Consider the following 144,179-nt stretch of genomic DNA (forward strand, 5'->3'; position numbering starts at 1 on the left):
GCTGGCGTGGCACGAAACACTCCGGTGCCGGCCTAGCCCCTGAAGGTGCGGAGGATTCCGCACCTTTGGGGCGGCCTGGCGCCGGAGTGGCTCACACCACTCCTCGGCGCCAGAGTGGCCTGCCCCGCTGGTTCGCGGAGAATCCTGCCCAATAGGTCTGAGCATTGGGAGCAGTTTAGAATTCAGCAAAGATGAAAGAAGGGATTGATGAAGAAGGGGAAAATACAGTATGGAAGTGAGCTTGCAGGGAACATAAAGACTAATGCTATGAGTTTCTGTAGATATGTGAAGAGAAAGAGACTGGTAAAGACAAATGTAGGCCCCGCACAGACTGAAACAGGGGAATGTATAATAAGGGACAAAGAAATGGCTGAGCAATTGAATACATACTTTGGTACTGTCATCACAAAAGAGGACACCAATTAAAAAAATGTCAGCACTGGAGCACAGTGGTTAGCATTGTTGTTTCACAACTCCAGGGTCCCAGGTTCAATTCCCGGCTTGGGTCGCTGTCTGTGAGGAGTCTGCATGTTCTCCACATGGCTGCATAGGTTTCCTCCGGGTGCTCCATGTGTGGAGGTGTGGGCGTAAGTAAGGTTCTCTTTCCAAGGACTGGTGCAGACCCGACGGGCCGAATGGCCTCCTTCTGCACTGTAAATTCTATGATTCTATGACCTTCTACGTAGTAGCTTAAACATTTCTCCTGGACACATTTTCAGAGTTGCGCACCCTCTAAACATTTCACACTACGATTAACTACCCCAGTTAATGTTGGCGAAGTTGAAATCCTCCCTCTCGGACTACCCAATTACTCTTTCAATTCTCTGAAATTTGCTGACATATCTATTCTTCTATTTCTCTTGGACTGTTAGGATGCCTATAGAACACACCCAGCAATGCGGTTGCTCCCCTTTGGTTGTTACCTTCTACCTACAAGGCTTCATTTGAAGAGCCTTCTAAGATGTTGTCCCTCTTTACTGCTGTAATTGAGTCCCTGATCTAAATTGGGACACCCCTTGCACTCTTACCACCTTCCTTGTCTCATCTAAAGATCCTGGGCAGGATTCTCACAGCCCACGGCCCCCCTGTCGATTCTCGGCCCGGGATGGGCCAAGCGGCCGTAACAAAAAACCCGAGTCCCGCTGGCGCCGTCCATGTGTGGTCTTACCCGGCGGTACCTCGGTGTAGAAGGGTCCGGGGGTGGCCTGTGTTGGGGGCTGGGGTATCAGACCCCGGGGGGGGGGGAGGGCCCTCCGCTGTCGCCTGGCCCGTGATCGGGGCCCACTGATCAGCAGGCCGGCTTCTCGGGTTCGGGGCCTCCTTTCTTCCGCGCTGGTCCCTTTAGCTCTACGCCATGTTGCCCTGTGCATGCGCACGTTGGTGCCGTTGCCACTGCGCATGCACGGACCCCGCAGCGCCCAGTTGACGCCAGGATCAGCAGCTGTAGCAGTGAGGGTTGCTCCAGTGCCGTGCTGGCACCATGTAAGGGCATTGATCCTGAGGCCATGTTGATGCCGTCGAGTTTCAACGGCGTCATCACTTAGCCTCAGGATCAGAGAATCCAGCCACTATATCCTGGAATATTGTACTGCCAATTCTGCCCCTCGTGACACCACCATTTCCAAACCACTTCACTGTGATGCTGACACCGTTGCCAGACCTCTAAGGTCAAGAACAACCAAATCCCTGAAGTGCACAGGCAGCCAAAGTGGAATAAGTGCCCACCAGATCATCTTTCCTGTCAACTGTATTATTACTGTTAATGATTCATTGACTGCTCTTGTATATGTTTTGATGACTGTGTAAAAGTGCTACAGTTAATTGTTGTTTTGGGATCTCAGACGTAAAGGGTAAGGATGTTATATATTTCGGGTTGTTGTTGTGTTATCCTGTGGTCACTTTAAGACTCTAGTCACATGGATAGTTCATTACATCATCAGCTGCTTCACCGACCTTTCCTCAGTCGGGATTAAGCCTTTGTGCTGTTAACAGCTCATAAATAAACTATTGTTGTTATTTGCACTCAATCCTTTCTGCTCCACCTTCATTTTCTTTTGTCCTGAGACTGTAGAACATAATACCGGGTGCCGGCTCTATCAGGCTCAGTCTCGCCAAAGTGGCAGCATAAACTACGTCCTCACATTTTCATTTGTCACAGAGGCACAAGATCTGGAAAGAGAACTGGGGCGGTATTCTCCCCTACCTCGGTGCCGAGGAGTGGCGTGAACCACTCCGGCGTCAGGCCGCCTCAAAGGTGCACCGGCTAGCGGGGAAGGGGCTTGGCGCCACGCTAACTGACGCCGAAGGGTCTCGCCCGGTCGACGCAAGTTGGCGCATGTGCGGGAGCACTAGCGTGTACTGGCGTCATCACAGCGCCGGCCATGATGATGGCCAATAGTGTGCCATCGCGGGCCAGGCCACCGTGGGAGCACCTCCCGTGGCCAGATCCCCCCCCCGCATACCCACCCCCCCCCCCCCACCCCAAGGACCCCGGAGGCCGCCCGCGCAGCCAGGTCCCGCTGGCAAATACCTGGTGTACCATACGCCAGTGGGACTGGCCGAAAACGGGTGGCCACTCGGCCCATCGGGGCCGGTGAATCATCGGGGGGGCCGCTGACAGCGGCCGCCGACCGGCGCGATGTGATTCACACCCCTGCCAAATCCCCGACGCCGGAGAATTTGGCAGCCGGTGGGGGCGGGATTCACGCTGCCCCCCCGGCGATTCTCTGACCCGTCGAGGGGGGTCAGAACACATCAAATCAGCAGAGTTATTCATGACAAGTTTAAGCTGTTTTCAGAATCCAATGTAACAAATCATAACGAGATTTAAAGTACTTTACACAAGTTATTTATATAGGCATAGATCTTTATACTGAAGGAGTTCAGAGGCCAGGCCAATCAGTGGATTGAAGTTTCACGTCCATGAGATTGAGTCTCGGATACAGAATATTACCCAAGACATATTTAAGATGGGGAGGCGTTGTGGTATTGTCACTGGACTAATAATCCAGGCACCCAGGGTAATGTTCTGGGGGCCCGGGTTCGAATCCCACCATTTTTGAATTCAATAAAAAGTCTAATGATGACCATTGTCGACTGTTGTAAAAATTTATCTCGTTCATTGATGTCCTTTAGGGAAAGAAGTCTGTGGGGCGGCAAGGTAGCACAGCGGTTAGCTCTTTCGCTTCACGGCTCCAGGGTCCAAGGTTCAATTCCCGGCTTGGGCCACTGTCTGTGCGGAGTCTGCACGTTCTCACCGTGTCTGCGTGGGTTTCCTCCGGGAGCTCCGGTTTCCTCCCACAGTCCAAAGACGTGCAGGTGAGGTGGATTAGCTAAATTGCCCTTAATGTCCAAAGAGTTTGGGTGGGGTTGCTGGGTTACGGGTATGGAGGCGAAGGTGTGGGCTTAAGTGGGGTGCTCTTTCTAAGAGCCGGTGCAGCCTCGATGGGCCAAATGGCCTCCTTCTGCATTATACATTCTATGTCTATCCTTACCTGGTCTGGCCTACATGTGACTCCCGACCCACAGCAATGTGGTTGACTCTTAAATGCCCTCCAGGATGGGCAATAAATGCTCGCCCAAACAGCGACGTCCACATCCAATGAACGAATAAAGAATAAAGAACGAGTATCTGGTGCATAATTGCACTTTAACTAGCCAAGTAATGTTTTGCGGTTAAAAAGAAAATCCTATGGGAAGAGTTTATGGAAAATCCCTCACCCCCACCCCCGGTGTGTCCCCCCCCTCCCCCACCACCACCCTCAACCCCACCCCAGCCCTCAAACCAGAGTTACCATGGAATGCCCCAGAATTAAAGATCAACCTCCTGGACATAACTGCGAGAATTTTGTTTCAGGTGAAATCAAAATTAACTGCGCGTGTTTAATCATTTTTGATATAAAAAAATACTTGAGATGGGAAAAAGTTGTCTATTCGCTGAGGTGATTGGAGGTGGGGAAAGCGCTTGTGTTGGGGGAACCCTCGCCAAGCATGTGGCGACTCAGATGGTGGATGAAAACATCTGGCCTGTGCTGTGTAATCGCTGCCAGAAAATTAAGATAACTGCTATTTAAGTTACTGTGAAATGATTGACATTTCACCGTATATAATTAAAAGCCACCCAAAAGAAAAAATAATTTCGTAAAGATGCTTACGTTGATATTTGGAATAATGATATGATATTGTTCAAGTTAATGACAAGGTAGGAGACCTAAGAAGTGTGAAAATGCAATTTTGCCCCACACGTCCGACCCTCTTATTGGAATTAAGCTTAACTCAACCTTCCTCCAGATACCTCAAAGCTCTCCGGAGCCAGAAATACATGTAGTTGTCTCTGCTCGCACTGAAATGCATATAAAACAGCGCCTGGAACCTGAGATCAATTCCAGCCTCGGGTCACTGTCTGTGCAGAGTCTGCACATTCTCCCCGTGTCTGCGTGGGTTTCCTCCGGGTGCTCCGGTTTCCTCCCACAGTCCAAAAATGTGCAGATTAGGTGAATTGGCCGTGCTAAATTGCCCTTAGTGTCCAAAGGTTAGGTGGGGTTACAGGAATAGGGTGGGGAGTGGGCCTAGGTAGGGTGCCCTTTCGGAGGGTTAGTGCAAACCCGATGGGCCGAATGGCCTCTTTCTGCACTGTAGAGATTCTAAGACATGGGGATCACTGAACAAAAATAATTGAATGCAAGTGTCTATTTTTTTTAAACGGCTATGCAAAACTGAATGATAAATTACCAAAGGAAGTATCAAATTGAATGAGGATTCATTCTGTTTTGAATTTAATCCCCAATATTTAAGTTGTCCCAGTTGGCAAAATGCCTCTAGCTTTTGACCACTCACATATTTGATAGAATCCTTGAGGTAGTGACAAGATGAGTTGATGAAGGTAGTGCAGTGGATGTTGTATACATTGATTTTAGTCCCAAATGTCAGATTGGCAAGAAAGTGAAAGCCCATGGGAATCAGGGCAATGTGACGAACGGAATAAAAAGTTGGCTTAGTAACAGGAAACTAAGGTTAATGGTCGATGGCTGCCCTTGCAATTGGAAAGTTGTTTCACGTGGTGTTCCACAGGGCTCATTGTTGGGACCCTTACTGTATGTGTTATACATTAACGATTTGGACGAGAACATGGGGAGCATGATTGGGAAATTTGCAGATGACACAAAGATTGGCCGAATAGTGGACAGTGCAGAGGATTGCTACAATCTCCAGAAAAATATAAATGGGTTGGTGGAGTGGTCGATAAAGTGGCAGATGGAATTTAACACAGAGAAGTATGAGGTCATGCATTTAGGGAGTTCAAACAGTTAGAGGGAGTACACAATAAATGGGAATATACTAAGAGGGGTAGATGAAGTGAGAGATCTTGGCGTACAAGTACACAGGTCCCTAAAGGTAGCAGTTCAAATAGACAAGATTGTTAAGAAAGCATATGCAATGGACTCCTTCTTTGGCAGAGGTATAGAATATAAAAGTAAGGATATAATATTGGAATTGTTGAAGACATTGTTGAGGCCACAACTGGGGTACTGTGTGCAGTTCTGGTCATCACATTACGGAAGGACATAATTGCTCTAGAGAGTGCAGAAGAGGTTTACAAGAATGTTGCCAGGGCTAGAAAAGTGTAGGTACGAGGAGAGATTAGATAGGTTGTGTAGTGATATGCATCACTGTATAGACACACGGGGTTAAGGTAAATACACTACAACTGAGTAACCACTCGAGGGTGCACCAGAGATGTATAAATACATAGACAAACAGGAAGTAGTCTCTCTCTCTTCACAGGAACGGGCAGATGAGTAGGACACAGACAGGCAGCTCAGGTGTAACAGTCTAAGCGCTGGAGAGAGAACAAACTCACAATAAAGCATCTACTTCAACTGTAAGACTATGAACTTAATTCAGACATAAGCAATAATACATGGTACCAGGACCAAGTGACTTCAGAATGCTTACTAGAAACGTTACACACGATGCAGACAAAGCACGATCGAAAACAGAAGAAAACACGGACGTGGGGAGACTTCACTGAGTCGATGCAAATCATTGGAACTCCACCACAGCTGAAAACAACCGGTAATTTAAGTCAGAGATGGAAAATCTTTAAACAAACGTTCGAACTGTATATCGTAGCTAATGAGTTGAGTGCGGCCTCAGAAGAAATGAAAATAGCACTTCTCCAAACAGGACATGAAGCTAGAGATTTCTATAACAACTTTAATTACTTGAAAGGTGAAGAGAACACCAAATTAGAAGTAATACTTAAAACACTTGAAGATTACTGTAACACCAGTAACAATGCCGCTATAAGACATTCAATGCTTAGAGACCAAATTGCAGAGGGAATGAGTGTTTCAAAACTCAAATAAGGGTTAATGCTGGAAATTACAATTGACAAGTGCAGATCGCAAGAAAATAATAACTTTAAGTTTTTAACAAGAAAAAACGGCAAAGAAGTTCTTTTTCACAGGTCTGAAGAAGTTTAAATGGCTTCTGAGCACATTTTAAACTGCCTGGGGAACAAAAGACGTAAATCTGAGTCTGCGCATGTGCAGGAAACGGCAGCTAGAGAATTCTATAACTACTTTAATTACTTGAAAGGTGAACAAAAAGACCGCACAGCTCGAAGAGGGATCTGTGCATGCGCCAGCCGTGCATACGCAGTTTACGAAAAAGCACACAGTAAAGGAAAAGCAATTTGCACAAGCGCAATCCATTCCTCCACTTTACGTCATGAACGTCATGACATCAGAGGCCCCGGACCACGCCCACTTAAAAGGGAAATGTCCGAAAATTGAAAAAAAGAGTTCTAAAGCTACAAAACACAATTCTTACACCTCGAAAGTTAGAACAATGCCTGAACTTCTACCAGCAATTGAAAATAACCTCCACAGCACCCTGGAACAAGCAGTTTGCACCACCCAAAGTGAAGAGCACAAATCTAAAACCAAAGAAGGTGATTTGTTTATCGAAGAATACTACTCAGACATGGCTGAATTATTCGGATATGATGATCATAAAAGCAACAGCGCCACGGTTGAAAAGCTCAACACGACTCTACTCATGGTAGATGAAACCAATACCATGATCCAATGGCAGATTGTCGATACATTGGATGTCAGCAACCTGTCAAATAGCCAAGAAGAAACTGATGCCACACAGCGAGTACTGAACAACTCTGTTGGGAGCGCACAGATCGACTCCACAGAAAGACCACTGCATGACTCCACACAGAGAGCGATGAAAGACTCCACAGAAAGAGCGATACAAGCCTCCGCAGAGAGCTTGTTAACAGACTCCACAATGGAAGCAACTCCGGACAAGACCATGAAGAAGACCATGAAGGTCTATCAACCTTATCTGAGCAACCAGCAGCAGACTATGAAAGTCTACAATGCTCACGTGAATAACAAAAAGACTATGACAGTCTACCCAGCTCACGTGAACACAAACAGACTATGAGAGTCTACCCAGCTTATTTGAGCCACCAGAACCCAGCTCATTTAACCAACAAGAAGACACTGAATGTCTACCCACTGTATGTGAGACAAGTGACGAAGAAATCACGATTTCCATACAAGATGTGCAAGATCACAGCGAGACTGACAGATCTCAGCTCGTGTGTACAGAAGCACTCAACAATCAAAGTGAAACTACTCTTGAGTCCAGTGAGACCACGTCAATTAAAACCTCATCTACTGTAACCTATTCACAAGATAATGAAATCTTGAAGATTTTGACTCCAGAAGAGGAGTGTCAAGAAATCAATGATGATTCAAGTGAACCTGAAATGACTCAAAAAGAGGAGCACCAAGGAATCAAAGAGGAATCACATCAACCACAAAGGAGTGATGTCACAAAGATCAATGCACCATCAGATCATTCACACAATCCTCAAGAAGAAACGCTCAATGAAACATCAGATACCACAAAGGACACTGACACAAATAACTTTGAGAACGACTCAAATTATCCGCACAAAACAGTCATTGAGCATAACATGAACAACAAAAACCACAAGAAGCACATCCGAAACAAGAACAGCAACAACAAAAACACCAAGAAGCGCAACAGGAACAACAACAAAAACTACAAGCACAACAACAAAAGTCCACAAAAACAACAACAAAAACTACAACGAGAAACATAACAACAACAGCAACAACAAACACGACAACAACAAGAACAACAACGAAAACAACAAAAACAAAAACAACAAGCATGACAAAAACAACAACAAATATGACAACAAAAACAACAAAGACAGAGACGACAAAAACAACCGCAATGAAACAACTTGCACGACATGGTACAACTCTGTACATGAAGGACAATGTAACAGCACAGCTCAAACCAATGACAAGAGTACAAACATACCATTGCATGACAAATAATCTTACAACTTCACATTTGCTCCACTACAAACAAGCAAACCAGCTTTCAAGGCAGATGACATACAGAATCAATACCACAAACAGAAAAAAGTCCAGGTCAGACAACAAAGATGACATACAGAATCAATACCGCAAGCACAGGAAAAAGTCCAGGTCAGACAGCAAAGATGACATACAGAATCAATACCGCAAGCACAGGAAAAAGTCCAGGTCAGCCAACAAAGAAGACATACAGTATCGCTACCACAAGCACAGGAAAAAACAGTCTAAATCAGACAACAAAATGATTCGACCATTCAAACACCTCATGATGACTTCTTGGTTACTTAAACACAAGAACACTGACCACGTTCACAAAGAGATGACAACATCAACATCACCACTTCAACAACAGAAGAAGAAAGCAACTCAACCATACAAATTCATAAAGTTTGGACTCATGATTTTTAAAAATTAAGATTGGACTCATAAATATTAATTGGCTTTGAATAAGCATCAATATCATCACAACTTGTACATATCATCATTTATCTACCTGTTTTATACAGTTTTCTTTAACAAAGTACAGAAAATATGTAACAAGAAAAAAGGGGGGATGTAGTGATATGCATCACTGTATATACACAAGGGGTTAAGATAAATACACTGCAACTAAGTAGCCACTAGAGGGAGCAGTGGAGATGTATAAATACATAGGCAAACAGGAAGTAGTCTCTCTCTCTCTTCACAGGAACAGCAGCTGGTGAGCAAGGCACAGACAGGCAGCTCAGGTGTAACATAGTCTAAGAGCTGGAGAGAGAACACACTCACAATAAAGCATCTACTTCAACTGTAAGACTACAAGCTTTATTCAGACACAAGGAATAATACAGGTTGGGGTTATTATCCTTGCAACAAAAGAGGCTGAGAGGTGACTTAATTGAGGTGTACAAAATTTTAAGGGGAAAATATAGAGTGGACAGGATAAAATTGTTTCCCTCGGTGGAGAATTCTAGAACCGGAGAACATAGATTCAAGATCAGTGGCAGAAGGTGTGGAAGGGGCATGAGGAAGAACCTGTTTACACAGAGGGTTGTAGGAATCTGGAATTCGCTGCCTGAGCTGATAGTGGAGGCACTGGTGGTAGAGGCAGAGACCCTAAATTCTTTTTAAAAGGTACCTGGATTTGCACCTTAAGTGCTGTAAGCTACAGGGCTGCCTGCGGGTGCAGGAAGGTGGAATTAGAAAGGGCACCTGGGTGTCCTCGGGCTGGCATGGATAAGGTGGGCCGAATGGCGTCCCGCTGTGCTGTAACTTTTCTATGATTCTATGAATTCCTATTCAGTCAATGTTGGTACGAAGTAGTTCAGGGAATGGATTTTGATTTATTCTTTTCCATAAATAGATGTTACGTGTAATACTCGTAAAGATACATTATAACTTAATGCGACTGTGGCAATTACATGAAGTGCATCACAGATCAATTTTCTTCAGTACAGAACGTGGCACTCACTTTACAGTGCAGGTCGCAACTAATGTTTATGATACATTCAGACATAAGACATGGGAACAGAATTAGATCATTCGGCCCATCGAGTCTGCTCCACCGATCGATGATGGCTGATATGGGGCGGGATTCTCCCATGCTGGGCCGTATGGCAGAATTGTCATTTGTGCCATTTTTCCTGCGGCACCGGTCCGAAGCCGGCAGGCGATTCTCCGAGGAGCGGAGAATCGCCGCCATTTGTGCCGGCGCGTTTGGCACGGCGCCGATTGCAGGCCGCTGTCCCCGGCCGGGCCGCCGATTCTCCGGCTTTGACGGGACGGGCGGCCGCGCGGAAATGGCAGAGTCCCGCCGCCGTCGTTCACACCTGCTCGCAGCCGGTGGGAACTCTGCGCGTAGGGTCTGGGGGACGGCCTGTGGGGCGGGGAAAAGCGCTCCTTCACTGGGGAGGGGGGGGGCTCCAATGGGGTCTGGCCCGCAATCGGGGCCCACCGATCGGCAGGTCGGCCTCTCCAGCCCCAGCCCTATTTTATTACGCGTCCGGCCCCTGAATCCCCACGGCATGTTGCGTCGAGGCCGGCGCTTTGAGGAAGTCCCCTGTGCATTCGTGGGTTGGCGCAGCCCAACGGCGCATGTGCGGGTTGGCGCGGCGCCCAGTTGGCGCCGGGGAGGCTGGAGCGGCGTGAACCGCTCCGCCACCGTGCTGGCCCTGTTTTGCACCATCGTGAAACGCGACAGCGTTCATGACGGCGCGAGCACTCTGCCTCCATTGCAGAGAATCCAGCCCATGTTTCTCATCCCCATTCTCCTGCCTTCTCCCCGTAACCCCTGATTAATCAAGAACTGGTTCAAAGACACTTCCCGTACCAGCCTCCCTAGACAGGCGCCGGAATGTGGCGACTAGGGGCTTTTCACAGTAACTTCATTGAAGCCTACTCGTGACAATAACCGATTTTCATTTTCATTTCATTCATTCAGTGACTTGGCCTCCACAGCCCTCTGCGGCAAAGAGTTCCACAGATTTACCACCCTCTGGCTGAGGAAATTCCCCCTCATTTCAGTTTGAAAGGATCGTCCCTTTGGTCTGAGGCTCTCGCTTCTCGAGGAGGAGAACAATGCAGATGTCGGAAATGGAAAAAGAGATGTAAAAAAAATGCTCAGAGGGGTGGAAATGCTGGAAATCCTGAGCAGGTCAGGCACCATCTGAGAATATCCAGTCAGTACTGATTATAGGGTGACACTGGGGGAGTCAGTGCTGGTTTGACTGTGGCACACAAACACACCCTCCCTCCTCCTCTCTCTATCTCGAGCTGTGTTACAGGCTGAGGCTGCAGTCTCAGTCCTTATTAACTGAAAAGCATCCTGCAGTAATATTCCCCAGTTCTGGTGGCGGTGGGGCAGATGTTTGCCAGCGATGGGTTGCTGCGGTTGTGAAGAGGTGAGTGAAACAATGTGGCTCAAATCCTGCCCCCAGGTCCAATACTTTGTTTCTGTGGCTGAATAACTTTGTTTCCTTACCTCCCCCACCCTCTCTAATCCCCCTCCAGAACTCTCGAAATGCTCGATAGCGAACTGCCTCGCCCTTTTCCCACCCCCCAGGGGAAAAAATAAAAATCACCCCCCCCCCAAGAAATCTTTTAAAAAAAATTATAAATTGATTCCCTTCACACTTGTCTGCAGACGTCGAGGGTTATTTTGTTTGTTTACTTGGGTTTAATTGCAGAGAGAGAGGAAAAAAAAATAATTAATGGTTGTGGCTTAATGCTATAATTAACCAGAGCGGCCAGATCCTCTCGGTGGTAATTTGACGAATGTTTCTGGCTCTAGTTTGCAGTGAAAGTGCTATCTTTGGACCAATTCTGATTGCAACCCAGTACAAACTGGAATGGGGATCTTGCATTTAAAAATAAAAATCCCCTGCATAACTTTCTGAGTTGACCCAATAGATTTTTAGACCATCAGAAAAACAAAACGTTTCAAAACAGCAGCAGATATATATATATATATATATTGCCAGCAGCAAGTGAGGGGATGATTTGACTGGGAAGCCTTGTGAATAGGGCGTTTCATTGAATCAGAGGAATATTTCATTGTGTTTCTGTGAGTTATGGATGAATGATGGCCATTGTGTGGATGAGGGGTTTGCTGGGGAGGAAGGAGAGAGAAAGGATAGTTTGTGTATCAGCTGTGTTTCTGTGCTGGAGTTTGAAGCAACTTCGCCCTGATGTTGTTGATGGTTGCAGTCAGTGGCTTTGCAGGGGCCCAGTAACTAATGACCTGTGGCAGGAGTGGGAGTATAGTGTTCATTTGATATGGAATACCCCCAGTATTCACACTTTCAGTCACTTCTTTCAGATTGATTTTTTTTTACGTGCAACTTTTGTTTTTGATGGAGGAGCATAATGGAAAGACTGGGGAATGAAGTGCTGTAAATTATTATTATAATTTGAAGTATCCAATTCTTTTTTCTAATTAAGGAGTAATTTAGAGTGGCCAACCCACCTACCCTGCACATCTTTGGGTTGTGGGGGTGAGACCCACGCAGACATGGGGAGAATGTGCAAACTCCACACGGGCAGTAACCCGGGTCCTTGGTGCTGTGAGGCAGCGGTGCTAGCCACTGCACCACCATGCTGCACTCTTTGTAAATTATTATGCTGCACTCTCAGAATCATTTGGAATTTTGGCTTGCAAATGACCCTGCCGTTTTAAAAATTCATTTATGGGATGAGGGCGTCACTGGTTAGGCTAGCATTTATTGCCCATCCCTAGTTGCCCTTCAGAAGGTGGTGGTGAGCTGCCTTCTTGAACCACTGCAGTCCTTCAGGTGTAGGTACACGCCCTGTGCTGTTAGGGTGGGAGTTCCAGGATTTTGTCCCAGCAGCGAAGTAACAGCGATATATTTCCAAGTCGGGGTGGTGAGTGACTTGGAGGGGAACCTCCAGGTGGTGGGGTTCCCAGTTACCTGCTGCTCTTGTCCTCCCAGATGGTAGTGGTTGTGGGTTTGGAATGTGCTGTCGAAGGAACCTTGGTGAGTTACTGCAGTGCATCTTGTGGATGGTACACAGGGCTGCCACTATTCATCGGTGGTGGAGGGTTTGAATGTTTGGAAGGAGCAACAATCAAGTGGGCTGTTTTGTCCTGGATGGTGTCGAGCTCCTTGAGTGTTGGAGTTGCACTCAGCCAGGCAAGTGGAGAGTATTCCATTACACTCCTTGTGCCTTGTAGATGGTTGACAGGTTTTGGGTGGTCAGGAGGTGAGTTGCTCGCCGTAGGATTCCAAGCCTTTGAAATGTCCTGGTAGCCACAGTATTAAAGTGGCTAGTCCAGTTCAGTTTCTGATCAATGGTAACCCTCAGGATGTTGATTTGGGGGGATTCAGCGATGGTAATGCTGTACGAGATGATCATTGCCTGGCACTTGTGTGGCGCGAATGTAACTTGCCACTTGTCAGCCCAAGCCTGGATATTGTCCAGGTCTCGCTGCATTTGGACGCATGCTATCTTAATGAAGGCAGTGCCTATACAAGATAATAGGTCAAGTAATGTTTACCATTCACAAATCCGGTTTTAAGTGTAACGTTATTTTATTTTTAATTCATTCACGGGATGTGGGCATTTCTGGCAATTGCCCTATAGAACATGGTGTTAAGTTGTCAAACTGAGTGGCTTACTAGGGCAATTCGTGAGTCACCTGGGTTACAGTAGGTCTGGTATTACATGTAGGCCAGACCAGGTAAGGATGCCAGATTTCCTTCCCTCAGAGAAATAGTTAACCAGGTGGGTTTTTTGTGGCAGTCCAGCAGATTTGTGCTGGCTTTGTATCTCAGATTTATTCCTTTTAACTAAATTTAAATTCCCCTCAGCTGCCATGTTGGGATTTGAACTCGTGTGTTGGGATTGTTGGTCCAGGGTTTTCGATTTTATTGACAGCCTTCCATCTCAAGATTATGGCCTGTGCAGTGATGGCCTGTGCTGTGTTCAGCATTGATCAGTGGGGCTCAAGGGCCCTACTCTGTCTTGAGAGATCCTGTTGGCTGAGAAGGCAGCCGAGTGAAAATAGAGGCAAGGAACTTTGCACCTCCTCAGCCAGCTGCTTGGCACTTCGAATTCCTCTCCCAAACAGTCTGCTATCAGAGGTCACGTCTCCCAGTTGCCGGTGCCAATGCCCACCATCTTCCTATGACATTTGCAGGTGTCCTTGGTGTACAGATATTGGTGCCCAGTGGCCAGGTCACCATACAGAAGATATTTGGTTAGATAGCTTGCCCCCGAAACTGATACCTTGCGTAGCACAATATCTGCACTCTCCAGTCCACCTGGCACTAGGTATATTGAGGAGGCAAAACCCACATGTTAAAAATTTGGGTCAATGTGGGGCAGGGGAGGTGGAAGATCTGGGAAATTCCCCTCTGACCACCTTACCCTATGAACCCCCTCCATCTTTCTCCCATGTTTTTCAAAACTGGTCCAGGAGATTGCGCTTTGCTCAATGTTTGACGGTTGTAACTTATAAGAAGACTACTGAATCCGTTGAAGGCAAATGAACGTTGAGATGTAGTTTGAATAGGCCCAATATGTTTGAGGTTTGACACATTGCAGAGATTTGTTAGTCTTTGGGGGAGAAGGTTCCTCCTGACATCCAGCCTGAGCGATCAGCTGAAAGATTTGCCATCTACCTTTCAATTTAGTTCGGCAGCTATTCATTCCAAACTGGCAGGTAGCAGAGGACGGAGCCAACTGCATCATTCCAAAAGTCTTCGAAATTTGGTCTGAGTTGCGATTGTGAATGTTCATAGATTACGGTGGCACAGCAGCTAGCACTGCTTAAATCCTGAGTGAGGAGTGTAAAACATGATTTAGAGGACTTGGTTTGATTTTGAATCTTACAGGTATGGCTCGTGAATTGGGTTGTTCCAGGGCGGCACGGTGACTCAGTGGTTAGCACTGCTGCCTCACGGTGCCAAGGACCCAGATTCGATCCCGACCCTGGGTCACTGTCCGTGTGGAGTTTGCACATTCTCCCTGTGACTGCGTGGGTCTCACCCCCACAACCCAAAGATGTACAGGGTAGGTGGATTGGTTACACTAAAGTGCCCCTTTTAATTGGGGGAAAAAAAAATTGGGTCCTCTAAATTTAAAAAAAATGAATGGGGTTGTTCCAGTACATGCGCAGCCTTTTATATGTTGTACTAGAATTCTCCCTCGTGACTGGCCCCCTTTGCCCATTTCAAAATGGCCAGGCCGAACTGAATGTTCCACATGGGTGCATTGTTTCCCCCAAGGCCTCACACCTCAGGCTTCCTGCACCTTACCTGAGCCTCTCTCGATGCTCACTGCCCCTTCCCTCCGTCTTCAGGTGCACAAGACTCAGCTCCTACTGGGTCCCATCAGCCGAGTTGCTCCAAGACTCACAACTCTTTCCTTCCAAATCCTTGTCTCTCCCGACAGCATGGTGGTGTATGTTGACCAACTCTTGTTGTCTGTTGGTCCCTTCCACTTTGCATTCTCTGCCCTGAGTCTCCACCATGCTTTCTCCCCTCGTGTATAGAATCATTGAATTTACAGTGCAGAAGGAGACCATTCGGCCCATCGAGTATGCACTGGCCCACATCTCCACCCTATCCCCGTAACCCCACCCAACCTTTTTGGATACTAAGGGCAATTTAGCATGACCAATCCACCTAACCCGCGCGTTTTTGGACTGTGGGAGGAAACCGGAGCACCCAGAGGAAACCCACGGGGAGAATGTGCAGACTCCACACAGACAGTACGTTCCTTTCCATACCAAACAGCTTGCTAAAGGCTTAGCACCACCTTGGTGTGTTTCTGTAGCACTTTGTATACAGAGTTATAAAGGCCGATGGAGGTTGACCAGAATGGATATATTGATAAGGAGACCAGCAACAAGTGACAAATAGTGAGGAAAATATTCAGCCACAGAACAATAAAAACATACTGACAATGAGAGAAAGGAAAGAGCGGGAGACATTTAGAATGAGAGAGACATGCGCAGGCAGAGAACAGTAACATACTCGATTGGCTGTGCTGCACAATAACCATGGCAACTGAACAAAATGAATAGGGGTGTGGCTTTCAAACTCTGAAATGTCAGTTTAAAATCTTTTGTTTCCCTTAATAAGGCCCGAAGACCTTTGGCCGAAGCTTTATCAAAAAAAATTTGACACTGAGCCCTATAAGATAGTTGGGAGTTGACCAAAAGCTTGGGCAAAGAGGTAAATTTTAAGAAAATATTTTTAGAAAGGTTTAGGGAGGCAATTCCAAAACTTGAGGCCCAGGCAATTGATGGCATGACCAGGATTGTGGAGTGATTAAAAATTGGGGATTCACAGGAGGCCAAAATTGACGATTTACAAGAGGCCATAATTGGCAGAGTGCAGGGATCGAACCATTGAATTCCTATCATGCAGAAGGAGGCCATTCGGCCCATCAAGTCTGCACCGACCCTCTGAAAGAGCACCTTGTGTAGGCCCATGCCCCCCCTCCCCTCGCAATCCCCGTAACTCCGTTGACTCACCTAACCTTTTTGGACACTGAAGGGTAATTTAACATGGCCAGTCCACCTAACCTGCACGTCTTTGGACTGAGAGAGGAAACCCACGCAGACACGGGGAGAACGTACAATCTTCACATGCAGTGACCCAAGGCCGGAATTGATCACGAGTCTCTTGCATTTTGAGGCAGCAGTGCTATCGTGCCTTCCAAGGTCCAAATTTGATACATTTAGACATCAATGTGATTTGGGCTCCACTCCAGATTTTCTATCAGAGATATCCGCAAGGCTGTGAAGTTTGTTGCCAACAGCAAAAAATGTGGTTCGTGAATACCAGGACATGCCCACACATTGATGGGTTTGCACACTGCCTGTTTGGGGGGGGGGGCAACTTCCTCAGAAGCTTTAATTTGCATTGGTGGAGGACCCAATTTCCATGTGTCGCCACAAGCAGACAAAGTAGAAGACTTGCCGATGGAGAAGCTGTTTACTTACAAGGGGAGATTTAGGGCGGAAAATGAGGAGCAAACTGGCACGCACAAAGCGGGAAGCGCACCGACTCACTTCACCCACACACTAAACGCATCACATCAACCTTTTGGGCACTCTTGGTTCAACCATTTTAAAACAAATAGCTTAGCAAAGCAGGGTTAACATTTGCTTTAATAGCATAGCTTAGTCACGGCATTTCTTAATCTACTGCGTGATTTAGAGATGTTTGTGAATTCAGTGTTCGAAAGAATTCATCTAATTTTACAATTGGTTAAAAATGGAAACAAAAAATAGAAAAGCTAGCTTAAGCTGAAAGAATGCGGTGAGGTTCTGAGGCCAGATGAGGTACATCGTGGGCACGGAAGGAAATTGGGAAGGTAGTAGAAATTATTTTTCAACATTCTGTTTGTTGGAGGATGTGAGAGAGACCAAGATGGTGCTCGTTTTCTGCACTAACCTGGGTACGGTCACTTATCTTAACCTCTGTAATGGGGACATTCTGGACATTTCAGTTGGACACAACATCTTCTTTTCTATCGATATTTGAAAAACGAGAAGGAACCAACATGAATTTGGAAAGGAAGATCCATGCTTAAACCCGAGTAGGTGACAGATATGGTGACCTGGGAAATGCAGTGGATGCGTTTCATATGGACTTTGAGAAAGCAATCAACAAAGTGTCACAATATTATTGAGGATGTGGAACTAGGGGAAGGTGGTACATCTGGTTTAAAATGTGGTTAGACTGAGGGAATTAGGGGAGGAGTAAAAGGGAGTTTTGAGTGGATAGAAATGGAAGGTGGTGCATCCACATGGTCTGTTCTGGCTCACTGTGTACGCCAACAATTTAGATACCGGGCTGGTGGGAATAGTTTTCGGGTTATCGTGATGCACCATAAGAAATTCAACTTTTCAAAGTTGGTTAATTACTAGCTGAAATTATAGAATGGGCAAAAAAGTGGCAGGTAGAGCTTAATGTCAGTAAATGTGAGGTGGTACATATTGGTTAAAACAAAAGTTTTTTTTTTATTAAAAAAAAACCCCCCAAAAAAATCAATTTTTATGGGATGTGGGCTTCGCTGGCTAGGCTTGTGTTTGTTGCCCATTCCTAATTGAGAAGGTGGTGGTGAGCTGCCTTCTTGAACTGCTGCAGTCCACGTGAAATATATTGATTAAATGCAAGTCCTCTTTATGTTGATTGGAAATGTCAGTGATGTGAGAGAGCAGAGGATTGGTTGGGGGAGAGTTGGGTAGAGAAGATTCACGAGAATTTAAAAGCGGCGCCTCGTTGGTGAGGCCAGTGAAAACGGTAACTGGTTCTGGGGTTCTGGAATAAAAGTTGAGATGTAATGGTCAATTTTTATATTCAATATTAAGACCCCTGTTTGTTGGAGGCTGTATGTCCTTTAGTGCTCTGCACTACAGAGAGGGGGTTGAAGCATGGGCAAGGTTAAAACACAGATTTGTTCGGGCACAATTTGACATGTGGTAATACAAATACAGACTCAAAAACTGATGGTGTTCTGATGAGAGCAGAAGAGTGAGTGACGAGTTGATTGCTGAAGGAGTGTGCAGAAATAAACTGTTTCCAGTGTTTGAGGGTCTGGGATAAAGGGTCACAGATTCAAGAGAAAATGTTTGTGTTCGGCAGCAGAAAACACTTTTTTTTCACACTGTTCTGAAGCTGTAGAATATGTTACTGGAGTTCGTGATTGAAGCAGAGATCATGCACCATTTAATATATTCCTCCTCTTCCGGTTACCATGCCCAAAGAAGGTGTTGGCAGACATGGACTTCCATTTGTTTGGTAAGGCTGACCAGCAAGCTCTTCTGCTTTTTCTGCATGCCTTTGGGCACATTGGAAGGATCTGCAGACAACCTGCTTGGCCACATTGTGAATACACCTTCCATGAACATCTTAAGTTCTGCAGTGGGACTTAAACCCAGGGCTTCTGGCCCAGAGGTGGGAGCGCTACCCACTGCCCCACAAGACCTCACAATGCATTAGGTAGTTTAAAAACAGGACTGAACGGCTCTGAAAATAGCGTGGTCACGTGGGTTTAGGATTACCGCTCGTGCAGAATACTCATTGAACAGGTTGGACCAGGCAGCCAGCTTTGGTTTTGCATTTACCTTCAGTTCTATTTATACCATGTAGTAAACCATGCAGAAAGCTTTGAGATTCAGAGACGCCTCCTCTTTAAAAGGAAGAGGTCAAGTACAAAATCTGATGGTGAGAAGGGTTGTCTTGACAACAGCAGCAAGTATTCTGTCAGTCTGAGAAAGTTTAGGCTGTGTTTTCTAAATTAAACCAGAAGGCGGCCTTAAGTCGATCCCCAGTATGATGACACACAAAGCGACCCCTATTTTGTTTGAGGGAAATTATGAAACTAGAACCAACTCATGAAACAAAGCAAGCTGCAAAGTGTTCATCACCCATCTGCCAATTGTCCAGTTAACTCAAGTCTCTGGTGCTCGGTGGCTAAAGATCAGGAGCAGCGAAGTGCAATAGTGCAGCCCTGCTCATTCACTGCTCTTGTCTGATGAGGTGCCCATGTAACATTCAAATCATGATGCAGTACCTTAGAGTAGAACAAGGCAGAACAGTGGTTAGCCCTGCTGCCTCAGTGCCAGCGACCTAGGTTCGATTCCGGTCTTGGGTGACTGTCTGTGTGGAGTGTGCACGTTCTCCCTAAGTCTGCGTGGGTTTCCTCCGGTTGCTCCGGTTTCCTCCCATAGTCCAAAGATATGCAGGTTAGGTGGATTGGCCACACTAAATTACCCCTTAGTGTCCAAACATATGCAGGTTAAGTTTGTTTACGGTGATAGGGCAGGGCTGGGTACTCTCTTGCAGGGTAGACGCAGACCCGATCGGCCGAATAGCCTCCTTATGCACTGCAGGATTCTTTTGAAGTATTACAAAAGAGCAAGCAGTGGATGCACTGGTCCCAAAATTAATGGATGATTAAGGAAGACATTTTTGGAACTGTTCAGGTTTCCAAGGACAGAGGACCTCTCCAGTATAAACTTATCGTGACTTGTCAGTGTGCGTGTGTGGCAAAGTGAAAGGTAAAGTTGGCGTAGGTGGAAAATGTTTCATTCCATGATTGAACAGTTGTGGAAAATGGATGGAAAACCAAAAGTGAAAAGATCGAATTCAGCTAGCTAAGCATATTTGCAATTAAAAAAAAAAACGAATTTAGTGAAATATAAAAGACTGCGGGAAACCGATTAACTCGGACACTCGGAAATCAAGCGCTTCACAATGTTCAGCATTGCTGCTAAGAACTGGGTCGCTTCAGTTCCTGTGGTTTTGTCAAAATCAATAATCTGAGTCACAATAAGTGACGACGGTTTGGGCAAGGAAATGTACAAATAGGTGTATTTTCAGAAATATGTATGTATTGAAGGGCAAATCTGTTAGGAAGTACCTAGATAGGAGTTCCTCGTCACCCGATGAATCTTCTGCAGGGTTGCAGGGTAGATGTATCACATGCTTGTATTTGTTATTTATCAAATCTGTGTCAAATTGAATTGATTTCTGGGCTGGGCTTTGAGCCTTCATTCACATAGATTTTTTTTTATAAATTTAGATTACCCAATTATTTTTTCCAATTAAGGGGCAATTTAGCGTGGCCAATCCACCTACTCTGCACATTTTTGGGTCGTGGGGGCGAAACCCACGCAGACACTGGGAGAATGTGCAAACTCCACACAGACAGTGACCCAGAGCCGGGATCGAACCTGGGACCTCAGCGCCGTGAGGCGGTTGTGCTAACCACTAGGCCACCGTGCTGCCCTTTCATTCACATAGATGGATCACTCCAGATATAGAGAAGGTTTTACTAGAGACAGGATATAGGAGAGTTGAGTTGCAAAACTACGTGTATCGTTAGTTAGACTGCAGATAGAAAATTGTCCAGCTTTACTGTGGGAGGGATGTGGAAGACACCGTTTGCAGGAGTGATTTCATTGATGTAGCAGAGATAAGGATTATCCTTATTGCTGCGTGCTTTCCAAAGTGTAGTCCGTTAGCCAAGCTGCTTAACCCGATTGCTACTGTGGATTTGCTGAAATACACTGCACACACTTTATTTTGTTTCAGGTGGCGTAGCAAGATTTCAAAAGGTTAAAACACCACCGGAGGGTTTGACGCACAACAAGGTTTTAAAGCCTTGCGGTACGTTTGATAGTCAAAGCCCGTGTGAAAATAATGACTGCTAGTACTTCAGGATTAGGGATATTAATTGAAGGTGGAGGATTTGTGCAGTGGCAATGCGCGCACGCACCACTCACCTCCCATCTTAGCTGACTGGCTGCTCGTAATTCCTATCATCTGGGCTGCAGTAATTTGCTTCTGTAATTAAACCAAGTTCTCCTCCTAGATAATCCAATCACATTTAATCGCACCATGTCCGTAACCTTGGAGGAATCTTGCTTGGAAAAGAGAGCGAAAAGTGTGGCAACATGCTGAAAGAATCTGCATTTTAGTGTCAGCCTTGATTCTTGAGCATGTGGCGTGAAGTGGGACTTGAGCCCAGAGCTTTGTGACTCAGAAGCAAGAGAACTGCTAACTGAGCGATAGCGGATACTTGTGGTGAAATGGACCATTCCTTCATTTCCTCCCCTAGTTCATAGAATCATAGAATCTACAGTGCAGAAGGAGGCCATTCGGCCCATCGAGTCTGCACCGGCCCTTGGAAAGAGCACCACACCCAAGCCCACACCTCTGCCCTACCACCGTAACCCAATGACCCCACCCAAACGTTTTGGACACCAAGGTCAATTTAGAATGGCCAATCCACCTAACCTGCCAATCGTTGGACTGTGGGAGCACCCGGAGGAAACACACCCAGACACGGGGAGAACGTGCAGACTCTGCGCAGGCAGTGACCCAAGCCTGGGACCCTGGAGCTGTGAAACAACTGTGCTACCGTGCTGCCCTGAGTTAATGAGAATGTTTCATCCTGGAAGCGCCATATTGTCATTAGAACTCGAAGTGACTTGCATACAGAAGCTTCAATTTGTTATCGCCCATTAGTTTGATTCAAAATGGAGCTTTGGGCCTTCAGTGAGCTGAGTGAAGTTTCAAAGATGACGGGGAGGTGGTGGGGAAGAGGGACAAAATGGTTTAAAATAAACATGCTCTCACTATAGTCTCTGGGGCACTTAGCAATAACCTGCTCACTGACGTACAGTTTGGGTTCCACCAGGGTCACTCAACTCCTGGCCTCATTACAGCCTTGGTTCAAATTTGGACAAAAGAGCTGAACTCCAGAGATGAGATGAAAGTGACTGCCCTTGACATCAAGGCAGCATTTGATTCGGTGTGGCATCAAGGAGCCCTAGCTAAACTGGAGTTGATTGGAATCAGGGGGGGAAATCTCTCCACTGGTTGGAGTCATGCCTGGCACAAAGGGAGAGGGTTGTGGTGGTTGGAGATCAGTCAACTCGGTCCCGGGACATCACTGCAGGAGTTCCTCATGGCCGTGTCCCAAGCCCAACCATCATTAGCTGTGTCATTGATTACCTTATGTCCAACATAAAGTCAGATGTGGCGATGTTCGTTGATGATTGCATGATGTTCCGAACCATTTGTGACACCTCAAACACTGAAGCAGCCCACGTGCAAATGGAGCAGGACCTAGACTGCATCCAGGCTTGGGCTGACACATGGCAATGACCCTCTCTGATAAGAAATAATCAAACCATTGCCCTTTGGCATTCAATGGCATGGTCATCATTGGATCCCCCACTATCAATGTCTTGGGGGTTGCCATTGACCAGAAACTGAACTGGAAGAGCCATATAAATACTGTGGCTACAAGAGCAGGTCAGAGGCTAGGAATCCTGCAGTTTGGTCACTTGCCTGGTTGAGTGCAGCCCCAACACTCCAGAAGCTCAACACCATCTAGGACAAAGCAGCCCACTTGAGTGGCACCTGATCCACAAACATTCAATCCTTCCACCACCGATGCACAGTAGCAGCCGCGTGTACCAACTGCAAGATGCACTGCAGGAACTCACCAAGGCTACTGAGGCAGTACTTCCAAACCCACGACCACTACCATCTAGAAGGACAAGAGCAGCAGATACATGGGAACCCCACCACCTGGAGGTTCCCCTCCAAGTCACTCACCATTCTGACTTGGAAATATATTGCTGCTCCTTCACTGTTGCTGGGTCAAAATCCTGGAACTGCCTCCCTAACAGCACTGTGGGTGTACCTACACCACATGGACTGCAGCGGTTCAAGAAGGGTTATTAGCAATGGGCAACAAATGCTAGCCTGGCCAGCGAAGCCACATACCGTAAAAAATGTAATAATTAAAAAAATATACATATTACTTCCAATGGTCCCTAAGATTAATTGATAACAGGATGACAGGGTGGCGCAGCGATTAGCACTGCTGTCTCACAGCACCGAGGTCCCAGGTTCGATCCTGACTCTGGGTCACTGTCTGTGTGGAGTTTGCACATTCTCCCCGTGTCTGCGTGGGTTTTGCCCCCACAGCCCAAAGATGTGCAGGCTAGATGGATTGGCCACGCTAAATTGCCCCTTAATTGGAAAAAATGAATTGGGCACTCTAAATGTATTTTTAAAAATCGATTCCTTGATAGCCTTAGCGGGCTGCAGCAAGGACGATAACTTGTTGCAACAACCACATTACCAATGGTTTTCTAGGTGCTTCACCTTTTTAGTTTTTCTCTTCCTTTCCTCAACCCACTACTTCTATCACCTTGGTCTTTTTCGTTCTCTTTACTCAATTGGTGTTCACCAAAGTGGATTTTTCACAGCTGCATTCTGGTTGCTATAGCGCGGACTGAAAGTACTAATTATCAGCATTTAACACCAGAGTAAACGCAGAAACCCAACCCTTTATGGAGATGCCTTTGTATTTGCTGCAGCACAGGTTTGAACTGGAACGTACAAAATCTTGAAAGCCTCCACCCACCAGAATTTTAAATCAGTTACTTCCCAGTGGCTCTACAATGGCATTAGTCTTTGGAAATAGTGGAGGACGGAAGCCATTAATTGTTTAGCTCAGTACCACTGATGCAGCATTGCTCTTCTTGGAGCTTATGTGAGCAAGCTCAGGGTGTAGCACCCATGCCTTGAGTCAGGACTTGTGGATTAACGTTCCGTTTGACGATCGTCCAGGTTCATGCTCCATTCTTGCGCTGATGGTTGCTAGGTCAGGGATGCTGTCCTTCAGACATGGTATTGAGGAAGACCCCAGGCCACCTGGGACCCATGTTACAACCCAAGGATCGGGGAGGTCTTGCGTTCTGGTCAACATGCGCTTCTTAACCAATGGCACAAAGAGAGGTTAACTGTCCATTCATCATCCCGCAGTTGATGTGATCTTGCTGTGTACATAGCTGCTTATAAATAACTTGCATTTGAAAGTAACTGGTTTACAGGGATTACATAGAATTAATGAAACTGCACCTGGCCATTTATGCTTTGCACTAATCTCTTCCAGCCTGAACTCGCCTCGTCCGATACCATCTATTCCTTTCTCTCTCTCATGTATTTATCCAGCTTCTCCTTTAAAGCTATCTCTGCCGTTCACCTTAACCATTCAGTGCGGTAGTGAGTTCCACCCTCTGTGTAAGGGAGTATCTCCCAAACTTTTGTTGTATTTACTAGTGACTGTCTTATATTTATCACTGCTGATTTTGGATTCCTGCGATTTTTTTTTTTTTTTTTTTAAGATCGCTTTGCATTTTGGTGCTCTATAGGAATTGTGGCTCGCTGGGCAAGCAGGCCAGGAAACCAGGAAGTGGTGAACAGGAAATGGGTGACAGGCTACGGGCCTGCAGATTCTGTTCCACGCACACACACACGCATTTCTGTAAGATATGCTGAGGAACTAAATAAATGCCGGCATGCCTCTCGGAGACCTTTGCGAAAATCACCTGTTTATAATGTACTGATTGCCTTTTCGTTTGTGCTTGGTGTGGTGAATTATAAATACTAATAATCCACACTGTATTGTACAACATGTGTTGAGCCTGTATATTGTATTGGATCACGTGTAGTTGCGCGGCTCTACCCATAGGGGGAGATGAGCTTGTACTGGTCTCCACCCGTGGCTCCACCCTTGGCTCCTCCCCTTAACCGGATGTATAAAGGTTGATGCTGAGAGCCTGCCTGCCAGTTCATCTGGAGTTGATCTCGTCACCGGCAGGCTCTGTTGTAAGACGATTAAAACCACTGTTCACTTCTAACCACGTGTCGCGTTAATTGATGGTCTCATCACTTGGTATGTAGTTTCTAAGAAAGCTACAAGCTAGGTGTGTGCAGGAAGCACATTGTGCAAAGTAATGCCCTCCCATTTTAGTGACCCTCGTATTTTAGGAAATAATGTTTGTCCAAATTTATCGTCTCCGGACAGTGCCTTTAGCTGAGCGAAGCTACAAGCACGAGCTTGTGCCCAGCTAACTGCACAAATACAGTGCTCCTTTTTATTGAGGAGGTACCATTGAGCTACGCGTGGCCTACCGTGGGATAATGGTTCTGTTACTGAACTAATTATGCAGAGGCCTTGACACGAGTTTAAATCCCACCAGAGCGGCTAGGGAATTTTAAATTTAAGTTGAATAAATCTGAAATTTAAAAAACAAAAGAAACTGGAAAAAATGTGACTGGAACTCTGGATTGTTATTTTAAAAATTAAGCTGGTTCACTGATGGCTTTGAGGAAATAAATCTTACTGTACTTGGCATTGTTCCCTGTGAGGCTTGCATCAAACTGAAGCCCCCACACAGGCTGTGTATAGGTCGACGTCTCCGCAGTGCAAGTGCGGCCACACAAAACAAACATTTAAAGGGGCCACACATTGAAATAAATCATCCTGCGCTCCCTTCAGAAACTAAAGGGCACGTTGGTCCTTGCTCTTTCTGCCCTGTATGTGACTTCGGCGAGCAGTAATGTGGTTGACAATTAACTGTCCTCTGAATTGGCCAGTCAGTTAGTTATATTGAAGAAGGTGACTCAACGTCACTTTTTTTTTTCAGTCGGAATGGCCAACCCCATATCCGGTGAGCTAGTTACAATGTACAGCCAGCCACTGCGTTTGTTACCTGACCTGAAGCTAACCATCAGAAAGATTGAAAGTGAGAGTGTCATACACAATCCACGATTCACAGTCTTCTGGGCTGCCATCGCAATTTCAAATGTATAGAAAGTTACCAGACCGAAAGTGACTTTAACCACAAATGTTTCTTTTCCATAAAATTCCAGAAATTAAAATCGAGGTGGGATGAGACTTGGTATCTGATGCCTATCAAGATTGTAATAGGGGAGCTTTATTTCCAATCTTACGACCTATTGCACAGATACACAGTGTACTATTTCGCAATTTGGTAGACATGTAAGGTGTGGGTGGGGAGAGCAGAATCCTGGTTAATTATAGTTTGGCGGAGATGGTTTTACCGAGACGTATCCAGTTTGAATTGCATTTATTTTCCAAAATTGTATCTGTCCTTGAGTACAAGAGGAGGGGTATAGGAGGGGTGAGAACAAGAGAGTAAATTGTGATGTTAACTCTAACAACAGCAACATCTTGGAGCAACAGTCCTCCAACTTTTTCATTGAAAGACTCCCGTTCAAATGGATTGGTAATCGCAAATACCCCATCTAAATCATAACATTATAAAATACTCTGTGAAAATGATGCATGTAAAGAGTTTTAATGTTTTAAGAAAGTGGGTATTTTAGATTTGCAAGATGGTCTGCCTGCTTCTCACTGCAGCCTCGCCTGTGTTTCAGAATGACACCCATAAATCATTCCATCTTTAAAAAAAACAATATTTCTTATTTGTATGAAGTTGATTCAATTGTAGAATGGGGTTAAACCATAAATGCTTGGCGTCTTAATCAAGAAGCAGTAAACCTGAGATTGATTTATGCTGGCAAGAACGAGACCCGAGACCTGTCTCCAGTTTCCTGGGCAGTTATCCACATTGCCCACTCATAAGACCGCTCTCATCAGTCAGAGCATTCATCTGCTTCCCTCGCCACACCACACAACAGCATGCCTCCACCACCACCCCACTCCCTCGCTCCTTTGCAGGAACGTCACTGTGGATGCCTGGTGATCTGTGGGTGTCCTATTTTGAGAACTGTTGCCGAGTGAAGAAAAGCTATTTATTGTCATGGCTCCTGCAACTTGAATAACGACAGCTTTGTCGAACTTGACCAACTGATTTTATTGTGTCATCATTCCTGAAGAGAACGGCCCCATTCAGCTCAGCTGGCTATTTGTTTTTGTTTAGGACTCCACGAGACAATGGAAGCCAATCGAGCAGCGCAGCTGCACAGATATCCTGTGGCTGTTGATACTTATTCTGTTCTGCATTGGCATGGTAAGTTCAGCTTCATTTTTCTTTCTTGAAGGAGCTCGTTTATCAGAATTACTAATGTTTTGGCTCTGATTTTGTGGCCAGTGACAAAAGGATGGCACCTGGTGTTAGGATTGCATGAGATATGCGGCACAAGAACAGGCCTTTTGGCCCAACCACTCCATGCCAGCGCTTGTGCTCCACACGAGCAGTCTTTCGTCTACCCTCATCGTCAGTCTTATTATCATAAACGTCAATACACGTCTCCCTTGCGCCTGCTTAGCTTCCCCTTTAAATGCATCACTTCAACCACACCCCTTGGCAGTGATTTTCACTTTTGCACAACTCTAAGTGCAGAGTTAGTTTCCTCTGATTTCCTGCTTGGCGACTAGCTTTAGAGTTACTGAGGTCTATGGCACAGAAAAGGCCCATCATGTCTGTGCCGGTGATACAATGGTGGTCTCTGGCCTTGTCCTTTCCCATAAAAGGAAACAATCTCTCTTCATCAGCTCCGGCAAAACATTTTGTAATTTTAAAGATCTCCGCTGGTTCACCTTTTTCCCCCCCCCCACCCAAGTCATCTTTGTCCAAGAGAAATGAGACCCAGCCTTGTCCATCCTTTCCTAACAATGTATAACCATGCATTTCTGGCATCATTCTTGTAAATCCTCTCCGCACTATGACAATGTCTCTGTATCTTTTGTTAGAATACTGAACCAGACCCCAGCATTTGTTAGAATCCCAATTGCGAAACCCAAACAATTTTTTTTTAATTTGTAAAACTGACAGGAAAGGACACTTCAGCCCAGAAGTGAAGACTCTGCCCAATAGATATCCTTTACTGTAAAATAAACTTTAATTGAAACACAGAATTAACCACATTAACATCAAAGGAAAGAGCTTTACGATTATCAGTTAAACAGTTCTTACGCGCAAGGAAACATTTAAACTTACTGGCCGGGATTCTCCGACCCCTTGCTGATTCTCCAGCGCCGATTCTCAGGCGCCCGCGGGGGCTGTTGAAAACACCTCCCCCCCCCCCGGCTATTCTCCGAGCCTTGACGGGCAGAGTGCCCGCCCTTGTTCGGACGAGACCCGCCGGCATTTGGTCCTACCAGCAGGACCGCTGAGTTCTGGTTGCGGGGGCCGTCCTGGTGGGGGGGGGGGGGGGGGGTGGGGGAATCCGCCCCCGGGGAGTGGGGCCTCCATGGAGGCCTGGCCCGCGATTATGGCTTGCCGATCAGTGGGCAAGCTAGTTCCGTTGGGGGGCATTTTCCTCCGCGCCGGGCCTCTATAGGGCCCCAACATATTGCCCGGGGGCCGGCGTGGAGGCTGGAACCCACGCGCATGCACAAAGTCGCGATGGCGGTGGTGAGCCGGGTTTCCAAATGCTGGAGCAGCAGAAACCATTCTTGGCCCTACTAGCCCCCGAGGAACATTTGAGGATTAGTGGCTCGTGCCATTTTTCATGCCGGCGTCAGAACTTGGCCGTGGGATTGGAGATTCCCGTCCACTATCTATACCTGCCACTAACCCCAATTAAGCAACCCAATACAGTTCAAATGCCGCTAATAAATAAAGTTAACAATACAGGTTAGTTGCTTAGCTGTGCAGGGACCTTTGGAGAGAGCTCCTTTCAGGAGCAGATCCAGTACACTTCTGCTCAACCTAACAGCGTTTGGCTAAACCATCGTTCAGCTTATAACAGACTGCAATTCTGCAGACAGACCTGGCTCCTCCCATTATTTGCATCATCTACTACCTTATTAAGTTCCATGACTACTCCCTCATAAAAGCATCTAAACTCCAGGGAATTTTCAGCAACCAAAACATGAATCCATTAGCCCTTTATCTGCAACAAAGTAAGTGTTTGTTTGGAACTAATCGTTACCTCACCTGTTATGACTCGTTATGATTACAGCATTAGCAGACACACAGTCTGGGTGCCTTTAACTTAGGTTCTTTAATAATATTACTGCAACAAATATATACGTTAACCCAGGCTTTGAAAAATCTTACTGCAACAGATATAAAATATAACAATTTCTACATCACACATTTTAATGGCATGGTGACCAGAGCTATGCACAGGTTTCTAAGTGTGTTTTAAGCAAAGCTTCATTTAGGTTTAGCAAAGCTATATTATTTTTCTTAACTCTATTCCTTCTAGAAATAAAGCTTATTAAAGTGCCACCACCTCATATTTCCAGATCCTTGTGTGGTAATTTGATTCCAGTTGCTAATCTGGGCTACGTGATGAATATTTTCACAGATTTCACTTCTTAACTTTTCCCTTTTTTTTAATTGAATTTTTTCCAATTAAGAGGCAATTTAGTAAATCCGTTGATCTTTGTTATGTTCGGGCAGTGCCCTAACAGGACCGGCCCTTATTTGCTTTGCCCCTCGGTGTGTTTCCTTTCTTCTGTTTTGTTGTTGGATTTCAAAAGAGTGGCCAATTCACCTACCCTGCACATCTTTTCGGCTCTCGGGGGGGTAAGACCCATGCAGACACAGTGAGAACATGCAAACTCTTTCACGGACAGTGACCCGAGGCCGGGATCGAACACGGGTCCTTAGCGCGGGTTTCATCCGAGTGCTCTGGTTTATCCAGAGTCCAAAGATGTTCAGGTTAGGTGAATTGGCCATGTTAAATTTCCCCTTAGAGTCCAAAGATGTGTCAGTTGGGTTTTGGGGGTGGGGCGGGGGAGTGGACCCCGGTAGAGTGCCTTTTCGGAGGGCCGAAGCAGACCGTTGGGCCAAATGGCCTCATTCTGCACAACAAGGATTCCGTGAAATCGCAATGAAGATTTCCTGCCCTCAAGGACAATTTAGCCATCCTGGCCTACATGTGACTCGACCCACAGCAATGGTTGACTCATAATTTGCCTTTGAAATGACCTATCAGGCCCCTCCTTTCGAGGCCAATTGAGGATGGGCAACAAGTGCTGACCTTACCAACGACGCCCAGATCCCATCAAAAAAAAAAGGAAAAATATAGGCGAATTCCTGGACGGGCCCACTTTTACATCTTTCTCCCAGTCCCAATCTTAATGGAGGAATATGCTGTTGACGATATCTGTTTGGGCAGAAGGGGGCGGAATTATATTTATTCTTTCAGGCCATTGTTTCTTTGTGATACATTTCTGGCCTGTTACCAACAGCAGTGTGTCATGCTGCCTTAAGAAGTAGAAACAAGCAGGGAGGCAAATGTTGATTTGCGTACGAAGGCGTGACTTGAGGGAACTAGACCAAACGTGCCTTAATCGTTTCTCCCTCACCTGAAGGGAAATACACCAGGCTGTTTATCTGAGTTTCTGCAGCCTTTCTGAAAACCTCACTGATTTGATTGGAAGCTCCGTGCGAGCAATGTAATGAGTTTACGGGCCACTGCGTGTCGGCTCATGATTTAACTGCATCGTCATCCTCAGCCCTGTGTTTTTACCAGAGGGCAAAAGTTTCCAAACTCCTTTAAGCTGCTCCAGAGCTGAGTGTTGCAACTTCTCAGCGCCCCTCTAATTTTTTTGTTGTTGTTTAGGCCCCCTCCTCCCCCCGCCCTGGCCCTCCCTCCACACTTTCGCACCGTGCCCCACCCCTATAGTTTTGTCCTGACTTGTTTTTAAGGCAGACACAGCAGCTGTGGGTCATAATTCCACTGGTGCCTACCATTCTCTGGTGTGTCTCAAATAGAATTTTCCCCTTTTAAACCCAGACAGCAGATGCCTGCAGACTAATTGGCGAAGGGAGAACAGAGAAAGATCTTAAGCTGCACCCTTCCTACTGTCCACATATTTTTCATTAGTAATCTCTAAACCATGATTGGGCCTGGGGAATATTTCCTCCCTGCCCTGTCACCCCATCCAAGTTGCTAATTCGGAGATCGACTGCAATGTCTCTTCCCCTGGCCGATAGCATCAGCTAATTCAGATTGGACATTGAATCTGGGATTTTCCACACAGCACTTAACTGCTGTTTTAAATTTAGCCGAAGAAATTTTAACAGGAACAAAAATAGGAATGAAAGTTTTCACAACCCCCCCCCCCCCCCCCCCCCCCCCCCCCCCCCCCCCCCCAAATATGGTGTGCTGGCACAGTTAGACATGAAGGTAAAAGGTCAAAACCCACCCAGTGTGGCTCTCCCTGTTTTTTTTTAGCCTATTCATGCACAGGTTGTTCTGCATGAGAAAGCAAGTTGGTGAGCAAGGATGATGACGAACCACGGCCAATCTTGTCCAATCTTACATTTTAATTGCAAACTGAAACATTGCAAGTATATACCTCCTAACTCGAACGCAGCACAGTTTATATATTTGTTCAAGAGAAACCCTAATCAATGCCCTCCCCCTGCGCATAACTAAACAGAGTTGACACACAATTAACCCAGGTGAACAAATTGACAGACATGTGCTGTCAAATAGGGGATGGGACAATTGGGCGCGGCCGTTTTGGCGCGGCCGTTTGGACGCAGCCGTTTGGGCGCCATGGGACAATTGGGCGCAGCCAATTTGGCGCGGCCGTTTGGGCGCAGACGACAGAAATTCTTGTATTCAGAAAACTATTGTATTTGTTGTTGAAACATTCAATTTACTATTTTGAACTGTCAGTTGTGTCAATTTCAGCGGCCGGCTCACTTTGATCCGGAGAGGGAAGCTGCTCTCACTGAAACAATCAGCCGGCCGCTGAAATTGACTGCCCACTGCTCTCTCCCTCCAATCCAACTTTTAAGTTTTAATGTTTCTGATTGGAGGGAGAGAGCAGCCGGCAGTGTCAATTTCAGCGGCCGGCTGATTGCTTCAGTGAGAGAGCAGCTTCCCTCTCTGGATCAAAGTGAGCCGTCCGCTGAAATTGACACTGCCGGCTGCTCTCTCCCTCCAATCAGAAACATTAAAACTTAAAAGTTGGATTGGAGGGAGAGAGCAGCCGGCAGTGTCAATTTCAGCGGCCGGCTCACTTTGATCCAGAGAGGGAAGCTGCTCTCACTGAAACAATCAGCCGGCCGCTGAAATTGACACTGCCCGCTGCTCTCTCCCTCCAATCCAACTTTTAAGTTTTAATGTTTCTGATTGGAGGGAGAGAGCAACCGGCAGTGTCAATTTCAGCGGACAATTTCTCACTGAAGCAATCAGCCGGCCGCTGAAATTTTAATTGGATCCACGATGGGGGTTTTAAATTTATTTAAAAATCTATGCTAGCGCTTCCCATTGTGAGTCTACGGGGGTCTGACCTCTCCCCCCGGCCCCCCCCGTAGACTCACAATGGGAAGCGCATGCATAGATTTTTAAATAAATTTAAAACCCCCATCATGGATATCCGCGGCTCGGATACAACGCGGGTGGCTGTCTTGGACCCCAACACCCGCGTTATAAAGGGGGACTACTGTGTCATGTATGAGTAAGAACACTGGTTTTTAAACAAATTGTAACAAAGTTTGTGCGACTACTAAATTTGATGAACACACCTCCCTCATGTTGACGCCAAAACGTCCGGCGCCAAAACAGCCGGCGCCAAAACGGTTGGCGCCAAAACGGCTGCGCCAAAACGTACCTAACCCTGTCAAATAGGACATTGCTGATGTATGTTTGCGTCCATTTTCTGTGACTACACTAACTGAGTGACGCAGTTTGCATTATAATGCTATGATTGGGATTTGATATTAAGCCTGTGGTATGTTCTGTTTCAGGTTGTCATTTGTGGCTTTGCAATAGCTTCTGGAGCAGCACAGCGGCTGGTGTACGGCTATGATACTTATGGAAACATTTGTGGCCAAAAGAATGTCAAAGTGGAAGGAGAAAAATGGAGTGGCCTTGATCAAACAAACAATAAGTAAATATATTATCAGTATTCCATAATGAAGTGAACTCTTACACCACAGATCATGCTGGAACCCATACCTTCCATAATTGAGAGATTTTGTTAGAAACTTGGGGTATGACATATTATGTGAAATATGAACATGTAGCCTGGTAATGCAGAACACAGAACTTCATTTCTCGATTTAACAGCTGAGATGCTGAAAAAGTATTTTGAAGCTCCATGCATGAACATTGTGTTGAAGCTCCCTTGATAAAAATTGCCTTCCAAGTATTGCAAATTAGGTAGTTTCGGCGAAAGGTAATCGGGAGGTTTGGCCTGATGGCAGGTTCTCTGTTCCCACATGAGGACTGTCTGTCTCCTCGACTCTCAAGTATCACTACTGGTTCTGCCTCCAGAGGTGTAGAATGTGGAATGAAGAAATAAACCCTTCAGCAAGCTTTAGGTGGGATGATTAGAACATTTTGGAGCTTAACATTTGCATACCCAAATCCATTATGATTGGCTTCTGACAGACCTTTCGCACACTAATCTCCAATTTTATTGCCCATTCTGGTTGCTGTCTGGTTCTGAATCAGGGGTGTGACATTGGTGAACATAGAACATAGAACAGTACAGCACAGAACAGGCCCTTCGGCCCTCTATGTTGTGCCGAGCAATGATCACCCCACTTAAACCCACGTAACCCGTATACCCGTAACCCAACAATCCCCCCATTAACCTTACACTACGGGCACTTTAGCATGGCCAATCCACCTAACCCGCACATCTTTGGACTGTGGGAGGAAACCGGAGCACCCGGAGGAAACCCACGCACACACAGGGAGGACGTGCAGACTCCACACAGACAGTGACCCAGCCGGGAATCGAACCTGGGACCCTGGAGCTGTGAAGCATTGATGCTAACCACCATGCTACCGTGAGACCGTGGTGCTTTGAATTAAGGTTCAAACCTTATTTACAATCCAGGCTATTTCTACCTCCAGGCTCTGACTCTATCTTGCTTCCCACCATCTCAATGCCTTGCCCATGTTTTTAGCTCCAGTTTTGACGTCTCCAGCATTCCCAACATTGGCCTCCTGAGCCAGAAACTTCCAATTTATCCAAGTATCAAGTTGCAGCCTGTGACTCCTGTCTTTTCCAGCTCTCTTACCCCACTGCCTTGCTGTTCAGGCTCTTGTTTACTATATGCTCTATTCCATTGGTGCCAGCTTTTCACCTGCTTTGCTCCAGTATTTTGCAGCTCTTTACCCAAATGTTTCTCTCTTAGTACATCTTCCTCCACTTCTACTTTGTTCCAACCTCATAGTTTTTCACAATATGGGCGCCACCGGCATTTATTGCTAATCACTTTAGATTACCCTGCTTCTTAAACCACTGCAATCAATAGTGTGGTGAGGTTACACCCATAGTTCTGTTAGGGAGTTCCAGGATTGTGACTCAGTGACTATGAAGGAACAGGCACATCTTTCCAAGTCTAGATGCTGTGTGATTTGGAAGGGAAGCTGGAGCCTTGTGGCTTTGCCATGCTCCTGTTGCCTTGTGCTTCCAGCCGGTAGAATTTGCTGATATCTTGGAGAAGCGCTGGCAGTTTGCTGCAGCGCATCTTGTGCATGGTGCAGACGATGCTCCATGCGCTGGTGGATGGGGTGCATGACAGCAGGCTGGTTTGTTCTGAATGATGTTGAGCTTCTTTGAGTGTTGTTGGAGCTGCAGTCGTCCAGGCGAGATCAGAGTATTCCATCATAACTCTTGATTTGTGCCTTGTAGATGCTGATCAGGCTTTAGGGATTCAGAAGACACGTTCCTGACTGCAGAATACCCAAGCTTCTTAGCTGTTATTGTCGCCACAGTATTTATGTGACTGGTCCTGCTACCTTTCTGGTCAATGTTGACACCTGGAATGTTGTTGGTTGGGGATGCAACGGAGGTAATTCCGTTGGATATGAAAGACGGTGGTTGGAAGTGGTCATTGGCATCAACGTTATGCCACTTATCATTCCAAGGCTGAATACCATCCAGGTCTTGCTGCATGTGGCATGGATCACTTAATTTTCAGAGGAGTTCTGAATGGAATATAACGCTGTGCAAACATCATAAACAAAACATTCCCACTTCTGACCCCATAACAGGGGAAGGATCATTGAAGAAGCAGCTAAAGATGGTTGGGCCTCGGACACTCCACTCAGGTATTCTTGCAGCAGTTGTTAAGATTGATATGATTGTCTTCTGACCACAATCATTCTCCTTTGTGCTCCGCATGACTCCACCCAATGGAAAGTTTTACTCTTGGTTTCCAATGACTTCAGTTTTACCATGGCTTCTCTGACACATTTGTTCAAGTGCTGTCCTGATGCCCAGAGTAATTACTTTGACCTTGCCACTGAAATTCATCATTTCCTTGTCCGTGTTTGGAGCAAGGCTGCAATGAGGTCTGGAGTGTGATTCCGAAGGAACCCAAAGGCAATACTAGATATTATATGGCACATTTTGTTTCTGCTTTAAAACTTTGCCAATGTTTTCCTTATTTGATAAAATTTTCCTTGGTTGAGATAGTTTGTTCTAAATTTCTACTTATCTTTCATTTCTCCCTCCCTTCCCCACAGTCCCCAACAGCTTCTTTGCCACACTGCAAAATAACCAAAAATAATGCAGTCCATTAAACTCTCAGGTAATCTTTCTCATAAAGGTTTGGCATTCTGTTGAAGACATTTATCTGAAGAGAGTTTTTGCAAATCAAATGTGTGCTCGGAGCATTTTTATTTGATTAGTTTAGGGTTGTAGCAATTTTAAAAATACCTACTTATATTTGAAGAAGTAAGTTTAGTTTTGATTTTTAAATCATTTTGTCATGGTACCTGTGGCACTAAGATTTCACCAGAACAAGTTAACCGACCACTTAGACTTCTTTAGGTATGACACTGAGGTTGAACTAATTACTCATGGATCTGTCAGTGCTCTTGATTCTCTCAATATCACTTCTGAAACATCACTCCTGTGCAGATGTTTTTGAACAAAATTATTTAGTTCTAACTATTCTCACCACGATTGTGATGGAGGTGCAAGGTGTGAGAGAAAACAAACCATTTGCGACGATAGATTGCTGCTTATATCCTGAGGTTATCGCAAGCACTTTACAACCATTGCCTTTTTTTGCACCGTGTAATTGCAGTTGTTATGCAGGAATATTAATTATAATCGCCAACTGATTACCAAAAGCACCATTGCATTGTGGTATTGGTTTACATAATAATCTTTATTAGTGTCACAAGTAGGCTTACATTAGCACTGCAATGAAGTTACTGTGTAAATCCCCTAGTCACCACACTCCGGCGCCTGTTCGGGTACACTGCGGGAGAATACAGAATGTCCAATTCACCTAACAAGCACGTCTTTCGGGCCCTGTGGGAGGAAACTGGAGCAGCCAGAAGAAATCCACGCAGACACTGTGAGAATGTGCAGACTCCGCACAGACGGTGACCCAAGCCGGTGATCAAACCCGGGTCCCTGGTGCTATGAAGCAACGGTGCTAACCACTGTACTACCGTGCCGCCCTTACTGGCTGCAGACTGCTGAAAGGCTTTAATGTGTTAAAAGGATGAATTGATATTGGAGCAATGTAAGGAACATGATATCAACATCCTTCCAAATCCATATTGGGGAGAATAAAAATCTGCTTGAGGCTTGTTAAGTAGAGTAATGGGAAGCTGTGATAAGTGGCAATTAAGAGTCTGCAAATAATACTGAATCTTTCATCTCATCACCAGGCAGCAGTCATTGTGCACTCTCAGCCATTCAAAACAACAACTTACTTGTGTATAGCGCCTTTTGTGTGGCAAAATGTCACCAACCTGTTTGATTACCTCACAAAATTTGACATTGAGCCGAAATAATAATAATCCTTATTTTTGTCACAAGTATGCTTACATTAACACTGCAATGAAGTTACTGTGAAAATATTCGGACAGGTGGCTAAAGGGCTTGTCAAAGAGGCATGTTTTGGGGTAATTTTAAAGGAAGAGAGTGAGCGAGAATAAGATGCATGGAGAGGCTCAAGAAAATTCCAGCATCTGGGATTTGGGCAGCTAAAGGCGCAACTGCCAGTGGTGGAGCCGTGAAAATGGGAAATGCTCAAGAGGCCAGGATGATAATCGCTTATTGTCACAAGTAGGCTTCAATGAAGCTACTGTGAAAAGCCCCTAGTCGCCACATTCCGGCGCCTGTTCAGGGATGCCGGTGCGGCAATTGAACCCAAGCTGCTGGCTTTGTTCTGCATTACAAGGATTTGAGAAGTGCAGAGACTTTGAAGGCTCTTCGGGCTGCAGGAGATAACAGATGGGGAAAGCCATGGAGGGATTTTAAAATCAAGGCAGAGAATTTTAATAACTTTGTTCCAATATTGGATTTTAGTTGATGGAAAAGGATTTCAAGGGAAAATAGAGCTGTGCTTTTTCTGCTTTAACATTTGTTTACATTTTTCTTTCTCCCCCAGGTATGTTTTTTTCTTGGATCCCTGTGACCTGGACGTTACTGCTTTCAAAATTAGATCCAAGGCATTATGTGTGGCTAAGTGTCCAGCAACAGACTTAAACACACTGAGCGATATTTACAATTTTGCCAAAGAAAATGGTAAGACCAATAATTTGCTGGTGGGAGTGGAATGGAGGGGCAGAATCAGGGTTTAGAATGTATTTATTGACAACATGATCTTTGATTGGTTTTGAAATGATCCAGAACAAGGCGACATAACCTTCCGATTAAAATGTGAGGATTCATGACTGGCCTTTCTGCTACTTACATAGAATTTACAGTGCAGAAGGAGGCCATTCGGCCCATCGAGTCTGCACCGGCTCTTGGAAAGAGCATCCTACCCAAGGTCAACACCTCCACCATATCCCCATAACCCAGTAACCCCACCCAACACTAAGGGCAATTTTGGACATTAAGGGCAATTTAGCATGGCCAATCCACCTAAACCTGCACATCTTTGGACTGTGGGAGGAAACCGGAGTACCCGGAGGAAACCCACGCAGACACGGGGAGGATGTGCAGACTCCGCAGAGACAGTGACCCAAGCCGGAATCGAACCTGGGTCCCTGGAGCTGTGAAGCGATTGTGCTATCCACAATGCTACCGTGCTGCCCTCTTCTTTCAAGTATGAAAAGTTATGGACGCACGAACAAGGAATAGGCCATTCAAACCCTCGAGACTGCTCTGCCACTTAATGAGATCATGGCTAATCAGTAACCTCAAATCTGCATTCCGCCTACCCCCGATAACCTATCACCCCCTTTGCTTACCAAGAGTCTATCCACCTCCTCAAATACTCTGCTTCCATCGCCTTTTCAGGAAGAGAGTTCCAAAGACTCACAAATTTCACCACCTCTCTGTTTTAAATGGGCAATCCCTAATTCTGGATCTTCCCACATGAGGAAATGTTCTCTCCGCATCCACCCCATTGAGACTCCTCAGGATTTTGTGGTTAAATTCACATCACCTCTTACTCTTCAAAACTCCAGTGGATACAAGCCTTGTCCAACCTTCCCCGGAATACAACCCACCCATTCCATGTATTAATCTAGTAAACTTTCTCTGAACTGCTTTCTATGCATTTTCATCCTTAAGTAAATTCTCCAATACTGTACACAGAGCTCCAAAGGCGGTGTCATTAGTGCCCTGTACAACTGAAGCATCACTTTTTGTATTCAATCCCTCTCTCAATAAATGATACCATTCTATTAGCTTTTCTAATTACTTGTTGTACTTGCATACTGACCTTTTGTGGTATGAGAACACCCAGATCCTTTTTCACCTCGGTGCTCTGTAATCTCTCACCATTAAGACGAACGTTCTTATATTCTTCCAGCCAAAATGGACAATTTCACATTTTCCCAAATTATACTTCCATTTGCCAGATCTATACCCACTCACTTAATCTGCCTATTTTCGTAGCCTCTTTGTGTCCTCTTCATAACTTGCTTTCCTACCTGTCATTGTGTCATCAGCAAATTTGATGTGGAGATGCCGGCGTTGGACTGGGGTGAGCACAGTAAGAAGTCTTACAACACCAGGTTAAAGTCCAACAGGTTTGTTTCAAACACGAGCTTTCGGAGCACGGCTCCTTCTTCAGGTGAATGGAAAGGCTTGTTCCAGAAATGTTTGTATAGACACAGTCAGAGATGCCCCGGAATGCGAGCACCTGCAGGCAATCAAATCATCAAAGATGCAGAGAGAGAGGTAACTCCAGGTTAAAGAGGTGTGAATTGTCCCAAGCCAGTTCAGTCGGTAGGCCTCTGCAAGTCCAGGCTTGTTGGTGGGGGCCAAATGTAATGCGACATGAATCCCAGATCCCGGTTGAGTCCGCATTCATGCGTGCGGAACTTAGCTATAAGTTTTTGCTCAGCAATTTTGCGTTGTCGCGTCTCCTGAAGGCCTCCTTGTAGAATGCTGACCCGGAGATCAGAGGCTGAATGTCCTTGACTGCTGAAGTGTTCCCCAACTGGAAGGGAACAGTCCTGCCTGTTGATAGTCGCACGATGCCCGTTTATTCGTTGTCGCAGTGTCTGCATGGTCTCGCCAATGTACCACGCTTCGGGACATCCTTTCCTGCAGCGTATGAGGTAGACTACATTGGTCGAGTCGCACGAGTATGCGCCGCGTACCTGGTGGGTGGTGTTTCCACGTGTAATGGTGGTGTCCATGTCGATGATCTGGCATGTCTTGCAGAGATTACCCTGGCAGGGTTTTGTGGTGTTGTGGTTGCTGTTCTGAAGGCTGGGTAATTTGCTGCAAACAATGGTTTGTTTGAGGTTGCGCAGTTGTTTGAAGGCCAGTAGTGGGGGTGTGGGGATGACCTTGGCAAGATGTCCATCCTCGCTGATGATGTGTTGGAGGCTGCGAAGAAGATGTCGTAGTTTCTCCGCCCCAGGAAAGTACTGGACGACGAAGGGTACTCTGTCAGTGGTGTCCCGTGTTTGTCTTCTGAGGAGGTCGGTGCGGTTTTTTGCTGTGGCGCGGTGGAACTGTCGATCAATGAGTCGAGCGCCATATCCCGTTCGTACGAGGGCATCTTTCAGCATCTGTAGGTGTCTGTTGCGCTCCTCCTTGTCTGAGCAGATCCTGTGTATACGGAGGGCTTGTCCATAGGGGATGGCTTCTTTAATGTGTTTCGGGTGAAAGCTGGAGAAGTGGAGCATCGTGAGATTATCTGTGGGCTTGCGGTAAAGCGAGGTGCTGAGGTGACCGTCCTTGATGGAGACGAGTGTGTCCAAGAATGGAACTGAATTTGGAGAATAGTCCATGGTGAGTTTGATGGTGGGATGGAACTTATTGATGTCATCGTGTAGTCGTTTCAGTGATGTCTCGCCGTGGGTCCAAAGGAAAAAAATGTCATCGATGTATCTGGTGTATAGCATCGGTTGAAAGTCCTGTGTGGTGAGGAAGTCCTGTTCAAACTTGTGCATGAAGATGTTGGCATATTGAGGTGCAAATTTGGTCCCCATGGCTGTTCCGTGCGTCTGGATGAAGAATTTGTTGTCGAAGGTGAAGACGTTGTGGTCTAGAATGAAACGGATGAGTTGCAGAATTGCGTCTGGAGATTGGCAGTTGTCGGTGTTGAGGACTGAGGCTGTTGCAGCAATGCCGTCGTCATGGGGGATGCTGGTGTAGAGTGCCGAGACATCCATTGTGACGAGGAATGTTCCTGGTTCAACTGGTCCATGGGTGCTGAGTTTCTGTAGGAAGTCCGTCGTGTCGCGACAGAAGCTGGGTGTACCTTGTACGATGGGTTTCAAGATGCCCTCGATGTGGCCAGAGAGGTTCTCACACAGGGTCCCATTGCCTGAAACGATAGGACGGCCTGGTGTGTTGGCCTTGTGTATTTTCGGGAGGCAGTAGAGATCTCCAATGCGGGGATTACGTGGGATGAGAGCACGTAGGGTGTTCTGAAGGTCTGGATCTAAGGTCTTGATCAGTCTGCTGAGTTGGCGGATGTGTTCAGCAAATCAGCAAATTTGGCATTGATCCCCATGGCACACCATCGGTCAAGCTGATAAAGTCCTATTTAATGCCTACTCTTAGCTTCCTGTTAGTCAGATAATCTTCTATCCATGCCAATATGTTACCCCCTGTGACATAAGCTTTTATTTCCACACCTTCATTTGAAGCCTTCTTGTGACAATAAGCGATTTTCTTTTCATTTAATTTAATTTCATTTCATGTTTGTGGGCAGCACGGTAGCACAGTGGGTAGCACTGTTGCTTCACAGCTCCAGGATCCCAGGTTCGATTCCCGGCTTGGGTCACTGTCTGTGCGGAGTCTGCACGTTCTCCACGTGTCTGCGTGGGTTTCCTCTGGGTGCTCCGGTTTCCTCCCACAAGTCCAAAAAGACGTGCTGTTAGGTAATTTGGACATTCTGAATTCGCCCTCTGTGTACCCGAACAAGCGCTGGAATGTGACAACTAGGGGCTTTTCACAGTAACTACATTGCAGTGTTAATATAAGCCTATTGTGACAATAAAGATTATATTATTATTATTATTATTTTCTGCAACAGCCTCTGACGTGGCACTTTATCAAATGTCTCCTGGAAATCTAAGCAAAGTACATCCATTAGTTAACTGTATCCGTAGCACAGGCTACTTCCTCAAAGAGCTCTAATACAGTGGTTAACCATGATTTTCCTTGCACAAAACCATGTCACCTCTGCCTGATTACCTTTAACTTATCGAAGTGCCCTGCTATAACATTTTTAGTGATAGCTTCTCACATTCCCTATGACAGATGTTAGGCTAACTGATCTGTAGTTTCCCATTCTTTCTGCCTCCCTCTCTTTTTGAATAATAGGGTTACATTTTCTACCTTGCAATCTCATGAGACCTTCCCGAAATCTAGGGAGTTTTGGAAAATTAAAACCAATGCATCAACTATCTCACTTGATACCACTTTAAGACCATGGGGACCCAAGCTCTCATTATCCCGCAGCTCCAATAATTTACTCCAACCTTAATTTTCCTGAGTTTCTCCTTTTCAGTTCCTGGTTTATAGCTACTTCTGGGATGTTGCTTGAATCCTCTATGTAAAAGATGCAAAATGCTTGTTTAATTCAGCTGCCAACTTGTTTTCCATTATCAGTTCTCCAGAATCACTTTCTATAGGATCAGCGCTCACTTTGTTGCCTCTTCTTTTTTTCAGATATAACAAATTTTGCTAACTGTTTCAATATATATTTTTCGTTTTATATATTTCCCAAATATGGCTTTTATCTATCTCATTTTAGAGAATATAGTATATGTTCTAGGTATTTTATGATTCTTTAACTGAGCTATTAACATCTCGTGCATGATATTTTCTCCAGATTTTCTGAAAATCCAAATGTACAAAAAATATTTGCATGATTGCTGATATTTTCTTACCTTGAAACAAACAGCCCCTCCCAATCTCTTACTGAATCGTGTCATAATCCGATATTGATATTGAAGCACCACCAAATGAAGGTAGCACAGTGGTTGGCACAGTTGCTTCACAGCTTCAGGGTCCCAGGTTCGATTCCCGGCTTGGGTCACTGTCTGTGCGGAGTCTGCACGTTCTCCCCGTGTCTGCGCGGGTTTCCTCCGGGTGCTCTGGTTTCCTCCCACAGTCCCAAGATGTGCAGGTTAGCTGGGTTGGCCAGGATAAATTGCCCTGCGTGTCCAAAAAGGTGAGGTGGAGTTACCGGATTACGGGGATAGGGTGGCGGTTTGGGCTCAAGTGGGGTGCTCGTTCCAAGAGCCGGTGCAGACTTGATGGGCTGAATGGCCTCCTTCTGCACTGTAATTCTATGATTGGGTATGTTTTGTTATGACACCGTGGGCTAGTGCACTCTCAATTCCAGTTCCACTTGACCTGGAGCCGCAACACAGTTGAATCAACCAGTAATTCTCAGAAAGGCTGACCGATAATTACAGTCGCCAGGTTTGTAAATTTAAGCACAATTATGTTTTTATTTGGAACAACAACTGTATTGAAATATGCAGCAAGTGCAACTGGTTAACTATTATCTAATTCTTAATCCCCCACTTTAACTTGCCCCACAAGGTTTCAGAAATACAGTATTCACAGCCTTTCTGGGGGGAGAGAGAGAAACAGGAGGGAGCAGGTCCTTGTTCCTGTGTGTACAGGTCTCAGCTCTGCTTGCCTTGCGTCTCTGAATATCATTCAACCCGAGTAGGACCCAATCACTAGCTGTTACCGGGCAGAATACAGCCTTTTGGCCAATTCATTGGCCACCAGCCAACCAATCAAACTGAGTCCCACCCCATCTCTCAGGAGCCACAAAGTCTGAGTTCTGCTGTCCAAAGCTAGCAGCACCATATACTATGTTGCAACCTCTTGAATTCCTCATGGTCTTTGCTGCTTGATACATGTCCATTAAGCATCCATAGATCACAAATGATAATGGCCAAAAAAACGGGAAATAAGGGAATCATCAGCAAGGACCCTAACAATTTATCCAGGCAGATCTAAAATGAGATGTACATGACAGTTCTATAAAATGAGCGAACAGTCGCCTACATAGCCTGAAAAGCTGAAATGCTGGGCGGGATTCTCCCAGCCCTGGGCTGGGCCGGAGAAGCCCCGCGAATGGGCCATGCCGCCCCGACGCTGGCACGCAATTCCCCATAGAGTGGGAAATCGGCGCTATTAGCGCCGGCTTGGTTGGCGCGGCGCCGATCACGGGCCGCTCTATGCGGCCGGCCCGTCGATTCTCCGGCCCAAATGGGCCGAGTGATCGTAAGAAAAGAGCCAAGTCCCGCCGACACCGTTCTAACCTGCTCTAGGCCGGCGGGTCCTCAGCATGGAAGGGTCGGGTGGCGACCTGTGGGTGTGGGGAGGGAGGGGAGTGGAGGGTGTCCGACCCCGGGGGGGGCCTCCGATGTGGCTTGGCCAGCGATCGGGGCGGGCCGACCTCTGTGGCTGGGGGCCTCCTTTCCTACGCGCCGGCCATTGTAGTCCTGCGCCATGTTGCGTCGGGGCCGGCGCGTTAAAGGAGGCCACTGCGCGTGCACTGCACATGTCCTCGTTGGCGCAGCGCAACTGCGCATGCGCGGATCGCGCGGTGCACAGTTCGTGTCAGATCGACAGCTGGAGCTGTGCTGGTCCCCTGTAGGGGCCAGAATTAGTCCTGGGAGTGGCGTTTACGACAGCGTGGACACTCTGCCGCGGGATTGGAGAATCCTACCCGCTATTCCCTCTTGGGAACGATCTTGCAACCATTTACACATTTTTGTGTTCACCCAGTATTGCAATACAGGGCATCTGTGTGGTGAAGTGGAATGACAAAGCAGCAGTGTAAAGCCTTTGAAAATGTAAGGCAAAGAGATTACTAAGTCATTCTTGCCCCTAATTACTACAGTTACTCGGTTGCAGTCTGGAGATAATTGAGAATAGGTAAGATCAGTTGTGCTATTCTTTTAAAAGATTGCCGCTGAACTCCAAACCTCACTAGTCACATGTAATAGTTACATGTAACAGTATGTAAAACAACATAGTTCAATGCTGTATCTCATCAGCTGGATGAAAGAACTCAAACAACTGTTGAACTTGAATCTTGATAATCCAAAGACGCTAGTGATCAGTAAGTTACAATTTCCTAATACATGCTGACTGTTTCAATAAAGTAAGCTTTTTCAGCTGATCGTTTTTTGTTCCTGGAAAATATTTGGAGATCTTTTCTACAAATCTTTAATCTGCTGCTCTATAGTTTTCTCTTGTGCGTTTAAACGTGTTGGAATTATATTGCCTCTTTCTCGCCCTTAACTACTCTCAAATTCAATGAGCATGCAGAATTCCAGTAAGTTGCTTCCTGAGTCGGTATAAACGTCTCACAGTCTGGTGACTCTCACCCGTTTTGGGGCGCTCGCACGATTCCCCCATTGTACCTGGATCTGCACTGGGCGGAACAGGGTCACTAAATTACGCCCATGGTACTTTAAAGAAACTGACCATATTTGCCATGGAGTGTAACATGTTTCGGTATGGAACGGTTTGTCGTCACTTTTATTTGGCTGCATTCCTCGGTTGATTGTGCGGTTGCTGCTAATTTCCTTGAAGGATGTATGCTAATGAATCAGGTTTCAACATTGATTTGCCGAATCTACAGCATAGATGCTGGTCCTCAAACTTCGTTTAAAACCAATGTCATTCTTGTCTTTACTGCAGGAACGAAGCTATGTGATTACAGCCTGGACGTAGAAAAGTATAAAACACCCAATCAGAACTTGTGCCCTAAACTTCCTGTTAAAGCCAGGTAGGAAAACTGAGATGATCTGTTTAAGAAATTAACAGTCACAATGTGATTAAACTTCAAAAATTACTTTTTTCCAAATGTGTTCTTTTCATGGGGAAATGTGAAGATTCTCCATAAGCTGAATTGTCATATTGTTTGAGTAACATCAGTTTATATTTGAAGTTTTCTGTTTGCATATGTAACGGAGTTAAAGCTTGATCAATTCCTAATACAAACTTATTTCATCTGATTTAAGAGTGTATTCATATTTTATAACTGGACAATTGAAATATCTGCATCCATTCTTGCTGAATTTTCAATGATGCAGTTCTATGTCCTTGAGTGAGTTGACCCTTTGCTACCAGCCGTTTAAAATTTGCTTCCGTTCTGAAGGGCTAATAGTTGTTGCTAAATGTTGACACATTAGACTTGTTCGCTTTCTGTAATCACTCACGAACCAGTGTGATTGCCCACCAATAAAACGCCATGTCCGTGGTCATGGGTATTGTGGGTCCTTCCATGGCTGATGAGCCCGATCCTAGAGCTGCACCTCTGACCGCACACGTGCCAGTCTTTGATGCTTTACAATGACCGATGATGATCAGTTGTTTGCATGTGTTGGTTTTTCCACTTCCCCCGATTCTAATAATGTTTGTTGCCTTGACGATATCCCCTGTTGCTGAGGAGTGTGTGCCTTCAGAACTTTGCTCCGGTTAATCTTGTGCCCAACCATTTCCCGAAATTATGGAAATTAACTTCCATTTATTCCATTGACAAGTGAACCTTGTACTTTTAAAACCACTACCCTATTGCTTTCCAGATGTAGTTAACAAAGCTATCCGCTCCCAAGTACAGTAAGAAGTCTTGCAACACCAGATTAAAGTCCAACAGGTTTGTTTCGAATCACTAGCTTTCGGCGCACAGCTCCTTCCTGTCCTTCGAAAGCTAGTGATTCGAAACAAACCTGTTGGACTTTAATCTGGTGTTATAAGACTTCTTACTGTGCTCACCCCAGTCCAACGCCGGCATCTCCACATCATAACTCCCCAAGTAGTTATTTTCTTACCTGAATGTTTTCATTGACCATGAAGCCAAGTATACTTTTTGTCTTTGTTATTCCATTTAAATGTCTTATCTTTGTTATGCATCTCTGGACCATGTGCTAACTGGTTTGATAAGCCACTTGACATCATTTTTGACAACACCAGGGCCATCACTGTTATCAGGTCTTCCACCAAAGTGTGTTCATAGCTGTGTAGTTTCCCTTGAATTGTATGTTTATGCTGTTCATGAGTCACCCTCTGACTCATGTTACAACTAACTCAACAATTCCCCAAAGGCACTTTTATCTCTCTTGCTCGGTCCATTCTCCACATCAATGATCTCTCATCCCGGTTTAGACTTTCCCCATACCCAATAATTTGATGTACCCAATTAGGTTAAAGTGCTCTCGATGACAAAAGACTGTTGCAGACTCTTCTGCGAACTGAACCATGCACCCTTCTGTGTATTGTAACTGCAATAATATGCCAAGGGACCAACAATTATTGCTTAATCGTGGTATGCATCTGAGACCATGTGGGAAGCCCCCTAGTCTACTCTGAAAGGTGGTTAATACACACATTCGGGGTTAACCAGCCACAATAGTGGGATTTATTTGCAGGTGAGGTAATTACACAGGAGAATAATACAGAGGATTGACTGGTGGTGTGATGCTTGACTTATCCAATTTATGAAGTGCTTTATAACAAAAACAAGCAATCAAAATTCTTGCCATTTGAATCATACTGAGTTCAACAAGTGCCACATGGTAACTGCTTCACATCATGCAGGCAGTGTGAAATATGAATTTGGTATCTCCTAAGTAATTCAGGTTGATTTTACTAACATTAGCAGCTTCATAATTTGAACTTATTTGCATCCTTCCTTCGGCGAAAATATATTTTTTAATTTAGATTTTGAGTACCCAATTATTTTTTATTCCAATTAAGGAGCAATTTAGCATGGCCAATCCACCTAACCTGCACATCTTTGGGTTGTGGGAGTGAAACCCAGGCAGACATGAACATAGAACATACAGTGCAGAAGGAGGCCATTCGGCCCATCGAGTCTGCACCGACCCACTTAAGCCCTCACTTCTAACCTATCCCATAACCCAATAACCCCTCCTCACCTTTTTGGTCACTAAGGGCAATTTATCATGGCCAATCCACCTAACCTGCACGTCTTTGGACTGTGGGAAGAAACCGGAGCACCCGGAGGAAACCCACGCAGACACTGGGAGAATGTGCAGACTCCGCACAAACAGTGACCCAGCGAGGAATCGAACCTGGGACCCTGGCGCTGTGAAGCCACAGTGCCTCCACTTGTGCTGCCTTGGGGAGAATGTGCAAACTCCGTATGGACAGTGACCCAGGGCCGGGATTTGAACCCGGGTCCTCAGTGCCGCAGTCCCAGTGCTAATCACTGTGTCTCATGCCGCCCCCCATTGGCGAAAATATGATTGAATATTTTGTACTATGTTACCGTGCTTCTTATTGGATGTATAAGATAAGTTATTTGCAATTTTATTTTTCCGCACAACAATGAAAGCTGAGTTTTGAAATGAAGAACAAGCAAGCACATTCTGATTTCGCTGATTTACTTTGCATTTGAGTTATTATTAAGGAGTGGTGCATCGGACCGGTTTCAGCTTGAAAGCATTTAATATTTATCAAATACATTTTTTAAAAAAAGTGTACCTGTGCCGATCACTGCCGTCAGTCATCTCCATTATCGATATTAATTTGACATTCCATTTTTTTTGTCTTTTTGTTTTACACTAGTAAACCTATACCATTCTTCCATCGTTGTATCCCAGCTGGAAGTCGCTGCTTTGAAAAGTTTATTAAGGCCCTGACCAACTTCATCAGTGACAATAGTGTCTTGCAAAGAGTGATTACTGGAGTAATGACCAGCAAAGAAATTATAGTGGGACTTTGCTTTTTATCTCTAGGTAATGATTCTTAAATACATCCTTTATTCAAAATAAAACAATATTGAATCAGGAGTTGCATTTTTAAATAATTAAGTTTAGCTTAAGTGCTTTAGCTTTATTCAGCAACTAATTTCGTCCCAAGAAATGTACACTCTGTTTGTTTTGCATTATGTTGTTTGTTACAAATGTTAGTTTGATATTGGGAATAATTGTCCAAACTCATTGAAAGTTTTATGTACAGCCACAGGTGTTCTATAAATGTATTCTCTTCTTAGATCACTAACCCAGGAGCCATTTGTTAACTTTTATTTAATGTTTGTGTTTCTTATTCATTTGTCATAAATGTGTTTTCTGAATGTCTTGGGGAATTTTGAATGGAAATGTGGAATCAGCAAATGATTGGCATGCTGTAGGAATGTCAATTGCAACTTAAGCTCTTGTCTGATTCGTATCCGTGGAGTATGTTGGATTAGCGTGGTGACAGAACTGGGTAAAAATCAAAGCTAGATTTCATTACATTTGAGACTTGACTTCCCTTTGCTTTCCGTAAGACCGAATTCCCTTTGTTTTCCATAAGAAGTAGTAACAGAATTAGGTCACTCAGCCCATTGAGTCTGCTCTGCCATTCAATCATGAATGATATTTTTCTCATCCCCAATCTCCTGCCTTCTCCCCATAACCCCTGACCCCCTTATTAATCAAGAACCTATCTATCTCTGACTTAAATACACTCAGTGACTTGGCTTCCACAGTCTTCTCAATCTCAGACTAAAGGATTGTCCCTTTAGTCTGAGAATGTGTCCTCGGGTTCTAGTTTTTCCTACAAGTGGAAACATCCTCTCCACGTCTACTCTATCCAGGCCTCGCAGTATCCTGTAGTTTTCCTGTTAAAGTGCCAGTTAAGGGGAACACTACCATCTGCAAGTCCCCTCCAAGCCACACACCATCCTGACTTGGAATTATATTATCATTTATTCACTGTTATTGGGCCTAATTCCTGCAACTCCCTCCCTAACAGACTGTAGGTGCACCTACATCCCATGGACTGCAAAGGTTCAAGAAGATGGCTTGTCTTCACCTTCTTGAGATGTTCCTAATTGGGCAATAAAGGCTGGTCTAATCAAAAATCCCTGCATCCCCTGGATGAATTTTGAAAAATCATTTCACCCTTTGGACATGGGAGGAATGGTACCTGCAACAATTACAAATTATTGAAGCACGTTCACAAGGCCAAATGGCCTACTCCTGCTCCTACGTTCTGAGAAGGATACCTATACTATAAATACTGGATTCCTTCACTACTGCTGGCAGACCCAGGAGCCTTTCGCCCAATTGAAAGTCCTTTCTCCGCAGTGTCACTCAAGGCCATCTTCCTTTTGGATGGACTCACTGCTGTCACTGTCTACAACCTCCTTGTCCAACGTTTACCTTTGGACAGTTCTATAACTTGCAGGTTCCTTACTCCAGAGTGTTCTGTCTCTTCCTTCATTTCTCTTTCGTTAGCTTTTGGAAGTGTGATCCAAAAGTATTTCACCTTATTGATGTAGGATATGCTTTTTCAGAGACACTTTATTTTATCTTCTGATATTAAGTGCAAATGTGCTTTTCAGGATTGTAGAATATCAATAATAGCACACATATTGCACTGCACATTATAAGAGCTCCCTATTCTTACATTAAAATGTAGATAATATCAGTGTGTGTAATGGTTCTGTTATCTTTACTCTCCTTGTTGAATTTAGTTATTCTTGACCCTCGACTAGGAGTAATTTTAAACAATTGTAAGAGCTTAGTCATCTATACTAGCGACAGACTTGGAGCCAGATTCTTCCGCCTGCAAGATCGCCACGGGCGGGACATGGACCATGTATAGGTCCATTGACTTTGGGCGGGAATATCTGGTCGTTGGGTGGGTATGGCCGGAGACCCGCCCATGCCCTTAAAATAAAATATCCAGGGGTGTATTTGTGCTAAACAAAGATATTTCAGCATAGAGAATACTCATGAGGTATGTTATAGCCGAGATAGTCCCTTGGAGTGAACTACTTTCAGTACATAAAACTCCCCATTTTAGAATTCTGGAGAAGTTCAGGCCCTGAGGCACAACGGGTGTGTCTACAACTTTTATAATAATTTAATAGGGTTTTAAGCAGCAAACCCAAATTAGATCGCAACACATGATGACTGCAATTACAAAGTGTAAAATAATCAAATCCATCATTAAAAAAAATAAATGCAGACTAACAAATCCATCTAAAAATGGAAGTAGCATATCACAAACCACTAATAAACTACGATTATACTCTCAATCAAATTATAAAGCAGAGTTTGGTCTTTTCTCAGCTGAGCTTGAGGAGATCTCATCTAAGAATTCTGCTCTCTTGGTCAGTGACTGCAAGATCTGACCTCGATGCTCGCCTAAAGGCTAAATTTGAAGAAGATTTGAGTGCCTTTGGAGTAAATTAACCACTGATGTTGGTTGGCAGTTTTTTTTTAAAATGAGTTGTTTCTTCAGGAATGTGTGTGTGGGCACAAGTCTTTTCCCAGCTTGAAACAAATAGTCTCAACGTTTTGCTTTATAGCAAGCAGCCTCGAGGCTAGCGGCATTATTTTCTGTGTATAATGTTTTTAATTTTGTACTGAACAAAGATTTGTGTGCTTAATTAATTTGGTTAAATCTCTTAACACCTCAATATCCACCAGCACCAAACTGCCAACAAACAAACTTCTCAACTTCTCGTAACAATCAAGGTTAAACTCCGACTGGAGCGACATTCCATACTCTAATTTCTCACCTAAAGGGAACCTTTTAGCTAATGACACCTCAAATTAACTCACAGTGAAGTTGTCGCATAAACAACTTTTATTTTTGACAGCTAAATATTAAAGTAAATTTAAAAAAACAATTCTGTTCAGTAATATCTATGCATGTATTACAAATTTATATTCTACATCGTACCCAGTCGTTCCCATTTTGGGTAAATTCTACATTCCTCCTGGCTTCTCAGTCGCTTCTTCCCACTCTGGGATCTGGAAGTATAATAATAATCGCTTATTGTCACAAGTAGGATTCAATGAAGTTACTGTGAAAAGCCCCTAGTTGCCACATTCCGGCATGTGTTCGGGGAGGCCGGTACGGGAATTGTGGGTTCAATTCCCGTACCGGCCTCCCCGAACACGTGCCGGAATTGAACCCGCGCTGCTGGCCTTGTTCTGCGTTACAAGCCAGCTGTTTAGCCCGCGGTGCTAAACCAGCCCCTATAAGGAGTATAAGGAGTGAGATGCTGATGTGTGGTAGTTGTGCTCACTGACAGGCTTCAGAAGAACTGTTTAAACTGATAGAGCATTAGTGGAATTGAACCCGCGCTGCTGGCCTTGTTCTGCGTTACAAGCCAGCTGTTTAGCCCGCGGTGCTAAACCAGCCCCTATAAGGAGTATAAGGAGTGAGATGCTGATGTGTGGTAGTTGTGCTCACTGACAGGCTTCAGAAGAACTGTTTAAACTGATAGAGCATTAGTGAAGAGAATTTGTTGGTGTAGATGCACTTGGACATGCTTGATGAGATCTGAGAATATAGCTGGGGTCTTGACATCTGGGATCCAGGAGTAACATAGAGGGTCAGATTTTGTTTGGTTTGGAATACTGATCTGAGGGCCTGGAGCAGGCCATATTGATCAGAAAGGTGTGTATGTAAATTGAGGCTGTTAGTCTCTCTCTTTTGTACAAATGAATGCACCTTGATTATGCTTAAATTTGCCTATTTATTATCTGAAGTTTTAAGCTAGGTGGAACTAGTCTACACAATATTATGTGACTTGAGAATTTTCAGGATCATTTCTCTCGCCTGAGGATCCCCAGTTGTCTCTACCAAATCCTCCTCCTCGTGTTTTCTCCCACTGCACTTGGCCTTTCTCAACCCTGTACTGCTGCTGGGGTAACCTTAAACCCCTTGCATGATCATATGCAAACAGCACCACCATAGCTGCCTTCGCACGTGGGAACATTGCTGTAGCTCGAGACTAGTGCATGCAATACATTGATCGTTCACCAAGCACAACAAAGGGCGTAAACTTCAGTGTCCATAATCCTATTGTTGTCTTAAAGATTCTGAGGTTGGGACCAACAAAAGCTTAATAGAATCATGGAATTTACAGTGCAGAACGAGACCCATCGAGTTTGCCCCGGCTCTTGGTACCCAAGAGCACCCTACCCAAGCCCACACCCCCACCCTATCCCCATTACCCAGTAACCCCACCCAATATTAAGGTCAATTTTGGACACTTAAGGGCAATTTAGCATGGCCAATCCACCTAACCTGCACATCTTTGGACTGTGGGAGGAAACCGGAGCACCCGGAGGAAACCCACGCACACACGGGGAGAACGTGCAGACTCCATTCGGACAGTGACCCAAGCCGGTAATCGAACCTGGGACCCTGGAGCTGTGAAGCAGTTGTGATAACCACAATGCTACCGTGCTGCCCTATGTTCTGCATCATGACCTTTGAACCAGCATAACGTAAACATATCTCTAATGCACTTTCCATTTGCCGATCTAGAATATCCTTCTGTAGCTCAGGATGTAGTAACTCAAAAATGGCAACAGCATACTCGTACTTTAATAAACACTGGTCCAATCACTGCAAATCGCTACTGTTGATGTATTCCACGTTGCATATTGTCATCATGCATCTTGTGCCTCAGCTAAAACTATGTTGAATCTTGCTCTTCCTGTCAGTATGCCCTGAATGCCTGTTGTTTCCAGTTGGTTAACAATACATTTGTAAAGCACTGCGTGTGTGCAGATTGGGGAAAAATAGAAAGTCGATTCAGAGACATGAGAACTTGAGGGGGAAAGGTAACCGTCTGGGTGAGCCAATTAAACCACTGTTGAGAAGTGGTATATCCTTTTGCCCACCATTCATTTCTTGTGCCTTTAATTTTTCATATCCAAAATAGAGCTTCAAACAAAACAAAAACTAAAACAACTTTTAAAAACGGGGCCTGATTGCATTTACCAGTGGAACACTTTTGAGTGTCTTAATATTTTCGTTCTAGATTTTATTTTTGTTGCTCCATTTTTTTCACCTTGCTCGTTGTATCCATTTTAGAAGTGTGTGTGACATACAGCTGTCAAGAACGCCTAAGAACTTTGTTCCAGTGCCCTGGGCTAATGTACAGTTGATCCAGCCCCACAGACCTGGCCTGGAGTCACAACACAAGTGAATTAGTTAATAATTCGCATAAGATTTCCATAATATTTGGCCCCTTGACTGCTCAATAAGTTATAGCCACCAGATTTGTAAGTTGAACACAATAACTGTGTATTTATAACAGGAACAAAGTTAAAATATGCATTAATTAGACTGGAATAATGGCCAGCTAATCTACCCCCCCCCCTTCTATTGTCCCAACCTCTTCCCAAATACATACCAGACAGACATTAACAGAGGGAGAATGAGGTGTAAAATAATAGGAATAAAAATGAAATGAAAGATGAGTGCCCTTGCTTCCATGTCAAGGTCATTACAGCAGGCTGTCCTCCAAGGATGCTTCAGCATAGAAGCCACCGGTGAACTGTTAATGGAGGTCCTCTGGCAGGAATATTCAGTCAGTACCCCCCAGGCTGTGTGGTTTCCCTCTGGGGAGTAAATTTAACTTTTATTAAACCGGGACTTCACTCAAAGAATCCACCTCAGGCCTGTTTAATTATTTCTTGTTTCTAACTCCAGCAGTATGACCAACAGCCTCGCTGCGATAAGAACAGAGTTCCCCACATGAGATTTCAAAAGGGTTTTTAAACAACTGACCCTGCCTTCAGCTGGTGGCTGGACTGGATTTCCCTGCAGTTCAATCTGGCTGTGAAGAGAGAAAGGGCTTTCCTTTGGATCTTCAGAAAGAATCCATTAGATGAGAGAAAGAGAGAGATCAGAGTTGTGACCCTCCAGCCTCTGACCAAAGGAAAAGAGAATACAGTCACACAGAGGAAGGAACATTCCAGAGAAAACCCCAACCAATTGACAGTGGCCATTGATAAGGCCTGGAGATTGAAACAGTCCATTGGCTGATAGCCAAGTCCATCACGATATGCCAGCACTTATCTCCCTTGAATCTGTTGATCCGATAAAAAATAAAATAAAAAGTTCTTTGCAACCTGCCTTGCCTGTGGTCATAAGTCAGTCCACAGTTTACCAGCCACGCAAATTAAAGGTGAAGTGCATTGCAAAGGCATAGGCACATTAATTGTCCATGTACGAAGATTGAAATAGAAAAACAACAGAAACTAAAAGGGGAAACACATTGATTAACTGGAGGATCCGTACAACTTGTGTGTGAATCTTGATCTGGGTGAAGGCTATCATGAGGCAGCAGGACATAGATTATTTTTTTCATCCCTCTGGCCTGTTTTGCAGTCCAGGTTCCCAGTAGAGAGAAGCCAGTATACTACTAACCTCCTGTTCCATCCGTTGCCAAAATCACAATACTTTGGTTCTAGAATTGTTGAAAAAAATTTAGCTCTGCGTTTTTGAGAAAGTTGCAAATATAATGATTGTGTTTGCACCCTACCTAGCAATATTGCAGTTCCTTGAAAATTCCATTCTGGTGGTAATTCTTTTTTGTATTTGTGCAGCTTTGTCGATGCTGTTGATGGTTGTAATCAGATACATCTCTCGAGTACTTGTTTGGATCCTTGCAATTCTCACCATCCTTTGTTCAATTGGTAAGTTGATTATAGTAAAAGACAAGAAGATGTTAAAACTGTGCTAAGCATCTGGATTTTAGATGTTATTTATTTCAAGTTCTTTATTAAGGAAGAACGTTTCCCTGATCAAGATATAGTGAGTGGGATTCTCCGTCCGCCAGTTGTGTTTTCCTTGGGTGGCGCACCTTCACTGGCAGCGGGATTCTCCGTTCCCGCCACCTGCCAATGGGATTTACCATTGTGGCCACCTCGCGCCACCAGGGAACATGCGGGCATGGGTACGCTGCCGGCACAACGGAGAGTCCCACCAACGGAGAATCCAGTGTAGTGCTTTTGATGCTTACTGGAATGAACTTAGACACCAGAAGAAGAAAAATATGTATGAAATTTGTTGATGCATCATTTCAGATGTAATTGTATGGTATCTGCCCCTTCCAGAGTACTAAAATCATTCTAATCGAAGTCACATTACATCAATTAATCACATATGACTGGATCCTCGGAGCACCATTTCTTTTCTGAATTCTTGTCCTCAATGGGGCCAACCACATTGTTTTCCTTCATCCCCTCTCCTTCAATCCCAGCTCACCTGGTTCCATTCTTCTCTTTCCAGTTGCATAAAAACCATCTCCAGCAGCGATTTATCTTCTTGCTTGCATGCCATCATCTCTGGAGATGCCCAAGGATTTAATCCTGGAAGCTGCCTTCTTTCTTATCAGGATGTGACATAATCGAAAGACGTGGTTTAGTTTCTACGTAGGCACCAATACTTCTCCACTAGCTGTCTCGCGCACACCCCCCCCCCCCCCCCCCCCCCCCCCCCCCCCCCCGCACCTCCCTCCTCAAAATAATATCAGGATGAACATTACAAACAGGGTGGGGAACACCTGCTGCCTCGCTAATTGTCAGGTTGCCTCGGACTGTTGTCCAGATTGAGCTGCAATTTAATTCTATTATCATGGGAAAACCAAAGCTGTTATCTTCATTCCCCGCTACAAGCTGCACACTCTCCCTTCAGTCGGCAATTTCTCTAATAACATCACAACCTCTGCATACAATTTGATCTTGCGTTCAGCTTCGAACACTATCTTCTCAATCATAAAGACGCTATTTTCAACTCAAACATTGCCCATCATTGCGGCTCCCTCAACCCTTATTCGTGCAATGGCCACTTCCAGACTCGACTCTTTCGATGCTCGTTTGGCCATCCTCGCATGGCTTGCTTCATTTAACCTCAGAACGCATCCAAAACATTTCATATTCCGGTTTGTACCAAATCCCGTTGACTTATCGCCCGTTTGCTCGCTGATCTGCTTTTGCTCGCGGCCCATCAGCACCTCAAATTTTAAATTCTCACCTTTGTTCCCGAATCGCACAAAGCCTCGCCTTCCCATATCTCTGTGGCCTTCTCCAGTTCTACACCTCTTCAGATCTCTGCGGTCCTCCAATTTCCTTATTTTTGTCTTCCCCAATGCTTCTTCGCTGACTGTTTCTCCCCCAATCTCCCCTTTTCCCGTGCAGGTGGTACAGCTGTCCTTTGGTGGTTATACGTTGCGCAAAAGAACGCAGTCAAAGAAAAATCAGCTGAAGACCAGGATGTGGGAGAAGATAATGTGAAGGCTCTCTTGGTGTATGCCATTGTCGCCACAGTGGTCACGGTGAGTGCGCCACCTAAAATGTGTTCAAAATGGATACTGTTCTAACTAGATACTGGATTGGCAGCAAGACTATGGACTGTAACTAACTGGAACTCTTTACTTTAAAAGAATACCGAGGGGTGTAGAGGTCTTTTAAGATTCTGAAAAAGTTTGCTGTGGAAGGCATAGAGGATATCTTTTACCTGAGCACGTGAGGCCATAACTCGGGGCCATAAATATCAGTTAGTAACTAATCAGTTCAGTCAGGAATTCTGGAGATTTTTCGTTCACCGAGTTGGCGGTTAGAATTTGGAGTTCACTGGCACATGAGGGTCAAGCAAAACTGCACTCCAGGGGTTGGTTTGAGGGAGAAACAAATAGAGGGATGGGCTGGGGCCATTTTCAAGGGGTGGGAGGGGGCTTGTGTGGACGCGTGGATCTCTTGGGCTGAATAACGTGATCCTGTGCTGTCATACTTTCTGAATGCGAGTTCAGGTGGCTGATTAAATGCATTGATTGCAGTACGCATTAATTCTCATATCCATATTATGTTTAGTATTATGATTTATATTTACCGTCATGTTAATTTAAGTACAACCAATCTAACCACGATCTGTTTAATTAAAATACTTGCAGCAACTTGCAGTCTGAAGCATTTTTAAATAATAACACATCGCCATGCACACCAAAAACGATGAGAAATGAGCTGTGTGTATTGTCCACGTGGGTCAGAAATAGCAAAGGAAGGCCAGAGTTGGAAGGCAAATGGCACATGGAGGTCCATATGACTAAGGGTCTTTTCAGATAGGCAAGCTGTGAGGGATTTGCAATTGAAGGCAAGGATATTTGGGAGGGGGGGGGGGGGAGGGATGGAGTTGTGTGGTATGGTGGGGAAAGCAAGTCGGTGAAGGTTGACAAAGGACATGTTTGATGAAGACTAATATGTGGAAGGCTGGCAACGGTAATGTTGGGGTAATTACGTCTGGCGATGGTATAAGCATTGTCTTGTTAAGCATTTTGAGCAGGCATGGAAATGAAATGTGCAATGGTTATGAGAGATGATCTCGGCGCCAGGGACCTGGGTTCGATTCCGACCTTGGGGTGACTGTGTGGAGTTTGCACTTTCTCCCCGTGCCTGCGTGGGTTTCCTCCGGGGTGCTCCGGTTGGCCTAGGTAGAGTGTGCTTTCGACGCGTCAGTGCAGACTCGATGGGGCGAATGTCCTCCTGCACTGTAGCGATTCTAAATGATTAGAACGGAGCTGAAGGCAGAGATTCCCAACCAGTGTGCTGTGACACACTGGAGTTCTGTCAGGGCTCCACAAGTGGGCCACAAAATAAGGTTCAAAATGATTGCACATTAATGTAAATAAACTGCATTTAATCTTTGTTTTCGGCTCTGTTATCGGCATCTCCGAATCCCGATGAACATTGGGTCTCCCACGCATGTGGTGTCTGAGGATTGGCAGCACGTGCGTGGTTTTGAATGTTTAACATTGGTCACGTGCAAGGGCCTAACTGATGTTTAAAAAAAACCCAGAACTGGCGCATGCACGGTTCGGATTACCAACGTAAAACATTCCGAACCACGCATGTGCTGCCCTCTCCTGGCGGACGCACGCACAGGAGATCCCAGGTTTTTTGGAAATTAGAGATGCTGATCGCAGAGTTAGAGACAAAAAGGCCCCATGCATGTGCTCAAACACATAAAAAGGGTTTAAAAAAAGAAAACAAGGAAGTTCCCAGTAAGGGAATAAGACAGAGATAAGAAAGAGGAGCCAATATTAAAAGAGAAAAAGGCTCCAATATTGTATTTAACATGCAAGTTAAGAAAGCTCAGGCTTTTATTGTAAACTTCTTAAACCAATGAAAATTGGATTAAATGTTTTTCGGAGATTGTAGAGATAAAAGACATCAGCAAGAGGGCAATTCAATTGGAAAAAGTTGGAGGTGTGCCTCAAAATTGTTTATCGTATAAAAGTGTGCCATGACGTAAAAAAAGTTGGGAACTACTGGCTCAGGTAATGAAGTTGTGTATCGTCCGGGAAACTATCAGTCAGAAGAAGGGAGTCGAGCAGATGGACTGAATGTACATCTTATTTCTGTCACAATAGACATAAGGTAGCCGTGTGTGAGCAGTTTCTGCATCGTTAAAACTACTAACCTTAATTTGTAATCTCTGGGTGTGTATTCATAGTTGCTGTTTTCATTGTCATCTCTTGGAAGCCCCCTTTTGTTGGGCAAATGTTCTGTTCTTACTTAATTTCCAACACCTTTCCTGCCTTTCCTCAGCCAGGCAGTTGAATTTTCAAGTCTCCACAATCAAACATTGAAGGCGTCCCTCTAGAAGTATTTGCCCAACTTTTTTACAACTTTTACAAAGAGCCTGAACAGTATTGCAGACTAACCTTTAGTACACTGGAGCAGTAATGCATTGCATCCCAAGGTATTGCTGTTGCTGCAGCTTCTTCTAATATCTATTTCAACCGAGACCCGTGTGATGGAAGGAGAATAATGTGTGAATGTTTTGCCTTGCAGGTCATTTTACTGTTGCTCATGCTAATCATGAGGAAGCGAGTGGCTCTTACGATTGCCTTATTCAACGTGGCGGGGAAAGTGTTCGTTGAAATGCCACTTCTAGTCTTTCAGCCACTCTGGACTTTCATAGCCTTGGCATTATTCTGGGTCTATTGGGTCGCAGTCTTACTTTTACTGGGCACAGCAGGTATGACTACAGATTTGCGCAATTTGCCTTGCTTTGACAAATCTTGATCACAAAATGTTTTTTTTTTTAAATGATTGTTTTAAATCCTCATGTTTATGGGGAATGTTTTGAAAGCCCTGGTGCAGGTCACAAATGTCTTCACCCAATAGAATGAGGAGGTAGATATGGAACTCCGGGAGAGAGACTGTGAGGTTCACGAGCAAATTGACATAGGGAGTGATAAGATATTGGGGGTGTTGGCAGACTTAAAAGTGGGCAGATCTCCAGGTCCGGATGAATTGTGTCTCAGGCTGCTATGGGAGGCAAGGGAGGAGATTGCAGGGGCTCTGACCCAAATGTTTAATTCCTATCTGGCCACCGGGGAGGTGCCAGAGGACTGGAGAACAGCTAATGTGGTCCCGCTGTTAAGGTTCTAAAGATAAGCCAGGGAACTACAGACCAGTGAGTCTCAAGTCAGTGATAGGGAAACTACAGGAGAAAATTCTGATTGAGAGAATATCTCCACATGGAGAGGCAAGGGTTGATCAGGAATAGTCAGCATGGCTTTGTCAGAGGTAGGTCATGCCTAACAAATTTGATTGCATGTGTGTAGATGAGGGTAGTGCAGGTTGCCTCATCCTTTAAAAAGTATCTGGATGCGTACTTGACACATCATAACATTCAAGGCTATGGGCCAAGTGCTGGCAAATGGAATTAGGTAGGCAGGTCAGGTGTTCTTCATGCATTCGTGCAGACTTGATGGGCTGAAGGGACTCTTCTGCACTGTTTGATTCTGTGATTCATTGAACGTGCCAGGAATAGTTTTCTATTCTTTATATTTGCAGCCCCTTGGAAATGGTATAATTGCCTCCTTACCAAATAAATGTGTAGATTATAGTCAAGACCAAACAAGGTCAGTAATGATTAATGTACATCTCTGAACAAAGGGGAACATTAAGGTTCAATGAGATTGAAACTTGTGTGACCACCAACCTTATCGAGAATGAGAATATTGTTTATAATATACATACTATCATTTGTGTTACTGACTTCACATTATTGTATTACAAGATTATCTCAGTGCGCGCACACACGCACATACGCACGCACACGTCTCGGAGAGTTATCCCAGGTTCTCTTGCTCACTAAATGGCTGACGTGAAATTGTACTTTTGAACCTTGGCAATCGTTGTTCAGTTTTTACCTGTCTACTAATCTACAATTTCAAACCAGGCATTAGCATTTTGAGTGGAGATGTCGCATAAGATTAAAAAAACGACTGAAGAAAATGGTTTTAAAAAACAAAGAACATCCCCAACCCCCACCAATTCAGATGCGCAACTTTGCATTTAATTAACTTCCATATTTTGGAGTTGAGTTGGCAAAAGGATGGAAATTATATTTGATCAAATTATTTTGCAGTGATCAGCTCAGAAACCATTCATTTTGTCTACTCTGACTTTATTAACAAAAAATCATACATTCTTTATTGTATTCAGTGACTCAGCCCCCACTGCCTTCTGTGGTAGAGAATTTCACCGGTTCAACGCTGAGTGAAGACGTTTTGCCTCTTCTCAGTCCTACATTCCCTACTCCATATCCTGAGACTGTGACCCCTTGCTCTAGACCCCACAACCAGAGGAAATAATATCCCTATATCCAGGCTGTCCAGCCCCGTTGGAATTTTAGATATTAAAATCAGACCCCATATCTTATCTAAATTCCAGTGAATGCAAGTCCAGTTGACCCAATCTCTCCTTGTACGATGACCCTGCCACCCCAGCAGTTTGTCTGAGTGAACTTTCACTGCACTCCCTCTGTGGCCAGTGTATCCTTTCTTGGGTAAGGAGACCAAAACTGCACACACTACTCCAGGTGTAGTCTCACCAAGGCCCTATACAGCCGCAGCAAGACATCATTGGTCCTGTAGGCCAGTCTCCGTGTAATGAAGGCCAACATACCATTTGTCGTCTTAACTGCTTGCTGGACCTGCGTGCCTGCTTTCAGTGACGGGTGTACAAGGACACCCTTGTCCATTTTGTACGTTAACGTTTCCCTATCTATCACTATTTAAATAATACTTTGCCATTCTGTTTTTGGAGGTCTTGTGGCACAGTGGGCAGTGTCCCGACCTCTGAACCCAGAAACTGGGCTCCCCAGGACTAGATGGTCAAGAAAAGTGTGTTCATAACCCGGCCAACAGGTTGAGCAATCAACCTGCAAAACACGCTTCCGACGCTCCGACAGTAAGAGTGGGAGAGACTCCTGATCGGCTGTTTTGATGTGGCATGGCGCCCTTCAAACTATGAGCCTCTGGTGACACACTAGTGACCTGTTCCAGGTAAAACTTGCGATGGAATCGAATGAAGGTCCAAGGGGCAGGAAGAGAAACAAATAAACATTGTTTTTTCCCCCCAAATGGATAACTTCACATTTAGCTACATTATACTGTATCTGCCTTGTCTTTGCCCACTCACTCGACTTTTTAAAATCACCTTGAAGCCACTTAACATCCTCCTCACCACTTAAGTTTCACGTTGTCAGCAAACTTGGGAATATAAAATTTATTTCCCTCATCCACACTTTTCTTGTCCATCTAGTTCTGAGTTCAGAGGTAACTTCATTGCAGTGTTAATGCAAGCTTACTTGTGGCACTAATAAATATTATTATTATCATTGATGTATATTGTGAATAGCTGGGGCCCAAGCACTGGTCCATGCGGGACCCCTCTAATCACTGCCTGCCACGTTGAAAACGACCCATTCATTCCAACTCGGTTTCCTGTCTGTTAGCCAATTCTCAATCCATGCCAATATATTAACCTCAATCTGTGTGTTAACTTTGCACACTGACCTCTTTTATTTGGGACTTCTCTCAAAAACTTTCTCAAAATCTAAATACATCCCATCCACTAGTTCTGCCTCATCTACTCTGCTAGCTACGCCCTCAAAGAACTCTAGTAGGTTTGTCAAACATGATTTTCCTTTCATAAATCCATTACTTAGAAATATCAGTGCCCTGTTATCACATCCACATTCTTTGGTTGTGAAAATTGATAGTTCTGGGATAATGCTTTGGAAATTAAGTGAGTGGCACATTGTAGCTCCAAACAAAGCATAAGCAACGGTTGCAAAATTCGCATTGGTCTGAATGAGCAGTGCTTGTTCAGGCCCTGCTATGGGCAAAGACAAGGCAGATGCAGTATAATGTTGATAGATGTGAAGTGGTGCATTCCAAAAGATCCCAAACTTGAACCATATTCCTTCTCTTCATAACTCTGCTGCACCTGGGACTTTTATCATTCCTTTCTTTCACTGGTTCCGATTTCCCATTCTGAGGCTTTGGATGTGCCGGCATTCGGTGTGACGTTAAAGCTGAGGCTGCACCGCAGGATGGAAAAGGTCCCATGGTGCTATGTGAAAGAAGAATGAGGGGAGTTATCCCCAGTGTCCTTTCCAATATCTATCCCTCCGTCAACACTGCAGGAAAAGTAAAAGAACAGATTGCCTGCTCGATATCACATTTGCTGTTTGTGGAAGTTTGCTGTGTGCAAATTGACTGTTGCATTTCACTGTGAACAACAGCGACTGCCCTTCAAAAGTACTCCATTGCCTGTGAAGCACTCTTTGAGATGTCCACAGCTCATGCAGAAGGCTAAATAAATGCACGTCTTTCCTTCATATAACAATTTATCAAGTTGAATTAGCCAGTTGATTTTTATATTTTTCATAAATGCACACCTTTAAACACATCTGCTTTTGTCCCTTCCTGTAGGATACCCTGAAAGAAAAGATGACGGTAATGTAGAGTTTAGAATGTCTGGCCCCTTACAGTACACGTGGATTTATCATCTAGTTGGCCTCATCTGGATCAGCGAATTCATACTGGCCTGTCAACAGATGACCGTGGCTGGAGCTGTAGTAACCTACTATTTTACACGGTATGATATTTTTGGGGAATTAGCTAATTTATAGTTGCATTTACTTTGTTCTTTTGCAGGATGTGGGTGTTGCTGCGTTTATTGCTCATCCCCAGTTGCCACTGCCTTGACCCGCTGCAGTCCATGTGGTGTAGATACTGTGGTCGTGGGGAAGGGAGTCCCGGCATAGTGAAGGAACAGTGGCATAGTTCCCAGTCAGGATGGTGTGAGGCTTGATGGGGAACATGCAGGTGGTGGTAGTCCCATGCGCCTCCTACCCCTGCCCTTCGAGGTGATGGCTTTTGGAGGGCGTTGTCAGAGGACATTTGACATCTTGGTGCTTTGGAGGAGTGATAGTTTCTTGTATTCTTCATATCCCATTTGCAAGTTTGCTTCATTTGCGGAATCATACACGTACTTCCCAGAATCAAAATCGCACAAGTGCAGAAGGAGGCCATTTAGCTTGTTATGTCTGCACCAGCCCTCCGAATGAGCAATTCAGAGTGCCAGACTCCTACCGTTGACATACTCCTACCTTTTCCCCTTAACCCTGCTCATTTTCCCCTTTTGAATAAGGGCCAAATTCCTTTTTTTTGTGAATATGCCGATTGACTCTGCCTCCACCACACTCTCTCAGGCAGCGCATTCCAGGCCTGTACCACTTGCTGTGTGAACGTTTGGTTTTGTTATTGCTTTAGATTTGTTTGCCTTTTATGTTAAATCTGTTGCCTGCTCATTCTCATCTTTGATGAGTGGGAACAGTATCTCCAGACCTCTTGTGGTTTTGAATACCTCTATCAAATCTCCTCTCTGCCTTCTTTTTTCAAGAAAGCTGACCCAACTTCTCTGATCTGCCTTCATAACTGAAGTTACTCACCCTGCTGGAACCATTCTCATAAATCTTTTTCTGCACTCTCTCCAGTGCTTTCACAACTTTAGTAAACTGGATACAGTATTCCAGCTGAGGCAGAATCCTTATACCTCACTTCTCTTGTAGTCTATGCCCCTATTAATAAACCCTGGGAAGCTGAATGCTTTAATAACCACTGATCTATGCACATAGACACCCAGATCCCTCTGACCCCGTACCCTCTTTAGAATTGTACTTGTTATTTCATATTATCTCTCCAGTTCTTCCTACCAAAATTAAACACTTCACACTTCTCCACAATGAACTTCCATCTTTCACCTATCCGTCCATTCCACATTCTTGTCTGTACATCCCTTTGAAGTTCTACATTATTTTTCTCACAGTTCGCAATGCTTTCAAGCTTCATGCCATCCACAAATTGTGAAATTGTGCTCTGTACACGGAGGTCTGGGTCATTGATACACATCAGGAAAAGCAAGTGTCCCAGCATTAACCCCTTGGGAGCTCCACTACAAACCTTCCTCCAGTCCACTCAACGTCCATCAACCAGCACTCTCCATTTCCTGTCACTCCAGGCAATTTCATTTCAATAATAATAAAAGCAAAATACTGCAGACGCTGATACTGCGGATGTTTCTCCAATCCTAGTTCACAGCCAATTTCATATCCATGTTGCTGTTGTCCCTTTCATTCCATTAGCTATAACTTTGCTCAAAATTCTGCAGTACGGTACTTTGGAAGTCCAGGTACATCACTTTTAGTGATTTTTTTTTACATCACTCTTTCCTCTCTGTGTTTGTCTGTTCTTTGTGTATGAAGAGGGGGGAGGGGTTAGGAATTAGTTAATAGTTAACCAGCTGTATTTACTGCCTATTTAATTTATGATTATTATCAATAAAAAAAAGTATTTAAATTTACAAACCTGGTGGCTGTAGTTATTGTTATTGGGCAGCCAAAGACTTTGGGTGTTTTAATAATAATCTTTATTGTCACAAGTAGGCTTACATGAACACTGCAATGAAGTTACTGTGAAAAGCTCCTAGTCGCCACACTCTGGCACCTGTTCGGGTGCAGGGAGCGAGAATTCAGAATGTCCAAATTGCCTAACAGTATGTCGTTTGGTACTTGTGGGAGGAAACCGGAGCAGCCGGAATAAACCCACGCATTCAAGGGGAGAACGTGCAGATTCTGCACAGACAGTGACCCAAGCCGGGAATCGAACCTGGGACCCTGGCACTGTGAAGCAACAGTGCTACCCACTGCGTTACCCTTTAAAAATAAATTCATAAGTCATTTCAATTGTACTGCAACTCCCAGGAATTCACAGGATGCCGTAACATAATTTGTGGCCGGTTCTGCGATCTTCGGAACTGTAGGCAGTGACGTTTAGGATACAGTATCAATTGAAGAGGCACCAGGTTTGTAACAGTATAACAAGATGGCTGTGGAAGCTGCGAAGATTTTTCTTCAGGTGGAAGAGCCGCCTTTGGTTTATTTACAAAGGCTTTGAAAAGGCAAGCCAATTGAATTGGCAAGCAAATTAAAAATAGAGGTGGCAGCTAAGGCTAAGAAGGCGAAGACATATGATCTGTTGGTTGAGTGCTTGGGTCTGTTAGAAACACACGGGAGAGCCCACGAGCAAGTAGTGTACATCAAAGACGTTTTCTGGCGGGAAAATTGAGCTGGAGATGCGGCAAAAAGAAAGAGATGGAATGAGGAAGTTGAAGATTGGAGAGAGAAGAAAAAACAAAAGAGAGAGAATTCTAGTTTTGTGGAGCTGGACATTAAAAGGGAGCTGCCAGGAGCTAGAACGGAACCCAGTGACAATTAATTTGTACAGACCCTCCCAAAATTTGAAGAAAAGGAAGTAGAGGCATTTTTAATGGCATTTGAGAAAATAGCATCCCAAATGGAGAGGCCGAAAAAAAAGGTGGATGTCACCCATCCAAAGTAGATTGATGGGGTAGGCACAGGAAGTTTATGCTTCCCTGTCAGAGGGGGTGTTTAAGAGTTATGACAATATAAAAACGCTGCTCTGGGTGCATATCAATCAGTTCCCGAGGTATATTGGCAAAAGCTTTGGAAATGAAGGAAACAGCCAGGACAGTCTGAATTTGAAAGGGTTAAACAGAACAATGGTGGGTGCGAGCTTTGGGAGTTATAATTACCTCTGACGCTCTGAGGGAGATCACTCGCCAAGAAGAATTTAAGAATTCCCTACCTTCTATGATAAGAACCCATTTTGAAGCCCAAAGGATGATGACTGATGGACAAGCAGCAATTATGGCTGACGGTGCTGGTCCATAAATTTAAACCTTTGTTCCATCACCCCATAATTTTGAAAAGGACAGGAAGTGGGGGAATGAAAGGAAGGCAGGTAGACAATGTAAGGAATGGATAGCTGAGAATGTTCTGAGATCCTCCCCTCAGACCAGGAAGGAAGGTACTGAGGGTGGAGGTGAGACTCAGGCCAAAGTGTTACCATTGCAATAAAGTGGGACACGTTCATTCAGCGTGCTGCAAGTTACGATGAAAGCCCATGGGACTTTTTGGGGTTCGGAAGGAGGTCTCTGAAAAAGGAACACAGGTGGAAAATACCACAAGACAGACTGTAGTTTTAACAGGGCTTTGGAGACTGAGGTAAGCGCTGCTGTGGGAGCAGATTGATGAATGAGGTAGATGACATGCCGGGTTTTTGTCTAAGTGGGTAGATCACCTCATTTTCATCAACTGATGTAGCCAAACCCATAACTATTTTAAGGGACACAGGTGCTACGCAAACTCTCTTACTGGCTTATAGACCCGCGGATGAGGGATGGACGGTTGTTCATTAGATAGCACTACCGCCCAAATATCGTAGGGAAGCACTGCAGGTAGAACATGAGATACCAATGGCAGAACATGTGGGAATTCGGAAAATTCCGGCATCAGTCAACAGGCATCATTCCTGTTTTTGTCAGGTATTGTTAGATTGCGTAGCATCATTGCTTAAACTAAAGGCAGGGCATCAGTTCATTCTTGCAGTCTTGGATATGACTATCCGATTTCTGGAAGCTATACCTTTAAGAACATTGAAGCTAAGGTAGTAGTGGGAATGTTGACGCACTTTTTCATGCACTATGGCCTACCCATTGAAGTACTGTCTGACCAGGGTTCTAACTTTTGTCTAAAATTTCCCAGAAAATAATTTGTAGTTTGAGATATCAAACAATTAAAATCAACCGCCTGTCATCCACAAACAAAGGGCTTTGGAGAGACTTGAGATTATCAGACTCTCAAAAAATCGTGATCAGGGCCTGTTGCCATGAAAATCCAAGAGATTGGAACAAGGGATTGGATTTTTTACTATTTGCCACCAGAGATTCTGCGAACAAATCTACTGGGTTTAGCCCATTTGAATTGGTTTATAGCCGTGAAATACAAGGTCCATGAAAATTGATGAAAGAGAAGTTTCTAAAACAACCGAATGGACCCTCAATGTTGGAATACGTGTCCAAATTTCTGGAAAAACGCACAGGAACTCGTCAGGTAGCCTGAGAGCATTACAAGGTTTCCGGAGCAGGAATGAAAATATGAGCAGACTAACATGCCAGGTCCAGAACACTCCAGAGCTGGAGATAAGGTACTGATGTTGTTGCCTTTGCTGTCCGAACCTCTGAAAGCTACATTCAGTGGCACCAATAAAGTAGTTAGTTAGGAGGATGAGTAAGGTGACTTACGTAATAGATACTCCAGACCGTCGAAAGAAGGGCCGATTGTGGCACGTAAATATGTTGAAGAAATATCACCGTAGGGAAGAGGAAAGCAAAGGAAGGAACCAGTGTGTCAGGTCAGGTAGTAGAAGTAGTGGAAGAGGACAGAGATGGGAAGTGTGAGGTAGGAGAAGAGCTCGATAGTTCCCAGAGTGACCCTCCTGTGGTACGACTAACAAATACGGACACCCAAGAACAATTAGAGACCAAGTTTTCCTATTTAGAAGAACAGCAATAAGATCCAATAAAGGTGCTGAAAAAATATGAGCAGATTTGTAGGATCACAGCATGTCGCACTACATTAACTAATCATGATGCAGGCATAGGAAACTCCACACCAGTAAAGCAACATCCACCTCGACTGAACCCACAGAGACTCGCTCAGATGGAGGCAGAAATCCAGTGTACATTGGATATGTTGTGGAAACAGGTAAAAATGGTGTGGTCCACAGAACGCCAAGTAGAGTTTGAGAGATTGAAGTCCATGACAGTGGGTGAACCGATGTTGGTCGCCCCTAATTTTGCAAATACTTTGTTAAAATTATACACATCCCAGGAAGGGATAATCTGATAATGTTGTGGTTTAAGGGCTGATTAGTTATCAATGTAGGAACTGGCAGTGGCGGGGGTGGGGGGGAATTCTATATAATGAGGACGAATGAATGGATACATTTATGATTTATGTCTTGCATCTCTCTTTCTCCTCAGTGTTTGCCTGGTGTGTGTGTGTGGAGAATGGGGTAGGTTAAAGAAATAGACATGTAAATTTGGTCACTGTAGTTATAAAGCAGCCAAGCACCAAAGACTTTAATTTAAAAAAAGTTAATGGTTAATTTGAATTGTGTTGAACTCTGGGTCAAGTGGGGTTGGAATTGACCACGCACTACCCTAGGGAGTTGTAACAGTGCTGACTTCTTATTCTGACATCCATGTAGATCTTGACAACCCCTCCATTCTGATTAAATTTTAGTAAATCCTTTGTTCCTTACTGTGGGCGGGATTTTCTGGCCGTGTCCGCCCACCGACTGGAGAATCCTGCCCGAGGCCATTGTCTGCCTCTCGCCCGTGGTGTTCTTGTGGCGGGCGGGGCCGGAAGAATCCAGCCCCGTGTATCACTCAACAGTCTTGGGGGATTTTGCAGCTGCAGACCTGATTTAATGGATCCAGAAGAATTGATTAGACATTGTGGATAGTTAGTACCCCCAGTTGAGCAATGTTTTGCTATCTAACTTGTGATATATAGTATTAAACAATAATAATGATGCAGACAAATTTATTTTTCTGTGCCGCTTTATAATTGTCTTTTAATCTTGTGTATCCTAATCTCTTGCCAAACATTTCAATAATAAGCACCTGTACTTCAGGGATGCTGCCAGAAAACCTATATTGCGTTTCTGTGCAAAGGACACTTAATATGACTACTTTGCTATCAAATGTAACCAGGATACTTTTGTTGATAGACTCTCCATTCAAGCATATGACCCAAATCTAGCTCTGAAATAAATGACCCATTAATGGTAATTTCAGCCGGATCAATTTGATTGTCTAAACTGATTATTGGTACCATGTCAGTGACGAGATCCTGCATTCATAGCGCCACCTTATGGTAGTATTGTGATATTTGTTCAGAAAAAGCTAAGCACACAATGCAGATTTTGCAGGAGCGTTTGCTCATTAAGACTAAATATGAAGCACTTTCCTCTTTCGAGGGGAAGCATGTGGTTCATTCATTTAAATAAAGGGCAACAAATCTTCCTCTTACTAGATTTCCTGCAAAAGGCACTGTCCTAAGAATAAGTAGAACGTATATTTGCTATCTCGTGTCTTATTGTGCGACCTCCAATGACAGCTCACATGCACTTGGCACGACTGGTTCATGTGGTCAGTGACACATCATTCAGGTTTCTGGTGTCTGGCTCATACAAAGTTTGTTCCCACGTCGTTATTTAGCTTGTGAAGTTCTCGAGTGGTATTAATGAGTGAAAACGTTTTTGGAAAAGGAACCTTTAAGTTTGCTCCGTCCGTTTTTCATAGTTTTAAGATTGATCTTTTATTTCCACATTTGAATTTCTGTATTTTATTTTAACATTAAATGTACTTGGTTAGCGATCTCTTGGGCCGTCGCAACATCTAGGCCTGGATAATTTATGTACTTTAGTGCTGATTTGAGGTTCGGTGAACAAACGCTGATTGCTCCATTGGTCAATTATCATAATTTCCTTTTATTCCCAAATTGCCAGAATTCACAGAAATAAAAGAATCAGTTCAGCACTGAGAATTTCTCTTTTCGCCTATTTGAAGCATGCTCACAGATTCACAGAATTGTTTTTTTTAAATTCATTTGTGCGATGTGGGCGTCACTGGTTAAGCCAGAATTTATTGCCCATTCCTAGTTGCCCTTCTGAAAGTGACGGTGAGTTGCCTTTTTTATAAAATAAATTTAGAGTACCCAATTTTTTTTTTTTCCCAATTAAGGGGGCAATTTAGCGTGGCCATTCCACCTTACCTTCACATAGTTGGGTTGTGGGGGTGAAACCATGCAGGCGCAGGGAGAATGTGTAAACTCCGCACGGACAGTGACCCTGCCCCAGGGCCAGGATTCGAACCCGGGTCCTCAGTGCCGTAGTCCCAGTGCTAACCACTGCGCCGTGTGCTGCCCCTTGAGTTGCCTTCTTGAACCGCTGCAATCCCTGAGGTAAATACACCCACTGTGCAGTTAGGCAGGGAGCACTGGGACTTTTCCGACAGCAAAGGAACGGCTATATATTTCCAAGTCAGGGTGATAAGTGACTTGGAGGGGAACCTCCAGGTGGTGGGGTTCCCAGGAATCTGCTGCTCTTGTTCTTCTAGATGGTAGTGGTCGTGGGTTTGGAAGGTGCTGCCTAAGGAACCTTGGCGAGTTCCTGCAGTGCATCTTGTAGATGGTATACACGGCTGTCACTGTTGGTCGGTGATGGTGGGATTGAATGTTTGTGGAAGGAGGAGCAATCAAGCGGGCTGCTTTGTCCTGGATGGTGTTGAGCTTCTTCCGTGTTGTTGGAGCTGCCCTCATCCAGGCGAGTGAGGAGTATTCCATCACACTCCTGACTTGTGCCTCATCTACAATGTTCTCAATAATACAAAGTCCCTTTAAAGCACACCAGATGAATGTGGGAAAATACACTCTCCCACTCTGAATCCCAAGCGAATGTTTGTGGATGTCTCTTCAGAATTCCCCCAGATGATTGTCACGTGAGAGATTCTAGATTCCACTCCTAAAAACATCTTTTGTCTTCTCTCATAATTATAATGCTTTCCCTTGATAGTTTGCATTCTGAAATCCAGATCATGTTTTCCATTTGCACAGGGACAAGAGAAACATACCAGGGATTCCAATTCTTTCTTCTATATGTCGACTGATTAGATACCATCTAGGAACAGTGGCCAAAGGTTCCTTCATCATCACTTTAGTAAAGATCCCACGGCTGATCCTCATGTATGTTCACAACCAGCTGAAAGGCAAGGTAAAAAGTTGTTTGTGGGACCATTAAAACTTTTAACTTCAGTGTTACGTTGGAACAACTGTTCATGTTTGACACCGATAGTTGCACTGGCAGAAGAATCTTTAATTGCTTTTTTTTTGTGTCTAGGAAAATGCTGTTGCAAAATGCATGCTGAAGGCATGTATATGCTGCCTTTGGTGTTTAGAAAAATGCCTGATGTACCTGAATAGGGTAAGGTTTTATTCATTATTCACTTGAATTCCGGTTTTGTAGTCCGTTAAATCTGCAACATGAGCCTTTTTAAATAGCCTGTTACTCTGAAAAACACAACTCTTGTGCGATATTTATTTGACTGTGTATTAAGTTTATACAGTAGATGTATATCTAGTCTAGTATTCAAATCCGGGTCCTCAGTGCTGTAGCCCCAATGCTAACCACTGCGCCACGTGCCGCCGCTACTGGATACGATCTATTTGGCCCGCATTTTTATCGCTTGACCTCAGTCCTCCCTTATCTCTCTTTCCCCCCCTGCCCCCCCCTCACTTCTCAACTCTCGTCAACAGTTCAACAGGAAAACGTCTTCTGATTTACTTTTATCAAATGGCCTATTGAATTAATTTGGAGCTAATTTTTATATTGCCTTTTGCATGCCTAATATTCGAGGCTACTGCTGAACTGGCTTCATTTTCTTGAATTCAATTATTACCTGTCGTTTAAGTTAATTTGGGTCACCCAAATAGTTTTATTTTGCCCTTCGCCAGCCGTTGTCAATGCCAGAGAAGCTGCCACTTAGTTTATGTCAAGAGAATGATCCCTTCGCCACCTCCAGCAGAGTCTGAGAAACTGGTGCTGCGTGCCGTTGCTGATTGCTGCCACTTTGTCCGGCCGAACATTTGCCCTCGTCATTTGGCTGTCCGACCAGCCGCTCTGACCTCTTGCCTGAGACGGTCCTGCACCCTTTCCTGCACCACTGGCCTCTCGCTGCCACCCACCTACCTGCAATTATTGCTGTTTATGACATCCATTTCCAGTTGGCTGTTCCAGTTTTTTAATGCAGATAGATAAAACAGCACAGCAGGGAAATGGGCCGCTCAGTTATCCTCCAAGTGAGCCTCTTCCGTTTTTGTTAATGTCACGTCAGTTGCATTATTAAGCTTTGTCACTGACACATCAATTGCATTATTAAGGTTAAAAGAAGCAGTACGATGGATATTAATCACCTTTGAGCACATCCTACTGCGGCAACAGGTGGAGTTTAAATTTGTGTGTGTTGTTTCCGTCAATGCGGGACTGCAACTTCAAGGCAGCAACCAGGAGGCAGCAGTGCTAACCACTGTGCTGCCCATCTCATTTGCTTTATATGCACATGTTCCCCCACAACTGGGTAGAAACATTATAAATAGGGGATAGCTGGGATACTGGGTTGTGTGGGAGGAGCGCTAAGAGACAGAACAAGTTAGCAAACTCAATAAAGAAAAGCTCTGTGCCTGCGTTTTGGCTTCAACAACCAGCTTGGATCCTGTGACAGCTTGCCTCTAACTCTATCTGTAAAGCTTTCTATTCCTTTCTCCTGTTTATCCAGCTTCTCCTTAAATTTAATTTTTGCTGATTATTGCTCCTTACGGTAGCAAATTCCACTCAAATCACTGGGTAGTAAAGTTTCGTCAGAATTTCTTATTCGGTTCATTTGTGACTACCTTACCTTTCTGATCCCTCGTTCTCCTTGCAGTTCATGCAGCAGTGTCCAGTGTGTTGGGAGAGCATCCCCCTGGCCTGGGATTTTCCTGTCCTATTATGGTAGGAGATTTGGTGACCCAGCCAAAAGTCCATTGCCTTTCGGCGGGACCGGATGATCCCAGCAGGAATGGAAAATCCATTGCCCCAGACTGGGAAATGCTGCAGCTGAGGAGTTCGACTGCGACGTTCAGATTCCAATTTTCCAATGTTAGCTAGAATGACGACCGGCCTAACCTTGGATTCCCCGAGTTCTGGCTGTCAATGTGGGGGCCACTGCTCTTTGAAGGTGCGCCCCCCCCCCCCCCCCCCCCCACCCCCCCCGAGATAGCTGGAACCTTGCTGTCAATTTGCTTGTCAAGTCAGCCCAGTGTCGCGAAGTTGCAGCACTTCAGGTGTGTTTTAAAAGATCCTGTGTTCGAGCTCTACTGTGGACTGTCTTTCCCATCCAGACAGAAACAACAGACCATTTGCTGGAAGGAAACGTCCGTCCTTCCATGATGTGGAGGGAATTTGCTACCACCTCTCTCATCACAATTTAATGTTTCGACAGTCCGGATAATAGCCAGAGGAGTTGCACTGCTCCACCCGATGTCCAACTGCGGAACTGCACTCTCCATTGTCCTCCCCACCCTGTTCTGTGTTCACTTCCTTTACTAGATAATCACCAGCTTACTTGTTTATTTAATTCCGTTGTTTGATTTACCCAGCTGCCTAACTTTGGTTTCAAGCTAACCCACCCAGTTACTATTGTGTGTATTACGGCGCTTTACTAACTCCTTGCTGCTCCCGAAACCCCTCACTAAATTCCGAGTATGTTTAGATTTCTGTTTATTATTCAACCGCGTTTGTTTTCTTCAGTTCTTATTCCCTCTGCTTTGCTGCCTTCTACCGGTTGCCTTGCTCCTGCTATTTAACTGCCCAGAGCAAAATGCCTTTCCCAACTCCCTTAATAATTAATTCTCTGCCTCCTGCTGAGATTTTCCAGCATTTTCTGTCTCAATTTCAAGTTTCCAGCATTTTGCTTTTATGACCATTTACTAGTCTAAGCTGGTATCCCCTTGTTCTACTCTCACAATTTAATTTAAAGTCTGCTTTTTTTTTTCTACCTTCGCTCCATGTCCTGTCAGTTTCGCTAATGCTATTCTGTCAGGTTGGACACATTTAGAACCCGCCTATTAAGATGCTTTTAGCATCATCCTTAGCTATTTTACCATGGCTCCGGAGAACTTGCCTCATTTGTTTTCCTTCCCTTTTCTGCAGCATTTTACACTGTTCTGCATTACGTTGAATCTCTCGTTGTTTTTCCTACTTGCACACTTTGTCCAACTCATTCTACCATTTGAACTGTGTCCTCCGTATTCGACCCCTCTCAGCTGATGTCACTTGAAAAATTTGAAGGTTTTGCATTGAATCCAGGTCGTTGCTGATGAGCTACGGCGATGGTCCGTCCCAGCTCAATTCGCCAAGTTAAGCATAGCTTCTAACAAACGCTCGTAAATTTCTCCGCCTTCTGACCACCTTTGGTGAACCTGCTTTTCGGCCCTTGATCCTCAAGTTTTCCCTGACCTTTTAAATTGCCTATTGGCGCTAATTCATTATCTCGAGTATCGAGTAGTGTTTCCTTTCTGGTTAAAATCATGCAATATTGATTAGTGAAACACTGCAACAAAAATGTTTTCGCATTTTCTTATGGGAGTTTATTTTTCATAAAGCTGTGAACAAGACCTGCCATGCGCCGTGTGTGCTTGAGTTCTTTACGCAGAGGGTGGTGGGTGTCTGGAACGTATTGCCGGCGGAGATGGCAGAGGCGGGCATGATAGCGTCATTTAAGATGTATCTAGACAGATACTTGAATGGGCAGGGAGCAGAGGGATACAGATCATTAGAAAATAGGCAACAGTTTTAGATAGAGGATCTGGATCGGCGCAGGCTTGGAGGGCCAAAGGGCCTGTTCCTGTGCTGTAATTTTTCTTTGTTCTTTGTTCATTGAAGCCTACTTGTGACAATAAGCGATTACTATTATTATTATCATGGGGCAATTTAGCATGGCCAATCCACCTAACCTGCACATCTTTGGAACTATGGGAGGAAGCCAGAGCACCCGGAGGAAACCCACGCAGACACGGAGAATGTGCAAACTCCACGCAGTCACCCGAGGCCGGAATTAAACCCAGGTCCCTGGAGCTGTGAGGCGGCGGTGTTAACCACTGTGCCATCGTGCCACCCTTGCTTATCTTTAATATTTCATGATGGAAAAATTAAGAGGCCTGGTTAGGAGGGAGAAGAAAATAGACAAATACAAAGATTGCTCCCAATAGATGACGAGGGAAGCGTGGTGTTCCTCCCTTAGAACAGGGGCGGTTAAGAGGCGATATATTAGAGACGTTCAAAATCATGAATAGTAGTAAGAGATGTTAAACAGTAGCAGAAAGGGGACAAAGTTCCTTTTCCAGTAAGGTAATTGGGAGTGTATAGCAGGCTGATTTCCATGGATGGAAATGCATGAATAGTTCAAATTAAAATTTGAGGTTGAATAACTTCGTGCTCATTGAGTAGATCATAAAAATGAGAGCCAGGGCCAATGTAAAGAGAACCGAGAAAAGGAAAATATTAGAAAGCCAGAGAAGCAAAAGGAGAGAAAATTAATCAACTGCGTCAAGGGCAACAAAAAAGTGGTTCAGTGGTCAATTTAACAGTAAGAGAAGAGTCAAAAGAGCTGCAACAAGAGGAAAGCGTTGAGTTGTTTGTCGGTGGAGGCTGAGGTATAATGTAAGTGCATTTCAGACACTCTTCACAGAACACTTAACTTTCTATACTGGATGGTCATTCCGATGCCACTGCTAACGCTGCAATGGAGATTTTTCAGCTTGTCAGACAGAACGATTCTCCTGCCGGTGAGTTATTTTGTCAAGTAATAAAGGGTTTTTCCTTTGTTGCGTTAATGGCTTTTTAAATGTGTTGTATTTTGACAGAACGCTTATGTGGCGACGGCCATAAACAGCACCAACTTCTGCACGTCCGCCAAGGATGCCTTACTGATCCTGGTGGAAAATGCTTTAAGAGTGGCTTCTATAAACACAGTCGGTGATTTTGTGCTGTTTCTGGGAAAGGTTTGTATTTTTAGGGTGACGCCCGTTGTGTTTCTGTTTTAAAGCAACCCTGATCTCGGCAGACCCTTGCACCATTTTAGGTCTGACCCTGTTTTAATCGCAGGTTTACAAGCCTCAAAAGATTTTATTTCCATGTTCGGTTTCTTAAAAGAGTATTTTTTTTAAAGTGGGGGGGGAATTAATTCCAAATGCATTATGGATTTGTATTTACGGCCCAATTTAAAATGAAGTTACTGTGGAACACACTGCATTTCTCTGCAACGTGAGGCAAAATGGCTAGGTGAAGATTCTCTGTGTTTGTGGAGCGAATTTGTCTCTCCTCATTTTCTTTCCTGGGATGGAATGACTTAAACTCTATATGGCATGGCATTTAATGCTCTAGTGAAGACTTGCGAGGGTTTCCTCCGGGTGTTCCGGTTTCCTCCCACAGTCCAAAGACGTGTAAGTTAGGTGGATTGGCCATGCTAAATTTAAATTTTCCCTAGTGTCCAAAAAGGTTAGGAGGGGTTAGTGGGTTATGGGGATAGGGTGGAAGTGGAGGTTTGGGTGGGTCAGTGCGGACTCGATGGGCTGAATGGCCTCCTTCTGCATTCTATGTTCTAAGTAACCCAGAGTGGAGGAAGTGTGTTACAGTCCGGCAACCGTGGGGAGGAGGGGGGAGAATGGGGAGTGTGGGATTTTCATACAGTTTGGGAATGGGGGGGTTTCATACAGCCTTGGAATAGAGCGTTCCACCACTCAAGTTGCTGGTTTACATTGCTTGGTATGTTTTGCTGCAAAAATCAGATGAAGATGATCAATCGAAATGCCTTCCCTTTTGTGTTGTGGAGCATGTGATTTCATTAAGGGAGTTAATACAAAGCAGCTAAATGTGCTTTTTAACATAAACAGTAAAACATTAACTGTTTGAAAGAAAAATCTCCTCTCGAAGGCTGATGTCGCTTGCTTATTTGAAAGATTTTACGTTTTTTTTTAATAGCCTCAGTAGTGAGAGAATCAGCTTTGAAAAGTCTCCTCTTTCCATTGAGGCTTCAAATCTTTGACGTGACGGGTCAATCTGAACTTGCATAGTGACTTTTCAAGTGTACGTAGAGTCACAGCAAAGATTGTGAGCTTAACTCAAAAGGAGTGAAGTTGGATGACAATTCCAAACTACTGAAAAGATTCTAACTGCTTTATCTTAAACCTCCATCTGCTTTGTTGATGGACTTTCTGTGACGGTTTCTGGTGCTTGGCCTATTGGCCAATCTTGCAGCAACACAAAAAACAAACAATGGGCAGGATTCTCCCACTTCGAGACTTGGGTGCTGCAGAGAAAAGTACAGCTATTCGACCTTGGTGTACTTCACTCTTCCTCTCATGAGAAACGAGACAAAGACTCTTGAAGTGTAAAAACTAGTCCTTTAATTCAAGCTTTACTAGCAGGGTCTATTGGCATTCCAAATTGGGACGCCAAGGTTCAAGAATGATATACTTTGGTGATTTGACTATGTACCAATCATTTATTACTAGTTATCTATGTCCAATCATGACTGTCGATTAAGGTTCCAGCATGGATAGTTTATGAGAATAATTCATCAATCTCATTAGAGGTCTGCATGCTTAATTAAACTATCCAATCACTTCAAAGGCACAAATGCTGTCTTGCTTAGTGATATCAGTGGGCTGATATCTGGGGTGTAGCTATGAATCGCCTTCCTCCCTGCTGTTTTGTGGCTCTTCTGTGGTATGGATGCTATCCATCACCCATCCCTGTCATTATCGGCAGACACCCTGGAGCCAGAGCAAATGGCACCTGTCCTACATTGTTATTTAACACCTGCGGACTTTCTGCCTAACAGCTGGCGCCAACTAACACATTGCATCCTTGGGGTGTCTTTTTACAAATTGGCAGCTTGTCTCTCAAGATGTCAGAACTGAAGATATGAACATAGAACATACAGTGCAGAAGGAGGCCATTCGGCCCATTGTGTCTGCACCGACCCACTTAAGCCCTCACTTCCACCCTATCCCCGTAACCCAATAACCCCTCTTAACCTTTTTGGAGACTAAGGGCAATTTAGCGTGGCCACTCCACCTAACCTGCACATCTTTGGACTGGGGGAGGAAACCGGAGCACCCGGAGGAAACCCACGCAGACACGGGGAGAACGTACAGACTCCGCACAGACAGTGACCCAGCGGGGAATCGAACCTGGGACCTGCCGCTGTGAAGCCACAGTACTAGCCACTTGTGCTGCCCATATAATGGAACTAAAGTTTTAAAAAACAGTTTACAGTGTAATGTCCAATATCTAAAGATGCCCAAATTGCCGCCTTCAGTGGGGGTGGGAAACTGGAATGTTTCCCACTGTGGAGACCAGTGGGAAAACAAGCAAAACTCCTGGCCATGCCCTCGTTAATTGTGCACCTGGATACTTCATGCCATATTCCGTGGCACGGCTGATTTGGCCCAACGGGTCCGCACCAGAAAGACCAACCCACCTGAGCACCCGCAGGAAACCCACGCAGACACTGGGGGAACGTGCGGACTCCACACACACAGTGACCCAAGCCGGGAATCGAACCTGGGACCCTGGAGCTGAGAAGCAACTGTGCTAACCACTGTGCTACCGTGCTGCCCATTATTTAATGATTACATTCTTAAAAGATCGGCATTCCTATAACAATTATAATGCCCAATTTATAATTTCCCTTTCTTAATTTTGCACAAAACAATTCACAACTGGCGAGAGTTATTACTCCCAAGATGGTAAAATAAATCCTGGTTTGTGGTCCATGGCCCCTTTGCCTATCCTCCTAAATCATCTTCTCCCCCCCCCCCCCGGCAACAGAGTGAAGCACTGGAACTGAGCAGTCACGACGTTGGCTCAAACACATCTATTGTAACTTCTGTCCGTTGCAACACGAAAATAGATTTAAAATTCCTGGCAAAGCCCCGATTGTCCATTAGTCCTGCAGTGGTGCCAATCTCTTAAGTGCACTCAAGGAGCCACTTCATTAATATTTGAAAGTTTAGCTGGTTATTTGAATTGAAAAAAGATGTGTGATGACCACAGCCATTTTACTGAGAAGCTTGTGCCCCATCTGGTTATTTAAGAGTACTGCAAAATGATTTGAAGATTTTATTTTCCCAAACGGTTTGTCAACTAAGGCACATGTTTAACGACCTCCACACTCAAAGCATGCACACAGAAAATCAACACAGTTGTAAAATGTTTGTAACCTTTGCAGTGTTTGTTTCTGATGCCATTAAGTGACCTATTGTTCATCTGTTAATTTTCAGGTGCTCATTGTATTAATCACGGGTTTTATCGGGATCCTACTGCTCAACCACCAGCGTGATTACACAGTGTGGGTCCTACCGCTCATCATTGTTTGCCTGTTTGCCTTCTTTGTGTCTCACTGCTTCTTGTCCACGTACGAGATGGTGGTAGACGTTCTTTTCCTCTGCTTCGCTGTTGACTCCAAGAACAATGATGGGTCTCCTGGGCGCGAGTATTACATGGATAAAAGTTTAATGGTAAGTTATGGAGAGCTCTCATGAGTGTCCCGATTAAAGAAGTTGCCAGTGGTTTGTGTGAGCACTACATTGCCGTGTTTTATGCCGGATTTGAGATTGGGATTTTCCCATTTTGGGAATCTTGGACTTGTGCCTGCGTTGCACCAACCTGCGATTTACAGCTTTGGAGGTTCTGCCTCTGATCTGTCCAAGTGTTTTTAACGATGAGTTATAGATTTCATTCCTCAATGCTGCTGCCTTAACCTCTTCTCACTAGCTCTGCCAAAAAACAGTAGTGCTCCTTTGGATGCAAGTTGACATTGGTAGATAATGAGTTGAAACGTGGAACTGATTTTGTAGAAGCTTGTCCCAAAGCTGTTTTAACATCGCTGCACACGTTTTAGTGAACTTAAGGCTTAAATTTGCAATTGAAACACCTACATTGGCAGGACAGAAATTCTTTCTTTCTTAACCTTAATGAAATGGATAACTAACTGACTTATTAATGTGGAGGTGGAGGTGCAGGCGTTGGACTGGGGCGGTCACAGTTAGAAGTTTTACAACAGAAGGTTAAAGTCCAACAGGTTTATTTTGAATCACTAGCTTTCGGAGCATAGCTTCTTCATCAGGTGAGTGATGAAGTCAGCTGATGAAGGAGCTACCACTCCGAAAGCTAGCGATTCCAAATAAACTTGGACTTTAACCTGGTGCTGTAAGACTTCTTACTGTGACTTATTAATGTGAACGGGCGCCAAAGAGAAATATAGGTCAGTTTGCCGGCTGTACACGCCGGTGGGATACTCCGGTCCCGCCGATGGCACACGGGTTTTCTAGAGATGAGGGGGATGCAGTCAACGGGAAATCCCGCTGGCTGTACTGCCTCCGCCACCAAAAACACGTGGCGTGTTGGTCGGTAAATCCCGCCCATTATCAATTGTTTTTCAAGTAGCATTAGTCCCCAGCAGTGGTGACTCTGAGATGCATCTCCAACTTTCAGTGGTTTGCCTTGTTTCTCTTTCAGGAATTCATGGACAACAGCAGGAAGGCAATGCGGTCAGTTGATGCTCGGGGAGCAGAGATGAAACCAATGGTAGGTGCCGGTGAGGAGTTGGCCATACTCCAAGAATTTCACTGTTACTACCTGTCTCTTTCTATCTTTGTAGACTGGGCTCACTCGGGTGAAGTCTTTGCTTTGTTCATCCCCCAGGATGTCCTGATCTTTCTCTTTCTCTATCTGCCCATCAGCTGGATGGGAGAATTATTTTTCTTCTTCCGCACTCCGTCTGTAGTAGCCGTTAGCTGACACTGTGTGGGCTGAGTCGCACTTGTCTTTCAGAAGCGTGCACACCTTGTTTCCGATTGTGGTGCACTGTAAAGAATAAAAGCCCAGCGTTTACACCAGACATGGCCGTTTACTCCTGTCACTTATATTGTCGACACAATTAATAACTTGCCCTGCATATTTGGCTATATTCTGCATTGTAGGCTCCCCTAATCATTGTTGCCATGATCATCTAGTGAAAGAAACACTTTTGCAAGGATGTATTAGCCAATAAACATTACACCCCTGCTGAGAAGCAGCCATGCAGTGTAGCATCTGGTAGCCCCTTCCGTGATTTGGCAAAAAATTGTACAAAGACAGCCGGTGGATTAAGAAGCATCAGTGCTGGGATTCCGAACCATACCTCTTTGGTGGAGGTTAATTGCTGTTCCGTGCACAATTCAGGGTTTCCCCACTGGCAATATACCTCATTGTTTGCTTGGCACAAGTTCAAGTTGTATTAACCAATTTTTTTTATTTGTTTAAATCTAGGAGTAGATTTACTCAGCTTCATGTATGGCCAGATCACACTAGCAACAACCAATTTTTGGCTTTTAAAGCTGGAACAAGCAGGCTTTTATTTTTTTAAAAACTTTTTTTTTCTTTTGTATTGACTGAAAAGGATGTAAATAATTGGCTGAATGGAATTCATATTTGTGCACGGCAATGTGTTCAGATGTTTTGCTCAGTATTATGTCGTCTCTTGTTCAAAATCTTGCGGTGCAATGGTGTGATCTGGTTGCTTTTATTTTGTAAGTTTTTTTTTAAAAGGATGTTAATTCCACTTCTACAGACACAGCAAATTTTCCGAAGTCTGGAATGATAAAATAACACTCCTTCTTTGAAACAATTTTTTTCTTTGTTCATTTGTACCTTCAAACTTTGGCATTTTAAAATCTCCTGGTGCACCCTTTCTCATCACTTAAGTGTTGAAGTTGGGATGGTAGATTTGTTACGGAACTGTGCAATTGAACCACATTTCCTTTGCTGGTTTCAACTGTCTTTTATCTTTCATTTCGTTTTTGCCTCGTTGCTGCAAGGACGTAGCAAATTTCTTTCTAACGTTCTTTCACACCTTGACTTTATTGCCCTTTATCATTTCAGCTTTTATATTGCATGTTACTACATTCTGTATGTTTTCTGTGCATAAATTTGTATTCAGTGCAAGTATTCCTATATTGTTGGCTTGTTTTAAAAAAAAAATGTATATAAAAGGTTGCCGACTTGTGTACTTAAAAGAAAACTCTCTTAAAGAAGTGGAAACTTGCATTTATCTAGTACCTTTCAAATTATCAGAAGCAAATGCAGTACTTTTGTAACATGATCAATGTTCTTTAGGAACAGCCAACCTGATTCTCAGGGGTGGCATGGTAACACAGTGGTTAGCCGTGTTGCTGCACAGCTCCCGGGACCTAGGTTCGATTCCCGGCTTGGGTCACTGTGCGGAGTCTGCATGCTCTCCCTGTGTCTGCGTGGGTTTCCTCCAGATACTCCGGTTTCCTCCCACAGTCCAACGATGTGCAGGTTAGGTGGATTGGCCATGATAAATCGCCCTGGTGTCCATAAAGGTTAGGTAGGGCTACTGGGTTACGGGGATAGGGTGGTGTGGGCTTAGGTGGGGTGCTCTTTCCAAGGGCCGGTGCAGACTCGATGGGCCGAATGGCCTCTTTTTGCACTGTAGGTTCCATGTAGCAGCCAACCTGCGCAAAGCGCCAGTCCCAGAAGCAGGAACGTGATGGTGGCCAGATGATGGTTTTAGTGATGTTGGTTGAGGAATCAATGTTTGCCAGAACTACCCTGCTGTTCTTCGAAATAGCGCCACGTCAACTTGAAAGGGCAGGCGGGGCTTTGATCTAATATCTCGCCTGTTGGACTGCATCTCTGACAGCGCAGAACTCTCTCAGGATAGGACTACATCTCTGAATTGAGGATTCAATCCACAATCTTTTGATCTTGAAGCTAGAGTGATACTCACCACTCCATGATGGTGTAGATCTCCGCAATAGGGGACTCGTTAGAAATATGCACTCACTCTGCCACTCTCTTTTGCTCTCGGCCTCTGTCTGTCTGACACACAATCTGATGACAAGCTCATGGCATTGCAGCAACAGGTTATGCTGCATTTATACAGGACACTAGTATAGACTCACCTGGAATATCGTGTACAGCTCTGGACATCACATTTTAAGAAGGATGTGAATGCATTGGAGAGAACGCAGAAAAGTTTTACAAGAATGGTTCCAGGGATGAGAAACTTCAGTCATGAGGATCGATTGGAGAGGTTGGGACTGGGTTCTCCTTGGAAATGGGAAGGCCAAGAGGAAATTTGATAGAAATGTTCAAAATCATGTGGGGGCTGGACAGAGTAGATAGGGAAAAACTGTTCTCACTTGTAAAAGGATTGGGAATGAGAGACCACAGATTTAAAAAGTGATTTGCAAAGGAAGCAAATGCAATGCAAGAAATAACTTGGGAGTCTGGAATGCAGAGTTGGAAGTGTGGTGGAGACTGGTTCAATCGAGGCATTCAAGAGGGCATTGTATTATTTGACTATAAACAATGAGCAGGAAAATGGGGAGAAGGCAGGGGAGTAGCACCAAACAATGCTTATTTGGAGAGCTGATACAGGCATGATGGGCCGAATGGCCTTCCCCTGCTCTGTAACGTTTCTGTGATGAGTACAACTTTTCTCAAAATTAGTGACATTTTGAAAGAGACTTTTAACCAGCAAGGCAGACTTTTTCACATTTAAATGTGTGTAGGTGTCATAGTGACATGGGTCAATGTGGAAGTAAGGTAAGGTTCTTGCTCGATGAGTGGCGTCTGGCCGTTTCCTTGAGGCAGATGGTTCCTTTGGGTAATTCTCAACAAAAAGATGATAAATGCAGGCTACCCCATAGATGGGTGATTGAATACATGACCAGAGATATCAGCTGAACAAGTTAGTTAAAACAAGAACGGAGGATGCTGGAGCAACTCAGCAGATCTGGCAGCATCTGTAGGGAGAGAAAACGGTTGACGTTTCTAGTCCACTTGATTCTTCAGTGCAACTAAAGAGAGGGAATGCTCATGGATATTATACTGTAGCTGGGAGAGATTGCAACAAGATGTGTCGATAAAGAACAGGCGACAGATGCCACGGTTTGGGTAGGGGATTGCAGATTGAGGAAGGGTCTTTGCATTGAGGCAATCTACAGGGTATTTTTTTTTTAAAAAGGCTGTAAGGTGGAGGGGAAGGACATAGTCTAAGTTCATTAAAATATTAGTCAAATTCTTGATGCAGAGTGCTTCAGTGACCTAACTCAATGAAGGATTGTATTTTTCAAAAAAACTTCTAAAACTCAGAATCTGGGCAGTGCTTTGAGGTGTCCGATGGTGATTTAAAAAAAACTGTATTAATAAATGCAAGTCCTCCTTTTTCAGTACGTTTTCCGCTGCAGAAATTGGGTTTTTGCATTGATTGAAAGGGTTCATTATCTTGACCGTAACGATTAAGGACCAGTCATTGCACCAGCAATCAATACGGCTGCCTACGAAATGTTTTGGTTGATAAAGTGCTGGCATAGTCCTAAAGATGCCACAGGGCTGCCTATAATCGAACGGCAGTATCCTACCATCTTTCAGGACTGGGGGAAAGAAATAGTGACGCTATCTGGAGAGGCTTGTAAATGAGCTTCAAAACATCTTGGGACGTCTATGTAGTGAGGTGCACTGAATTTGTGATTAAACGAGCCAGGAATAAAAGGGATACTTGTTCTTCCAAATCCAATGTTAATGCTTTAGTTTCACGTAGTCTCTAAGATTGCACTGTGTGGCTATTTATTTCCTCTAGGCCTCTGGAGCGGAAAACGCTTGATTACAGCAAATCTCCACAACACAGCAGGCAATACAACACAGGGCTTCATAAATTGTTGTATTTTTGTGTGAATCCCTAATTAGACTGTAACGTGAAAGGGAGTAGAATGGATCGAAAATGTGCTTTTTTAAAAAAAAAAAGATATAAAAACTTGCTTGTAAGATATATATTTTTAATTTGTAACAGGAATATTGCCAATTTACAGAACAATGGAACCCTTTGAAAGCAAAAGCGATTTGGTTTCAGTTGCCTCGCCTAAAAAAAAAATCAATTAACATAGACTGTCCTCGACCTTAGTATGGGTGAATCTTTTCTAATACTATAAACACTATATTATGCTTTGTAGGTAATGCTTGTATTCTTTTTATGTGGTTCCTGCAGAATATTTTGTAAAACGGCAGCACGGCAATACAGATTATTATGAATGGCATAATAATATTATAAATAATCTCTCTCTCTCTCTCGAGGCTGTGCAGCTCACTCCTGTCCTGTTGCTAGATTCGTAATGAAATCACCATACTAAACACTCAGGATAAAATTGTCCCCGTTTCAGTCACTTGTTTTCATCAGTCAAACTAACAGAGCTGTAGGATCCCTCGGAAGTGGGCAGGTGACCCGATGCAAGATGAGTGTCACAAATGAAACGCGGGTAAACCTAACTAGCAAGGGATGCAAGATGGGCGGTTCGTTTTCCAAATGCGCGACTTAAAAAGCATTTCCCTGACCAGGGTTCATCCACCGACTAGTTGAACCGTATAGATCACGCGCAGGCCCCTGAGGCACATTATCTGGCCGTCCCTAAGTTGGCTGACCAGAGCCAAGATAGTAGACCGGGCACCACGTTTGATTGGAGAAAATGAGAGTTGGCCAGCGTTCTGACTCCTGGTTGCCCTCAACAGGCCCTTGCTGGTAGTGCATATGTATGGAGGCTGACTGAGCCCAAAGGATGGGCATGATGCCATGCTTGCTGCCACCCAAACAATCTGGTGAAGCTCACAGATTGCCATTGAATAATACCTTTTTAGATGGGTGAAGTGCTGTGTAGCTAGGGAATGCTGGGAAAGGGAAGAAAAGACATAGATAAAACTAAAAAGATGTTATGGCCTGGGTGAAGCTCCATTGGAGGAGTTCCCTTTTCACCACTTTTAAGTAATTATCCACTTTGCAAATCCAGGGTGACTGAGGACAGGGGCGTCGGGGGTTATTGGGTTTGGGGCAGCCTGGTTGAATATGCTGTACAGGGGTGGCCATGTTTAACCGACATGGAAAGTTACTGCAAAGAGATACTGAGCCAGCCAACCAGTCATTGGCATTGGCTGCCAAATAAAGTGGAGTTTTCTTTGCCATTTTTATTTACCCTTTGACAAGTTATCTTAAAATGAAGCAGAAGATAAGGTAAAATCATGCAGTGAAACATTCCTAAAACTTTGGTACACTGCCACCACGAAATTCAACTGTGAACAACGTCCAGCTCTCTGTGCTTCTCTTGTATTGCCGAGCTGTCTTTCGATGATTGTTAGTGGACATTTCCAGAAAATCTAAATCATCATTGCTGAACTCTGGATGATTTGACACTGGTATATCATTGGCGGGAGGCAGGATTGAGAAGCGTGATAGGGCTGCGGTCAAATTATGTGGTGAGCCTCCTACTATGGTTGAATCATGAGCTTAATGAGCATCATACTACAGTCCAATCATGAGTTTAGTGAATTTAAGGACAAAATAGCTGGCTTACTAATTCCTAGTAATTTTACTTAATGTTTGAAGTCTGCAATTTAGCTCCTGGTAAATGTAATTAAAGGAAAGCTAAACTATAAAGATCCGTATGCAAAGATAGGCATTAGAAAACCAATAATTGTCTTTTCCAAGTGTATCGGGGGCTGCAAAAGAGGCATTTTTTATAGTTGTTGATTCTTCTAGTAATTTAAGAATTATGTTTTCAACCCTTTAAAAAGGGTGAGGTGCAAAGACTGACATAATGAAGTTGTGCACTTACCACAGTGCATTTGCAGTAACTGTACTGATGCTACTATCTGTTCTCAGTTAACACTGCTCGACTTTGGTGTCAATGAGCGTGTGGACAGAAACCAGGGTTTGCTGAAATCTTTCTGAAGTGAAGTTGAGACCAGTGCGGAAAATTTAAGCTAAACATTGGTGAAATCCAGGTGTGTGCAGTCCGTTCCTGGATTGTGTCTCCACAATGAAATCAGAATTTCCTCATCGGTGCAACCTATACGGTTTAGAAAAAGCAGCGATATGGGTTTTAAGGGACTAAAATTGACTTGCATTCGAAGTTTCTAATTGGAAGCCTTTTTAAAAGAGTGCATGGATGGAGACTTTCTCTATTAAAGATGGTTACTTGCCAATTCAAATAATTAAGCCAGTGGAAAGGAAAAGGAAAGGAAAGGTTTGGAGGGAGATTAACCTGTAGCTGCGTCCAATGATGCGTTTTACACTCTTGTTAGCTGTCTCCGTCTACTTTCGCTATCTTTTGCCATTGTAATTACAGCAGCTTGCCATGTAACAGTTGCAGTCTTCTAGATGTGAAGTCATCCAGAATATGCTATTGAACCAAATAGTTGGAAATTGCTCAGGGTGGAATTTTTGTTCGATGTCCCAGAGGCAAATTCTACAAACAGAATCATGTGTGTTGTGTTCAAATTATTTCTCTCATTGGCTGTAAAGATGTCGTGTAACATGAACTTTTACTTGCACTCCATTGACTCCTGATTGGGTTTTGTTTATTTAACACCATGCAGTTTAATTCTGATGTATGATGTATCACTTTATAATATTTGTATATTAAAATTTTGTTAATAAAAAACCTTTGTTAATAGAAAACCTTTGTATCATTAATTAGCTCAATCACTCTTTTTTATTATGTGTGAAATATTGTATTTAATTTTGACACTGGTTTGATTTTATTTTGCGTGTGGAAACCTTTTATTCTTTCCAGTTGCTAATGGGTCAACGATGCTGTAGGATTACTCGACTTCAAAAAGGAAGCACGTCAATACCCAGTATTTAAGGAGCGTGACAAATTGGATCCAGACAATTACAAAATGTCCGAACCCAGGCAGAGCAATTCTCCATACCAAGGACTGGTGTGGGATCGCACAGAGACTTTGATTTTGAGATGGGCTCTATGATTCTGAGAGCAAGCAGATGGATTGCACCTTGGGCTGGATTCTCTGCCGGCGGGATGCTCTGTTTTGCCAGCAGCCCGCGGGTTTCCCGACAGCGTGGGGCTGCCCCACAAGCCGGCGTAAGGGAGCATCCCGCCCATGGGGTGGAACAGAAATGTGGCAGGGCGGAGAATCTAGCCCAAGTCTTTCAGTCCTGCTCCCTGCCCATAGTTCAGTGTAATTTAGCATTTTGATATGGATTTAACATGTCAATGAAGGGGAGACACTTGAAAAGAAGTTGAACTGTTGAGTAAAGTAGTCTACGTTTTTGTGGCATTTATTATGCTGCATTTATCTTTGTCAATCTGTTCATTCTTTAACCCATCAGTCAGTTCATAAATATTCCCCCCCGCCCCGCTCCAAAAATCTATCACCTTTTAAACGTTACTCTGACAATCTTGTGTTTTATAGTGTTGAGCTGTTCTGGTGTCTTTTCAAGATTAACAGAAACAATGTGGTCCAAGTTTCCACTGTTGTTTCTATGATAAGCATTTTCACTCTCCCCTGGGCTAGGGTACGGTCAGTTCCAGCCCCACTTGACCTGGAATCTCAACACAAGTGAAATTAGATATTTTAAAATACTTGCGATTCTTGGTTGAGCTCAATAAACCGCGGTCACCAGGTTTGTAACTTTAACACAAGTAACCTTTTATTATATACAGTATTATGATTCAGGAGGCAAAAAATACAACTGACTATCTAATGCAACTTACCTAACCCCCACTCCTCAAAGCGCCAGGGACCCGGGTTAGTTCTGGCCTTGGGTGACTGTTCGGAGTTAGCACGTTCTCCCCGTGTCTGCATGGGTTTCGTCCAGGTGTTCCAGTTTCCTCCCTTTCCAAAGATGTGCAGGTTAGGCGGATTGGCCACACAAAATTGCCCATTAGTGTTCAAAGATGTGTAGGTCAGGTTAAGCAGATGGGGATGGTTGAGTGGGTATGGGTGGAGTGCTCTTTCAGAGTGTCAGTGCAGACTTGATGGGCCGAATGGCCTCCTTCTGCACTGTAGGGACTCGATGAGGCAACCAGCAGCAGAGGGACGGAGAAAACACAGCACCTCTTCCCTCGAGGGTTTAAAGACTTCTGGAAAGGTTTTTTTTCCCTTCTGCGCAATCAGGATCATTTCAGTTTGACAGCAAGGATGTGCCAGGCACTCATGGTTTTCAAACCCGAAAGCAGTTCGATACTTCAGCAGAGGGAGAGACTCCCTTTCACTTCCAAAGTATAAAAGTATCAGCCCAGTTCAGAAACCAATCAATGACTGTTGTCAGGCAGTACACCGTTCCTGGCTAACCCATGAGCTACCAATTAGCCAATCAAGCCGACTTCCTCCAAAAGCGGTTCCGAAGATTCACTCAGCGCCGATGAGTTTGTTTTGCCTCTCCAAAATACAAAACCTGGGAACACAATGTCCAGACAAGCAGGCTGCTTCAGCTGGAGTCCTCTGCTTAAAGGCACATTCCGAATATGGGTCCACGGACCAAAAAGAAAATGGAAACAAAGCAAATAAGGGGAGGGCTCTTGCAGCATTCTAAAGCTGATGGATGTGCTGAATTCAGAAGTGAGTCTCTTTTTGCTTTAATACTCCATACCACCATGATCTAATCATAGCTATATTTCCACTTTGGCTTCATCACTACTTATAATTGTGCTGCCTCGCTTTTGAGGTTAGGGCAAGTCAAAGGCTAACATCTCTAAAGGCCAAAGAGCTGCACGCTGTGCTGCATTCACACCATCGCTGGACTAACGTTTTGTTTGTTTGCTAACCACCCTTGCCACTTCCTCCCATTCCCTTCTGAGACTGTGCCTCAAAGGCTTCCTGCTCCTCGACGGAAATATGACATCTCTGCTGGTCTTCACTTATGTCACTCATGCCTCCAGGACAATGTCACTGAATCAGAGAGCATTCTCAATGTCACTGAATCAGAGAGCCCTCTCTGTGTCACTGAATCAGAGAGCCCTCTCTGTGTCACTGAATCAGAGAGCCCTCTCTATGTCACTGAATCAGAGAGCCCTCTCTATGTCACTGAATCAGAGAGCCCTCTCTGTGTCACTGAATCAGAGAGCCCTCTCTGTGTCACTGAATCAGAGAGCCCTCTCTATGTCACTGAATCAGAGAGCCCTCTCTATGTCACTGAATCAGAGAGCCCTCTCTATGTCACTGAATCAGAGAGCCCTCTCTCTGTCACTGAATCAGAGAGCCCTCTCTATGTCACTGAATCAGAGAGCCCTCTCTATGTCACTGAATCAGAGAGCCCTCTCTCTGTCACTGAATCAGAGAGCCCTCTCTATGTCACTGAATCAGAGAGCCCTCTCTATGCCAAATTGGGACATCTTCCTTCAGCCGGAATCTTCCACTGTGATAATCCAGCAGCCTTCACTCCATTAGAACATAGAACACAGAACATACAGAAGTAGGACATTCAGCCCATCGAGTCTGCACCGGCCCACTTAAGCCCTCACTTCCACCCTATCCCTGTAGTAGGTTGGCTGCTACATGGAACCTACAGTGCAAAAAGAAGCCATTCGGCCCATCAAGTCTGCACCGGTCCTTGGAGCCCACACCACCCTATCCCCGTAATCCAATAACTCCTAACCTTTTTGGACACTAAGGGCAATTTAGCATGGCCAATCCACCTGACCTGCACATCTTTGGACTGTGGGAGGAAACCGGACCACCTGGAAGAAACCCACGCAGACACGGGGAGAACGTGCAGACACTGCACAGATTCTCTTTAAAGGGACTGTGCCTCTTGTTTTTTTTAAAAAGGTAAGGTTGCCTGGAGCACATGGATTGCATACAATACTGTTCAGTCTGTGTGATCATAGAATTTACAGTGCAGAAGGAGGCCATTCGGCCCATCGAGTGCACTGGCCTTTGGAAAGAGCACCTCCCTATGCCCACACCTCCTCCCTATCCCAGTAACCACCCAACCTTTTTTTGTTTGGACACTTAAGCACAATTTAGCATCGCCAATCCACCTAACCTGCACATCTTTGGTCTGTGGGAGGAAACTGGAGCACCCTGAGGGAACGCACAAAGACAGGGGGAGAGTGCGTAGACTCTGCACAGACAGTGGTCCAAGCCGAGAATCAAACCTGGGATCCTGGAGCTGTGCTACCATGCTGCCCAGTGATGCGCAAAGGCTGCTTGTAGCTTTGTAGAGAGATGATTGCAACGTAGCAACTGCTCGGGGCTATGCTGCCACCTTGAAAATGAGGGGGGAGTGCTAGAGTTGTGCTCTCCATCTCCATCTGACATAAAATCATCGACTCACTACATCAACTCTCCACCCACCCTCTGATAAAAAGACTCTGCCCCAGCCCAAGCCCCACCTTATCTCCGTAAACCAATAAGCCACCTAACCCTTTTTTTGACACGGAGGGGCAATTTTAGCATACTCAATCCACCTAACTTGCACATCTGTGGGAGTAAGCAAGAGCACTCTGAGGAAACCCATGCAAACACGGGGAGAACATGAAAACTCCACACAGACAGTGACCCAAGGCGGGGCAGCACGGTAGCACAGTGGTTAGCACCATTGCTTCAGAGCTCCAGGGTCCCAGGTTCAATTCCCCAGCTTGGGTCACTGTTTGTGCGGAGGAGTCTGCACGTTCTCCCCGTGTCTGCGTGGGTTTCCTCCGGGTGCTCCGGCTTCCTCCCACAAGTCCCGAACGTTGCGCTGTTAGGTAATCTGGTGATTCTGAATTCTCTCTCTGTGTACCCGAACAGGCGCTGGAATGTGGCGACTAGGGACTTTTCACAGTAACGTCATTGCAATGTTAATGTCAGCCTATTTGTGATGATAAAGATTATTATTATTATTATTTTTAAATTGAAGCCCGGGGCCACTGATATTGTGAGCCAGCAGTGCTAACCGTCAATACCAGTCCCTACAGTCGAAAATGCAGGGACAGTTTTCTACCCTAAGAGATCCAGTTGGCACTAAAATGCCTAGAAATGGTATGGGATCTGATAATACTTTAAATCCCCATCAATAAATAGAGCTGTCTTGTGCGTTTGCTGTGGACTGTGAAGTATTGCTGTCTCCCCTGGGCTCTGGCGTGAGCAATGCTTCTGTAAATGTCATCCATTATACAGAATTGCTGTTTTTATTCATTATTTTAAAAACTGAAATGCTCCCACCCATTTCGAGGAAGACATATTCTTTATTTTAAATGAGTGTTATCGTCATTCATTGAAGGATGAAGCAGCTATGATTCCGACGCTCTCTTGCTTGTTATTGATAGCTTCATGAAGCATAAAGCAATGAATAAGCACTGTTCTTGCCAGCGTTTGTTCCTCGCCCGGTCGGATTTCTAGACTAGCCCATGCTGCGTTTCTTTGCCGTTGACAACATTGTGCACAGTTTCACACTACTACCTTCTTCTTTACCTGAGTATCATCGAAACCTCATTTTTGAGACTGCAAAAAAACCTATTGCCTGTGTGCATATAAAGATTTGTTACACTTATATAATGCCTTGCGCAATCTAAGGCCATCCCAAAGTGCTTTACAAATGATGAAGCACTTTAAATGTAGTCATTGTTGTAATGTAGGAAATGCAGCAGTCGATTTTGGCACAGCCAAACCCATAAATAATGACCGGATAATCTGTAGTGTGTGGTTTGCTGAATAAATACCACTTCATGCTCTTCATCAAGTGTGAATTATAAAACTTGAAGATACACAGGGCAGCACGGTAGCATGGTGGTTAGCATAAATGCCTCACAGCTCCAGGGTCCCAGGTTCGGTTCCCGGCTGGGTCACTGTCTGTGCGGAGTCTGCACGTCCTCCCCGTGTGTGCGTGGGTTTCCTCCGGGTGCTCCGGTTTCCTCCCACAGTCCAAAGATGTGCGGGTTAGGTTGATTGGCCATGCTAAATTGCCCGTAGTGTCCTAAAAAGTAAGGTTAATGGGGGGGGGGGTTGTTGGGTTACGGGTATAGGGTGGATACGTGGGTTTGAGTAGGGTGATCATGGCTCGGCACAACATCGAGGGCCGAAGGGCCTGTTCTGTGCTGTACTGTTCTGTTCTGTTCTGTACCTTCTTCTTTACCTGAGTATCATCGAAACCTCATTTTTGAGACTGCAAAAAAACCTATTGCCTGTGTGCATATAAGATTTGTTACACTTATATAATGCCTTGCGCAAGCTAAGGCCATCCCAAAGTGCTTTACGAATGATGAAGCACTTTAAATGTAGTCATTGTTGTAATGTAGGAAATGCAGCAGTCGATTTTGGCACAGCCAAACCCATAAATAATGACCGGATAATCTGTACAGTGTGTGGTTTGCTGAATAAATACCACCCGGGACTCCGTACTCTTCATCAAGTGTGAATTATAAAACTTGAAGATACACAGGGCAGCACGGTAGCATGGTGGTTAGCATAAATGCTTCACAGCTCCAGGGTCCCAGGTTCGGTTCCCGGCTGGATCACTGTCTGTGCGGAGTCTGCACGTCCTCCCCGTGTGTGCATGGGTTCCCTCCGGGTGCTCCGGTTTCCTCCCACAGTCCAAAGATGTGCGGGTTAGGTGGATTGGCCCCCTAAGCCTGTGTCGACCATGGTACCTGCCTAAACTAAAACCGTCTGCACTTACTGAGTCCATATCCTTCCATTCCCACCCTATTCATATATTTGTCTCGATGTCCCTTAAATGCCGCTATTGTACCTGCTCCCACCACCTCCCCAGACGCCGCGTTCTATATGTTTACCACCCTCTGTAAAATATTTGCCTTGCACATCAGTTCTAAACTTTTCCCCGCACATTTTAAACCCATGTCGCCTTGTACTTGACTCTCCTACCCTAGGAAAGAACATCTGACTATCCACTTTGTCCATGCCACTCATAACCGTGTAGACCTCTATCCGGTCGCTTCTCAATCTCCATCATTCCAGTGAGAACAGACCAAGTTTAACTAACCTTTTCTCATAGCTAATGCCCTCCATACCAGGGAACATCCTAATGAACCGCTTCTGTACCCTCTCCAAAGCATCCACATCCTTCTGGTAGTGTGGTGACCAGAATAGTACACAATATTCCAAATGAAACCTAACTAAGGTCCTGTATAGCTGCAACATGACTTGCCAATTTTTATATTCAGTGCCCCGACCGATGCAGGCCAGTATGCCGTATGCCTTCCTGACCACCTTATCCACATGCGTTGCCACTTTAAGTGATCGGTGGACATGCACGCCCAGATTTCTCTGCCTGTCAGTACTCACAAGAGTTCTATCGTTTATTGTGTAATTCCTACATGCATTGGACGTTCCAAAGCGCATTGCCTCACACTTGTCCGGATTAAACTCCATCTGCCATTTCTCCACCCAAGTCTCCAACCTGCTGTGTCCTCCCCTTGTGTCATCTGCAAACTTTCTTCCAAATTATTTATATACACCGCTACCAACAAAGGCCCCAGAACCGATCCCTGTGGAACTCAGCAGCTTCTAAATGTCTTCTTTGTTGTTACCATACCCACCCTTCCTGCTGGCTAAATGTGCTTCTCCATTGCAGAGTGTCATTGACTGCAGAAACACATCAACCCTAGCGTCACTGGCATTCTGTACAATAAAGCGGGGGAATTCAGGTGCCTGTTGGCATCAGAACTATATCGCTAGGTATTGTTAGCTGCCACTGAATCCCCACTGCAATGGAAAAGCAAGGAGCTAGACCTTCTCCATTTTTCTTCTGATACAAACTTGCTTCTGGCAGCTCTTTCGGAAAGTCACAACAGCAGATAAGGTGAATAGGGATCAGAAGAACATGAGTTTTGGGATGTTGTTTCCCAAGCCCTATCTAGGTGCATAATAATGTTTTAAGAGATGCACTCTGTAGATGAACTGACTTTTTTTTTTGCTTCTCTAACCCCAACTCTCCAAGGTGACTTTACTCAATGAAGCCAAGTAGGTTAAAATTCCAATCTTGATATGTACCGCTAAATTAATTAATTTCAAAAATGTAGGTTTGTCTGTATTTACTATCTGTACATGAGCATTCTTTATCTCGTTACAATTCTAGCTGATAATATTGGACAAGTCCAAACCCAAGGGGAAACCAGGCTTGCTAGATCTTAACTTTTTAGAAAACGTAGAGGAAAATTACTGAACAAATTCACAGGAGTTTACTGATGAACATTTAACGTAAAGAATAAAACGATTCTTAAAATGGACGATATTACTCGAGATAAAAAGGGTTAGAAAGATCTCAACACAAACACTGAAAATGTTTCAAACTCATCCAATTCCTTTTATCGTAACTCTACCCTTGTAGGTACAAAAATCTAGTGAGGCTTTACTACTTATGTTAAGATGGAGGCTTCTTGTTTGGAATGACCCGTGTTTGTTTCAGGCCTCGAGTGACTGTGTGGGGTTTGCACGTTCTCCCGAGTCTGTGTGGGTTTCCTCCGGGTGCTCCGGTTTTCTCCCGCAGTCCAAAGATGTGCAGGTTAGGTGGACTGGCCGTGTTAAACTGCCCCTTGATCGCCAAAGGTTAGGTGGGATTGCAGAGATAGGGTGGGGAACTGGACCTAGGTGGGGTGCTCTTTCGGAGGGTCGGTACAGACTCAATGGGCCAAATAGCTTCCTTCTGCACTGTAAGGATTCTATTGCTGTTCATTTTGTTACCTTCTCCCAGGCAGTCTGTTTAAATATAAGAATCATGAAGTTTCTTCCCTCTCTTTTTATCAAGCCCAGTCATGCCAAGAGAAAGGCCTGATTCTACTCTTGGCCATTTTGAGAAAAACCCTGTCTAACATGAACAACAGCTCAGGCAGTCTGCTGAGCAACCTCCATAGCTCCATAGCTATAGAAACATATTTCTAACAATTCTTCAATCCTGTTACTTCTTACCGGATAGAGCGCTGAGGATGCTCATACATTCTGCAACATGTCAATTATCAAGTTCTTAAGATTATTATATTTTGTGACTCTGGCTTGAAATCTGGGGTAAATGAGGGGAGTCAAATGACCTGCACTGTGGTTGACAGTAAGCCTGAGTGCTGTGATTGTTAGAGATCCAAGGAAGGCTTGGATTGTCGTAGTGAATTGTCTTCAGGATGGCACGGCAGCACAATGGTTAGCACTGTTGCTTCACAGCTCCAGGGTCCCAGGTCTGATTCCCAGCTTGGGTCACTGTGTGAAAATAAAATAATTTTATAGAGTAGCCCGGCTAACGTAGATATATATATTTTTTCACGTGATCTACTTGGAGATCACGGCAGCGGTCTTTGACTTTACTAAGGATAGACCTCGACTCTCAGAAAGTTGATATAGGTAACAGCTGTTTTGTGAAACATCCATTTACTTTTTACTATGAAAGGCGGGTAGGTACAGGGTTAATATATTTTACACTGCCATGCACAATAGGGCAAAGGAACACATTTTTGAGATCAGGTTACAGGCTTCCCTATCATCATAGGCAGAGGTTCAATATGGTCAACAGAATGAAAAGACTCCTTGTATTTGTGAGCTAAGACAGCTGGATGTGGAAGGGAGATATTTCTAGCATGTATGTAGTGTCATAGAATCCCTACAGGGCAGAGGGCAGCCATTTGGCCTATCGAGTCGGCACCAATCCTCTAAAAGAGCATCCTACCAAGGTCCACTCCCCACCCACCCCGTCCTATCCCTGTACCCTAACCTGCACATCTCTGGAGACAATGGGGCAATTTTGCACAGCCAATCCACCTAACCTGAACATCGTTGGACTAGTGGAGTAAATCCATCCTGCAGCCACATAACGATTCCGGGAGATTTGTTTTGACACAGATAGGGGAAATAAAACTCATTGGAACAATCTTTACTGCTGGTGGTGGATTAAAGAAACCCTCCAAAAGCTTAGGAAAGCATTTGGAGACAGTTACTCCTCAGTGAAGGGGGATATGGGAAGTCATTAGAAGCTGGGTGCAACTATGGACGATTTGCAATAAGGATTCAAATTCTGTGGAGAGTGCTGGGGGTGGTGAGTATAAAAGGGGAATATTCATCTCTAGAGTTTAAACTACAAGTTTCCCACAAAAGTTTTTAGCCAATGCTGTTTTTAATCATTTGACAGGAACAGTATTGAAACACTGAAGTCTTGTTCTGTCATCCTCGCAACTGGAAGTTTGAAACTTTAACAAAGTTATAGGTCTCCGCAGAGATGGTAACAATGCTTTGAGGCAAGCGGGACCATTTTTAAACAACTGGAATCTTCCCCTGATAGCCCACTCTGCTGGGCGAGTTGTCAATCATCATCCCACTAGTTGATTTTGGTTTGAAACATGTCTTTGAGTTTTTATGTGGAAAAGGGGAGAAACCCCACTGTCTGCCAAGCCTCTGAATTTTAATGCAAGAACAGCTGGCGTGCTTCATTCTCCACAGCTGCCTGCGGTAGAGGTGGTTTGGTTGGTTAACCTGTGCGTTAATAAATTCTCGTTTCCACTCTTCGGTGGCCCTGTCCAGTGCTTTGGGGATAAAGCCCGTGAGGATCGCACCTGGTTCTGAACTGTTTTTCTTTCCAGGTGCTGACTACAGCTGCTGAATCCTTCAGAAAAGGCTCCTGCGGTGCTCAGTGAGATTTGGAAAGAGCATTCTTACACCATCTGCTGCTGGGGCTGCTATCTGGCACTCTTTGAAAGAAGTGCCTTATGAGGCAGGAGTGGGGCCGTGGAATGAGTAGTTGTTCTTACATTCATCTCTTTGTCAAGACATGCAAAAGAGAGAAGAAATTCACCCTCATCCCTGTCTTAAATGGGTGACCACTTACCCTGAGATTATGCCCTCTGGTCCAAGACTCTCCCACAAGGGGAGAAACCTCACAGCATCTACCCGGTCAAACTCCCTGAGAATGTTGTATGTCTCAATTACATCGCCTCTCATTCTTCTAAACTCCAACAGGCCCAATCTACTCAACCTCTCCTCATGAGAACATTCCATCTTGTGCTGTATCATTCCCTGATTCTGTGGCTTCAGAGGAACAATTCTCAAGGGCAGCACGGTAGCATTATAGGGCAGCACGATAGCATTGTGGTTTGCACAATCGCTTCACAGCCCCAGGGTCCCAGGTTCGATTCCGGCTTGGGTCACTGTCTGTGCGGAGTCTGCACATCCTCCCCGTGTCTGCGTGGGTTTCCTCCGGGTGCTCCGGTTTCCTCCCACAGTCCAAAGATGTGCAGGCTAGGTGGATTGGCCATGATAAATTGCCCTTAGTGTCCAAAATTGCCCTTAGTGTTGGGTGGGGTTACTGGGTTATGGGGATAGGATGAAGGTGTTAACCTTGGGTAGGGTGCTCTTTCCAGGAGCCGGTGAAGACTCGATGGGTCGAATGGCCTCCTTCTGTACTGTAAATTCTAATAAATAAGTAAAAACCCTTAACAACTTGATTTTTCACTCATTCGCCAATTTTGCGTGAAGTAACATGAATTTCCACCTCCTTGATGGTGATTATCGCTGAAAATAAAATAAACGATTGTCAATTTGAACTGAAGTATTTTTTTAAATCAAGAAGATTAGATCTAGTACCCCTGCTTTTGAGGCAGAGGATTGTGGTTTCAAGATTCACCTGAGGAATTGAGTACATAATTGGCACTTCAAATAATAATAATAATAATCGCTTATTGTCACAAGTAGACTTCAATGAAGTTACTGTGAAAAGCCCCTAGTCACCACATTCCGGCCCCTGTTCAGGGAGGCCAGTACGGGAATTGAACCCGCGTTGCTGGCCTTGTTCTGCATCACAAGCCAGCCCACTGTGCTAAACCAACCCCTAATATAGTATTAAAGGAGCACTGTATTATCAGTAGTGTTGTCTTTTTATTGATCTACCGAACAAAGGGTGTAAAAAATCCCACGGTGACATCTGAAGAGGTGCAAGGACTTCTCTTGGGTGGCCTTCCTTTAACATCAAGCCAAAATAAGAGAAAAGTCACTTTGGTGGTGGTGGAGTCTTGCTGTGCAAAAACGGGATACAATGCATCCCCAAATTAGAGGCAGGACTTCAAAAGTGGTAAGTTGGCTGTGAAGTACTTGTGGGGAATCCTGAGGGTTTGGGGTGAGGTGGGGGGGCGGGGGTAGTCTGAGTAGCAATGGAAGTAGGGGGAGGCGGGTGCCAGGTTGGACCAAAGATTGGGGCGGTGGTGTTGGCTGCGACCAGAAGGGAGGGGGCTTGGGTCGGACTGGAGAGAGGAGCGGGGGGTTGGAGTGGGAAGGGGAAGTCAGTCTTGGAGGAGAGGGAGTTGGACAGGGGAGGGACGTCAGTTCGGGAGGGGGAGGGAATGTCAGCCTAGCGGGTGGGGTTAATCCGGGAGTGGGGGGGGGGGGGGGGCGAGACTCATTTCATGAGAGAAAGAGTGGGGTTGGGGTCAGAGTGGGGGGGTGCAGTCCGGGTGGTGGGGGTATCACTGTTCGGACCTCAGGGGAGGTCAATGGTGGGTGCTGTACCCTGCTTCCCCTGGCGGGGGGTGAGGGGGGGGGGGGGGTCGCATGTGTAAGGAGTGTCCTGTGCGAGTCTGGATCTGGGCTTTTTTAAATAATTACTCTAGAGTTCAAAGTGATTTTTCTTCCTCTTAACTCTTTCAGAATAACTATCAGGGTAAAACTGGCAGAATCATCCGAAGTTAATGCTTTAAATAATTTCTGTCAGGTGGTCCCCAGCCCAGCGTAATTGTCCAGAGGAAGTTACCATTTCCGTCAATTGCCGGGTAAACCCTTATGTGGGAACATCCTAGAGCGATTCCCAGTGCACCATTGGGGTACATCCCTAAATGCAACGCTGGGGAACACGAAGGTTATGGGAGTAGATGCAAAAAAACGATGATCCCAGAATTGGGAAGCCATCAGTAAAGAATGAAGAGTTGAGGCTCTTTTCTCTGTAAAAGAGAAGACTGAGGAGTTAAGTCGTACGGTCTTTCACGCCACAAAAGGGTTAGCTGCAGAAATTTCCACTTGTGGCAAGTTTCGGAACTAGGGACAATAAGCACAAGATAGTCACTCATAGATATATCTGGATTACGATGGGAAAGAGAAACTCAGGACCATATGAAATGGCTGAGGGGAACAGCATAGACAAGTTTCAAGGAGACGTTAGATGAATGCATGAGGGAGAAAGGTATAGAAGTATATGTTGATAGGATGAGGTGAAGAGGGTGGGAGATTTACCTGGAGTAGGAACATTGGCACAGGCCAGGTTGGCAACGCCTTCTTGCTGTGCTGTAAATTCAAAGTAATTTTGTAGCAATGATATTTTAAGTGATACAAAATCATGGCGATCATCATTTGTGACCGGCTGAAGATTCAATCGAACATGGCGAATAGACAGTCATGTTTCTTGCATTACCTGGTGGGCCTGCTTGCTATATGAAAATCAAGTTGCATTGCTTCACTGTTGATGGCTCCCAAGAGTGCAAGAAATTTCTCCTAAACCTGTTCATTTCTGTGCAGTTATTCTCGCTGTAACTGTATGATTTTTTAACATTGAAAAGAATCTATCTGGATGCACAGTGGAAATTGGTTGCAGTAAACGCAGGGTTAGTTTTAAAAATGGTTTCATTAAAAAATCGAGGGACTCATTCTCTTAAAAAGGCAAAATCGAATTAACTGAAAAATGATGGACAGATCTGGGAACCAAAATGACACGTACCCAAAAAGCAGCAGGTGAGCTCTACTTCTGATGCATCTGTACTGTCGAAGCTTCTCTATTAGTGCAGCTGAATGGTGCAAATACATCTGCTCCTTGCTTTGCAGTGAGATAAGAACGGATTATCAAGTAATAAGGTTGTTTTAATTTGCATATGCACATAAAGCCTTGCACAACACGGTCACAGATGCAGTGGATCACGCTGACTTTGGGAACGCGTTCTTGTAAGGATTATTTTTGATACTCACAGTGTTCATGTGGCCCAAACAAATATTTCTGCTGGTGGTATAATTACATAATGGTTCAGAATTAAATTGGAATGTGAATTTTCAGCGCTTGCTGTCTGCAGGATGACCACATAGCACAGCACCAAGGGCAGGAGTCAGTCGCTATTGAATTCTCTAAGTTCGGTCATTTCAAAATGATTCTACGTGGGATTTTCGGGGGCATTATACTGGAGAAGGTTACATGACAGCTGGAGCCTATTTCAAGGAAATATAACATCGTTTCACCGTTGGTTCCCTTACTCAGCTTTTGAAAACTCAATTTAGAGAAGAAACTTGCATTTGTTTAGCACCTTTCATGGTCGATGTGATGGGCGACCTAGGCTAGTGAGTGGGCCGCATGAGTGACCCTCCTTCATCTCATTGAGCGGCAAGGTGGAAATCGGGCCCGTTGACTAGCCAGGACCCTTGAATAAGATTAAATATACTCCAAATATTTCATAATGAGTTACAGAAAATGCTTAAGCTTTCATATATTAATAAAACTGTCATCAACTTCAAATGGTAAAAACTAAAGAAATAATTAGACTTTGGATGCAGAGCCTTCACAGTCAGTGTTGCAACCAAAACACACCTCACGTCACTTGCCCTTGCTTTACATGTGTATCACTTCAGTCATACTGGTGGAAAAAAAAACATGGGTGGAAATCAGTGGAATGTGGTGACCCTGCTCATGGTCAATGGTCAACAAAATGTCTCCCTGGCCGTACTCACAACAGATGGGCAACAAGTTGCCCACCACCGCTACAGGACATCCAAACGCAATTTACCGTCAATGTCACACTTCTGAAGGTTAGCCCCAGGGGTACGGTAGGAAACAGGGCAGCCAATTTGTGCACAGTAAGAGCAAAGAATTAACGACCAGGCAATCTGTTTTAGTGATGTTGGTCAAATTCTCAATACTGGCCGGCACGCCGAGGAGAACTCTGCTTCACCAAAATACTGTCTTGGGGTCTCTTACATCTGCTGGAGAGCTTGGAAGGGGTGGTTGTGGGGGGGGGTGGGGAGAGCTCTCTCCTTTTACCATCTCACCTGAAAGATGGTCTCACCAACAGCGCAGCGTTCCTTCAGTACTGCACTGATTCCTGTAGAGAAAGGATGTTACAGCGTAATTGCCACTGTTAGTAAGAATTACAGAATTATATCTTTACCTTACCACTTGGAAATACTTTACTTCACAATGGGATCGGGTGTGTCTGATCTAGCATAATCTGTCTAAGTAAATAGAACTTCACCATCATGACATGGTGATTCGTCATTCGTCATAGTGTGAAAGGTTTAGAAGGAGTGGAATTCTTAAAATGCACCCAGGGGAACATTGAAGGCCCTGCAAGAGAGGAGGCTGTCCTGGACTTAATTTTAGGTAACAAAGCCGGGAAAGGGGTTGATGTATCAGTGAGGGAGCATTTTGCAGACAGCAATCAGAATTCTGTTAGATTCAAGATTGTTATGGAAAAGGGCAAGGATGGGCCTGAAATCAAAGTTCTGAGCTGGGGGAAGTCCGATTTTAATAAGATCAGATTTCATTTGGCAAGAGTGGACTGGGAGCAGACACTGTTAGGTAAATCTGTGACTTAACAGTGGGACGCATTCAAGAAGGAAATAGGGAGAGTACAGGACCAATGTTTACCAATGTTTACCAAAAAAGAAAAAGGATGGGACCAACAAATCCAGTGAACTCTGGACATCGAGCGATATACAGCATCGGATCAGGAGAAAAAGGGAGGCTTATGGCAGATTGCTGAATCCCCCACAATCAACATCCTGGGGATTACCATTGATCAGAAACTGAACTGGACTTGCCATATTAATATTGTGGCTACCAGGGCAGGTCAAAGGCTAGAAATCCTATGGTGACTAACTCACCTGACCCCCAAAGCCTCCATCTACAAGGCACAAGTCAGGAGTGTAATGGAATACTCTCCAGTTGCCTGGATGAGTGCAGCTCCAACAACACTCAAGAAACTCAACACCATCCAGGAAAAAGCAGGCCACTTGATTGCTCCCCAGTCCGTAAACATTCAAACCCTCCACCACTGACGAACAATGGCAGCCGAGGGTACCATCTACAAGATGCACTGCAATAACTCACCAAGGTTCTTCAGAAAGGACCTTTCAAACCCATGACAACTACCATCTAGAAGGATAAGATCAGCAGACACCTGGTAACCCTACCACCTGGAGGTTGCCCTCCCAGTCACCCACCACCCCGACTTGGAAATATATTGTCGATCCTTCATTGTCGCTGGGGCAAAATCCTGGACCTCCCTGACTAACTGTACTGTGGGTGGACCTGCACCTCATGGAGTGCAGCTGTTCAAGAAGGCAACTCACCACCACCTTCTGAAGGGCAACTAAGGATAGGCTATAAATGCTGGCCCAGCACCCACATCCCGTAAATTAATTTTTTTTAAAAGACATCAAAAACAGCAGAAGCCCTCGACTATCGAATGTGTAAGAGGGAACTTGAAAAGGAAATTAGAAGAGCAGAAAGGGGACATGAAACAAAACTAGCAAGTAAAATAAAGGAAAATCCTAAGTTGTTTTACAAGTATATTAAGGGTAAAAGGATAACTAGAGAAAGAGTAGGGCCCATTTAGGACCACAGTAGTAATTTGTGTGTGGAGCTAGAGGACTTAGATAGGGTTCTAAATGAATACTTGGTGTCGGTGTCCACTCATGAGAGGGATAATGTGGGTACAGAAATCAGGGGGAAGGATTATAATACAATTAGATAAATTAACATAGACGACGAGGCGGTTCTTAGTGATCTGGTAAGCTTAAAAGTAGATAAATCTCCAATGCCATGTTGAGTGAGGCAAGGGAGGAAATAGCAGGGACTCTGGCAATAATTTTCCAATCCTCTCTGGCCACAGGAGAGGTGCCAGAGGACTGGAGGACAGCCAATGTGGTACCATTATTCAAGAAGGGAGGCAGGGATAAACCAGGAAACTACAGGCCAGTCAGTCTAACCTCAGTGTTGGGGGAACTATTGGAAGCTATTCTGAGAGATAGAATTAATCTGCATTTGGAGAGGCAGGGACTAATTGAGGACATGATTTTGTTAAGGTTAGGTCATGTCTAACCAACTTGATTGAATTTTTCTAAAAGGTGTATCGATGAGGCCCATGCATTTGAAGCAATCTACTTGGACTTCAGCAAGGCTCCCACAAGGGATACTGAGAGTGAAGGTAAGAGCCCAAGGAATCCAAGGAAATTTGGAAAATTGGATCCAGAATCGGCTGAGTGGCAGGAAGCAGCGGGTGATGGTCAAGGGGTGTTTTTCTGACTGGAAGCCTGTGTCCGGTGAGATCCCTCAGGGATCAGTGTTGAGCCCCTAGCTGTTTGTGGTTTAAATAAACGATTTAGACTTGCATGTAGGAGGGTTGATCACTCAGTTCGCAGATTATACAGAAATTAGTGGGGTGGTAAATAATGAGGAGGATAGGATTTGATTACAGGAGGATATAGACAAGCTGGTCAGATAGACTGATCAGTGGCAAATGGAATCCAATCCTGATAAGTGTGAGGTAATACACTTGGACAGGACAAAGAAGGTCAGGGAAAACATGTTAGACAGCAGGATCCTGGGAAACACCGAGGATCAAAGTGACCTTAGTGTGCATGGATACCGGTCCCTTAAGGTAGCAGAGCAGGTGGATACAGTGGTTAAGAAGGCATATGGTACACTTGCCTTTATTAGCCAAGGCAGAGAGCTTAAGAGCAGGGAGGTTATGCCGGAACTGTATAAAACGTTGATTCGGCCACAGCTAGAGTATTGTGTGCAGTTCTGGAATCCACTTATAGGAGGGATCTGGTAGTACTAGAAGGGGTGCAGAGGAAATTGATCAGGAATTTGGCTGGGCTGGAGAGTGTTAGTTATGAAGAGAGATTTGATAGACGTGGGTTGTTTTCCTTGGAGCAGCAAATACTGAGGGGGGTACATGATTAAGATGTGTCTAATTATGAGGGGCAGAGATAGAGTAGACAGGAAAAAACTGTTCCCCTTGGTGGAGGGTCAGGGGGGTAGTTTTAAGGTAAGGGGCAGGAGGATCAGTGGGGATGTGAGGAAATACATTGGCCCCAGAGTGTGGTGGGAGTTTGAAATTCGCTGCCTGAAAATGTGGCGAAGGTAGAGACCCTCATAACATTTCAGGAGTATTTAGATGTGCCCTTGCATTGCCAGGTCACACAAGGCTTTGGGACACATGCTGGAAAATGGGGTTAGAATAGTTAGGTGGTTGTTTTTGACTGGCGCAGATGAAATGGGCCTTTTCTGTGCTGTAGCCCTCTATGACTCTAATTGAGAGGACTTTGGTGTCATGGAATGGACCAAATGGAATGGTGTCGTTCAAAGTTGCGTGGGCGAGAGCAGCTCAGTCCATAAGAGGGCCATTCAGGAGTCTGGTAACAGCGGGGAGAAGCTGTTTTTCAATCTGTTGGTGCATGTTCTCAAACATTTGTACCTTCTGTCCTATGGAAGTGGCTGGAAGAAAGACTAACCCGGGTGGGAGGGATCTTTGATTATGCTGCCCACTTTCCAAGGCAGTGGGAAGTGTGGACAGAGTCAATTAATGGCAGACAGGTTCATGTGATGGCCTGGGCTGTGTTCACGACTCTCTGTAGTTTGTTACAGTCGTGGGCCGAACAGTTGCCATACCAAGCTGTGATGCAGCCAGATAGGATGCTTTCTATGGTGCATTTATAAAAATTGGTAAGAGTCAATGTGGACATGCCGAATTGCCTTAATTTCTTGGGGAAGTATCGGCACTGTTGCGCTTTCTAGGTCACAGTGTCGACATGGGTGGACCAGGACAGGTTGTTGATGATGTGCACACCTAGGAATTTGAACTTGTCAGCCATAGCCACCTCGGCACCATTGACGCAGACAGGGGCATGTACGATACTTCGCTTCCTGAAGTCAATGACCAGCTCCTTAATTTTGCTGACATTGAGGAAGAGATTGTTGTCGTTGCACCATGCTACTAGATTCTCTATCTCCCCCCTGTACTCTGACTCATCATTGTTTGAGATCTGACCCACTACGGCCATGTCATCTGCAAACTTGTAGAATGAGTTGGAGCTGAATTTTGCCACAGAGGCTTGTGTGTCTAATGAGTACAGTAGGGGGCTAAATAAGAATCCTTGTGGGGCCCCGACATTGAGAACTATTGTGGAGAAGGTGTCGTTGTTTATCTTTAAGATTGTGGTCTGTGGGTCAGGAAGTCAAGGATCCAATTGCAGAGTGAGGAGCGGAGATCTGCGTTTTGGAGTTTGGATATGAGCTTGGCTGTGTTTATGGTGTTGAAGGCGGAGCTATAGTCAATGAGCAGAAGACTGACGTAGGAGTCCTTGTTGTTGAGATGCTCCAGGGCTGGGTGTAGGGCCAGGGAGATGGCATCTGCTTTGGACTAGTTGTGGTGGGTAGGTGCATTGCAGTGGATCAAGGCAATCTGGAAGGATGCAGTTGATGTGTCTCATGACTAACCTGTCGGAGAACTTCATAATGATAAATATCAGGGCCCCCGGCTGGTAGTCATTGAGGCATGTTGTTTGATTCTTCTTCGGCACTGGTATGATAGTGGTCTTCTTGAAGCAGGTGGGAACCCCAGAATGGAGTAGGGAGAGGTTGAAGATGTCCGCGTACACACCAACCAGTTGGTCTGCGCAGGATCTGAGTGTACAACTGGGGATTCCGTAAGGACCAGTTGCTTTCCGTGCATTTACTTTCGAGAATGCCGATCTAGCTTCTGGGGCCATGATGGTAGGTATGGGTGTGAGACAGCCTTCACGTTATCCCTTTGTTTCCTCCAGACTTTACTATTACAACGCACTCTGAGCTGGCACCCCACATTCCACTCCACATAAAGTTCAGCACATCCGAGACTCCATTGCCCAACCCACACCAAGTTGTGTCAACCTTGTGTTCCAGGTGGGTTTTCATCTGAGTCCCACTGACGAGATGTAAAATGGTTTCACGCTGGCCTCTGGCAGGAATGGCGACCCACCACGACGGGCGTCAGCGCGATTTCCCGCTGTCATTTTACCCCGACGGGAAACCAAGATTTCTCAGCCCCCGCCACATTGTTCCATCCCCCTCCTTAACTGGCCACCATTAAATCCGCCATATGGCGGGAAGGGGGAGGGGGGGGGGGGGGGGGGTTGGAAGATTATTTCCTTGGGCGTCTTATTTGTTGGATAATGCTTCTGTGAAGTGCCTTGGGATGTTTTGCTAAGTTAGTTGCCATACAAATGTAGCTAGAAGTTGTAGGGGTTACAGTAATAACTAGCCATGAACCTTCCCAGAAGACCTGGTTAAAGCTTGTGGGTGAACTGTACGGGAGATGTTTAGACGGGGATTTGATTGATTTTGTTTTTACAACAGTGACAGGGGTTTTGATGTCTTCTCTCGTGCCCGAAATTAATTAATTCAAATAATGTAACAAAATATGTGCAAGTAAATCCACCAGAGGGCAGCAATAGCTCATTTCAGCTTCCCAATCGAATAAAAGGTACTGCAGAAACGCCACTTGCGCACAGCTCGGGAATAAAGAAGAATGAAAACTGCTGGAGATGGTGGCAGCTCATCAGAGTCCGGAGGAGGAAAGCTTGGAGGGTTCTTGGGGATGTCAAGGGGAGTTAGGACTAATTGGATAGCTCGCATACAGAGCCAGAAATGACATGATGGACGGAATGGCCTCCTTCTCCTCCGTATCATTTATCAGATTGTCTAATGATTTGGATCTCATCCCATCACTCAGTGGCACAGCCTCTACTATTTTACCACAGGTCTGCCCTCTATTTGGCTGCCTCCGACCCACTGTCCAGTGAAGCTTTCCAGCCTATTCTGTAGCTTAATTTGCTGGTGCTGCGATTCAGTGTTGCAATGAGAAAAATGGGGAGGGGGCGTAGAGTCATAAGGCTTTTTATAGCACAGGATAGAGGCCCTTCGGTCCATCATGTTTACGGCGGCCATCAAATACCTATCAGCTCTAATCCCATTTTCCTGTATTTGGTTTGAGTTATAAGGAGAGGCTAGATAGGCTGGGACATTTTCTTCCCTGGCGCATAGGAGGCTGATGGGTGATCTTGTAGAGGTCGATAAAATAATGAGGAGCATTGATAAGGTAGATAGTCAACATCTTTTCCCAAAGATAGAGGAGTCGAGAACAAGAGGGCGTAGGTTTAAGGTGGAAACAGAGAGATTCAAAAGAGACCAGAGGGGAAATTTCTTCACACAGAGGGTTGTGAGCATCTGGAATGGGCTGCCAGAGGCAGTGGTAGAGACGGGTACAATTTTGTCGTTTAAAAAGCAGTTGGACAGTTACATGGGCAGGGTTGGGTATAGCGGGATATGGGCCAAATGCGGGCAAGTGGGACTAGCTTAGTGCTAAAAACTGGGTCTTATGGACTAGCTGGGTTGAAGGGCCTGTTTCATTTCTGACTCTATGACTCTATGGTCTGTAGCGTTGTGTGCCATGGTGTTTCAAGTGCTCTTCTAAATACTTCTTAACTATTGTCAGTGTTCCCACCTCTACTTTCAGGCAGTCAGTTTCAGATTCCCAGCTCTCTGGGTGAAAACATTTTTCCTCACATCCCTTCTAAACCTCCTGCCCCTGACCTTAAACCTATGCCCTCTGGTCATTGACCCCTCTGCTAGGGGGAAAAATTCTTTCCTATTCACCCTATCTCTGCTCCTCATAATTGTATGCGCGTCAATCAGCCTTCTCTGCTGGAGGGAAAACTGCTACAGCCTTTGCACTTGTGCTTGACAGCTGAAAGGTTTCAGCCCAGGCAACATCCTGGTGAATCTCCCTTGCCGCACTCAGCAGCTTGGGATATATTTCACCTGACCCTGGATATTTGTCTACTTTTAAGGCTGCCGGACCACTCAGAACCTCCTCTCTGTCTATGTTAATCCCGTTAACTGTCCCTGAGGAGATCAAATGTCCTGCTAACTTACGGGAGTCCCTCGTTTGTGACTGGTCAAAAGGGAGAAGATTCAATCAGGAAGGCAAGGTCGAGGTGTCTGAGAGAGCCGGAGTCATCCTTGACCCCGAGGGATCGGACCTAAGAAGGGGGAAAAAGTCCAATTCAGGGTGGCAGGGGAGTTCATAATGTTGCCGGCTCAATCAGAGAGCCAGCAGGGTGAATGGTCCTGAAGTGTCACTGGGAGGTGCCACTGAGACGGACAGCAGACCTCAGGAGTTCGGTTAGTTAAGTTCAAAAACAATCAGAAATTCAGGGAGGGTTGGGTGGGGCAAGGGTTGGAGGTGAAACTCCTCTGGGGAGATCACTGGGGGGGGGGGGGGGTCACCTTTTTGTGGGCCATCACGTCTCCCGTCTCTAATAATTCTGATTGGCTGACCCATTCCCCCCCCCCCCCCCCCCCCCCCGCCCCCCCACCTCACCCACCTCCCGTCTCCTTAGAATGGGCAACGTCTCTGCATCAGGTACTGTCACAGCTAAATACCCAGCATCAGTACCACATCAGGGAGGTGACGCAACTAGGGTTGTCAAATGTGATTAGATGTATTCCTGGAGGTTTCATCACATGACTTGCCGCCATGGTCCTGCTACTCGTCAGGGTGCACATTCATCCTTGTGACGCACTGCCTTCCTACTCCAATTGGAAAGCAAAAAGGCTCATTACCCAATTGGATGATGCTGAACTGTCAGCCTTCCCCCGCCCCTCACCCCCACCCATCACCCCTATTTTCAATAATTTATGTCTGGTGAAGAGAAATGTTCAAATATTTTTGCTTTTTAGAAAAGCAGTCTTTTTAAATGTGCCGAATCAAATTCAAGTTGCTACGTGTGACTCTCGACCCCCTGTTAGCTTTGCACACAGGTCTTCAATTTTTGGGAATAGATATGTAGTCGGCTTGGCAGCCTGATTAACTGTTAGCTCATGATTGCTGCAAATGCGGATGGTCTTGTCAGGTTTCAGTACGGGAACTTTAGGTGTTGCCCATTCTGAGAACTGAGCTGGTTGGGCAATGCCAAGTTCCTCCAACCTGTTTAACTCAATATCCACTTTCTCTCATAAGGCATATGGTACTGATTTTGCCCGAACGAATCGGGGAGATGCATCTGGATCCACATAAGTCTTGTTGTCAACAGCATGCGGCCCTTTGGTTTTACCTAATTCCCACAGAAGATGTTCTTGTGTTTTCTTTTTTTTAAAATAAATGTAGAGTACCCAATTAATTTTTTCCAATGAAGGGGCAATTTAGTGTGGCCAATCCACCTAGCCTGCACATAGACATAGAATTTACAGCGCAGAAGGAGGCCACTCGGCCCATCGAGTCTGCACCGGCTCCCGGAAAGAGCACCCTACCCAAGGTTAACACCTCCACCCTATCCCCATAACCTAGCAACTCCACCCAACACTAAGGGCAATTTTGGACACTAAGGGGAATTTAGCATGGCCAATCCACCTAGCCTGCACATCTTTGGGCTGTGGAGGCGAAACCCACACAAATACGGGGAGAATGTGCAAACTCCACACGGACACTGACCCACAGCCGGGATCGAACCTGGGACCTCGGCGCCGTGAGGCAGCAACGCTAACCACTGCGCCACTGTGCTTCCCCGTTCTTGTGTTTTCTTATTGGTTCAGACAGTCCCCTTTCCACACTCTCGACCCAATTCAACTTGGTTTTCTTAAGCCAATCACGGATAAGGAAGCTGTGTCCTTCACCCGTCACTATTATCACTGGGATCTGGAATCACTGTTGTCCATAGCTTGCAGGTACCATTGAGGTGCCTTCTATTTTTATAGCTTCTCCCATATAACCCATATAAGTCTTCAACGTGGCAGATGTGTCCTTCAAGTTCAATAGTTGGACTCCCTTTCTTAGGTACTGAAATGTATGCTCGCCCAGCAGAGTGGCTGATGCCCCTGTGTCCACTTCCATCTGAAAAGGCTTTCCATTTACCCAGAGTGCTACAGTAACACGGTCTATCTTGTCTGTTTTTAGATTAGACAGAATCCCAGAATTACTGGTGCGAAGCTCTTTCATATTCTACACTTGTAACATTTTGGTTGGTCTATTACTTGTTATTTTGACTGAGCTCTGCACCGAGAAAATGATTTGGAGTTGGGCACACTTGGGGTTATAAGACTGTGAATAAGGATAGAGGTCTTAGTTCCATAAAGCTTTCAGAGAATTTCTTTGCATTTCGCTTCTTCCCAAATTCTGTTTGTTTGGAAATAATACCCAAGGCGTTCAATGTAGTGTCCAGCCCTCTATGGAGGGGTTAAAATGGGTCTACCTACCCAAAAAGAGTTTTTTTTTTCAGGCTTCAATAAAGACAAGGGGCGGGATTCTCCCCTACCCGGCGGGGCGGGGGATCCCGGCAGGATGGAATGGCGTGAAACACTCTGGCGTCGGGCCGCCCCAAAGGTGCGGAAGTAGGCTTTAGGGGCCAAGCCCTAACATTGAGGGGTTAGGCCCGCACCGGAGTGGTTGGCGCCCCACCGGCTGGCGGGAACGGCCTTTGGCGCCACGCCAGCCGGGGCCGAATGTCCACTGACGTCCGTGCATGCGCCGTAGCGTCAGTGGCTGCTGACGTCATCCCCGCGCATGCGCAGGGGAGGGGGTCACTTCCGCCTCCACCATCGGGAAGACCATGGTGAAAGCAGAAGGAAAAGAGTGCCCCCATGGAACAGGCCCGCCCGCCGATCGGTGGGCCCCGATCGCGGGCCAGGCCACTGTGGGGGCACCCCCCGGGGCCAAATCGCCCCGCGCCCCCCTCCCCAGGACCCCGGAGCACGCCCACGCCGCCTGGTCCCGCCGGTAAGGTAGGTGGTTTGATTCACGCTGGCGGGACCGGCATGACAGCGACGGGACTTCGGCCCATCGCGGGCCGGAGAATCGCCGGGGAGGACCCGCCGACAGGCGCGGTGCGATTCCCGCTCCCGCCGAATCTTTGGTGCTGGAGACTTCGCGAGACGGCGGGGGCGGGATTCACGCCGGCCCTCGGCGATTCTCCGACCCGGTGGGGGGTCGGAGAATCCCACCCAAGATACTCACAGGTTTTGGGCCAAAGGTAGTGTCAGGATAATATATCCTCATTGCCAGATGTAAAGATGCACTTTCACAGACTTCATTGGTGAACACAAAAGATATTTATTAATAAGAATTGTACAACAACCTCAAAGCTGTAGCTGGCTCCCAAAAATGGCTTGTTGCCTTGGAGCTTCTCATCATGGGGTGATTCCATCCTCTGAGTCCCGAATGGTCACACTTCCCATGAAACCCTTACTCCGCTGTGTTGCCCTTAAAGGGACAATCACCACACCAGATGATGCCGAACTAGTGTGGAAAGGTTTGTTAGAGTAAACATACAGAAGATGTTTCCACTGGTGGGGCCATCCAGAAATAGGGACATAAAGATAAGTCACTGACAAATCCACTCAGGAATTCAGGAGAGACTCCACTACTCACAGGCTTGAGTGACAACGTGGAACTTTCTAGCACAAGGAGTAGCTGAGGAGCCAAGGCTTGATGCATTCCTGGAGATGTTAGATAAGGTAATGCGGGCGAAAGTAATGGAAGGATATGCTCATAAGGTCAGGTAAAGGAAAGCGAGAAGAGGCTTAGACAGAGCGTAAATGATACCAATGATTCCTTTTCAATGCAGTATGCGTTATGTAAAGACATTGGGTGAGATTCTCCATCCGTACATAGTAGTGGGGTTCTCCAGTGCTAGTGAATGGGAGATAGGCTACAGCACTAAATCCCTGTCCTCATCAGCAATGGTAGTGCAATGGATCACAACGGCTAATCCTGGCCATTGTATACATCATGGTTTGTTTCCCCTTCTGTCTTTTTTGTCCTCCCCCGCCTCCCCCACTTTCAGCAACCCCTCCCGTTTTCAAATCCCCGCTCCATCTGAACCTTGGGGCTTCGGGAGTCCCCGGGAGCAGGGCGTCGCTTCCACCCTCCATCTGGTAAGGCCCCCCGGCAGTGCCAACCTGGCATCAGGGGACCCTGGAATTGGGCTGTAATGGCACATTTACATATGCTGATCTGAATAACGGGCAGTGAGGGCGGGATCCAGATCGGGGTGTCCCGCGAGACTCCGTTAAAGCTCGCGAAGCATTTTGAGTGTCGCAAATCTTGCGAGAGGAGACGCTCGCGATTCCACGGCCCCATCTTGACATCAAGGCGGGTGTGACGAGGCCGGTTAAACCGTGCCCATAATTTTGATGAGAAGCACCATCATGCTAGTTCTTGCATTAGTAACGAAAGCAGTATGGGGCCCCTGCACAAACATTGCGGAATTCCCCTCCCAGGCATCCCCCGTACCCCCCAAACATCGGGCAACGGCCACCCGCCACCTTCCCAAGCACCTGCCTTCCCCCCTCACAGGCATTGATGCCGTCCCGCACCACACATAAGAGGAATCCGCCCCCAATAGAGCTCCCACAAGGCCCTACTGCCGGCGGTGCCAACCTGATGGTGCCAGGGCACTACCCGGCCATGTCTCTCACCACTAGGGGGCTATACCTACCCGTGCACCTCTCGGTGTAGCAATCATGACTGGTTCTTGTTTTTGAAAATCAGTACTGATTCGCGCTGGCATGATGTCACGCTGACTGGGGTGGACAATACCCTGATGGTGGAAGTAGCGGCATTAAGCCCGATAATGAGGTTCAAATTTATTCTAAAATAAATTTCCTTCTGTGCGTGAACCTGATTACGGCATCGGCGGGGGGCTGGTGTGAGGGCGGGTGGTGCAAGGCACTGATGCATTTTTTGGCCTCCCGCAGGATTTAACGGCTATTATGGGATTTGGTCCCGTACCTAGTGCAGCCGCTTAATCGCCGACCATGGTTTCAAATCTCACCACAGCCATTCGATAAATCGACTTCTGATTTTACCGAAATAAAAAAAAAAATCTGCTATCAGTAGAAGTCCAAGAATGGGGAATAAAGGCTGGCCTCGCCAATTGCACCCCAATCCCTGGAATTAAGATAAAGTCCATAAAAAAGAGGGAGGGAATTGGTTGAGGTAAATAGTGCCCCGGATTCCACGGGGTGTCGTGTTCCTCCAACTGAAGAGCCAGGCGCCAGCCTGCCCATTCCAAAACCCTCGTATTCAGCTGGGAGCCAGGCTTGATTGAGTCAGAGTGGGACCTGTGCCCCCATCAGGGAGGAGGTTCCTCTTCGGATGACTGCCGGGCAATCTGACTGGCCAACAGCACTATCGTTCAACCAGCGCCAGGTTTGAGCAGTGTGGCTGCAGACGGTCCCCAACGAGGAAGCCCCAGGTCTTAAAAGTGTGTCCGGGATTTTGGATGGGCTTGGCTGGCAAACCCCAGCAAATGAGGGGAGCGGTTGGGGGGGAGGGGGGGGGGGGTGGGTTGGGTTTGAGAGGACAGGAGGTTTGGGGGGGGGGAGGGTCAAAGGGAGAATGGTATAACCTTTGGTGCGAGTGGGTGGTTGCCTCCGAGGAGCACAGTGGCACCAAAAGGGTAACCCCTATTTTTGCCCCCTTCCTGCCCAATAATAATAATAATAATCTTTATTATTGTCACCAAGTAGGCTAACACTGCAATGAAGCTACTGTGAAAAGCCCCTAGTCGCCACACTCTGACGCCTGTTCGGGTACACAGAGGGAGAATTCAGAATGTCCGATTCACCTAACAGCACGCCTTTCGGGACTTGTGGGAAGGAACCGGAGCATCCGGGGGAAATGAACGCAGACACGGGGAGAATGTGCAGGCTCCACACAGACAGTGACCCAGGCGGGAATTGAACGCGGGATCCTGGCGCTGTAAAGCACCAATGCTAACCACTGTGCTGCCATGCCGCCCATTGCGGCTCGCGCAGTGAATGTGGTCAGGCCACTTGCCTTTCACTGCCACACATTAAATGGAAGAGGAATGTGGCCCCTAAATGGCTATTAACTGGCCATTTAATAGGTCTGCGAGTGGCCCAGGCTGCCTGCGCCTTCCCAACCACCAAATAAATTGAGTAGGCTGATGTGAGGGCATTGCAATGCTAATCCACCATGATAAACCTGGACATGTGTTATATTGGATGAGGTGTGATTGCAGCAAAAGATTGGTGGCACTGCTGTATGAGCCGCACCCTCGAGGTTTGTGGGCAAATACCTTTGAGTGCCCTGAGCGTTTGAAGCAGCAACTCGTTCTTCAAATGCTATCAGCATTTCAGATGGGGATTTTCAGTACAACAGCCGAATGAAATGGAGTTCAATTAGGCAGGTTTGCACACATACAGGTGATAAAGGGGCAGCTTAATTATCACCATGCACTCTCATTGCTTTGACTTTGTTTTAACCGACAAGACATCTCTTCGACACAATTACAGTATATTTGGATGATAGCTTTTCTGCAACATATCCTATTTTGCTGGCTCATTTATTGTGGCAAGAACGCATTACATTTTATCAAAGTGCTGCTTTGAATACATTCACTGCAAATGTTCAGTGTAATCTGATTCGCTTTATGGGAGGGGGGGGGGGATATAATTCACCTCCCCTAAAATAAAATGATAATCCGTTAACCGTGGACTCAAGTCTTTTAGCAGCCTGGTCGCTTTGGGAAGCGGTTACCTTGGCAACCTGCACATTACAATCCAGGGAGAGAAAGGCCATCCTCTGTTTCTTGTACAGACATGATCGCATTGTTGAACTGGGATGAGGTTTCTAGATTGCGGCGGCCACGTTCCGGAGTTTAGAGCTGCTAAAGGCAAATTTTGTGAACCGTCACAGTTATCCTGGGATTAGCGTTCAGGCATAGCCTTGTCTCGTTTGAGGCTCTGTCGCCCTGACGGAATATACATCTGAGCAGACTTTATATCTGATGGGTTACCCTGCCACAAAAATACCGGCGGATAAAGTTCTGAGTGTAATACTAGTGTTCTGCTGTGCAAGAGTAAGCTTCCCAAAGCTTTCAGGTGGGATTCTGACTGAGAGACATTCAGCCCTAGTCCCACAGAGAGTAGCTTCGCACCATTGGTTCCTCAGCCAAGCACATATACAAAGGGGGAGATTTTCTGGGCTTGTTTGTCGTGGGTACCAATACAGCTAGGGCCACTAACTCTCGCGAGAGGGCCACAATGGGTTTGCGAGAGGAGATCTCTGAATGAAATCTTTCCTGCCCCACCAGCAATCTAATCAGGTTCACACACCAGGGAATGCGGAGACCAGCGTAGCCCCCCCCCCCACCACCCCGCCCCCCGTTGGTCAGGGGCATGGCAGGGCACTTCCCTGGCACTGCTCCCGGCATCCTGGCACTGCCAACTTGGCGCCCTGGCACTGCCAGGTTGGCAATGCCGGGGCAGTGCCGGAAGGCAGGGCCAAGGAGTGGGGCCTCCAGTGAATCCCATTGAGGGAGTTTCCCAATAAACCCAGATTCAGACGATGATAGCGGGGGAGGGGGGGGGGGTGTGGGGGGGGGGACCTTTACTTCCACAGTGAGATTGAGGCGCCCTTTAATAACGGCGGCCAATCTCTGTAGAGCCGGACTTGCCAGCTTCATGAAACCACGGCCGCCAGAGTGCACCACAAAAACAAGCACCCTTCTGCTTTTTTTTTGACAAGGTGTCAGAAGATCTGGGCGGAAAGCTTGATTGTTTCTGTGGAGAAGAACACGCTGGATTCCAGTCAGAACCTGACACTTTGCCAGTTCATGGGAAACTATCTCCCTAAATGTCGGAACCTGAGGTTCCTGCCATCGTGAGCAGAATTTCTACGGCAGTGACACTTTTCATCAGTAGGGTAAAACGAACCTGTTTTCATGACGGTCTAATCCCAGCTCACGTTCCCTACTAGTGAGCCAATAAAGGAAAAAAATCCGAGTGGCATTTAAAACAAGGATGTTTTTTCCCTTTGAATATTTCTGTTTCGCAGTTGCAAAAATGTTGGAGATGGGTTTAAAATACCCGATGGTCAGGAATTATCCATCAAGTAACAAAGTGTCTCTTCTCTTTTCGAAAGATGCGCACTTCAATAAACCAATGGTGGGAGGTGGGTAGAACTGATCATCTGAAATTGTTGAATTCGATGTTCAGGCCGGAAGGCTGTAGCGTGCCTAATTTTAACAGCTTCAGATGATCAGCTCGACCCCACTTTGACCCATTTGTTTTCATTTCATTTGAACTGTCTTTTACCTTTTCTTTCTTTCTTTATATATATTTAATTCCCCCCCCCCCCCCATCTTATCCACCTTTCCTTCACCTTTCTCCTCTTTGCTTCCCCCTTCCCCACCCTCCACATCTACAGTTCATCCTCTGATGTTAGTGTCCCTGCTGTTTGACCTTTCACATCTTTTGTCCTCTCTGGGGACTGCCATTAGCACTCTTTCCCCTTGGTTTCTGTGGCCATTAGCACCCGGTTTCCCTGGGTTTCTGTGGCTATGGTTCATCTTTCATTCTCACTCCACAGTATAAATATTTCCCACTTTCTCTGTCTGTTAGCTTTGACATTGGACTCGAAACGTTAGCTCTTTTCTCTCCCTACAAATGCTGCCAGACCTGCTGAGATTTTCCAGCATTTTCTCTTTCGTTTCAGATTCCAGCATCCGCAGCGATTTGCTTTTAAGAAAGGCGTTCCACAGCTTGGCAGGCGAAGGCACAGGCACCATTGAGTGCGGTGGAAGGCAATGAGTGGGGAGAGGGGAGGGGAAGGACGGAGAGGGAAGGGAATGAGGGGGCAGAGGGCAGTGGAAGGGCCTCCAGATTCAGGTGATCCAAACCAGAATTTGAATTTGAAGTTTGTTAAAGCACAGAAAACGCTGGAACATTCTGCAGGTCGGGCCAGCACCTGTAGGGAGAGAAAACTTGTAAAAGTTCTGAAATTTGGTGAACCCGAGAGATTGAATTACTGCACTGTTGAAATCAGGTGGACCAAACGCCATCAGGTGGAAAAGAAAAATTATAAAATTCAGCAAAGAATTGGATCTCCAATGTCCTGCTGATTGATGCCAGGAGGTTAGAGGTGAAGTGAGGGGCCTTGAGGCCTAGTTGCTCAATCCATAGCTAACGAAGAAGGATGGAAAGTGAAGCCGAGATGTTATTAGTTGGAGGAAAGTGGGACATGATTAGATCAGAGCCATCCTCTCTACGTCATCGCAGTGACCTCGCACTTTTACATCAGAAGGTGATGGATTCAAGTCCCACTCTGGAGACTGCAGCACACAATGTTGGCTGCCATTTCTGGTTAATATTGAGTGAGCGCTGCACAGTTGTAAGTATTGTACTTCGCGTGAGATGTTGTACCCAGGCCACACTTGGCGTATTCAGAGAAGATCCAAGAGGTTCTCCGCATTGTTCATCTGCCCAATATTTACCTCTTGTTCCAGTTTCATCAAAACAAATTAACTGGTCACTTATTTCATTGCCATTTGTGGGATTATGCTGTGCAAATATTGGCTGTCGCCTCATTGATTATAAAGTTCTTTGACACATCTTGGTGCCGTTGTGAAGAACAATAATTAATCCAGGGGTGGGCAAACTACGGCCCCCAAAAGATTTTTATGCGGCCCACCAAGTTATTAAAAAAAAATAAAATAAAATATTTTTTAAAAACTTTTTTTTTTTTTAATTTTTAATTATTTTTTTAAGGTTAATGGAGGGGCTGTTGGGTTACTTACTGGTATAGGGTGTATACGTTGACTTGAGTAGGGTGATCATTGCTCGGCACAACGTCGAGGGCCGAAAGGCCTGTTCTGTGCTGTACTGTTCTATGTTCTATATGAGGCGCCCAGAATCATAACCGGGTGAAGTAATTATTTTACTTAATATACTATGCGGCCCTTTAAAATTGTGAATTTCTGAATGTGGCCCTTGCACGGAAAAGTTTGCCCACCCCTGAATTAATCTCTTGGTTTTTCTCTTTCTTCCATTCCATCTCTCTGTTCTTTCTCCAGCAGAGATAGAATCATAGAATAGATCATAGAATTTACAGTGCAGAAGGAGGCCATTCAGCCCATCGAGTTGGCACTGGCCCCTGGAAAGAGCACCCTACTTAAGCCCACACCTCCACCCAAGTCCGTAACCCAGTAATCCCACCTAAGCGTTTTGGACACTAAGGGCAATTTAGCATGGCCAATCCACCTAACTTGCACATCTTTGGGTTTAGCTCAGTGGGCTAGGCAGCTTGTTTGTGATGCAGAACAATGCCAGCGGGGCGGCTTCAATTCCCGTGCCAGCTTACCCGAACAGGCACCGTAATGTGGCGACTAAGGGCTCTTCACGGTAACTTCATACTTGTGACAATAAAAGGTTATTATTTTTATTTGGACTGTGGGAGGAAACTGGAGCACCCGGAGGAAACCTATGCAGACACGGGGAGAATGTGCAGACTCCGCACAGACAGTGACCCAAGCCGGGAATCGAACCTAGATCATCACGTCCCGCCCAGGCAATGAGAATAGTGAAGCAACTGGAGGGAAAACAATCAGGCAACTTAACCCTCACCCACCTTCGAACGAAAAGATAATGGTGGATGGATTGTGGCTTGTGGCATAGCGAGCAAATGAACCCATCAGGAAGTCATGATGTAAGGTTAATTGGGCCAAGGAGGACCATAGACTTCTATGCCCTTTCGAGAGAGATACTTGCTTATATATTGCTTGAGGAATACCACTCTGCAGGTGTGGGCTCAAGGTGGGGCGACCTGTGTCCAGGAATTCCTGGAATGCAGATTGATCCTACACCATCGGCGTCGTTCTGCAGCACACGCGGCAAACTATACGGCGCAGTGATTGCACGCGATTAACAGGCTGGCAAGAAGAAAACGATGGCTGGCTGGCTGAATAACAAAACCCACGGTCGTCATTTTTGACAGGCGAAGGGAAAAAATGGTGAGGGCAACACCTTACGTTTTAGCGCACGGATGCAGATTTCCCCATCGCATGTAAAGCGCTGGGTCCTATCAGAGCTGTCTTCATGCTTCAGAGGGAGAAATGGGAGTTGATAAATCAGAGTTGTCATCTACTTTGAGCAGCCTGTGATTCTATGGAAACAATGTCAGTTTTGCTTTGAATCACATTGATTTGCCAGTATAAATAAGAAAAATAATGAAATATGTGTTACGGTGCCATTAATGTGATAAGTGGTTAATGGGAACAGTTTTACCATTGCAACCTTCTCTGTTACAGGTATAACTCGATCTTAATGAGCGAGCCCGAGCAGAGTAAGGGTACGTTTAGTTATTATGAGCTTTGTGTTAAAAGCATAAATAACTGTGCAGCTTAATAGCTGGAATATGCTCTTGATTGTCAAGCTTGTCTGAATAAGTATGCATAATCGGAGAAAGATATTGTGTAAATATTTTGAGTCTGTTTTATTCATCGAGCAGGATGTTGTCTGAAGGAGTGGCAGTTGTATTAACGAGGGACAGATTGTTTAGCCTAATTGCCCTTACCTGCTCCTCAAATGATGTTCTTGTGCTCAGCACGAGGCAATTAAATATGCTTGAAAGTTATTTGCATCAAGAAAAGCTAGGGTTATTATTAAGGGTGCAGGTTTGATGGAGAAACTTCTGTGCCATATTGAGCAGCAGGCAGCTGATTAAAGCACCAGGCGATGGGAAGGATCAGGAATCTGACTCCAGTACACTATTACTGCTGTTGCGGAGTCCCAATCATTAGTGGGTAGCTGTAGACGTGCATGCTGCCACTTTGATATTTTACACCTTATGCGAATACTACCCACTCTCTGCAGGTACTATCGTCAATGCATTACCATCAAACTCTCCCAGTGTTTTGCTGAATGCTTCAATCAACTGAAGTCCTATTGTGGGTTTACTCACAGCGATTCCTCGGAAAAGTCGGTTTCTGATTTCAGTTGTGTCATTGTAAGACACATCAAAAGACAGAAGCCGGTGACCAATGAGGGTAAGTTTTAAGGAGCGTCTTAAAAGGAAGATAGGGAGCTAAGGATTTGGAGAGATTCAGGGAGGAAACTCCAGAGCATGGGAGCAGTGGCAGAAGGATAAAAGTCAGGGAGGCACAAGAGGTTAGAACTGGAAGGGTGTCGAAATCTGAGAGGTCCCTCGGGAACACTGCCGGAGCGGAGTACAGTCGGGATAGGTCTGGACAAGCCATCTTTTAGAGTCATAGAGTTTTATTGCATGGAAAGAGGCCCTTTGGCCCATCAAACACCTAACTATTCTAACCCCATTTCCCAGCACTTGGTCAGTAGCCTTGTATGCGATGGTATTTCAAACGCTCATCTAAATACATAAATGTTGAGAGTGTTCCTGCTCGACCACCCTTTCCGGCACGTGCTGCCACATTCTGTCTGATAAGCCGAAAGGTCCAGTCTTTTTGAGTGTGCATTAGTGAGTGGTGGGTCGGTGGGTGCATGAAGTAGGTGAGGCGGGTAGGTTGACAGGTAGGTGAGGTGGGTGAGTGTGTATTCTAGTCAGGGCAGGGTGGGGTAGTTGGGGCAGGTCTGTTGGTAATGGTTTGGTAAGGGGGTAGCCTGATCGTGGCAGTGGTGTATTCGGTATGGTTGGGGTGGGGTGGGGTAGCCTGTTGGGTCATTTTTATTCGTCGGGTTCTCGTGGGAGTCAGGCGATAGTCTGGTTGGGTCAGAGTTGTAGTTGGCTAATCGGGGGTAGTCGGATGGTAGTGGGGTAGGTGGGTCGGGTCAGGGGATAGTTGGATCCAGTCAGGGAGGCAACCTGGTTGGGTCGGTTTGGTTGTCAGGCGCTCAGTGATCAAGGATAGTAAAATCTGGGGTGGAGTTGGGTTGGAAGTGTAGTTAGGTGGCTTGGGGTGGAGGGGCTGCCCAATGTGGAGTTACCCAGGTGTTAGATTAGGGATATAATTCTCCCATCTGACGTTCCAGGATCCAGGATTGCTGGCAGCCTCCATTTCAAACTCTTGGAGGCAGCGGCAGGCGTTTTTCAGGTGAGTCCCCACATCTGCATGCCACGCTGATCCAGATGTGTTTTTCACCCGTCTTTGTGTGATGTAGGGCTTGAGGTCTGACATTGTCCCCATTTGGACCATGTCCATCACCTTCTCCATCATTGGATCGGTTCTTGTGTATCTGTACTTGAGAGAAAGTCACAGTTACATTATCCATGAGTGGGAAATACAGGATGTTGACAAAACGTTCTTCATCGAGAATCCTGCAGTGCTGAAAGAGGCCATTCAGCCCATTGAGACTGCAGCAACCATCTGACATAGTACTCCACCCAGGTCCACTAACCCCCATCCACCCGCCATCCACCATCCCAACCTAACCTGCACATCCCTGGACACGAAGGGATAATTTTTCCATCATGCATTGGAAAATCGCACAGACCGGTGAAACCCCGAAGAGGCAGTAGGATGTATTCATACAACCCTTTGTGCGTGTATACTGTTACATATTTCCGAAAGTCGGAATCTGAGACCAGCAGCAGGCACGCATGGCTCATGTTGAGTTTTGTGAATGCGGGACCACCGCTGGGTTTTGCATTCTAATGCGCGGGACTGCGTAATGGTCAAGGCAAGGGACCCAGTTCACCGCCATCTTTTAGTTCCCGCATAGACTTATGTACCTGTTGGAACTTAGTACCAGGACCACTGGCGCAGCCCAATCAGTATAATGGACGGGACGGATGATGCCCAAGCATTCAAAATGATCCAGCTCTGCATTGAACATAGGTCACAGAGCGTACGGTACTGGGCGGGTGCAGAAATAACGAGTTTGCAGGTCCTCGTCTACACTGATTTTGGCCGCTGCACCCTTGATCATCCCGAGGCCTTCTGCAAAAACACCTGGAAACTTTGCCAGCACTCCTTCCGGGCTGTGGGGGTACGTGTAGCAAGAGACAGACCTCCAACACTTGATAAGATGCAACACGATTTTATTTAACGTCTTAACTATTATACACGTTCAACTGTGGGTTGACACTATGCTGACTTGACTGGAGACCTGGTACTAGCCTGACCAGACTTAATAGCTACCACGTGGTGTTTGCACTGGCTAGCTCATGGACTCTGACTGTCTCAGAGGCTGGGTCCCGAGAGAGCGGGAAAACTGGTGCCCTCTGGCTTTATAGTGGTCGTGTCCTGTCTGGTTTGGCTGCTGTGTTCTGTGTGCTTACTGGTTATCCTGTGTGTCAATCACTGCCTGTCTGCACTCCATTATATACATGGATGTATAATATGACACCATTCAGCTAGGAAGTGATGAATATATTTTGTCAGCTTACAGAAACCCCCAATTAGGCTAGGCTTGTTGAGGAGGGGTGGTAAGGGACAATATATAACAACCTCTTCTAAAACTGTTTAAAGTAAGGATTTTTCGTTGTGCCGTTAGTCCTAGTCCTCACAGACAGAATTGCAAGTGTGCGTGTCTAGATTTCAATTTGGGTTGTGGATTTTTATGGAACCATCAATTCACCAGACACGTGTTTCCGATATGAATCTAGGCTTTAATCGACTTACTACAGAGCCAGCCTGTTACCCGTTGATGAACTCTCAGTGAACTGCAGGCTGACTCTGGACAAGGGTATTTATACAGCAGCACTAGGGGGAGGAGTCGTGGGCGGAGCCAAGGGTGGAGCCCTGTGCAAGCTCCTGAGCATTCCCAGAGCTACTCCCCCTAGTGGTCGGATAACGCTACTGCGCTTACAAAGACATAGTGTGAATTATCATATTACATTCACCACAGATTTCATAAACTAGACTTCCTTTTTCTTGAACAAATTACTTAATTTTAAATCACCTTGGTTGTGGTCTCGCCTATTCTCTTATCGCTCGCCCTGGCCAAGTCACACTCAAGTGCCAGGACATAACTCTGCAGTCTTTGAGGGGGGGTCTGGGCGCCTCAAAACGCCAGGAGGAACCAGCGGGTTAGGGATAAACAGGGATTCCTCATTCTCTCTCTCTTGTGAAGCAGCCCTAGCGAGGCACTTAGATGGTGGTAGTTTTCGCCACCGGCAAGAGAGAGAGTCACACAGGTGGAGGTGGCGGTTAAGATAGCTGGTGTGGCATAAGGACAGGGTCACTGGTCAGGTATAAACAGTGAGCCTTGTTCACTCTCCCTTGCGAAGCGGTCCCAGTGTGACGCTTCTGGGTCTTTGATTTCAAAGCCTGCAGGGGAGAGACACCCACAGCTCTCTGTGACACCCAATTCCAGCCTGTTGTGGAGTAAAAAGAACTCCCTTCCACACCCTTATAGTGGATAATCCAAGCCAGTTATGTGTGCAAAGGCGCAACATCAAATTTAATGGGCTTCAAATTTGAGCAATAATTATGACCACATTGATGGAACCATCAATTTAGCGAACACGTGTAGTTGGATCTGAACAGAGGCTTTAATACACTTACAATAGAGCCAGCCTATTTGTCATTGAACTTCAGGTGAACTGGCAGGCTGGCTCTAAGGCACTGATCTTTATACATTGGTCCCAGGGGGAGAAGTCCTGGGCGGAGCCAAGGGAGGAGCCCAGTACAAACTCTCGCGTACTCCTAGAGCGACTCCCCCTGGTGGTCGGATAGTGCAACTGCACTTACAATGGGTAGATAACTAACATATATACATGGAGTGATATTGGCAAATATATATATAGTGTGAATCACATTCACCACACATATTAAAAACATTCCAATGCACCAACATTTTCCAGGTCCTGAGGGAAGATTTTAATGGAAGAGTCCCTATGCCAGGTCCTGTCAGATGGCAGCAAACGACTATTACAAAGTTTTTAAAAATAAAATTTAGAGTACCCAATTCATGTTTTCCAATTTAGGGGCAATTTAGCTTGTTCAATCCACCTAGCCCGCACATCTTTGTTTTGTGGGGGCGAAACCCACGCAAACATGGGGAGAATGTGCAAACTCCACACGGACAGTGACCCAGAGCCGGGATCGAACCTGGGACCTCGACGCCGTGAAACTGCAATGCTAACCACTGAGCCACCGTGCTGCCCAGGCTATTACAAAGTTGATGACCATCGCATAACTTATGTTTTGTTATCGCTCAGACTTAAGCAGTTGCCATCCCAACTGAGTCCTTCCATAGACACCAGCCATTGCAATTTGTGCTCTGGGTACTGGAGATGTGAATCCACTTACTCTCTGATATAACAAAGCTGGTTCATAATTATTGATGTTTTGCAGGGGTACAGACAGTACATTTTCTTTTTGCACTCTCTCATTGAGGGACTATATTTTTCCTCACAGGTACTAGCTCTCGGTACTGGTTTCAACCTGGTACAGTTTGTTGCTTTTTCATCTGGAAAAGAGGCGGTTAAGGGGAGCACTCACTCCCCACACATGCAACAGGGTCGGTCCCTCTCTCTCTCTCTCTGTCTCTTTATCTGCATAAGATAAAGATGCATGGCATTAAGGGTAAAGTAGTAGCATGGATAGAGGATTGGTTAATGAATATAAAGCAAAGAGTGGTGATTAATGGGTGTTTCTCTGGTTGGCACTCAGTAGCTGGTGGTGTCCCTCAGGGATCAGTGTTGGGCCCACAATTTTTCACAATTTACATAGATGATTTGGAGTTGGAGACCAAGGGCAATGTGTCCAAGTTTGCAGATGACACTAAGATGAGTGGTAAAGCGAAAAGTGCAGAGGATACCGGAAGTCTGCAGAGGGATTTCAATAGCTTCAGTGAATGTTGACAAATGTGAGGTTATCCATTTTGCTAGGAATAACAGCAAAAGGGATTATTATTGAAATGATAAAATATTAAAACATGCTGTTGTGCAGAGAGACCTGGGTATGAGTCGCAAAAAGTTGGTTTACAGGTGCAACAGGTGATTAAGAAGGCAAATGGAATTTTGACCTTCATTGCTAGAGGGATGGAGTTTAAGACTAGGGTGGTTATGTTGCAATTGTATAAGGTGTTAGTGCGGCCACACCTGGAGTATTGTGTTCAGTTTTGGTCTCCTTACCTGAGAAAGGACGTACTGGCGCTGGAGAATGTGCAGACGAGATTCACTAGTTAATCCCAGAGCTGAAGGGGTTGGATTACGAAGAGAGGTTGAATAGACTGGGACTGTACTCATTGGAATTTAGAAGGATGAGGGGGGATCTTATAGAAACATATAAAATTATGAAGGGAATAGATAGGATAGATGCGGGCAGGTTGTTTCTACTGGCAGGTGAAAGCAGAACTAGGGAGCATAGCCTCAAAATAAGTGGAAGTTGATTTAGGACTGAGTTTAGGAGGAACTTCTTCATCCAAAGGGTTGGGAATCTATGGAATTCCTTGCCCAGTGAAACAGTCGAGGCTCCTTCATTAAATGTTTTTAAGATAAAGATAGATAGTTTTTTGAAGAATAAAGGGATTAAGGGTTTATGGTGTTCAGGCCGGAAAGTGGAGCTGAGTCCACAAAAGATCAGCCATAATCTCATTGAATGGCAGAGCAGGCTCGAGGGGCCAGATGGCCTACTCCTGCTCCTAGTTCCTGTTCCTATGTTCTTATGTTCTTTCTCTCTCTCTCTCTCTCTCTCTCTCTCTCAAGAGAGAGGAATGGTGGTTAACACTGCTGCCTCACAGCACCAGGGACCTGGGTTCAATTCCAGCCTTGGGTGACAGTCTGTGTGGAGTTTGCACTTTCTTGCTTTTTCTGTGTGGGTTGCCCCCGGGTGCTCCGGTTTCTTATTAAATGTATGAGCCAGAAGTTGTCAATGGAAGAATTGAAAAGAAGGTCCTATCATTTTGCTTCCGTTTCCTCCTACGATCTAAAATTCAGATAGATGTCCCCTCGGACTTCCATCTAGCTCATCTCCTTTCCCGTTCTTTCAAGCTTAATGATGTGTCGCTAAAGCCATGGCTTCTTTCTGAAAGTACTTCACAATAAAAAAGTGCAATGAGACCCTGGATGTGATGTTTTTATTCACAAAAGTGCTACTTTACCTGTTGAGTTTGTGAGGCCCACGTGGGTTGTGCAGGGCAATCTGAAGCATGTGATGGAGAATGCACCAGTTAATCACTCAGTTATCCTTTCATCAACTACGCAAAGAATGTATTGTTAACATCCTGAAATAGACAACATCATTATATAATTAGATATAAACAAAACTGTGATTTATTTTCAAACATGGAGACAAACCTGTTCAGTATATAGCCAGGTCTCATCAGAAGCTAACGGGGACCAGAAATGTCCTCCCTTTCTGAGCACTTCATCACAACCTACTGCCTCTTTTTGAACCAGAGGTAAGAATGATCACAAAAACTTTGTTCTAATGAGGTCCGACTGTAAAGCAATATAGAACAAGCCAAGTAATTCATCAGCCTTGCCAGAAGTCACTGTGGGCACTTTCATTCTCTTCCATGGACTTGAGATCAAATAAATCGAGAATTTTCAGCTCCTCCTGCCCCGGGATGTATTGACCGGACGTTCTGAACTTTCTCCCAATTATTCCGAAATGTTGGACTTGCACAAACTGATTGCGCGCTGTTTAAAACGATGAAGCACCTGCATTTTGAATGTTAACAATGCTGTACTGAGCAATTTAAGAAAATGCTGTGATTGGGAGGGTTTTTTTGTGTTCACGGATGCTTTCATTTGGAGCAGTGGTTTTCAAACTTCTTTTTCCTCCCTGGGACCCGCTTTTGCCAACTGGCCGACCTTTGCGACCTACTCCGGCCGACCTTTGTGATCCATGTTGGCTGACCTTCGTGACGCACCATTATTGCTTACCAATAATGCGACAGGTGAGCCTGCTTGGTCCTCACAATCTCACTTGCTTTGTCTTTCAATGTTACATTTCTGCTAAGGACTTCAGCTGACGATTTAAGTTCTCGCTTTTTGAAAAAAATTAAGAGGTTTATCCTCGAACTCACCATGCTTAGTCTTCAAATGTCTTTGAACATTTGAGGGTTTTAAAATTGCGTTTACCAGTACTTCCCTACATATAACACACATGGGCTTTGCATCCTGATTTGCACTGGCACAATTAAAAAAAAAACACAACTCAAGAAATCATTGTTATATTGCTTTGTTCCAGATTTCAGTTTTTCCTTTGTTGGCTGTTCACCAGAGGCTCTGGGGCTCTGCATACAGCTCACCAGCACTGCTCTGTCCTGCCATGGACTCTCTTGTGAGACTCTCTCCAACAGATTCAGTTGTGAGATCCTGGACTGATTGTGTCTCTGGACCTCTCTTCCTTATTACAAAAGACCGACCTTCAGTTCTTCACACAGTCCTGTTGTTTGTTTGCTGGCAACTATAAAATGGAGGAATCCCCCCTCCGCGATTTTGCGGCCAAAGATGGACCGACAGGACGTGTGACATCAGTGGACGTGCTGGGTGTGTGACCTGCTCTCTGCTGCCACTTCTGGCTGGAATACTTCTTCCTTTGTATTTAAAAGCCGGTCGTGGCTGGCCTTCTCAACTTAAAAGCCAGCATTCTTAAAACCCTGTTGCAGTCTTAGGGCACTTCACCCACGATTGGGAACGCCACTGATTGCTCCGCGACCTTCCGGACACCGCCCATGGGTTGTGGCCCTGAGTTTGAAATTTGAGATGGGCGCACTGGATGTGGTGGGGGAGGGGGGTATAGGGGATGTATATTGTAGCTTGGGTGGCATGGTAGCACAGTGGTTAGCACTGTTGCTTCACAGCTCCCGGCACCCGAGTTCGATTCCCGGCTTGGGTCACTGTCTGTGCGGAGTCTGCGCGTTCTCCCCGTGTCTGCGTATGTTTCCTTCGGGTACTCCCGCTTACCCCCACAAGTCCTGAAAGATGTGTTGTTAGGTGAATTAGACATTCTGAATTCTTCCTCTGTGTACCCGAGCAGGTGCTGAAGTGTGGAGACTAGGGGATTTTCACAATAACTTCATTGCAGTGTCAATGAAATCCAACTTGTGACACTAATAAACATTGTTATTATTATAATCTCCAGCTACTTTCTCCCTGTTGTCCGTGTCAATTTATTTCTGAATCAGTGGCTGATAATGAAAACAAAAATAAGAAAGACAGTTCGTAATCAATGTTAAACAGTGACAAAAGAGTATTGTATCACCTGATGAACTTCTATTTGGATCTTGTTGTGCTCAAGTTTATAAAGGTTTTGACAGGAAGTATCAAGCAACATTTTCACCTTTTTGCTGTCACCCATGTTTTTGCCACTAATAGCTGCTGGTTCAATGCCAAATGGACTAAGAACCTAGTGGGACAAAGAACGACTAATTGATTCATCAAATCATGAGCAATCTATTCTGCCAATGATTCTAATCACCTATTTACGTAACTGAAGGAAAGTTATGCACAATTGATCTCCAATCGCCACAAGATTGTGTAACGTTTAAGAATGTCTCCCAATCTTCATTATTCAACTCAGGTTAGTCGCTATACAGAGATGATCCCCTATGAGTGGCATAGAATCCACCTTGTTCTATTAAGTATTGGATTATCCCTGCCAATATTTATCATTGTAACTTTCCAATTGGAATATTCATCCAATCTTTTCGAAGGTGAATATCGAAGGGTCTATAATATGTTTTCTTCATTTTGTTTTCATTGGATGTGGGTGATGCTGGCTCAGCTAGCATTTATTGCCGTTCAATTGAACGTGCTTCCACCGCACGCTCAGGCAGCGCATTCCAGATCCTAACCACTCGCTGCGTTAAGATATTTTTTCTTAATTGCCCTTGAGAAGGTGCTGGTGAGCTGCCTTGTCGAACCTCTGCAGTCCATTTGGTTTGGATGGGAGTGTTATGGAAGGAATGCCGCCATTTTGTGAGGTGCAAATAGAGTCAGTAGGCCTCCTACTGGCCGTGCTAAGTGATGCATCATTGACTGCACCAGTGGGTTGCCTGACTGGAATCCCCCAATGTTTCAAAAAGGAGGAGGTCCTAAGAAGGGATGGCAGCCGTGCCAGGCTGCTTGAGAGAAGCTGAGAGTGTATGGCCAGAAGGATGGCACATCCCACTCTGAGGGGAAATGTATCGGTCTTTGGCAAATGAGCCACTCTGGTGAAAACGCACAGTTCTGTTATGATGCCATTCACTCAAATGACAGTGCTGATTGCCAAATATATTCCTTGCTCCTGAAAGGGAATAGGGATTTCAGAGCACTTCCCGCACTTTTTTTTTTACATGCCACTCATTGACTCAAAGCATCATTTAATTTGTGGCCTGCTCATCAGAAAGAATTCCACAATTGGTCATTTACAATTGTTTACAATATTAGCTGTGATACAAAAGGAGGCCATTCATCCCTTCGTGTCTGCACTGGTTCTCTATACGAGCAATTTACCTCATGCCACTTCCTGAGTTCTCCCCATAGCTCTACACACTCTCACTTTTCAAATAACTGTCCATGTCCCTCTTGAATGCTTCAATTGAACGTGCTTCCACCACACTCTCAGGCAGCGCATTCCAGACCCTGACCACTCGCTGTGTGAAAATATTTTTCCTCATGTCTCTATTGCTTCACTTGCCAATTGCTTTAAACCTGAGCATTCTTGTTCTCGGTCGTTTCATCATCGGGAATGAGGTGGGACTCTTGCTTCTTAAGTCAGAAGATTTTGGGTTCAATGCCTACTCTAGCACTCTAGCCACAGTGCTATCCACTTGTGCTACCGTGCTGCCTAGCACAAGTGGATAGCACTGTGGCTTCACAGCGCCAGGTCCCAGGTTCGATTCCCCGCTGGGTCACTGTCTGTGCGGAGTCTGTACATTCGCCCTGTGTCTGCGTGGGTTTCCTCCTGGTGCTCCGGTTTCCTCCCACAGTCCAAAGACATGCAGGTTAGGTGAATTGGCCATGATAAATTTCCCTTAGTGACCAAAAAAGTTAGGAGGGTCATTGGGTTACAGGGATAGGGTGGAAGTGAGGGCTGAAGTGGGCCAGTGCAGACTTGATGGGCCGAATGGCCTCCTTCTGCACTGTATGTTCTATGTTCTAGAGACTTGAGCTCAGAATTATGGGCTGGCACTCCAGTGCGGTACTGAGGGAGGGTTGCACGGGATAAGACACTGGCCTGAATTCTCTGGTCGTTGCAATTCACTTTTCCAGTTGACAACGCACACCCATGGGTTTCCCGACGATGTGGGGAGACTCCAATTGGAAATCCCATTGACAAACGGCGAGAGTATCGAATCCTGGGGCTGGCCAATGGCGCACTGCCAAGAAGTATGCGGCTGGGGGACCGGAGATCCATCCTGCTGTCGTTCAAGACAAGACAATAAACCAAGACTGCCCTCCAATGATACTATTTCAAAGGAGAGCAGTGGAGTTTCCCTTGGTGTTCTGGACAATGCTTATTCCTTAACAAACACCACAAAAGATGTTCCTCTGGTCATTATTACGCTAATGTTCGTGGGAGCTTGCAGTGCACAATTGGCAGCTGCAAATCAGAAAAACAATGACTTGTAATTTAAATATTTCCCTGACTGTAAAGTGCTTTGAGACATCTGCTGGTCATGAAAGACAGTGTCTAAACGCAAGGCTAATTTTCATTCACCACTTCACCAAAGCCAGTGTCTTTTTTAAGGGCCGCACGGTAGCATGGTGGTTAGCACAATTGCTTCACAGCTCCAGGGTCCCAGGTTCGATTCCCAGCTTGGTTCACTGTCTGTGCGGAGTCTGCACGTCCTCCCCGTGTCTGCGTGGGTTTCCTCCGGGTGCTCCGGGTTTCCTCCCACAGTCCAAAGATGTGCAGGTTATGTGGATTGGCCATGCTAAATTGTCCTTAGTGTTCAAAATTACCCTTAATGTTGGGTGGGGTTACTGGGTTATGGGGATAGAGTGGAGGTGTGGGCTTGGGTAGGGTGCTCTTTCAAAGAGCCGGTGCAGACTCGAAGTGCCGAATGTCCTCCTTCTGCACTGTAAATTCTATGTCTTCTCTCTGAAGGTTAGGGTGTGCAGATCCGACTGGGAATGCACTGATCCTCACTCAGATAGCTTGGTCTGGCTGCCAACCCCACGATTCGGAGTTGTTGACCTAGCCTGACTGTTGGACGCAGTGGAGCAGCGACGGGACACCGTGTTCACTAAAAGGGTCGGAGGGTCAGCCACAGGTCAGCCAGTGCCGCTGGGAGGCAGGGGCAGCGACCGTCGGCATGGGGAGTATCAAAGGGAGGACCGCCACCCATGTCACAAGAAGATCAACAACCTCCACTGGGCCGCACGGGGGAGTTGGTATTGGGCCCCTGCCATTAGTCGCACCTGCCACCTCTGACCCTGTCCTCGATGACCCGGTGATTAGCACTGGACATCCCCCCCCACCCCCTCCCCAACACAACTCCATGCCTGTGCCACACCAGCACACCCCACCCATGCCCAGCGGCGGAGCCCACACCTTTTCCCCATTATAGCCCCGCACCCCCTTCTCAGAGAACACCTCAGACACCACCATTGAGGTATCTCAGCTATCATCCCCACCTTCCATTAGCACAGAGACACGCACCTCAGTGGGTGAAGGTAGTGGACAGGCTTCTGGGGCACAATCTGGTGAGCACCACAGTCGCTGATGTACATCAGGTGGAGGCAGGACCACCTGGGAGTACAAGAGTCGGAGCTCTGCTGTATCCCAGGACCCAGCTGGGTCTCTGTCCGATCCCAAGCCTCTGGACAAGGTTATCCTAGAGCAGAACGGCCAAACCGTGAGGTTCAGAAGGGAATGTCAGCAACACTCCAGCAGGTCCATAGCCGATTGGAGGAGTCCAAAAGGCTACAGGTGCAGGAGATGGCAGCGGCAATGCATGGCACCAAGGACAACGCTGCTCGGGTAGCGACCGCAGTGGAAAGCCTGGAGCACGACGTCAGCACCATGAGTGGTGGTGTCCAAGGTGTTGCTCAGTTGGGGACGGCCATGGCTGAGCGCCTCACAGCATGTCCCAGTTCCAGGGGGACTGGCCCCTGATGCAGGTGGAGCATGTCCCAATCTCAGGTGGGCATTGCTGAGGCACTCGAGAGTAGACCGGGTCACAGAGGGGCATCACTGAGGGCATTGACACCATTGTGCAGACAATGGAGAGCAGCCAGGGCTGGCAGAGCCAGCTGGCGCAGAGGCAACTGGTGCTCACTCCAGTTGACCCTCCATCCTCAGGTGACCCCCAGGGCTCTACGGGTACCGTCTGGGAAGAGGGGGCACCGTCTGGGAAGAGGGAGCACCAGAGACCGACCTGGAGCCTCTCTGCAGGGAAACTACAGTGGTCACCTGCACTCCCGAGACTGCCCCTCTTAACCATGGCAAGTCTCGGGGTCAGTGGGCGGAACTGGGTGGCACGGTGAGGATGCACGCCAGTGGCATAAAAAGGCCACAAGGCCCGGAAAGCAAGAGGGTAAAGAAATGCAAATGCAAGATCAGAAACTCTTGCAGGTGCCAAGTGCCTATTTTATTCACAGTGCACGCCAGAGTTTTTGATATCTGCTCTCAGCATGTGCCATTGATGTGAATCTGTGAAATACCTCCTAAAATCGCTATTTAATCATTTGTTTGCATCTCAGTGAATCTCAGATGAACTAATTTGCAGTAGCAATTTGACGCGTAGTTACAAAACTGTAAGTTTGGTTGGATGCATTAACTGCTTCCATGGCAGAAGTCATTCCTTTTAAATGTTCTTGTTTTGAAAATCAAAACACAGGTTAATTAATCATTGAACCCCAGGCTCTGTGAAATTGTTAGGTCTTCAGAAGTGTTGTCACAACCAGTCACCCAGGAGGCGGATGAGGCGAATTTTTCTTGTCACACGGCGAGTTGCTGTGATCTGGAGTGAGCTGTATTAATGGGTAGTTAAACAGATTTGGCGCTCCGAAGGAAAGAAAGGGTGGAATTTTCCAGCCTTCATCCATTGCCAGGATGATCCAGTCCCACGGAATAGAATAGGAACCGAGGCCATTCAGCCCACTGAATCTGCACCGAGTTGGCACAGTGGTTAGCACTGCCCCAGGTTCAATTCCAGCATCAGGTGACTGTGTGGAGCTTGCACTTTCTCCCCATGATTACGTTACCTCCGGGTGCTCCGGCTTCCTCCAACAGTCCAAAGATGTGCAGGTTGGTCATGATAAATTGCCCCTTAGTGTTGAAAAGGTTAGGTGGGGTTACTGGATGAGGGGGATAGTTCGGACGTGCGGGCTTAAGTAGGGTGCTCTTTCGCAAGGGCTGAATGGCCACCTTCTTTCGCAAAGGTGAAAGAGCACCCTACCTAGGCCCACTCCCCGACCCTATTCTCGTAACTCCACCTGCACATCTTTGGACACTAAGGGGTAATTTAACAATCCACCTAACTCCACCCTATCCCTGTGATCCTCTCAGTTTGGGGGATGGGGAGGTGACTAATTGGATAGCTCTTTCAGAGAGCTGGCACATTCACAGTGGGCTCAGAGGCTCCTCAAATGCTGTATCATTCCATGAATCTTATTATAAAATGCCTGCCGCTACAGTTCTATCAATTTGACGAACCTGTACTCCATATACAGCAACGTCAGTGCCACAATTTCTGTTCAAATACCTTCAAAGAATATCAGCAGTCATTCAAAGATGTTCACAAAGCCTCCCATTTAACTTTGGTTGCCCCCACTGACCAAAGGGAAGGAGATCAATCTTCCTGCTGAAATGTGCCTCTGTGTAGCATCTTCCGATGGAACATCAACTGAGATCTGCCACCTCTCTCCCTTAAACTTTGAAACTGCAACATGGAGTTTGCAATGAATTATTAATGTTAGCAGTTTCTTTCCACTTCACGCTTTACTTAATGCTTAAATCAGGGATACCTGAAGGGATTTTTTTTTTTAAAAAGCTGCCAAACGCAGTTCATTAACTTAGACCAAATTGGATTTATTTGGCTGAGATTGCATTTTTTACAAGAAGGAAGATTAATCTTCGGGGAGTGGATATTGACACCGGTTTGTACCAGCCGGAGCATTGGATGTGGGTGGAATTCATGGTTTTAATTCGCAGTTTCCAAACTCTGGAATAAAAGTGTAGCAGAGTCTCCCGATCAGAGCAGGTGTATGCCTCCAGTAAAATGAAGTGATTGGAAGACAGTTGCACAATGCAAATTATCTGCAAAAAATCAACCTAGATACTTCGAGCAGTGATTGACAAGGAAATGATCAAATCGTCTGTATTGTGACTGGGACTCCTGGGGCGCAATTCTCCCAATGGGAGACTAAGTGACAACGCCGGAGTGAAAGCCGGAGTGTTTCACTCTGGCGTCGAAGGCCGCTGGTCACCCCCTATTCTCCCACCCGCAGGGGGTGAGGAGCGGCACCGCGTCAATTACGCGCGCCGGGCCTTGGCGCCACGTCAAAGCGACGCCGCATAAATGACGTGGCCGGCGGCACAGGTTGGCCGGCGTGAACCCGTCGGATTGGGCAGGCCGCTCGGCCCATTCGGGCCGGAGAATCGCCACTCGCCTGTTAGAAACGGGGAGCGCCGATTCTCCGAGCGGCCTGTCGTGAAATGCGGCACGCCGTTTTGGGGGGGGGGGGGTGGAAGAATCGCGTGCGAGTGCCAGGACGGCGTGGCGGGAATCGCCCGGCACTCCCGCGATTCTCCCACCCGGCGTGGGGGTCGGAGAATCGCACCCCTGATACCCCTCCTGGCAGCCTTGCCTAAAGGTTGGATGGCATCACGGGGATGGGGCGGGGGAATGGACCGAGGTAGAGTGCTCTTGCTCTTTCAGAGGGTCTGTGCAGGCTCGATGGGATGAATGGTTTCCTTCTGCACTGTAGGGATTCTGTGATATGGAAATTACTTCCAAATTTATTGAGAACATTAACGCACTTCAAATGAGCACATTTGTTGGTACTATTGAGTAGCTGGAGTCTAACCTCTTAAAGTGATTTGAACAAAACAATTAAAGGAGAACATTTTTCTTTCAAGTGAAACAGATGGCATTGTGAAAGAAAGCATGCAAGCAGAATCAATATGTGATGCACGTGTCAATATAATTCCTATTTATTTTATATAATTCTATCTTAATTACTCTGTCAAAGTATGACATTAACGGAGCATGAGAACTGCTGGGATTCAATTGATATCCCACTTGTGTCACTATCAATGACTCCGGAAGCTTTATCAATGATATATTATCAAGTGTTCATTCGTAGGTATATAAACTGTTTTCCTGAAGGCTTTTCATTGCATTCTGTCTGCAGGAACCTCTGCTGCCCTTGCAGAACAAGCAATGCTTAAAACGAAAGGCTTAAAGTTATGCAGACGTGCAGATTTTCCTGATGGTCCATCGAAAAAAAAATGGAGGAAATTCACAGGACACTGATGCCGAGTTCGTTCTTTTATTCTTTTTTTAAAAGCTTTTTTTCCAATGAAGGGGCAATTTAGCGTGGCCAGTCCACATCTTTGGGTTGCGGGGCTGAGACCCACACAGACACGGGGAAAAGGTACAAAATCCACATGGACAGCGACCTGGAGACGGGATCAAATCCGGATCCTCAACGCCGTGAGGCAGGAGTGCTCACTACTGCACCACCGTGCCGCTCTCGTTCTTTTATTCAGAACTCAGGAAAAGTTTGGGAAATGTGTTGGGAATTGGGGCAAGTGCATCACTAACTCTGGAGACAATGTCAGACTTCAAAGAGTTGGCAGAGGTTGACGATAACTTTATGACGCTTTTTGCCAACCTTCGGACTAGTATTCTACTGCAGACCACTGACAGTCACTGAGCCAAATGTTAACATTCCCAAGGTGGTAGAGTTTGGCGTTAATCCTACAGCCTTAAATCCCTCAGCTTTAGCGCCACTGAGAAAAAAAAAGAGAAGGTTTAGGTTCTGGATGCCCAGGTACAAAGAGCCTTATGTTGAAAATACTGAGTTTGTTGACCTGCAGCTGAAAGAATCAGTCCGCTGCATCGCTCGCCAGAATAATTAGCTCCATGTTCAAGGCCAGAACCACGCAGGAGGCTCATTATAATTATTCAGATGAGCTGACCCCAGATAATTAACAGCAGTCACTGCACAGTGTGCTTTTGGCTAACCATTACCAGGCAGCTAGCAATTCCTGCCTCTCCTTATCCAGGATTGGACAATATATCCCATTATATCCCACAATCTATCGCTGTGTGCGCCTCCAACACTTACTGGGAGAGAATTTCCTGTGGCAAGAGGCATGTGCCATTGGCACAAAGAGGTGAAGGAAACCTGGCCACAAGTGTGTAAGGCATGTAATTGCACTATGTGTGAATTTCCTCGCTCTTTTTATCTATCATTCCCCGTGTCCAAACATATCCTATTAGCACATCATATTAGATGTATATCCAGGCTAGAAGGTGACACACTGGAATTTGTTGCAATTCCATGAGTTCAATGAAGGTCAGACTTTTGCACACAAGAAACAAAATCATTGGCTGGCCTTTTAATCCAAGTTTTATATCCTTACTCTGAATTTTCTGTTTCCTTGCTTGCACTTTTGTGACAGTCTTCTCTTTGATGTAAATGTACCAATGACTAGATTGATAGAGCAATACTCATAGAATCTACAGTGCCGAAGGAGGCCATTTGGCCCATCGAGTCTGCACCGGCCCTCGGATAGAGCACCTAATTAAGCCCCACACCTCCACCCCATCCCCTTTTATCCCTGTAACCCAACCTCACCTTTTTTGGAGGCTAAAGGCAAATTATCATAGCCAATCCACCTACCCTGCACATCTTTGGACTGTGGAAGGAAACCGGAGCACCCGGAGGAAACCCACGCAGACACGGGTAGAATGTGCAGACCCCACACAGACAATGACCCAAGCTGGGAATTGAACCTGGGACCCTGGAGCTGTGAAGCAACTGTGCTAACCGCTGTGCTAATGTGCTGCCCTTGTGGGTTCTTTACTTGAAGACAAAATTATATACAAATCGAGTTAACTGGGAGATCATGGATAGTACATATTACTCTTATTCCTGCTGAGTTCAGATTGGATACAAGTCATACGATTAATACATCACATCCTGTCGAGGTGATAGTGATTGACAGCAGTTTAAGATAGATTCTTAAAGTTACCACTTTATTCTAAACTAGAGATGTCCCTATTAAAGAATAAAACTATTTGTCATAATATCCACTCATGAATATAATGAGATGCAGACAGGCAGTGAATGACACACAGGATAACCAATGAACACACACGACACAGAACAACCAATCACCAGACAGGACACTACCACTATAAAACACACGAGGCACTAAGACTCTGCCTCTTCTCATTGGATACAGTTACAGAGATAGTTAGAGTGCACAAGGCCATGAGTACCTCCTGTGACAGAGCGCTAGTCTGGTCAAACCAGTCTGAGATTATCAGTTTAGATTAATAGAGTGTCAACCCACAGCAGATTATGTACAGCAGGGGGCAGCACGGTGGCACAGTGGTTAGCATTGATGCCTACGGCGCTGAGGACCCGGGTTCGAATCCCGGCCCTGGGTCACTGTCCGTGTGGAGTTTGCACATTCTCCCCGTGTCTGCGTGGGTTTCGCCCCCACAACCTAAAGATGTGCAGGTTAGGTGGATTGGCTACGCTAAATTGCCCCTTAATTGGAAAAAAAAAATAAAAAATTGGGTACTCTAAATTAAAAAAAAAAAAAGATTATGTACAGCAACAAGCAAGTTCAATAAAACAGTATTAGACCATCTCCTGTGTTGGAAGCCTGTTTCGAGTCCCACTGCATTCAGTTGCAGTCAATGTTAGACCAACTCAGATAACACTATTTACATGGCAATACAAACTTTGGCCGCGATTTTCTGATTGCAGGACAGGGTGTCCGCACTGTCGTGAATGCCGTCGCATTTCACGATGGCGCAAAACGAGCGCGGGCACTAGCGATTCTGGCCCCCATAGGGGGCCAGCACCGCGCTGGAGCGGTTCATGCCGCTCTAGCCTCACTTCCTGGCATGCACTGGGGGCAGCGCCAACCCGCGCATGCGCAGTTGGACTGCGCCAACTCGTGAATGCGGGGGGGGGACTTCTTCAACACTCCGGCCCTGACACAACATTGTGTGGGGGTTCAGGGAGTGCCGCGTAATAAAATAGGGGCAGAGCTGGAGAGGCTGGCCTGCTGATCGGTGGCCCCCAATCGCGGGCCAGACCCCATCTGAGGCCCCCCCTCCCCCGGTGAAGGACTGCCTCTTCCCCGCCCCCACAGGTCGCCCCCCCCCCGACCCCACGCGTAGAGTTCCTGCCGGCTGCGAGCAGGTGTGAACGGCGCCAGCGGGACTCTGCTGTTTCCACACGGCCGCTCAGCCCATCAAGTCCGGAGAACTGGCGGCCCAGCCGCGGACAGCAGCCCATGACCAGCGTCGCAACAAATGCGCCGCCGCAAATGCCGCCAATTCTCCACTGCTCAGAGAATCGCCTTCCGGCGTTGGACCGGCGCCGCGGGAAAAAATGGCGCGAACGGCGATTCTCCCATATGGCGCGGCATGGGAAAATCCCGCCCATTGTGTCTGAGGAAACTATTATACAAAGCAATAGATTTGCGACACTGAAACATCTCAATGGTTTACTTATCGATCCAGACTAAGGTGTGGTGATCTCTGTGGAAGCTGCTGTATGTTTTCAGGATGCTGAACAGGGGTTTTGCATTTGTGTTCTATTCACAATAGGACTACCCGGTGCTTTTGGTATTGTTCTGAATTGGCATCTGTTTCGTCATGCTGCCATGCCATTTTTTGTCCGCGCCTCATACGATCTTGGTTCTGGGCACAGCTCTGATCATTTCTGCTGGATTCCAGGGCTGATAATTCCAGTTCGATTCCGGGTACCATCAGCTGGCCTTCGGATTGGGTAATTCATGACCTGCATACTGGTTGTGGGTATCTTTCATCTTCCCCCCTTTTTTTGAAGAATGCACAATGTAGTTCTCCTGGGAGTATCAACGAGCGACAACTGGGGACGTCTGTCCCCACTTGTTTGCTGAATAGTAATACCATGTTGGTTCCGCAATAGGATGAAGTTGGGAATGAATCACTACATCTGGCAATGAGGATAAATTATACAGACACTGCCTCTGTTCTGGCACCTGTGAATGTTCTATTTTAATCAAAGTCTTAAATAAAGTACTCACCAGAATACTTTGGGCAAATAGGCCCATTTGCTTCCTCTGTGGAGGACTGGAGGCGATAGTCGAACGCCTTGGGTATTATTTCCAAGCAAACAAAACAACGCAAAGCAATTCTCCTCAGTGTTTCTGGAACTCGGGCCTATAACATTATTCAAAGTCTTACAGCCCGAAGTGCACCAGACTCCCAAATAATTTAGTGAGCTCATGGATTTAGTTAAGGCTCAATTGTAACCTGAACCATCAAACATACTCCAGAGATTCAAATTACTTTGAGGGCAAGAGCCCCAGATGAATTGATCATGACTTACATTGCTAAATTAAAGCAATTATCAGAATATTGTCAATTTGGAGACACCCTCAATGAGACGTTATGGGACAGGTTAGCCTGTGGCGTGAAAAAACAGTGCTATTCAATGCAGATTGCTTGCAGAGGTCGACATGAATATTAAACGAATAATGGAGATAACGCTGGCCATGGAAAGTGATGAGAAAGGTACATAAGACCTACAGAGCGTGCAAAATGGCGCCATTAACCAGATAGGGCTGGAACCTACAGCCAACCGTGACACCAAAGCGCCTAAGCATCTGGGAAGCAGAAATCATGTAAAATGGAATGCTACCGATGTGGGGGTAGCCATACTCCTGAATAAAATGAGTTTATGGAGGCTGAGTGTTTTTATTGTACACAAAATGGGACATTTGATACAGTAGTGCAGCACTAAATCAAGATCACCAGATAATCGATCAATCAAGATGTTACAAGTATACAATGAGGAAGATCCTAGCGCCAATAATCCTAGGATTCTGTTTAATCTCAGAACAGTCCAAGAGAGACACTACTATTGTAATGCTCTGGGTAAATGGGAAGCCTTTTCAAATGGAACTGGACACAGGGGCATTAGCCACTGCACTGGATGAACATGCATTTCAGTACATTAGAGAGGGAGTCCAACCATTGAACTTGAAGGGCACTTCTGACAAGTTGAAGACCTATTTGGAAGAAGCAATAAAAATAAAAGGCACCACAATGGTACCTGCAAGCGATGGACACCAGTCTACCCATATCCCAGTGATATTAGTGATGGGTGAAGGACATAGCCTTTTTGGCTATGATTAGCTTAAAGAAATCAAGTTGAATTGGGCAAAGACTTTTCAAGTGTGGGAAGGAGGACTCCCTGAACTTATTAGCAAATACGAGAGCATCTTCTGTGTGAATTAGGCAAAATTAAAGGTCGACAGGTTAAAATTTATTTTGGGCAAGACTGGTACCATATGCCTTACAGAGAACATGGATACTGAGTTAAACAGGTTGGAGGAATCAGACATTATCCAATTCAGTTCAGCTCTTGGAATGGGCAGCACCTATAGTCCCTGTATTGAAACCAGAAAAGACTATCTGGTATTTGCTGCGATTATAAGCTAACAGTTAATCAGGCTTCCGAGCTGGTTAAATATTCAATCGTAAGAATCGAAGACCAAGAGCAAAACTGGCAGGAAATCAATCTTACACAAAGAGGATATGAGTCATGCGTACCAGCAACTTGAATTAGATGACGCTTCCCGGGGGTCTGTCACAATAAACGCATACAAAGACGTATTCAAGTAAATATGGCTGCCTTTTGTCATGTCTTCGGCATGTGTAATATTCCAAAGGACAATGGAGAGTCTGCTACAGGGGCTACCGTGGGTTGTAGTATACCTTGATGATGTACTTATAACTGGATCGACCTAGGCCGAGCATATATCAAACTGATAGGAGTTGTTAATGAGATTTCAGGAGGCTGAACTTTGCCTCAGGTACGGGATCAACCTGTTAGTGACGTAACAAAGTCTTTGTGGAATCAAATAGTGATGAATCGCCTGTCAGAAGAGGTATCTATTATTGCAGTTCCTGTTAATGTCGATCCTGTGTAAGTATTTCAGACAACAGTATTATACTGCTCTATAAGGAACAAAAAAAACACTCAAAGACCTTGATTTATAATTGTCCAACTCATGTACGTAGTGCTTAGTTGGTATTTAGGACTGAGTAAATTAGTTATTGAAGATTGTATACATGCCTTATAGGGGGATGTGCTCTTAAGGGCAACACAGCAGAGTAAGGGGCACATGCCCCATATTACCAGTGAGAACTCAGCGTTGGGAATCACGCCATGGGGAGGGAGGCGCAGAGGCAAAGAGACATTTTGTGAGCTAGCTACGGCCATGAGGCTGCTGTACAATTCATATCAATACGAATTAAAATGGCCGTCTGACAGACCTGATATTCCTTTGGCAATTTACATTTTTGTGGCTTGTTTGTCTGGTTTAGAAACATTGAGGTCCAGAAAACATAGCTGCATGCTTTGGCAGAACAAACTAAACCTTACAGAGGAGGTATGCTGCATTCCAATTGAGCATCGGAAATTCTGTGGTCATCTTGCGACTTTTTACATGGTTATTAGGACCTTATCTGAAACAGCACAGGTGTCCAGGCTGTGTGATGGCTCTTGCAAAGTCAATTCAGCTCTGAGTTGCAATACCTTTAGCGACCACTGCCTTAGCTGGTCATAAGTTATTATTTGACGACGATGGTGGCACTGTTGAGCTTTTTCTGATTTTTCCTATTCGCTCTCAGCCTCACCTACAAAGTGGTGATTTAGGGGCTTAAATAGACTGCAGACTTCAAAAGTAAAAATAAAACAGTGAAAAAAACTATTTTGACAAATGTTTCTGGCTGTTAATGGATAAATTATTCGTCCTTCCTGGGGAGGCAGTGGTGAAGTGGTATTATCACTAGACCAGTAATCTGGTAATGCACAGTAATACTCTGCGGAACAGGGTTCAAATCCCAGCCAGTAGGGTAGCTGGTGAAATTTAAATTCAAAGTCTTATGATGACTGTGAAATAATTGTCGTAAAAATCCACCTGGTTCACTAATAGTCTGACCTACACGTCATCCAGATGCACAGCAATGTGTGAATACAAATCTGCAGTATCTTAACGTCCCAGGTGCTCTGACAGGGCAGTAATGGAGTCTCACTTTCCTGCGAGTTCTGCTTAAAGGCAGACATTTCATTTCTGTTCCTGCTTAAACTTCGCAGCAGCTTTTACTATTTGAGCTCTCCCAAATTTGAACAATCATACCTGCTGGCCGGAGTGAGCACAATCACTGAATGAAGGGATGGTGTGCAGGATTGCGAGAGAATCACTTAATGCATTGCGAGTTAGTTGATAATTGTTTCACTTCCACACCATATGGGAATAGGTTGGTTGCTTCATAGTCAAATCTACAAAAAACAGGTTGCCACCATGTTACATTGTCTTCTTTAACATAAACATAGCAATCATATAATAAAGATTGGTGAAACAGTGATGTAGGTTCTTCATTTGAAGATAGGTCTATAAGTAAATAGATTTAACTAGCAGACTACAAATACTACACCTGACTCTTACTCCTGCTGCAAGCAGACTGAATACAAGTCATGGGACTAAGCCACCACATCCTGTCGAGGTGGCAGTGACTGTCTGCAGTTTACGGAATGTGCCCTTAAAGGTACATACACCCCTCATCACAATAATCAATCCAAGTTCCAGTTAACAACTTCTATAATTGCAGGATTTTAACTTGCTGTGCCTGAATGATAGCTAGTCCTCTATCAGTGATTATTTTACGTGGGTTCATACAATTGTTTCAGTAGACTTTTAATTCAAATTTCACCATCTCCCTGTGATTCAAACCCAGGACCCCAGAGCATTCCTGTGGGTCTCTGGATTACTGGCCGGGTGACGATACCACTACAACACTCCCTCCCAGGAAGGATGAGGAATTTATTCATCAACAGCCAGAAAACATCTGCCCAAAACCATTGTTTTCCCTGTTTTGTTTTCTACTTTTGAAGCCTGGAGTTTATTTATGTCTCGAAATGACTATTTGTAGGTGAGGATTAGAACAAATTGGAAACATCAGAAAAAGCCCAACAGTGCCATCATTGCAGTCAAATAATAACCTCTGACCAGAGGGGGTTAGGTATATTGGCCATGCTAAATTGCCACTGAGTGTCCAAAAGTGGGCGGCATGGTAACACGGTGGTTAGCACTATTGCTTCACAGCGCCAGGGCCCCAGGTTCGATTCCCCGCTGGGTCACTGTCTGTGCGGAGTCTGCACGTTCTCCGCGTGTCTGCGTGGGTTTCCTCCCGGTGCTCCGGTTTCCTCCCACAAGTCCTGAAAGACATGCTTGTTAGGTGAATTGGACATTCTGAATTGTCCCTTAGTGTACCCGAACAGGCGACG

At 45.5% G+C, this 144,179-nt stretch overlaps 1 protein-coding gene across 2 annotated transcripts; it reads left to right on the forward strand.

The window, feature by feature from the left end:
* The first annotated feature begins 11,126 nt into the window (after nt 1-11,126).
* LOC119970137 (choline transporter-like protein 1) lies at nt 11,127-87,712 on the forward strand. 2 transcript variants are annotated; one of them, XM_038804218.1, is made up of 16 exons: nt 11,127-11,314; nt 27,166-27,255; nt 32,908-33,050; nt 37,531-37,667; nt 45,237-45,324; nt 48,129-48,298; nt 54,911-55,000; nt 56,504-56,640; nt 59,156-59,342; nt 63,097-63,262; nt 71,211-71,367; nt 71,494-71,577; nt 76,056-76,193; nt 79,479-79,715; nt 80,716-80,784; nt 81,508-82,497. In XM_038804218.1, the coding sequence occupies exons 1-16, from the start codon at nt 11,291-11,293 to the stop codon at nt 81,511-81,513; spliced, it is 1,923 nt and encodes a 640-aa protein (XP_038660146.1). In that variant the 5' UTR covers nt 11,127-11,290; the 3' UTR covers nt 81,514-82,497. The 2 variants fall into 2 exon arrangements, with proteins under 2 accessions (XP_038660146.1, XP_038660145.1); XM_038804217.1 differs by lacking the exon at nt 81,508-82,497 and adding an exon at nt 84,848-87,712 and having other exon boundaries at nt 11,128-11,314.
* Nucleotides 87,713-144,179: the final 56,467 nt, after the last annotated feature.

Source organism: Scyliorhinus canicula, chromosome 8 (genome assembly GCF_902713615.1).
Source record: "Scyliorhinus canicula chromosome 8, sScyCan1.1, whole genome shotgun sequence".
Lineage (NCBI taxonomy): Eukaryota > Metazoa > Chordata > Chondrichthyes > Carcharhiniformes > Scyliorhinidae > Scyliorhinus > Scyliorhinus canicula.

Bases quoted from the DNA above. Each gene is read 5' to 3' on its own strand.
- LOC119970137 (XM_038804217.1), top strand. From the start codon at position 11,291: ATGGGTTGCTGCGGTTGTGAAGAG. The intron at 55,001-56,503 runs GTAAGTTGATTA...TTTCCCGTGCAG, and splicing joins CACCATCCTTTGTTCAATTG to GTGGTACAGCTGTCCTTTGG. The intron at 59,343-63,096 runs GTATGACTACAG...CCCTTCCTGTAG, and splicing joins ACTTTTACTGGGCACAGCAG to GATACCCTGAAAGAAAAGAT.